Below are 144,179 nucleotides of genomic sequence, written 5' to 3' on the forward strand. Positions count from 1 at the left end.
TGTTTACGGTGGGTCCTAAAGACCTTCCCATGAGAGGGTCCCAATCTCGGGAGAAGGAATGCTGATGTCATGAGGACAGGGTTCAGAGAGCTTCCAGATGGCTGAACACTTGGTGGTTCCTGGAGTGTGAGGTGCCCAGGGAGGACGTGGAAGCTCCACACCACTTCCCCTTCCCTTGTACCTTGCCTTATGTGCATCTCTTCATCTGTGCCCTTTGCGATATCCTTATAATAAACTGGTAACCATAAATAAGTGGCATCTGAGTTCTGTGATCCACTCAAGCAAATTTAACCCAAAGAGGAGGCTGTGGGACCTCAACTTGAAACCAGTTGGTCAGAAGTTCTGGAGACCCAGACTTGTGCCTGGTGTGGTTGAGGGGGGCAGTCTTGGAGACTGAACCCTCGACCTGTGGGATTTGACAATGTCTCTGGGTAGATAATGTTGGAACTGAATTAAAGGACACCCAGCTGATGTCCACTGCTTGTTGGTGGGGAAACCCCACACATGTTTAGGCACTGAAGTCTTCTGTGTTGATTGTGATGGCCTACGAGTAAAAACACAATTTGAGGAGAGTTTTTCCTAAAACACAGGGCAATCACAGACCACTCCTGGGGTGGTTGTTTTTCCCTTTACAGATCAGGAATGGGTCCAGAGGGCATGGCTAGTTTAAGAGAAGTTCTACAGTAAGTTAAAGGTAGCAGAGCCCCAGATCTGAGGAGGGTATTTATTCTAGCACATGTGGGCACTGGTATGGTTTGGCTGTGTCCCCACCCAAATCTTATTGTGGATTCTAACTCCCAGCATTCCCACATCATGGGAGGAACCCAGTGGGAGGTAATTCAATTGTAGGGCTGGGTTTTCCCTGTGCTGTTCTTATGATAGTGAGTATGTCTCACAGATGTGATGGCTTTAAAAGCGGGAGTTTCCCTGCACAAGCACACTCTCTCTCTTCCTTGCTGCCATTTATGTAAGATGTGACTTGCTCATCCTTGCCTTCCGCCATGATTGGGAGGCCTCTGCAGCCATGTGGAACTATAAGCCCATTAAGCCTCTTTTTCATCCCAGTCTCAGGTATGTCTTTATCAGCAGCATGAAAACGGACTAATACAGGTACCAAGGCACCCACAGGCTCCTCTGGGGAGGTTGATGTGTCAACCCATTAGTGCAATGAGCAGGGAAGCTCTGTCCAGGGAAGAATATGTCTGGGGGCCCAGCAGGGGTGGGTCAGGTAAGGCTTCATCAAGGTGATTCAGGCTCCGAACCATGAAAAGAGAGCTCAGAGTTTACCAAGTGGACTGGAAACAGGGAGAGTGTTCCAGGCTGAGAGTGGCAGGAACTGGGACAAGGAAGTGTGGCACAACTTGCTTGTTTTATGAGTGCTAAGTGGAGAGAAAACTGGAAAAGTGCAAGGCAGGCCCAGGGACCAGCTTCAGTGACCTTGGTGAGAGAGAGGATGGCTGAGGCAGGACTGGTGGGTGTGGGGAGATCAAGTGACAACACAGGAGGTAGAACTGACGAGCTCCCTAATTTGAGACCAGGTGCTGGGTCTCATGCATGTAATCCCAGCACTTTGGGAAGCTTGAACCCAGGAGTTTGAGACCAGCCTAGGCAACATAGCAAGACCCTGTCTCTTAAAAAAAAAATACAAAAAATTAGCCAGGAATAGTGGTGCACACCTGTGGTCCCAGCTACTTGGGAGGCTGAGGTGGGAGGATGGCTTGAGCATGGGAGTTTGAGGCTGCAGTGAGCTATGATCATGCCACCACACTCCAGCCAGGGTAAAGGGAGACCCTGTCTCTAAAAAAGAAAAAAATCTAATTTGGGACCATGTATGGTACCCACTTGCCATGTCCTGTTAGCCTGGTCCCTGGATGGCTATGTGGAGGAAGACAGCCTTATCAACCAGTCCACTGGCCTGGAACTGATGCCCTAGTGAGCAACACGATTCTGTTGTATTTGAGCCATTACATTTGGAGTCTACGGGTCATAGCGGCAGAACTTACCTTCACTGATATCTGGGAGCACTATATCAAACCATGTGTTGGGGGTGAGAAGAAGAAACGAGGATATTCCTCTCTTTGAAGCTTACAAATTTACCTGGAACTACATATGGAAAAGGAGAACATTTACCGGGCTCTTCAGATCTAAGAGTTGCCTGTTCTTTATGTGGGGATACTGCCTCTGTTTCTCTGGGTTCCTGAGGTGACCCCAGTACCTTGGAGCTCCTCCAGCCCTGGGAGCCAGCAGGAAAGCTACCTGTTGTCTGGAAGGAAGTGCCCTCAGGCCTGGCTGAGCTCATTACAGCAGCCAGCCAGCAACTCTTCCTCCTCTTAGATTCTGTCATGTTCAACAATCTGCCTGCTGTCCCCACTAACTATCAAAGTTCCCTGGAATGGACTTGCCACTGTTTCAGCATCCTAACCACCACACTTTGCTGCTACCTCTGGCACTTGGAAATTGAGACACAAAAGCCCTTTGTTAGGCAGCAAGCTTTGATTATCAGTTCCAAAGCTATGGGCACTGCTGCGTGGGACCAGAGGAGTGATGAGTGATGAGCTGCCTGGAGGGGTTGCATGAGACCCTGTATGGAGATGTCTTTTGGTTGGAGGTGTCTTCTGGTTACTAAGAAATTGTTGGGTGATAATCAGAAAAACTACTTGGTTTTCATGGTTTGTTACTTTGTAGCAGGTCTTGAGGCGGGGCGAGGCGGCGGGGGGGCGAGGGTTGGGGAGGGAGGTGGAAAAGAAAGATTTTCATGGTTTGGGACAGGTCCTTAGAGATGGGCCACAGTAGCCCTGACATGCTCCAGCCCAGTGTTGGACCACCTTGCATATCTCTTTCTTCTCCCTTCCAGCTTTACCTTTGTCCTGCTCTTTCTGGAGTCCTCTCCTTGCATCCTGCCAGCTGGAATCCCCTTCATCCTTGCATACCTAGCTCCTACACAAAGCCTTCCATGACCTCCCCAAGCACCAGGCCAATTCCCTGCACTGGGCAGGCTGTAGCCTCTCTGTGTCACATGTTACTGGGTACATGCCCAGTAAATTTCCCACAACTGAGATTCTGCTTTTACTGAGCAGTGCCCTCTGGCTCCTTAGGGATGATGCCCGCTGAGGGGTTTCCTGGCTTTAAGGTCATGGTTCAGGCCAGGTGTAGTGGCTCACACCTGTAATCCCAGCACTTTAGGAGGCCGAGGTGGGCAGATCACTTGAGGTCAGGAGTTCGAGACCAGCCTGGCCAACATGGTGAAACCCTGTCTCTACTATAGCCAGGCATGGTGGCAGGTGCCTGTAATTACAGCTGCTTGGGAGGCTGAGGCATGAGAATCTCTTGAGCCTGGAAGGTGGAGGTTGCAGTGAGCTGAGATCATGCCACTGCTCTCCAGCCTGGGCAACAGAGTGAGATTCTTTTTCCCCCCATCCCCAAAAAAGGGGTCATGGTTCAGACCTCCATTGTAGGCCCACCCCCATGCTTTACTATCTGAGGGACCTTACCTAAATTCTTTAGCCTATGGGAGCCTAAATTTCCTCATCTGCAAAATGGAAATTAGTAAAACTCACCTTGCAGGACTTCTGTGGAAAAAAAAAAGCCAAAAAACAAAAAAACAACTTGAGAAGGCATTCAAAGAACTTAGTTCCTGATCAGTAAATATTAGCTTATTATTTTTCTAAGACTATGAGTAAGATTTTTCATCAGAAATAAATCATTCTGGTTGCTTGGGGAAACTAATCTGCAATATAAAATATCTATAATAACTGGTTGCTGTGTATTCATTGCTACTGTGTGCTAGGCATCATACTAAAACACTTTATATAAATGATCTACATTGAGACTTTTCCACATCTCTCTCTCTCTCTTTTTTTTTTTTTTTTGAGACGGTGTTTTGCTTTTGTTGCCCAGGCTGGCTGGAGTGCAATGGCATGACCTCAACTCACTGCAACCTCTGCCTCCCAGGTTCAAGTGATTTTCCTGCCTCAGCCTCCTGAGTACCTGGGACTACAGGCACGTGCGACCATGCTAGCCTAATGTTTTTCGTAGAGACAGGGTTTCACCATGTTGGCCAGGCTGGTATCAAACTCCTGACCTCAGGTGATTTGCCTGTCTTGGCCTCCCAAAGTGCTGGGATTACAGATGTGAACCACTGTGCCTGGCCCTTATCCGCAACTCTTAAGGTAAGTGCTAATATTTGCAGTAAGTAGATGGAGATGGCTTATCTTTCACTGAGTTAGCTTGATCTGATTTGAGATGGCAATACACTGCCTTCCAGGTCTTTATTCTGCCTGTGGGTCTTTGCACATTCAGACCACACTTCTTTCCTCTTTACCTAAATCTAACTCTCATCTTTGAAGAGAGGTATTTGCACCCTTCCTTTGTCCCCAGTCTGTTTTTATTTTTTATTTTCATTTCATTTATTATTATTATTGAGACTGAATCTCGCTGTCACCCAGGCTGGAGTGCAGTGGCATGATCATGGTTCAGTGCAGCCTTAAACTCCTGGACTCAAGCAATCCTCCCACTTCAGGTTTCCGAGAACCTGGGACTGCAGGTGTGCGTCATCATGCCCAGCTAATTTTTGTAGGTCTCACTTGTTGTCCAGGCTGGTCTCCAACTCCTGGGCTCAAGCTATCCTCCGCCTTGGCCTTCCAAAATGCTGGGACTATAGGCAGGAGCCACGGTGCCTGGCCATGCCCGATGTTTCTTACTGCAGTTGCTGATAATGTGGTTTTTGTTTTTTCTATACATCTGTGTTTTGGTGGTGTGTTTAACATCTGTCTTTTCCCAGACTGTCGCCTCCCGGAAAGCAGGAAACTTGTCTGTTTTGCCTCCACGTTATCCCCGCAACACCTCGCACAGTGCCTGGCAAACATAGGAGCTCAACAGGGTTTGCGGAATTATCACGTGTATATCTGAAGGAAGGAGGCTGGCAGTGTGCCCAAGGTGTGAGGGTAGCCTCGCTCTCTAAGGTCCCAGTGGCTTTAAAGCTGTCTTCGAGAAAGTCAGAGGGACAGGGGGACACTTGTTTTCCTTCCTTTCTTCCCTCCCTCACTTTCTTTTCTTCCTTTCTCTCTCTTTTTGCTTTCAAATATTTTGAAAGGACACTTTGAGCCAAGTCTGAGTGTCTCGGGCAGGGCTGGGGCGCGGGTGCTGGCAGGCACCGGAGAGGCGACATCTGGCCCTGGGAGGATTTGTTTGAAAGTTCGAGGCCGTTCGCTCGGGGTCAAGGTCAGTCCGGCGGGCGTTCGGGGACCAGCTCCGTCGTGCCAGGACCGTTTCCGGGGCCCGGCCAGGGCATTGCCGCGGGGACTGGGGCCGGCGCAAGTGCTGAGTCACACCCCGCCCGGGAGCGCCTCCGGACGGCAGCTCCGGAAGACGACAAAGCGGGAGCGGGAGCGGAAGCAGCGGCCGGAGTCGAAGCGGGAGAGGGAGCGAGCGTGCCTCAACGGCAGGTGAGGTCACGCCGCCGGGCGGGCTCTCCACACCCCGGGCGCCCCAGACGGGACGAGGACCCGGAAGAGGGGCGCGCGGATCGGGGGCCGGGCGCACGCCGCATCCGGCATGGGAGTTCGGTGCGCGAGGTTGTGGAGCTGCTAGGAGTGGGATACTCGGCTCAGGCCCGTCCCTCTCCGTGCCCCGCAGAAAACGCAACAGGGAAATTTGCGCCTGGCTGAGGACAGGAGCCCTCGTTTGGCCCCTAAATCCCTGCTAAATTTTCCTAAGGAAGATGGGCTTAGGCAGGAAAGGGCCAACCGGCGAAGAGGGAACGTGGGGCAGGTGTAACTCGGATCCTGCGAGGACCCTCCGAGGGTCCGCTGGGTAGAAGCTGCCGGTCCGGACAGAAGCAGGTGTGAGAGGGCTGAGAGAAATCTCAGCCTCCAAGAGGAAAGGGATTGGAGTTACACCAGTGCCCACAGGCTCGGGGGGTGCACTAGGAGGTCTGCTTCTCCCCTCCTGAAGCCCTGGGTGCTGCAGGGACAAGGACCAGGGGTAGGTAAACTAACTCTGATGGGACGCGTGCAGTCGACCTGGAACGGAATCCACCACCACCTGATCAACACACCCTGCCTTTCCCTACAATGAGAGTCTTTTTGACCCTGGAATTTACGGTGAGGGTGGGTAGGGGGAAGGTCTCTTGGGAGCTGATGCTTCTGTAGGAGGACAGGCTTAGGCAGAGGGTCAGACATAGTTTGGGATGGGACTTCCAGGTTTTCGGACTCTGCACTTGTGTTCAAAAGCCAGTATCCGGTTCCAGTGTGCGTGCATACACCTGCCAGAGAGCCCCCGGACCTCAGATCCCACCTCCCTCACCCCAGCACCTAGAGAGGAGTTCTCCAAGGAGTCCAATGTGTCGCCAAGTAGGACACTGGACCCCAGCCAGGGTGTGCCTTGCTCAGAACTATCCAGCCCAGAAGTGATGGGCTGGGCAGGCTGATGGACTCCAGGGCCAGCCTGGCTTTTGTCTGGTGATTAAGTGAAGCCAGCATCCAGGTGCAGGTGGTGGGTAGACCATGGGGACCGCTAAGTAACAGATGAGATGAGATGGACAAGTTGCTTGGCCAAGGTTTTCTGTGCAGGAGTGAATATGACATCCAAATGAACCTGTCTGCTCCAGAGCTGCCCTCTCCTAGGAATAAAAGGAGGTTGCCTCCCTTCAGGCTTTGAGTCCCTTTTCAGAAATTGGTGTTTTGGGGGTTATTTCTTCAAGTAGTCCCTGAGGGGCTGGCCAGGGAGTATCCTAGGGAGGGAGGCCTCCCAACCCTCTCCATCCTGCTCTGTTCCCCAGGTGGAGGGAACGTCCATGGCTCTGTGAATCGTGTCTTAGTGGCCTTCTCATCTGGGACAGCCACTCTGGGAACGTGGCTTCCCAGAGGCTGATGTAGAAACCTACCCTCTGCGTGAACCATGATGACTCAAAAAGCATCGTGTTTTTTTTGTAATCTCTGTGAAGCAATAACCGGAGCAACTGTGGGATGACATTCTTGCTTTGATCAGAGCCCACATGGTTCCCGTTGTGTGTCTTCTGAGGCACGACCTCTCAACAGCTTTGGCATACATGTGACTTCCTGGTTTTTCAGTAGCGTCCTATGGGCTGCTTATTGTGGAAGAAGAATACCTGGGATCAGGATGGATGCTCCTGGCAGAGAAAACAGGATGAATGAGCAAATTTTTGTGTAAATCAGATTTTGTGTGTGTGCGTGTGTGTGTTGTGGGAGCGAGCAAAGGTAAAGTTACTGAGGAGTTGCTGGACAATCAACAACTTAGTTTGTTCTGTTCGCTTAGGCCTTCTTTTAGGCTGACATTCCTGAACCTAGACAGACGTAGTTAAGATTCTCTGTGATTCCCACTGGGGGTTTGGCATTCAGTTCAAAATCAGATGGTGGATTTGGCAGTTCCTCAAAAAGTTAAACTTTGAGTTACCATATGACCCAGCAGTTCCAAACCTAGGTATATACTAAAGAGGGTTAAAGACTGGATCACACAAAAACCTGTACATAGATGTTCATAGTGGCATTATTCATCTAGTCAAAAAGTAGAAACAACCCAAGTTCTTAATTACAGTCTATGAGACCAATAATGGGCTGTTATTCAGCCATAAAAAGAAATGAAGACTGATATATGCTACAGCTCAGATGAACCTGAACACATTGTGATCAGTGAAAAAAGCCACATAGTATATAATTCCATTTACATGAATTGTCTTGAAGAGGCAGGAAGAACAGGGTTAGGGTGCTGGGCTGCAGGGTTTATTTTGTGGGTGATAGAAGTGTTCTGGAATTAGATAATTGTGACGGTTGCACAACCCGGCGAATACCCGAAAACCCATGGAACTTACATCTCTTTTTTTAAATTCTAGATTAAAAAATTTTTTTTCTTTTGAGACAGAGTCTTGCTCTGGCACCCAGGCTGGAGTGCAGTGGCAGATCATGGCTCATTGTAACCTCTACCTCCTAGGCTCAAGCGATCCTCCCACCTCAGCCTCCTGAGTAGCCGGGACCACAGGCATGAGCCACCATGCCTGGCTAATTTTTTGTATTTTTTTGTAGAGATGGGTTTTACCATGTTGCCCAGGTTGCTCTTGAACTCTGGAGCTCAAGCAATCTGCTTGCCTTGGCCTCCCAAGATGTTGGGATTACAGCTCTGAGCCAGCCTGCATCTCATTTTTTTTTTTTTTAAAGACGGGGTCTTGCCTAGGCTGAAGTGCAGTGGTGCAATCATAGCTCATTGTGAACTTACATCTTAAGTGGTAAATTGTATATGTGAATTCTATTTTGATTAAAAAAATTAGACGATGAGCCGACTGTCCCGTTTTAAAAGACTTATTTCTGTAAAAATGATATAACTTGTTGGAAACAATTCAAACAATACAAGAGCTTAAGGAAGAAAATAAAAACATCATCTATGATCGCTATTAACATTCTGGTTCAGAGAACAGGTTTGATGTGTTGAGAATTGAACTTCGGCAAGTTTTTGAACTTTTTTCCAAAATAAGGAGAAAAAACTCGCATGTTAAATGAGAAGATACGGGTAAAAGTGCAGCAAGTGCTAACTGCCGTAATCATTACATGTATATGTGTATACATGCCAAGGTGCATGTGTCTTACTGCCAATAAATGGGATTAGGTTTTACATGCAGTTCTGTGGCCTGACTTTTTGGGACCAGGCAAACTAATCTCCAGTATAAAATATATATAATAAATGGCTGCTGTGTATTCACTGCTACTGTGCACCAGGCACCATGCTGAAAACCCTTTACATAAATGATCTCATTGAATCTTTTCCACAACTCAAAATCACAGTGCGTCACACCTGTAATTACAGTGCTTTGGGAGGCTAAGGCAGGATGATCCTTTGAGGGGCTAGGAATTCAAGATCAGCCTGGGTAACATAGTGATCTTGTTACGCAGATCACTACCCTCATCTCTACAAAAAATTAAAAAAAGAAATAGCCAGCCCGAGAGTTCAAGGTTATAATGAGTTATGATCATGCCACTGCACTCTGGCCTGGGTGATAGAGTAAGACCCTGTTCCTAAGAAAATTAAAAATAGTAAATAAATACTGCCTGACTTTTTCTTTTCTTGTCTCTTTTCTTTCCTTCCTTCCTTCCTTCCTTCCTTCCTTCCTTCCTTCCTTCCTTCCTTCCTTCCTTCCTTTTTCTTTCTTTTCTCTCTCTCTCTCTTCTTTCCTTTTTGACAGGGTCTCACATTGTTGCCCAGGCTGGAGTGCAATGGTGCGATCATAGCTCACAGCAGCCTCAAACTCCTGGGTTCAAGCAGTCCTCCTGCCTTGGTCTCCCAAAGTGCTAGGATTATAGGCAGGAGCCACCACACCCAGCCCTTGACTGACTTTTTCACAGACAGACTTTTTGTATAAAAACAACATTCACAGGCTGGGCACAGTGGCTCACACCTGTAATCCCAGCACTTTGGGAGGCCAAAGCAGGCCAATCACTTGAGGTCAGGAGTTTGAGAGCAGCCTGACCAACATGGTGACAGCATCCTGTCTCTACTAAAAATACAAAAAAAAAAAAATTAGCTGGGCCTGGTGACACATGCCTGTAGTTTCAGCTGCTTGGGAGGCTGAGGCAGGAGAATGGCTTGAACTCAGGAGGCAGACATTGCAGTGAGCCGAGATTGAGCCACTGCACTCCAGCCTGGGCAACAGAGCGAGACTCCATCGCAAAACGCAAAAAACAAAACAAAACAAACCAGAACATCACTCACCCTTTAAAACCGACTGGCTGGCTCCATAGTATTGCATTGTAGGGTTTATAACAGTTTGTCCTGTAGTATCTCATTGGTGCATTGATTGATGGAGTGTCACACAGATGGAAGTTTGCACAGCATCACTGCTATGTTAGAACATATAACTGGACATCCACTAATTCTATATGTGCATTTCCATCACCCACAGTGTGTGTGGCTGGAAATGCAGCTCCACCTTAAGCCCTTAGTTTAGGTATCTGCCCAAGTAGGTCATGGCCAAGCAGAGGGGAGTTCACAGTCCTCTGGGGCCAGGCAAGAACCGACACTGGCAGAGCCAAGGAGATCTGGCGTGTCCAACAGTATTGGGCAAGTAGCTGTCAAAGAGGAAGGGTGAAGTGCGCTGGAGAGTCACTGGCCTCCCTATTCCACAAGTAAGGGTGGCAGGGGTCAGCAGAGGAGAGAGAAGAGAGCAGATTGCAGGACAGGCCTCAGGCAGCATGGAGAGGAAAAGCGCCTCCCCTCCCTGGCCCTGCTCTGGCCTGGGTGTGCACTTAGGCCCCAGGTCCTTTGCAGGGAACCCCAGATAAGCAATTCGCCTTCATTGGGTGAGGCAAGAATTTGCCCTTTCCAGGAAGCAGGTTGATTATCCTAGGGGCCTGGGAGTTCAAGGGCTTGGCTCCTTTGGCCAACTCATTGGCCCTGAGGTCCACTCTGAGGTCACTAGACTTTCTTACCTAGGAAGAGTAAGAGACCCCATGAAGGGCCCCGGGGAGGCTTATATGTCCACCTGGTTGTTAAAGCTGCCCTGGCATGGCAGGCTGTCTATCTGTGCCGGCCCCGTCACCTGCCCTCCAAGCCTTTTCACCTTCTGTCACAGGTGCCCTGAACTCCACCTGCCCCCTCCCTTCCTGCCACTGGGCCTCTGGCCCAAGTTGTTACCTCTGCCTGGAAGGCCCCTGATCTCAGCTCTTTTTCAGGGCTCTAGGCTGTTCTCTTTGAGTGTCGCTGGGTGGTCCAGTGTTACCTGACACACAGGGGACTCCCCTATCCCTATCCCCAGCAAGCCGTGTAGCCCCTCTCGGGGGCCATGCCCAGCTAGCTTGGAAGTTGGGCTTTCTGAGTGTTTTCTTGACCTCATCCATGGCTGACAGCCCCAAGGGCAGGAACCGGCACAGAGGGGTCCACGCTGCTGGGCCTGGTGAAACATGCCACCCACGGGCCTGCCTCATCACTGCCTATATTCTCAGGCCCTGCTCAGCACCTGGTGTTCACTGCTACCTCTGGCTGGGCCTGTAGGCCCTCCTGGGTCCTGGTCCCCAGGAGACATTCATTCCCTTCTGGCCCCGTTGGCAGATTCAGTGTAAGGTAGGCTCAGGGGATTGGCTCTGGGCAACCCTTCCGAGGGCTTAGAGGAACCAAAGTGACCCTGCCTGCTGGGGGGTTTGTCCTGGGTCCTATCACTGCCAGGGCTCAGCTTTCTCATCTGTAAAATGGGTAGAATGTCCAAGCCTCAATGCTTTGGGACAATTTGACCCATGAGAAATGACTTCAAATCCCCTCCAGTCTGTTGTGTCAGTACCCTCCCTCCGCTATACCTTCTTCCCCCAGGGGAGAAGTTAGGCAGTGGGCATTTGAACACCAATGGGAATAGTGCCTGGAGTTCTAACCAAAAGCTGCCCCCATAAATGTGGGATGATTTGGGGACTGTCTTGGGGAACCACTACCATGTCTTGGAAACCAGTGTGTACAAGGACATCTCAGGATATTATAGCTGGTTGGGCCTTATAGTATCCTCCCATTATAGGGGGAAAATTGCATCCCAGAGAGGGAAGGGGTTGTGCCCCAGGCCTGCACAGATGATCAGAGCAGTGCAGTGGCCTTCCAGTGGCCTGAGGGTCCCAGATGTGCTGGGACACGCTTCCTTATGAGGCTGTTCAGTGGCTTGATGTCTATCCTTCAAGGTTGACCTCAGAGTACTTGAGTACTTCCTCCTTCATTGACACCCCCTCCTATCCCCCTTCCTGAAACCCACAGCAGCTATTGAGCCTGTCTGGCTGCTGTTTAGTGTGAGTTTTGCTTCTTTTCTCAGCAGCTGCCCATAGCAGCCTGGCTTATTTCTGCCTCTCTTTAGGGCTCAGCACAGACTAGGAGGAGGGTTGATTGCCTGTCACCTCTCAGGGTCTCAAGAGTGCCCCTCAATGGGCTGGGTGGCTCCTCTGACACCAGCAGCCCTTTGCCTGCCTGAGGCCTGCACTGCAAGCGTCCTTCTTTGGGGTTCTGCTGGGCTGGAGACAAGACTCCTGATACAGCCTCAGGAGGGCAGACTCCAGGATGCACCAGGTGACCTTGTTTACCAGCCTTCCAGGCTGGCTTGGGGAGCCCAGGCAACTGCTGCTGTAGGGGCCAAGGCTGTTGAGTTGAATAAAAGGCATACAAATTTATTCAATGTGTATACACAGGAGCCTTCAGAAGGAAGACTCAACCCTCTAAAGAGGCACAGAAGCTTATATACCATCTTCAGGTTATACAAAGAATTGGGGGCTGGGTATGGTGGCTCTTGCCTATAATCCCAGCACTTTGGGAGGTTGAGGTGGGAGGATCACTTGAGCCCAGGAGTTTGACACCAGACTGGGCAACATGGGGAGACCAGCTGCTGCAGGGTGGCGAGGTGAGTGAGGGCCAGCCTGGCTGCCAGCTGGCTCAAGGGCTCTCTGCAGGGCCTGGGCAAGATCCTTCAGGTCAAGAGACAGCTAGGCTGGTGCAGTGGCTCACACCTGTAATCCTAGCACTTTGGGAGGCCAAGGCAGTCAGATCACCTGAGATCAGGAGTTTGAGACCCCATCTCTACCAATATTTATTATTTTTATTATTTTATTTTTTTGAGATAGAATCTAACTCTGTGGCCTAGGCTGGAGTGCAGTGGCACAGTGCAGCCTTGACCTTCCAGGCTCAAGTTTATCTTCTCACCTCAGCCTCCCAGTTAACTGTGACTACAGGTGCACATCACTACACCTGGCTAATTTTTGTTGTTGTTTTTTGCTTTTTGGAGAGACAGAGTCTCTCTCTGTTACCCAGGCTGGTCTAGAACTCCTGGGCTCAAAAGATCCTCCTGCCTCAGCCTCCCAAAGTGCTGGGATTACAGGTGTGAACTGCTGCACCCAGCCCCATCTGTACAAGCAGTTTAAAAATTAGCTGGGCATTGTCGCACATGCCAGTGGCCCCTGCTTCCTACTCCATTATCACAGCCTTAGTTCACACCACATTTGTCTTAGTCTGTGTTCTGCTGCTACAGCAGAATACCATAAACTAGGTCATTATAATGAACAGAAATGCCTTGGCTCATGGTTCTGGAGGCTGAGAAGTCCAAGATCAAGGGCCCAGTGTCTGGTGAGGGCCTTCATGCTGAGTCATCCCATGGTGGAAGGCAAAAGAGAGAGAGCAAGAGCATGAACTTGCAGCCTCAGAGGCCCTTTTATGATTGGCATTAATCCATTCAGTAGGGTGGAGACCTCATGACCCAATCACCTCTGATTAGGCTGCACCTCTCAACACTGATGCTTTCTGGGAGACATACTCAAACCCTAGCCGCAGAATTTTGCAGGATTCTTGTTGTAACCTGCTAATTGGCCTCCTTAGACCTGGAGTGCAAGTTGGTGACCTGTGAGCTGGGCCAAATCTGGTTGTAGTGTTTGCTTAGTGCAGTGCTTGAAGAGTGTTTTTTTGTTGTTCCTTTAGATGTGACCTATGCTTGCCAGTTCCCGCCAGGTGTGCCCACTGTTTCTTGTTGTTGTGCCTCTGCCCAGTGTCCCACATCACTGACATTGTCCACCTGGTTCTTTGACTTTGCAAGCTCTGCTCTTATAAGGGCAGGGACCATATCTGCCTGTCTGATCACAGGATCCACAACACAGAGCATGTCAAAAAGGAGGAGTTCAGTTCATACATGTAGTTGAGTGAAATTACTCCCCTCTTCAAAAGTCTTTTTTTCCCTCCTGTCCCACTGCAACCTCTCCCAAAAGTCTTTGATGAAATATATTAAGTAAAAACAAATGTGCAGAACACTTTGTTTAATAGGTGAAAAAATGAATCATGATTATAGGTGCATAAACTATCTCTGGAAGGAGTCATCCAAACTTGGTAACAGGGGGTGCCTCTGGAGAAGGGAACTGGGTGTTTAGGGGCTGGATGTGGGCACCCCCTTGTTCCTTCTGAATTTAATTCAAATTTTATAAAATTGGAGTTTCATTAATCAAAGATTTACCTCATCTAAAAGGGTCAATTCATGGTATTTGAGGCCTCTCTCACTGTGGGCCCTCCAGCCCTCCCAGCCACTCTGACTCTGATGTGCTCACCTCTTCCTTCCCACCAGTGCCTGATTCGAGATGGGGTCCCAGGTCTCGGTGGAATCGGGATCTCTGCACGTGGTGATTGTGGGTGGGGGCTTTGGCGGGATCGCAGCGGCCAGCCAGCTGCAGGCACTGCACATCCCCTTCACGCTGGTGGACATGAAGGACTCCTTCCACCACAATGTGGCTGCTCTCCGAGCCTCCGTGGAGAGAGGTAATGTGTGCTCTGGCTGGGCTGTCTCTGTGAAGGTGGTCTCGTCTCTGCTCTGGGGCATAATTTTAGGGCTGGGGGTGGTTTTCTCCACTTGGGGCAAAGTGCCTACATTCCACGATTAGACGAGTTCTGGAGAATCTCAAGGTCTTTGGTCTTAAGTAGCCACCATAATGAGACCCTAGAAGTAGAAGCTTGACCTATTCGGAGGGTCTGAGGCCCAGATTGGTGCTTTAGGAGGCAGGGGGACCCCAGGCATACCTGCCGGCCCAACTCTTTGTCCAAGGGCACCCCTGTTGGTATGCAGCTCATGAAAGGCTCTGAGTCACTCTGGCTTCCTGTGGGCAGCCTAGCTTCGCCCTATGACCTCTTCTGTGTCTCTTCCCCAGGATTCGCCAAAAAGACTTTCATTTCTTACTCAGTGACTTTTAAGGACAACTTCCGGCAGGGCCATGTGGTGGGGATAGACCTGAAGAACCAGACGGTGCTGCTACAGGGTGGCGAGGTGAGTGAGGGTCGGCCTGGCTGCCAGCTGGCCCAAGGGCCCTCTGCAGGGCCTGGACAGGATCCTCCAGGGTCAAGAGAGAGCTAGGCTGGTGCAGTGGCTCACACCTGTAATCCTAGCACTTTGGGAGGCCAAGGTGGGCAGATCACCTGAGATCAGGAGATTGAGACCAGCCTTGGCTGGCCCACATGGCAAAACCCCGTCTCTACTGAAAATACAAAAATTAGCCAGGCACAGTCGTGGGCACGTGTAATCTCAGCTACTCAGGAGGCTGAGGCAGGAGAATTGCTTGAATTCAGGAGGCGGAGGTTGCAGTGAGCTCAAATCATACCACTTCACTCCAACCTGGGCGACAGAGTGAGACTCAATCTCAAAAAAAAAAAAAAAAAAAAGAGACAGAGAGAGAATGCTGTCTGTGAGCCCTAAGCCCTGGCTGGTGCTGAGCAGATAGCGGGTTCCTCATAAACAAAGGCTTGACCACAGCAACCACAAGAATATGGTGACAGATATTTCTTGTTTACGTAATTCCTTCATGCCAGGCCCTATTTGTAGCCTTTACATAAATCTCACGAGTGTTGACTGTGCCTGTACGGGGAAGGTGGTATAACTTTATTTTACAGAGAGGCTAAAGGGTTAAATGGCTTGCTTAAGATCCCATAGCTGGTAAGAGACTGAACTGGGATTTGAACCCACGCAATTTTAGCCCAGTGCCCATGCTCTAAACGCCAGTGTCCCAGATGAGTCCCAGGCCTGGCCAGCCCTCAGCTCTGTCTAGAACAAAAAGTTAGGCACACATGTGGTCTCACATGGATCAAGGCGTCACGGGGCAGAGGTTTCCCTTCACTCATCTGTGTGTTCCCCCACCTCACATGTGCAGCGTGGAATCTGGTGCACACCTGCCATGACCTGCGTTCCATCAAGCTGCCACCAGCTCAGGATGAGTGTCGTGTCCAGCCCAGGCCCACTTGGTGTTTGAGGCTAAGGGGCATTGACAGAAGGAGACACAGTTCCTTTCCTCCATGAGTATGTGCTTTAGTGTGGCCCAGTCCTTGAATTAATGGGGCCAGATGGTTCCCCTGGATGGAAAGATTACTGTCTCCTAGTCCTGCAGTTTCTGGCCATGTGTTTTGGAGCCCTGGAAGGTTCCATGAGGGAATCTCAGGGGTCCAGAGGGAAGTGGGGGCTGAGTAAAGTCCAGGCCTTCCAGCCCCTCCCATTGGAGCAGTTCTGTTTTGTCAACTTTACATATTTAGGCTTCAAACAAGATTTCATTTTCTTTGTTTAAAATATTTTTTATTATTTATTAAAAAAATTTATTTTTGAGACAGAGTCTCTCTCTGTCTCCCAGGCTGGAGTGCAATGGTGCAATCTTGACTCACTGCAACCTCGGCCTCCCGGGTTTAAGCGATTCTCCTGCTTCAACCTCCCGAGTAGTTGGACTATAGTAACCCGTCACCAAGCCTGGCTAATTTTTTTTATTTTTAGTAGAGACTGGGTTTCACCGTGTTGGTGGGGGAGGGTCTTGAACTCCTGACCTCAGATGATCCACCTGCCTTGGCCTCCAAAAGTGCTGGGATTGCAGCTGTGAGCCACCACACCTGGCCTAACAATTTTTTTATTTTTAATTTTTAAGATGTGGTCTTGCTAATGTTGCTCAGGCTGGAAGGCAGTGGCTGTTCACAGGTGTGATCCTGCTACTGATCAGTCTTTCTTTCTTTCCCTTTCTTCTCTTTCTGGTGGAGGCAGGAGAAGTGTTCTTTTAAAACACCTGGGAGGTTCTGAGCTAAGTCCTGCGGGCCATCAGAGCCACCTAGCATGGCAGTGGGAGGGGCAGCCCGAAGGCAGGAGGCAGGGCCACAGGATCAGACACTGCCTGCTGGAGTTAGCTCAGGACCTCCCAGGTGTTTTAAAAGAAACCTCCTCCTGCCTCCGCCAGAAAGAGAAGAAAGGGAAAGACTGATCAGTAGCAGGATTACACCTGTGAACAGCCACTGCCTTCCAGCCTGAGCAACATTAGCAGGGTTCTCCAGGCAGGAAGTAAACTCTGCTTCCTGAGGTCTTTCCCCAGGTTCTCGTGCCATCCTTTGAGCTGACCAGTGTGGTGGTTTTGCCCCCTCCCAGTGGGGCTGCCTTGGGTTCCTAGAGGGGCCTTTTCACCTGGTGTGCCCGGTTGGCAGGCCAGGAGTAGGATGTAGAGGCCTAGGCCTGCCCTGCCCTGCCCTACCCTCATCTTTTTTTTTTTTGGTTGTTTTTTTTTTGGTCTCTCTCAGGCCCTGCCCTTCTCGCATCTTATCCTGGCCACGGGCAGCACTGGGCCCTTCCCGGGCAAGGTTAACGAAGTTTCCAGCCAGCAGGCTGCTATCCAGGCCTATGAGGACATGGTGAGGCAGGTGAGCTATGCGCCGAAGGCCTGGGGCAGTGTAGGCAGATGGGAGGACAGCTGTGGGGATGCCTAGGCCCGCAGCCAGGAGGCCACGAGGGTGTTCAGAGCTGCTGGCTATAGCCATAGAGATGGAGAGTCACTAGGAAGAGACTGGCCTGGGAAGAGACCTTGAACTTGCTGCTGGAGCCACGATGTGAGCACCCCAGAACTGCTTATGCTGCCCTTGTTATGTTTCTGACTTGCCTCTCCCGGGGCTTTTCACGGGTCCCCACCGCTCCGGTTTGCACGAGGCTCTGTGTTTGTAGAGCAGTCTTTGATCCACCATCTCAGTCAGTTTCCACAGCAATCCTGCAAGGTAGGTAGGAGGAAGCGCATTTGAACCCAAAACGTGGAAAGGGTTCTCTGCCCTCCTTTGGCTCAGGGAGCCACACCACAGGCTGAACCAGCAGACAGGGATAGATGTGCAGGTGTGTTTCATATGGCCCTCTGTTTCACATATCCTCTTCTCCAGGTCCAGCGCTCACGGTTCATCGTGGTGGTGGGAGGAGGCTCGGCTGGAGTGGAGATGGCAGCAGAGATTAAAACAGAATATCCTGAGAAAGAGGTGGGGGAGGCTGCCTTGCCTTGGAACTCTAAGTGGTTGGCTTTTTTCTGCATTATCTTAGGAACATCAGGAATTTGCTCAGGGCAGAGAAGGCTGGAGCTCTACTCACCTAAACTGGGAGTATGTATTTCTGTCTTGTGTCAAGGTGCTATTCTATGGGAGATTTTTTCTTCAGAGCTGGGATACTGCAGCCCCTGACCTTACAGAGCTGCTCAGGATGTGTCCTCTCTCAAGGAGAGGTCCCACCCTCTGCTCAACCCGGAGGATCAAGCCCAGGGTTGATACCTTGCAAAAGCCGAATTTTTGTGTTGCCTTAAGAATTCAGGCCTTTGTGATGTAAATGTGTATTTGGTTACCTCTTCTTGCTGACCACCAGGTTGGACAAAGACACCTTCAACTGTTGCTTTGGTCTCTGCCTGATATGGTAGCTCCTGCTCTGAGCAGCCCCATGCTGGTGGAGAGCCAGCAGCACAGCCCCCTCTCTGCCCACGCTGGGGAATGGCTGAACAGACTGCCCTCTGCCCATGGGTGGGAATGGGGAGGGGGCATTAGCCTGCCCTGTTGCGTTCTCCTACTCAAAGGACAGAGATCCTACCTGACAACCTAGAGGGAAAGAGGGAATCCTGGCACCCTGTCCCGGCTTGGCAAGGGCTGAGTGATGAGCATCATTGCAGGTCCTCTAGGCGAGAGCTGGCTGGCAATTGAAGCCAGATCAGCTTCTGAGAGCCACATGGGGCCTGTGAATGGTTCTTTTTTCCTCAGGGAAAGACAGGTTGGTTTTGAAAAGAAAAATCAATATAGGATAATTTAATTATATGGCTGTTCTCTGACAAATTGTTGGAAATTACAATGAGTGGTTGATATAGTTACAATTCATTTGTTTTGATTTATGAGGGTTCTATAGGGAAAAACCAAACTGTTTTTCTCCCTACTCACTCCACACTGGGATGAGATGTGTGGGTTTTTGCCTCTACTGATCAATTCTCTGACACCAGCTGGGGGTCCTACAGTTCAATTCTGACACTACCTGGCGTCAGTGCAGACTCCACAGGTCAAGGGCTCAGTCCCACGGTCCTGCCCTGGCTTCAGACACCAGTTGCAAGTCCATAGGTCTCCAGCTTACCCACGTTTCTGTCTTGGGTACAAGATGGAGATTCTCATGACCCTCTCCTTGGGTTAAATAATTTGCTAGAGCAGCTGGTAGAAGCCAGGAAGACAGTTTATTTACTGTTGCTGATTTGTTATAAAGGATTCTTTTTTTTTTTTTTTTTTGAGATGGAGTCTCCCTCTGTTGCCCAGGCTGGAGTGCAGTGGTGTAATCTTGGCTCACTGCAATCTCTGCCTCCTCAGTTCAAGCAATTCTCCTGCCTAGCTTCCCTGAGAAGCTGGGACTATAGGCACGCACCACCATGTCCAGCTAATTTTTTTTGTATTTTTAGTAGAGACAAGGTTTCACTGTGTTGGCCAGGCTGGTCTGGAACTCCTGACTTGAGGTGATGTGCCCGCCTCGGCCTCCCAAAGTGCTGGGATTACAGGTGTGAGCCACTGTGCCTGGCCACAAAGGATGTTTTAAAAATGAATATTCAGATGAAGAGGTGCATAGGGCATGGTCTAGAAGGGTCCTGAGCACAGCGGCTTCTGTCCCCGTGGAGTTGGGGTGCAGCACTCTCCTGGCATGTTCACCAACCTGAAAGGTCTCTGAACCCCAAGCTTTAGGGATTTTTATGGAGGCTTCATCAGGTAGGCAAGTTTGATTATAAACTCAATCTCCAGTCCCTCTTGTCCCTGGGGCTGAAAGTTCCAGGCTTCTAAGCCTGGCTTGGTCTCTGTGGTGACCAGCGATCATCCAAGAGCCTATCAGGAGTAGCTTCATCAGAACAAAAGATGCTCCCATCACCCAGGAACATCCAAGAAGTTAGGAGCTCTGTGTCAGACCCACCATCACTCAGGACATTACCAAGATCTCAGGCACTCTGTGTCAAGAACCGGCATCGAGGACCAAATATTAGAACAAATGATTCTTAGAACCCCAGTTTACAAGGGGTTTAAGAGCTCTTCATCAGGATCTGGGGGACCTGATGTACGTTTCTTTTTATTTCACAGCAGTCCAACCAGTCTGAAGTAGTAAATAAGTTCAAGTAACTCAGTAAAATATCCGCATGTTTAGGATTAGTAGACAGTAAGGGCAGTAGCAGCCACCCTTTATTAAGGACCTAATATGTGCGGGGTTACATGCTTTATACATGTTTTTTTGCTCATCATTACATAATTCCTATGAGTGGGGGCTATTGTGCCCATGTTAGTGAGCCTTTGGGAGGTTTCCAAGTGAGTATCACAGATGGGATTTCAGCCCAGCAATTTGATATCAAATCCGTCTTTGAACATGGCTGCAACATGAGGTGCCTGGGACGCCTCCCTGTGTTGTCCCAGACAGCAAGTAGACATGCCTGGAAGCACTAATTTTAAACCAGCTTTAATGTTGACATTAAACATTGACTGTTAGAATGTCCATGCTTGCATAATTATAAATGCCCAAGGATGTTTTTCCAGGTGGCACTAGCTCAGGTGTAGGTTATGACACATTGGCATATTGGTAGTCCTCTGGCCTGGGCATGGCAGGAGGGTACTGAAAGAGTCCTAGACTTGAACATGGGGCCTAAGCCCAGCTCACCACTAATTGGTTCTGGCATTGGACAGATTACTTCTCTGGAGCCTCAGTTTCCTCATCTGTAACCTGGAGGTAGGAGTGGAAGTGGACATTCGTGCAGTGTTTGTGTTTGAAGGCTCGGGGGCTCCTTCTCAGGCCCTGTGGTCGTTTTGTCCCCAGGTCACTCTGATTCACTCCCAAGTGCCCCTGGCCGACAAGGAGCTCCTGCCCTCCGTCCGGCAGGAAGTGAAGGAGATCCTCCTCCGGAAGGGCGTGCAGCTGCTGCTGAGTATGTGCACACTCACCTCCCTCCCTGCCCCGCCCTGCCTGGTGACTTGTGGCTTGGAGGCTTGGTCCTGCCTCCAGCAGGAGGGTGGCTACGGTCCACCCCAGGCTCTTTTTTCCACTGTGTCCTGGGGTAGAGCATGGAGCGCTCAGAAGTGGCCTTGAGCATCAAAGCCCACCTGAGCTTTGTCCAGCTGGAAGTTGTGCCTGTCGCTGGGAAGGCCTGGTACTTAAAGGATTTCATTGTCATTGTTATTGGTTTGGATGCAGTGCAGATGGTGGGATGCCTGTCTGCTGAATGATTTTCTTAAGTGCATCTGAAGAATTTGCCCCAAATATGAAGTCTCTGTGGTTGAGGGAATAGGCTTATTGGTTTATGTTTTGAGAGTGGTGAGCAGTGTTGCTTTTGTGCAGAGGAGGGGATGAGACACACTCAGCACATGCTGGAGAGTGCACGGTTCTCTTTCAGTGCTGTGGCCTCCACACTCACTTCATTGCATGGGGCCCTAGCCTCCTCGAGGTGTGCAGGAGGGTGAGGCGTCTGCCCTGTGAAGAGGCACGGCTGCCTCAGCCTCCTCAGGGTACCTCGCTGTGGAGTGCTGCCGTCACTGTCACCTTAGGCAGTCAGTGCAGTGAGCTGGCCCCTCTTTCTCTGATTTTCCCCTTTGTCATGGTGCACTTGGAGTGCTCATCCTGCCTGGTTAGGATGGCATGGCTGGCACTCAGAGAGGCATGTCTGAGGTCTCCCATTGAATAGCATTTCCCAAACTTCTTGGGAAACAGCCTTGCTTCTCTCCAGGGGCTTCTTGGAACCTTTCTCCAGCTGGACCCCTCGGGCCAGATGTCCAGTTCAGCTTTGTGGGGCATAGAGTGGACTGAGGGAGTGGCAGGGTGGGAAGACGGGGTGGAGCCATTGCCCAGTTGGGCCCCAGAGGTCCAGGCCCTCCCCAGGGTCAGCCTTGGCTCAAGGCCCAGGCTCAATGGGGTGCCTGTCCCCACCAGCCTCCTGGTCATGGAACCCCCTTCTAGGTGAGCGGGTGAACAATCTGGAGGAGCTGCCTCTCAATGAGTATCGAGAGTACATCAAAGTGCAGACAGACAAAGGCACAGAGGTGGCCACCAACCTGGTGATTCTCTGCACTGGCATCAAGATCAACAGCTCCGCCTACCGCAGTGCGTTTGGTGAGTAGGTGCCCAGCTGGACCTCCCCGGTGCCTCCTTGCTCTCCAGCACACTCTGAATTCCCTGTAGTGCTTGCCCCTAGGAGTCCACATCTTACTGCCTACCCCCTTTCTTCCCAGCAGCTCAGACTTTAAATTCAGTGAGGGTCTACCCTTGCTGAGCTCTCAGCTGTGACAATGTCTCGGCTCCAGGTGGCCAAGGTGACCAGAATCTTCCGAAATCAGGACTGCCCCCTAGTGGTAAGAGGTGGCAGTGGGCTCCAGAGAGATGAGCAAGGTTGGTGTTCTGTTTCTTTCCCCGTCAGCTGGGTACAGTGGAAATTCAGGGTCAGGCCTTCCTCTCTTGGCAGGTGTGCCGCTGCCCCCAAATCCAGATCCAAACATTTAGTCTCTTGAGCTTGGATTGATTGGGGAGTGGGGTTGATAACATGGCCTCATTTCTTAAAGCTCAGTATTTGTGTATTTAGCAGGCTGGAGGTGGCAGAGGTGGACTGATGTGTGTTTAAGCCTCTATTTGTGAGTGGGAGACTCAGTGGCCAGGCCCAGTGGTTGCTTTGTGTCCTCAGGTTCCCGTCATTTACTCTCAAATGCCCTTCCCTGACAAGGAGCTCCTGCTTTGTATCCAGCAGGAAGTAATGATCCAATCCCAAGAAAAGAAAGCCGGTCTAGGCCTGTGTAGCAATGGGGTTGAGGGCTTATAATGGACAGAGATCCCAGAAATTAATACCTAATTGTCTTAATGTTGTGTTTTCAAATACAAGTTTTTAAAAAGTCCCTTTAGAAAAGCAGTTTGTCATTTATTAAAGCTCTGCATTTATTTTTAATGCTTCAGTTTTGTTTTTTATTTTTTGAGACAGAGTCTGGCTCTGTCATCCAGGCTGGAGTGCAGTGGCATGATCTTGGCTCACTGCAACCTCCACCTCCTGGGTTCAAGCAACTCTCGTGCCTCAGTTTCCTGAATATCGGGGATTACAGCTGTACTCCACCAAGTCCAGCTAATTTTTGTATTTTTAATAGAGACGGGGTTTCATCGAGTTGGCCAGGCTGGTTTTGAGCTCCTGGCCTCAAGTGATCCACCTGCCTTGGCCTCCCAAAGACCTGGGATTATAGGTGTGAGCCACCATACCTGGCTTGCATTCATTTTTTAAATCTCACCTGCATTCAAAAGTAAATTCAAGACTCAGCAAATCATTATAACTTGCACAGAGTTATGTACATTGTGTTGACCCATTTCCACCCTGGCATCAGCAACCTTGCCTCTGTGAGGAGGAGACTTCAGGCGGGAACAAATTAGCTGGGAGGGTGGCCTCTAGGGCAGGCACCTCCAGGGGATGGTCATGCCTCAGGAGGGTGACCTGACCAGCACCTATTGACCAATGCTTAGAGCTCACCCTCACCGTCTCCTGGTGGCCACTTACCACAGCAGCTCAATGCCTTGGTTTTGGTGTCATCTCTCCTGGCAGAGAACAGACTGGCCAGCAGTGGTGCTCTGAGAGTGAACGAGCACCTCCAGGTGGAGGGTCACAGCAACGTCTATGCCATCGGTGACTGTGCCGACCTGAGAACGCCCAAGATGGCCTATCTTGCTGGCCTCCACGCCAACATCGCCGTGGCCAACATCGTCAACTCTGTGAAGCAACGACCTCTCCAGGCCTACAAGCCAGGTAAGAGAGGCCCCATGTGCTTGGCACTTTTAAGAGAGTTTTGGGTTAGACACGGGGAAGCCTTTTTGGGCTATCAGATACCTGGCCATTAGAACAGGTTCTCCAACCTGGTGATGGAAACATCCCTCTAGAGCTCTTTAAAAATAAATCAGGGCCTTACCCACCTTCCTCAAGTGATTTCACATTTCCTGGCCCTGAGTCTGAAGGCCTCAGGAAGGATTGGCGCTCTGGGAGGTGCAGCCCCAGGAGGTTCAGTGTGAAGTTCTGGTTGTTTCTGTGTCTCTGCTCGCAGGTGCACTGACGTTCCTCCTGTCCATGGGGAGAAATGATGGCGTGGGCCAGATCAGTGGCTTCTATGTGGGCCGGCTCATGGTTCGGCTGGCCAAGAGCCGGGACCTGTTCATCTCTACGAGCTGGAAAACCATGAAGCAGTCTCCACCCTGATGGGGAGGCCGGGCGGGAGGCGAGCTACTGCAGTAGGTGGGTGAACGGACTGCTGGGCGCATGGCACCCGCCTGGCAAGTGCTAGAACTAATGCTTTTCTTCTGGAATAAGATGCCAATGATGTGCTGGCCAGAAATGCAACTTGTATAAAACAAAAATGGGAGAGAAAGAGGCATTAAACAAATTCCCCCTTAGGGGATTCTTTCTGGGTTTCGAAGGTGTGCTTGCAGCGGTACCCGCCGAGTGGCTCATGTGTGCTGGCTGCATGGTGCTGGGGAGGCCACAGCTCGTCTTCACTCAGTACCTGGCTCCTCTGGGCTGTGCATGCATGTGCACGTGTGTGCACGTGTTTGTGGTCATGACGTGTGTCATTTAGAGCTCTCAGAGCAGGGCAGAGAGCTGGGCTCTGGTAGCCAGTGTCTGTCTGTGACAGCAGGAAAGAGAGCTGCACATTCAGAACAAAGGAAGGACCTGAGGTGGAGAGACGCCCTGCACCCCAAACCTCTGCTGTCACACAGTGGGGGAGCCCATACATTCTGCAACAACCAGGAAGAGTTCACAGGAGCCTCGTTTTCAACTCCCTAACTGCTGCATATTCCCCATACTTCTTAAGCCTCATGGCCTCCCTACATTTCCACTTTTGTTTGTTTGTTTGTTTATTTTTGAGACAGACTATTATTTATTTATTTTTGAGACAGAGTCTTGCTCTGTCACCCAGGCTGGAGTCCAGTGGGATGATCTTGGCTCACTACAACCTCCGCCTCCCGGGTTTACATGATTCTCCTGCCTCAACCTCCTGAGTAGCTGGGACTACAGGCACACGCCTGGCTAATTTTTGTATTTTTTTAGTAGAGATGAGGTTTCACTGTGTTGACCAGACTGGTCTCGAACTCCTGACTTCAGGTGATCTACTGATCTCGGCCTCCCAAAGTGCTGGGATTACAGGCCTGAGCCACTATGGCCATCACATTTCCACTTTTAGATCCTAACTCCATGCCATAGGTTACATTTAAGAAGAAAGAGCTAGACAGAGGTTCCCTTCTGGTTATGCCACCCTGACAGAATGTGTTTTTACACAGTTAGCAGGGTTGAGGCTGCAGCCTGGTTGCCAGCCACTGGAGGTGTTTAGGGAAGGGCAGGTCATGTGACTCTTTGTGGGTGCCATCTGCTTACCCATCAGTGAACAGAAGGTGGTTCTGCGGGTGACCCTCAGTGTATTTCTAGGTTACTCATGGGCAGAGTTTTAAGTGACAAAACTCCAGCTGATGCTGGGGACAGGGAGAGGGCCCCTGAGGGATTTTGTCGTTTTGTGCTTCTGGTTTCCTCACCAATCCCAGCGTCACTTGTCTGGAGGCCCAGCCGGGCACTAACGTCTGCCACCAACTATGTTATGGTATATAAATGACTCCTCTATTTGGGAGAGATCTTCCAATCCAGAGGAGCCCCTCTTGGATGGCCTAGGTGAAATCTGCATAGCAGAAGTGATTGGTGAGGTCATCTGAATAGATTCAGTTCCCACCTCCCCACCCTGCCCCTCCCTGCTCCCTTTTGATGGTGGCCTCTGGGTACTAGGACAGAGTCCTTGGGAAACCAGCCTCCCTGGGGTTCTCAGCCCATCCCGTAGGGGCTGTTGTCCAGGCCTAAGTGCGTTGTGTGCCTCTCTCAGAGGATGGTTGTTCCCTGGCAGCTTCGTCCAAGGATCTGTCTTTATGGACCACAAAGGGAGGCCCATCTTCCCGGAGGCAGGACCTGCAGCCTGGGGCTATGGGGCTATCTGACCTGGGGCCCAGTGAGGTGGGAATCCTGGCATGTGAGTGACAGGGCTTGTTCTCTTGACTTAGAATATTCTAGAGGGACCTACGCGTGGGAACACAGTTTTCCAAATGGAGGAAAATGTTGCAATAAAAGAATATGTTGTAAGAAAGACACTGGATCTTTTATTTTTTCCTTTCATTTTCTTTTTCTTTAAAAAACAAAATGAAACCAAAAAAAGCCTGAAGCAAAATCTTTTTAGGAGTAGTTACAGATATTACAGGGGTGGGGGTGGGGGCACTAAAACAAAAGAGAAAAGCACCAGTGAGATCTTTCCCATTTTCTTCTCTCTGCCATGGAACACGCACACCAATAGAGCCCAGGTCACTTTTATGCCCTCTTCCCTTGGAAAAAGGAGGAACAGAAGATTTAAGAATTTTGAAAGGATTTTTTCTTGTGTGAGTGTGTGTAAAAGTCAATGCTATAAATCTAAAACGAGGTCTGTTTTTTTAAAAAAGTTCTAAAACAACAGGAGAAAAACACATGGACAGAAACTCCTCGCGGAGACCTGCTTCCTTATGGATGGAGGCTCTTTTGGAGGAGAGTGTGAAGGGCAGAGGGCCCTCTGCGCTGGCGGGACCTGCCCCGCCCTCTACTCCCCCGCCGTCACCCATCCTCTCTCCTTTTAAAAAGCAAAACCCCACTGTTGGGACCCAGGGTGCCTCCGATCCCTGCTGGAAAGTGCAGTGGCTACTTGGCGTCGAGCTTGGCCATCTCCTGCACGTAGATGCCGATGGTCTCACTGTCAAAGAGCAGGAAGTACACGTTCTTCAGCGAGGACGCGCTCGAGTCGTCAAAGTGGGCCGAGATGGCTTTGAGGGTCACCTGCGCCGCCGTCTGTTTGGGAAAGCAGTTTCTGTGCCAAAGCAAAAGGAGAGCTGATGTCATTTTGGTCCCTGGCACCCATGGGAGCATGAAGTGCCTTTGTTCTTACGGAGTGGAGCCTGGCGGTGTGCAGGGCTGGTCCGTGCATGATCTCCTTTGACCCTAGCCAAAGGGATGGACGGGGTGGCCTGGAGGGGGCCATGTTGCCCCACTTTATAGGTGTCACACTTATTCGCAGAGATACAATGATTTAATTAACTAATTCATTTATTTTGAGACGGAGTCTCTCTCTCTCTGTCACCCAGGCTGGAGTGGTGGCACGATCTTGGCTCACTGCAACTTCTGCCTTCCGTGATTCTCCTGCCTCAGCCTCCCGAGTAGCTGGGACTACAGGTGAATGCCACCATACCTGACTACTTTTTATATTTTTAGTAGAGATGGGGTTTCACTTTGTTGGTCAGGCTGGTCTTGCACTCCTGACCTCAGGTGATCTGCCAGCCTTGGCCTCCCCAAGTGCTGGGATTACAGGTGTGAGCCACCGTGCCCAGCCAAGCACAATGATTTTAGTCAGGGTCATAGGGCTGGCCAAGTTAAGAGTGCCCTGTATTTTATTTTTTATTAAAAATTTTTTAATTAGTTATTTTTTTTAGAGGCAAGGTCTTGCTTCGTCACTCAGGCTAGAGCTCAATGGTGTGATCATAGCTCACTGCATCTTTGAACCTCTGGGCTCAAGTTATTTGCCTTCTATCTCAGCCTCCTAAGTAGTTGAGACTATAGGTGTGTGCCTCCATGTGTGGCTAAATTTTTTTATTTTACATTTTTTGTACAGACAGGTCTTGTTGTCCAGGGTGGTCTCAAACTCCTGGCCTCAAGTGATGCTCCTGCCTCAGCCTCCCAGAGCTGTTGAATTTACAGGCACGAGCCACGGTGCCAGCTCCCTGTATCTGAATCTATGTCACCTAACCAAATCAAGCTTGAATTTAAAAATGCTAGCCATTCAGCATTAAAAATGGGTGGTCTTCAGAAAAGTAAACAGAAATTTTATTAGCTCCCTCCAAACTGGTTCATATGCTAACCAGATTGTTTAGTAAAGTGCAAAAATGTGTGCTCCAAAACCTGTCTTCATAAATCCTTTTTTGTGCACTTAATACTTCATAGGCACAGCCCCATGTCATTTCAGCATTGTGACTCTGGGTGGGTTGATGAAAGTTTGTTAAAGGCCTCAAGTGCCATCCACCGGGCTGGGCCACAGCACCAGCTTCTGGGGACACAGCCAGAGTGGTCATTAGGGGTCAGCCACAAAGACCCCTGGGGCAGGTCCAGGAGGATGCCTGTTAATAGGGATTCTTCCCGCTTGTATGTAGTCCAGCACAGAACAGCACTGCCATGGTCCCCCCAGTGAATGAATGCATCTCACAGCATCTCTGGGCCTGGACTGTTGAGACTCAGTGCTGCTGGCCTAGGTTGAGATATGATTTCAGCAGGAACCTAGATCTCATTATTTTCCTCTTGGCCTTCCCAGGACACAGCTATGAACTATGGCTATATTATAAAGGGGCAGCTCTCAAGATGAGAGGGTGTTCAAAATTAAAGCAATGGAGTGGCTAGGGGCATGAAGGGAGAGGATATGTTGTATGTGAGAGCAGATATCCTCATTACTTATCTGAAACAATGCCCAGCTGGGATCTGTGACAATCCAGTCCTTCCCCAACCTCCTCTTCAGCAATCCCTTGGGGACAGACTTTCATTTCTCTGGGTGCATTTCTCAAAGCCTCGAACTCCCAGAGCAGCAACGGAATTTCCTGGGGATTCTGGAGCCAGAGGTTGGAGATTTGAGGCCTGAGATTCTGCATTCTAACCTTGGTCGCCGCTGCCTGCCTATGGACTACATTTGAGTAGCAAGGCCTTTGAGCCTGGTGTTTTCTGATCATGTGTCCTAGACATAGACAGCTGGTGGGAATATGGACTTTGAACCTGGAAGGCTCTCAAAAAATAACGCACCATCTTGCCTCTTCCTCCCCCTCCTACCCTGGGCTGCCTTCCTCCCTGGGCTTTAACATCAAGGAGGCAGTGGGGCTGGCCCCAGCCAGGGAAGACCTGCTGCCTATGAGCCAGTGAGCTTGCTTCCCCGTGGGTTCTGAAGAATGAAAACTGGGTTTCCTGTCACCTGGTCAGCATGCGTGGCTGTGCTGGCAGTCCTTGGTCATATCCAGATCAGATGTAAGTAGAGTGGGCAGCTGATTTCCGGGGAAAAGGCTGGAAGAATCAACTCAGGGGAACTTCACTTTTTTTTTTTTGAGATGGAGTCTCGCTCTGTCGCCCAGGTGGGAGTGCAGTGGTACGATCTAGGCTCACTGCAGCCTCTGCCTCCTGGATTCAAGCAATTCTCCTGCCTCAGCCTCCTGAGCAGCTGGGACTACATGGCCGGCTAATTTTTGTATTTTGAGTAGAGATGGGGTTTCACCATGTTGGCCAGGCTGGTCTTGAACTCCTGACATCGGCCTCCCAAAGTGCTGGTATTACGGGCATGAGCCACCGTGCCTAGTGGGGACTGCATTCTTACCTGCCGCTGGGGAAAGGTGGGAACGCGACGGACTTTAGTTTCTTGTCCTCCGCTGCTGACAGGCAGTTTTTGATGGTCTCTTCAAGTTGTTCTTCACATTTGTCGGAACCCCACTGAGGGATGTGACAGTGGATGACAAATTTGGCTGCGAGTCCACTGGATTGGCTGACAGCAGCTGGGACACAGGAGAGAAAATGCCGCAGGTTATTTCCTAAGGTTTCCTAGGTTGTAGTCTAACCCCATTGTGTACCCGTTAGATCTATGGGAGACAAGGCAGTGAAAGAGACGTTGGCTGGACAGTATCCCACACTTCTGATGTGGACTCTGTTTAACAGAGAACGAGAGCTGGGTTGGATCACTTTGCAGTTAGCACAGCTTTGGGTAGAAGCGATTACATCACTTTCATATGGTCAGCCAACTAGTGCCTGGGCTAGGGCTACCTCCTCACTATGGTTCCTAAAGGGACACATTAAATCCTCTGTGGTGGCTGTGGTAGGTAAAGTGATGGCATCTCAAAACATACACATCCGAATCCCTGGAATCTGTGGGTTTTTCCTTACATGGCAAAAGGGACTTTGCAGAGCTGATAAGTTAAGGATCTCGAGATGGGGAGATGATCCTGGACTGTTTGGGTGAGCCTGGGGCCTCATAAGAGGGAGGCAAGAGGGTCAAAGGCAGGAGAAGGCCATGTGATGATGGAAATGGGGATTGGAGCGATGTAGCCAGGAGCCAAGGAATGCTGCTGCCTAAAAGCTGGAAAAGGCAAGGGAGGGACCCTTCCCTGAGGCTCCAGAAGGAGCCAGTCCTGCCAACACCAGGATCTTAGGCTCCTAAAGAAGAAATTTGTGTTGTTTGAAGCCATGGACTTTGTGGTAACTTGTTACAGTAGCCACAGGAAATGAATACAGCGGCTTTTATTTTTTTTATTACTTTTTTGAGACAGAGTCTTGTTCTGTCACCCAGGTTGGAGTGCAGTGATGCCATCTCAGCTCACTGCAATCTCCACCTCCTGGGTTCAAGTGATTCCCCTGCCTCAGGCACCCAAAGTGCCAGGATTACAGGTGTGAGCCACCATACCTGGCCTATAGTAGCTTTTAAAAACTACATGTGCCTGGGCCCCACCCCACAAGCTCCTGACTCCATAGGTCTGGTGTAGGGGCTTATGCTTATGTGATTTCAGGACCTTCTATGAGTTGAGAACCACAGAACTTGATTATATAGTTCTTTGGACATGGATTGCCATTTGATGATCTCTACATGCCCTGTAGAGAGTGAGGTTTCAAAAGCTGGTTGTGAAATTGATTTAGGCCAGCCTCGTCTCAAACTTTCAATCATACTCCTTTGTTTTACTGTTTACTCCCCTAAACATGGTCCCTATAGGTGACAGAGTTGATAAGCCCCGTGGCTGTTAAGCTGGAGGGAAGTCCCTGTGGCTGTTGGTCCCCAGGGGAGCAGTTCTCTTGGATCTGACTGGGCTAGCTGCAGCTTCAGCCACCAGCTGCGTACCTCCACGCCACCCTGCACCCTGTGCCCCTCCAGAAACCCGGGAACCGGCATAGTGAGGATCCGTGGCCCCTAGGGGCAGCGCTTGTAACAGAAATGTGTGTCCACCATATTCCAGAGTTGTGCGTGGGGTTAGAGTCAAAGATGGACTGGAAATCTATGACAGCCACCTAGTTTATGATAAGTGTTTCCTGGCAATGTACAGTGTCAGGGATCACGGACTGCACTTCCTTGCATGGGTGGAATCCAAATCCAAGGGACCCCTTCATCCATCAGGGGAGGCTGTAGGCTCCTTGCCTTCCAGTGCCTGGCGGGGGCCCAGTGTCATCACTCGTGAACGCCTGAGTGCAGGACTCAATACAATATCAGGCCACACAATACAGTGAGGTCCTGGGCGGGGCCCACCATGCATGTTGACTCTACAACTGTGTATATTTGTGCACCAGAAGCAGGGTGTCTCTCTTTGGCCTGAACAATGATGCCCCTCAAACTGGGGCTGCTCTGCTGAGAACCAGGGGATGGGCCTTGCTTGCCCTGTGCGATCTTCCCGAGCATCTGGCTGCTATTGCATGCTGGACGGAGTTTGGCTTGTCACAGTCATGGCTGATTTATTTCATATGTTTTAAAACTATAATCATGTTACTAGCAGAATGGTATTAATCCTCTAATGTAAAGTCTTATTATTTTTGAGATAGGGTCTCCCAGGCTGGAGTGCAGGTGCAATCACAGCTCACTGCAACCTCCACCTCCAGGGTTCAAGTGATTCGATTCTCCTGCCTCAGCTTCCTGAGTAGCTGGGATTATAGGCGCCTGCCACCATGCCTGGCTAATTCTTTGTAGAGATGGGGTTTCACCATGTTGGCCAAGTTGGTCTTGAACTTCTCACCTCAAGTGATCCACCCACCTCAGCCTCCCAGAGTGCTGGGGTTATAGGTGTGAGCCACTGTACCCAGGTGTGAACCACTGTACCCGGCCAAAAGTCATTTTTTAAATAAAAGAAATATGTTCCTATTGGCAATGTCAAACATCCAATCAAGGAAAAAACGACTTTCAAGGTAGTGCATGATGACATTTCAGTCCAAAACCAAGGCAACTGGAAATGGAAAACGTGGCTTGTAGCCGTAATGCTTCGTAATGTTCTCTAGAGGTGTCGAGGATGAGGGCCAAATTATTGCAAGGGTGGGGCCCCGGTATTTGGCATAAGCACCTATCCACATAATGACTGGGGGCATTCTCTTACCTAATGTGATGTCGCCTGGTGAAGACCTGCATTCTGAGGGTGGCAGTGCTGCCGCTAGGACCTTCTAGAACCTTCCCTCAAGTGAGCCATCACAGTTCTTGGAGTCACTACAGCAAAAGGGGACTCTAGGGTGGCCCCTTGTCCTGCTGAGAGGCTGCTATTGCTGATCCCTGGTTTCAATGAAACTGTGGGTTTTCTTTCAATGGTGCCTCAGTTTCCCACAATGGCTTCTCTTCTTCCTGCCTGTCTGGACCCAGTGTTCTTTCTGCTGCAGCCCCAGCTCCTAAGCAGCCATCCGCAAGCCATTTTCCTCCTTAGCTTTCAACAGGGACCTGTACCTCATGACCTTTCTGGTGCCCCAGGGCTAACGTGTGTCTAATAAAATGGTCATTCTCTCCTGAAACCTGATTCCCCTTTCCCCCTCTCAGTCACTTCAGACACCAGTCAGTTTCCTCTGTCTTGTCTCATTCCAGGCCCATGTAATTCATTTTCACCTTAACTCCACTCCCACCCTCATCCAATACTGCTTTCTCGATGGTCTTCGGGCCCCAGGCCTCGTGCTAAACCATCCTCCATATGGCTGCTGGAGTCAGGTTCTTTAACCTCCACATTTAAACTCAGAATCTGCAACTGCTCCTGATCGAGAACCTGGCCTTATAGCTGTCCTCCCAGGCTGTCTTCAGGGTCTGGCCATCTCTCCTTGGAGTCTGTCCATTTCTTGCTTCTTCTGGACGCCTGGTCATCCTCCAGCCAGTGGGCTCAGTCCCCTGCACACACTGGGTCTGGCTGCACCTCTGTCTCCACACCCCTCTGTCCCTGACTCCCTCACCCGTTCTCTCTGGGCCTCTGCAATGCAATGCAATGCAGTAGCCAGTTGTGCTAAGTGATGTACGGTGTTACCCTGGGCTCCCTGCCTGGTTGTAAAGTTCAGGAGTGTTCAGGGCTTACGATTACATCCACATCCCGATGTCTGCGCCCTACAGCGCACACTGTAGATGCTTAACATGAACTGCTTCTGCCCCAGATGACATCTTCACTGAAGCACTTTTGTGTTCCTTGCTGCTGCCTGGCTCCTACCACAGTGACTGGCAGGCAGGTGCTCAAATATTCAACAAATGAATGAAAGGCCTGACTTTTCGTCAGTTTGCTCAGCCTGGAAACTCTGGCCCTACGCTTAGCTCCAGCCTCTGCCGCCCTGAACATGCAGCATCACTGCCTCTCACTGGCTCTGCTCCTGAAATATTTTCTTGATCCACCCTCCTCCATCCCCTGCCACAGGGTGGACCTGCACTGCAGTTGATCTGTTTTAACCATGTTAAGATGCACTTTTTTTTTGTTTAAACATTTTAATATTGTTGAAATCAGGAAGCATCTTAGAATTGCTATCAGCCTAGGGCTGAGTTCTTCCAGAAAGAAATTATATTTACTTCTGTGTCACCTGGGGACACTACCAAACTAAGGCTATGTCCCACTCTCTCCTCTGCCTGCGGCTTTGAGTGGCACTGGATCTGGTTGCAAACCTTCAGGAGCACTGGCTTATGGTTCAAAATTTTTTTATTGTTGAGATGGAGTCTTACTCTGTTGCCTAGGCCGGAGTGCAGTGGCACAATCTTGGCTTACTGCAACCTCCGCCTCCTGGGTTGAAGTATTTCTCCTACTTCAGCCTCCCAAGTAGCTGGGATTACAGGCACATGCCACCATGCCCGGCTCATTTTTGTATTTTTAGTAGAGATGGGATTTCACCATGTTGGCCAGGCTGGTATTGAATTCCCAACCTCAGGTGATCCATCCACCTCTGCCTCTCAAAGTGCCGGCTATTACAGGCGTGAGCCACTGTGACTGGCCAAATTCTTTAGTGAGCCTTTTTTTGGCCCTTGTCCATTGGATGCCCAGGTCAAGATATTTGCTGCTCCTTTCTGCACAGTGAGTTCATGTCTTGCTTGCGGTTATACTGAATGTGCCCCTGCTTTATGTGGGGCCTATTAGATACCTTGTTTTGGAAAATGTAATCTTTCTTAGTGGTACATACAATAGGAGTGTATCTTACAACTGATGGTGTTTTTAAATGAAATGCAATGTGGCGAACTGTCTCCCCTTCTCCATTTTCCCCAGGGTGCAACCACTGGCTGGCCCAGGCCATGGCTTCTTACCCCTAACATACCTGCACCCATTTCTTAGCTCAAAATTGTGTCCTGCGGTCCTCTCCTTCCTTCTAGGTTCAGGTGTTTCTTCACACAGCCTTTTGTATGCCTTCCAGCTAGTGTCTGGATTGCTGCCTCTCAACTCTGCATGTCTGAAAAAAACATCTTTTGTCCTCATTCTTGAATGGTAGTGTAGCAACATGTGGAATCCTTGGTTGACAGTTTCCTTTCTCCCCCTCAGTGCTTTGAAGCTATTTCTTTCCTGTTGCCAAACATCTCTTTTTGCTGATGAGAAGTCTGCTGTCACTGGAAGAACCATCATTTCTTTACAAATGATCTGCTGCTCCTCTCTGGTTACTTTGAAGGTTTCTTTTGATTTTTGAATTTCTGAGGCTTTACCACAACACTGCAGGTTTTGGATTTATTTTCATGCATTTTACTTGATATTTTCAGCTTAAGGGCTCATGTTTCATTCTGGAAAATTCTCAGCTATGATCTCCTTAAACACTGCTTCTCTACTTTCTATTTTCTGCCTTTGGAACTCTGTTTAGAAGTGTGTTGGTGCTGGGCATGGTGGCTCCTGCCTATAATCCTAGCACTTTGGGAGGCTGAGGTCAGAGGATCACTTGAGCCCAGAAGTTTGAGATTAACCTGGGCAACATAGCAAGACCCCATCTCTATTTAAAAAATAATTTTAAAAAGAAGTGTGTTGGAGCCTCTCATTCTGTGTAGAGCAGCTATTTTTTGCTCCTTTGCACCCTATCAGGCAGTGTCTGGGGATTCTTCCCCACACCCAGGCCCCCAGTCCAGATGTGGTCTTAGATGCCTGATTCGGGGCTTGGTCTCATGGTTATATTGGAGATGTGGAGGACCCAAACGTTGAGTCAGGGGGCAATGTGGCCCTGAGCTTGGGTGAGGGGCTCTCTTCTCCCTTCTGCTATCCTAGAAAGACAGATTTTACACAAGCTGTAGCCCTGGGCAGTGCCAGAGCTTTGGCTTCCTGTAAAGGCGCGAGTCTCATGCAGCCCCTTGCTTTGAGCAGTGAGCCAAGCCCTCTTTATACGTGAAGCAACTCTGCATCTTACAGACCTGGAGCCCAGGCCTGGGGCTGCTGCTGCTGCTCTCCTGTCTCCATCTACACAGAGGCTTATCTTGTATTTGAGTGTGGCTCTGTCTTACAGTTTTTAAAAGACACTGTGTCTATTACTGTTATGCCCATGGGGAGTGGTGGGTGCAGATTTAAAGTGTGGGCTCTTGTTCTTTCCTGGACTAGAAGACCCCATTACTTTTATAATGTCTAATCAGGACAGCCCCCTGCTCAAGCTTCCAAGGGCCCACGTGTCCATATAGGGTCAGATCCAGACCTCTTCGTGCAGCCCACAGGCCTGGCCTCATCCTGGCTGCTGTTTCTCTCCTCCCCTGTGCTGACCCAAGACTGCAAGACCCATGTCTTCTCATATGCAGTGCTCCTATTGCCCTCCGCATCCCACACCCATGGGGTCTCCAGCCTCACTGCAGTCCTCCCACACTCCCCTATGCTGAGGGCATGCTTCTGCTCTGTGCTCTACTTATGCATCTGAGGGCAGCAGTGGGTTTTATTCTCCTCTGAAGCCCTGCAACACTTGGCACTGATTGAGGGTACAAGGGTGAACTGACTGGGAGTAATGTCGGTGGGAACATGGATCTGAGGTTGGATCCACCAGTCAAAAACTTGGCCAATAGCCTGGACACAGATGTTCAAATAAAAACATGTATTGCAGCTCTACTCACAATCACCAAAGGTGGAAACAGCCCAAATGTCCATCAGTAGATGAATGGTTAAAAAATGTAGCCGGGCGCGGTGGCTCACGCCTTTAATCCCAGCACTTTGGGAGGCCGAGGCAGGCGGATCATGAGGTCAAGAGATCGAGACAATCCTGGTCAACATGGTGAAACCCTGTTTCCACTAAAAATACAAAAATTAGCCAGGCATTTGGCACACGCCTGTAGTCCCAGCTACTTGGGAGGCTGAGGTGGAAGAATAGCTTGAACCCAAGAGGTGGAGGTTGCAGTGAGCCGAAACTGTGCCATTGTGCTCCAGCCTGGCAACAGAGCAAGACTCTGTCTCAAAAAAAGAATATTATTCAGTCATGAAAAGGAACAAGTACTGACACATGCTACAGTATGGATGAACTTTGAAAAACAATGTTAATTGAGAGAGGCCAAACATAAAAGTCATATATTGCGTGATTCCATTTATATGAAAAGTCCAGAATAGGCAAATCCCTAGAGACAGAAAGTAGATTAGTGCTTGCCAGGGCCTGAGGGGGCACTGGGCATGACTGCTTAATGCTTAGGGGATTTCTGAGTGAGGTGATATCAAAGCTCTGGACTAGGCCTTGGTGATGGTTGCACAACATTGTAAAAGAGCTTAATGCCACTGAATTGTATGCTTTCATGTCGTTCCAGTGGGCGGGAGCAGTGGCTTACGCCTGTAATCCTAGCACTTTGGGAGGCCTATTCAGGTGGATCACTTGAGATTAGGAGTTTGAGACCAGCCTGGCCAACATGGTGAAACCCCATCTCTACTAAAATACAAACACTAGCCAGGCATGGTGGCATGCGCCTGTAATTCCAGCAACTCTGAGGCTGAGGCACGAGAATCGTTTGAACCGGGGAGGTGGAGGTTGCAGTGAGCTGAGATCGCACCACTGCACTCCAGCCTGGGCGACGGAGTGAGACTCCATCTCAAAAACAAAAACAGAAACAAAGAAAACAATAGTTGCAGCGGTAAATCCTGTGGTATGTGTATTTTATGATGCACATGCAAAATTCGCCCAGTGGCTCTAGATCATTTTGAGAGATCTGATGCAAATTGACCTGAATTATTCAGACATATTGCAGTTCCCTGGACATCTGAAAGGATATCCATGGCCTGGGCCTGCTCAAATGACCTGAGATGCTAAAATAGCTTTCTGATTAGTTACGACATACTTTGTCTCATAGCTGAACAGGCATGAGGCATGTGAGGCTGGAGACTCCAGAGAGGAGGGTGAGGCCATGCTGGAGACAGGAGCCCAATTCCACACTTACCTTCGGCGACTTCCAAAGGGCCTTGGGATTTGCGAAGCTCCTTTACTGTTTCCAAGAACTCTTTCCCCCCAGCCTTTTCCAAGGCTTTACCTGCAAAGGAGAGCAATGGGAAGCCACTGTGGTTCTTTCAATGGAACAACACTGTGCGACGTAGTTGTAGTAGACCAGGAAAAAAAAGCACTGTTAGAAACTCGGAGTTGACCTCCCAATTGTTATCCTGGTCTGCCAGTGGTCACTGGAGGCAGGGGTCTCTGGGCCGCCGTCTAGCAGTCTTAGATTAGCCAGCTTTTATAAAGGATCTTGTAAGGGGTGACTTGGCCATAAAGCAGTCTCATGGCCTGAGTCCTGTAGATGATTTAAAAAGAAAACAAGAAATGGAGACTCAAGTGTTGTGCCCTACAGGCTTAGTATTCATGTTGAGAGCCCTGGAGTCCTGGTCCCATGGCAGTGCCAGCAACATACTGTAAGTGCTTGGGGTCAAAGGGCAGACACAGGCCCAGGGCAGCCTGGCATGCTGTCCCCCCAACCTCATGCTGTTCTCAATGAAGAAATGCAGAGAGGCCAATCTCTAAGGACTTTCCTGCCAAAAGATGCCCTGAGCCTTTGATGTTGGGGAATGCCCTACTTTTTATTTTCTTTTTCTACCTCAGCTCTTGCTTCTACACAGGCCAAGGGGAACCCCTGGGAGATGACAGGACGCCACCTCTGACCCCGCAGGAACCCTGCCTGCGTGCCCCTGTGCATCTCGCTCTCCTGTCTCTGAGATGACATGGGTGTTTTGTCCAGATTGGGATGACTGCTGCTTTGGGGCAGCAGATGAGGTGTTTTTCAGGTGTTTTCATCTTCTAATGAACTCGGTGATCTGGATGTCTGGGGAAGCCTCAGCTCTCTCTTTATGATCATCACCATTATTCTTGTTCAGTTCAGAGTCTTCCTCAGGGCCTGGTGGTGATGATTCCCACACCAGAACTACAAGTGTCACTGAACACGGGGAGGGTGTGTGGAGGGGGTTTCTTCATTAAAGTGCTTGGATTTCCATGATGCAACTGAGAAATGGAGACTGTGCATTATACCCAGTACCTCCGAGGCTCCTTTCTGGCCCCCAGATTCCTGGACGCTGTTGATTTATTGAGTCCAGAAGCCTGGAGAAGGTGGGGTAACTGAAGCTGGCAGCCCGTTCATGTTGAGAAGCAAGGGACTAGGTCTACACTGCTGCCCTCTGTATTCAGGTCAACAGCCAAATGGGAATGTGTGGAAGGGGAATCCACCCTCCTCACTGAAGGCTTTTAAGAAAAAAGCAGCCTGGAGAGAGGTAGTTTCTCTCTACAGAAGCATTCCTGAGAAGAAAAGAAGTCGTGCTAGAATGAGAATACCACAGCTTTGCAACTCCTAATGAATGGTGGAATCTGGAGAAGAGGCATCAGTGGCCAGCAGCATCACACGAAGACAGACAACCAGGCATGATACGCCTCCTGAGGCACGAGCGCTCGCTGCTGACCAAGGAGTCTTGGCAAAGTTTCAAACCTACGCCTCATGAAACCTCTAGATCCAACTACTGAGTTGTAAAAAAACAAAGAAACATGCTTCATGATGCCGGGAGGATGTAATCAACAAAATCTGCACTGTATGAAACCCCACAGGACAAATGGCCCGGCTTCCTCAACAAATGAATTGCAAAGAAATAAGAATGAAATAGAGATGAAGGGGGAACCTTTGGTCTAAGAGACTTATCAACCAACTGCTGTGTGTGGATTTGCTTGGATCCTAAATCAAATAAACAAATTTTCTTTTTTTTCTTCCTTTCTCTCCCCCCTCCCCCTCCTTCCTTTTCTTTCTTTCTTTCTTTCTCCCTTCCTTCCCTCTTTCTCTCTCTCTCTCTCTCTCTCTCTCTCTCTCTTTCTTTCTTTCTTTCTCCCGCCCCCTTCCTCTCTTTCTTTCTTTCATGAGACAAGATCTCACTCTGTGGCCCAGGCTGGACTGTAGTGGCAAGATCCCAGCTCACTGCAGCCTGAAACTTCTGGATGATCCTCCCGCCTCAGCCTCTCACCATAGCTGGGACCACAAGCATGTGCCACAATGCTGGCTAATTTTTGTATTTTTTGTAGATGGAGGGTTTTGCCGTGGGCCCAGGTTGGTCTGGAACTTCTGAGCTCAAATGGTCCACCCACCTCAGCCTCCCAAAATGCTAGGATTACAGGCGTGAGCCACTGTACTTGCCCTCCCCACCTTTTAAAATAAGAAATAGGGGTCCCACTGTATTGTCCAGGCTGGTTTCAAACTCCTGGGCTCAAGCGATCCTCCTGCCTCAGCTTTCCAAGTAGCTGGGACTACAGGAGTGTGCCATTATGCCTGGTTTAAACAAATGTTTAAAAAACTTGACATTTATGATGTAACTGGAATGGGAACACTGGTAATTTGCTGATATTGCTCTTTTTTAAGGTATGACAATGGTATTGCACCTGTGTTGTTAAAAAACTGCCCTTATCTTTTAGAGATCATTGTGAAATATTCACAGATGACATGTGGAAGTATGTGGAAGGGGTAAGAGCTGAAACAAATGTGGCCATGGGTGCTGATTATTGCCTCTGGTTGCATAGGGTTTCATGATACTTTTCTGCTGTTCTTGTGTATGCTCAACTTTTTCCATAATAACATAATGTTTTGAAAAGAGTAAGGTGGGGCCTTGGCTGTGGGATGGTTAGTTTGGGTGATGGTGGTGGAGAATGGAATCATCATGGGAGGGACTCCTCCTAACACAGCAGCAATAAAACACCTGTCAATTACTAACTGCCTCGGAGCCCAGCACTGCACTAGGCCCATCCATGTATCTTCGATTTCATCTTCTCAGCACCCCTATGGACAGGTACTATTGTTATCTTCCCTTACAGAGGGAAACAAAGGTTCAGGGAGGTTTAGAAACCTGCCAAGCTCACACAACTAGGAAGCAATTCAGAAAAGCTGGGACAGTCCAGGCAGGCTGACCTGGAACCCGCCCTTTTAACCACCTGCTGCCTTTGGCCCATTTCTCCTCCCAAGACCCTGAAGACGTTGGCCTTAGAATCCACTGCTGAGATCTGAGCATGAATTTTTGCTCCCAGACCAGTTTTCTTTCTGTTCTGCCACCATGCCAATTAATAAAAGAAGCATATTGTTTTTCTTACATAAAAATTTAAATACTACAGAAATGTGTAAAGTATGAACACTACAAAGTGTCAGTGAGAGGCAGGACACCTATTAAAAGAGCTCCAGATGATGGCCACCAGAGGGCGTCCTTCCATGGAGAGTGGAAGGAGACCTGTTTCTCTGTAATGCTCTTTCTCCAGGGCTGTCCTGGCTTCTTTTCAGCACAGCAAGTGGCCTCTGAGGTCAGGAGGACACCAGCAGTTCCAGCTGCTTGGGAACCCTAGTGCTACCACCCAGGGCTGAACTGCTAGCATCTACCTCAAATTGCCTCCCTCACAGGCAAGCCCTGTGCCCTAGGGACAAAGCCCCTTCTGTGCTAATTTTACCCTTCCCATGGAGAGTTTAAGGCAGTTCTGCCTGGTGAAATGGATGGGATGGGGACTGTTGCATGCTGTTATTTCCAGCGCCTGTATCAGCTTGACCTCCCAAGCTCCTCCACCCTGCCTAGTAACAGCTCCCCCTGCCACTCGTGGGACAGGGGGCAAAGCACAGGCAAAATAACTCAGTGCTCATAGCTTAATGGACAACCTAATTTTTTCTAGATGTCCATCTCCCTTTTATCACTAGCATTCTCCAGTATTGAAGCTTATGATATATGTAAACATGTACAACAATATTTACAGTAGCACTATTCACTATAGCCCAAACTGGAAACCACCCCAAATGTCATCCGTGGTAGAATAGATCAATAAACTGTCATATATTTGTACCATGTCATACTACAGAGCAAAGAAAAAGAATGAATACAACCATACTCAACAACGTGGATTGATTTCACAATACTAAGTTGAGCAAAAGGAGTCGGACATGATTTCATCTATACAAAATTCAAGACAGATGTGAAACCCATCTCTGCTTTTAGAAGACAGGACAGTGTTTCCTCTTGGAAGAGATACTGCCTGGGAGTGGGGCTGAGGAGGACTTCTGAGGTGCTGGTAAGGGTCTGCTTCAGGATCTTGGTGCTGGTTACACAGTGGGGTCTACTTTGAGAAAAATTCATCGAGCTGTACACTAATGATTTGCTTTTGCACAATACCCAGATAAAAATTTCAGAAAAATATATGCAGAATTAAAACAAAGTTTGCTTCTCTCTATTGAAGCTGTTCAACTATACTTAGAGACAGAGTTTGACATGGGAACCCAGCAATGGGATAGCCAGTTAACAATGACCAGCTTCACAAGAACTTGCCTCAATGATGGCCTATTCTATGGCACTTCTACTGAAGTCTCAGGACCTTACCTATATCTTCTTTGAGGTCAATTTCGGCTGTGGTTGGGTGGACAATGCCCTCCACTCTCATGGAGCCAATATGGCTGATGTCACTCTGGGTTAAGGACAGCTACATTAGAAAGAAAAGATGGAGAATGTGGAAAAGATAAAATCCTGTTGAAAATCCTCATGTTTTACCTACATTTATTAATGCTCTTTCATTATTCATACTCAGCGTCAATGTAAGGCTGCATAGAGAGTGACAACCTCCAGTTTCCCAGATGTCTGATTTGCAAGGAGCTCTTGAGCTCCATGGATTTGCCTTTTACCTTGGGGCTGGCAGCATCAACAAATCTATTTCCTCTTCCCTGGAACAGGAACAGGGCCTCCCCTCTCTTTCTTTCTTTCCCTTACATCTCAGGACTTTGGTTTCCAACTCTGGTGGCCTTGGTTTTTGGTGATGCATCCTCTGAGCATCCCCGGCAAGGAAACCCAGGGCTTGCTTTCTCTTCTCCCCTCAACACCCTACATTCTCCCTAGAGGAGCACAAAATTTGTGGGGCAGGGGTCTGAAGCCAATAACCTTGCTGGAGAGAAGCAATGGGCTCTGGGATCCTGGCTTGGGTGTGTCCGGCTCCCTTGTCCTTTGGAGACCACAGTCTTGGGGCTACCCTTGGGAAATGCTACCCTATGTGTTCATAGTAGAGTGGAATGGAGGGCATTCTCCATTGTTGGTCTGTGTGAGCAAGACCTTTATGTTCCCCTAGCTAAGTGAGAGAAAGCTAATCATCATGTAACAGTGAACAGGCCTGAGAGGGGACATAAATTCCACTCTTTGTTTCCCTGCTTTCATCAGTGACGCATTAGTAACCGGCCACACGATGCTCTTCTTAGAACATGCTCTTCCCAGTTCTTTGGAATGGAGGCTTACTATGGTGTCAGGATGGAAACCTTCAGCTACCAGAGATATGATTAATGGACTCTTTCCTTGGGTGTCTTATTTCAGCCCCAGTTGACTTGGTAGATAAATTGCTCAGTAAACTTTACACTAGTAGGAATGAATTATTTGCATGTCTGGCTGGGCTGCTGTTGTGTTGCTGAAGACTGTTCAAATGTATAGCTCTGTTTGTTTTCTTTCTAGAGCCTAGGAAAGCAGGCAGACTGAATTATTGGCAAATAATTCATTTCTAATACCAAGGATGTTTGGGCAACATATATTTCTATTTCCTTTCTTTGATAAATTACACTGTACCATGTAATGGTACGATGTATTTTTTCGGGCAGATGTAGAAATAACTGGGGTATGGGGAATTCCCAGCAAAACCAGTAATGCCATCCTATCTACTGACCAGAAAGAGCTTCTATGCTTACCTTTGTCTGACCAATGTTAGCATTAACAATTCTCAGCAAAAAAGAGCTTGTTCACTCTCACAGTGCTGACACTGCCACAGCTCTTTAGTTTAAAAATGAATAATTCAAGACTGCAGTGAAAGTCATTATTAGGGAGGCAAGGGAGGCACCATTGCCTGTAAACAGCAGGTCATAAAAATACACTAGTGTTTTAATACAGCACAGTGCGATTCTCCGTGTTACCTTCTGTCCCAGAACAAGGCTCTTAGAAGACAGAATGGTGAATCCATCCCCCGGCCCATCTTCAGAGGTGGAATTTGAAGTTCCTTCTTTATCGCTGTCCTTCGGTTTGGACTGTTGGTAAAAATCAGAAGGCCACATGAGAACCAATCCAGAAAAAGCCTGAGCTGCCTCTATTAAGCTCTTCTCATGGCTGTCACCAAGTTGAACATGAAAGGAAGCGGCTAGACGATGGGTTCTGCTATTTTTTGATGGAAGGAAGCAAAAGTCAGCAATAAAGGAAAGAAGAGGGCACTGCAAAACAGCCAAATCGAAAGTGTGTTAAAGGGCCCACCTCCCTGCAGTCCTCACCTACCCTGTGTACCAGTACATTGTCTTTGCTCTTTTTTTTTTGAGACAGAGTCTCACTTTGTTGCTCAGGCTGGAGTGCAGTGGCATGATCTTGGCTCACGCACACTCTGCCTCCCGGGTTCAAGCAATTCTCTGCCTCAGCCTCCCGAGTAGCTGGGATTACACGTCTGTCACCACGTCTGGGTGATTTTTGGATATTTAGTAGAGACGGGGTTTCACAATTTTGGCCAGGATGGTCTCGATCTCTTGACCTTGTGATCCGCCTGCCTCGGCCTCCCAAAGTGCTGGGATTACAGGTGTGAGCCACTGTGACTGGCCTGTCCTTGCTCTTTTTAATGCCTGCAGCTCACGACAACAGGGATCAGAGCCGAGGGGGCCGTTGATACCTCCTTTATCCCCAGGATTTCTAGGCACAGAGGCAGCGTGGAATGAAACACCCACAACTTCTACAGCAACAGCAGGGCTGTCCAATGGAACTTTGTGTGATCGGGAACAGTCTGTCTGTGATCCTCAGTAGATGTGGCTAGGCGCTTGAAATGTGGCTGATGTAATCAAAGAAGTTTTAATTCAAATCTAAATAGCCTTGGCTGGGTGCCTTGGCTCACACCTATAATTCCAATGCTTTGGGAGGCTGGGGCAGGAGGGTGGCTTGAGCCCAGAAGTTTGAGGCTATAGTGAGCTATGATCTTGCCACTGCCTTCCTGTACTCCAGCCTGGGTAATAGAGTGAGACCCCGTCTCTTAAAAAAGCCACATGTGACCAGTGGTTACTGTCCTGGGCAACATAGGAAAACATTATTCTACCAGTGGCATCTCTGAGCTAAGCTACCTCATGTATCACGCTATCCCAAACACCCGAAATTCTGCTGGTGGCACCCAGGACACTGCCTGCAGGAGACTAGAGACTGTTTGGAAGGCAGCACGGAGCTCTGCAGAGACATAAAACGCGGTTCCAGGCTATCATGTCTCACTTCAGATTTGCTGGGGGTACTAAAAGAGATCTGAAAACTATCCCCGCTTTGGGTTTGGAAATCTAGAGATGACCCTGTTTCATGATTTCCGCTCTAACCTCAAAGGCCCTTTATTCTTTCACCTGTACATTCTCGTCATTTTCTCCCAGCACCAAGCTGCAGGAGTCCTCAGCCCTTCAGAGGTGCCTGCTATGCTGTCACTGTTTCATCTTTAAACTTCCCTCCTGTTCTGTGAGTGTCTTAGTGTCTGTCTGGGCTGCTCTAATAAAATGCCATAGGCTGGCTAGGTGGCTCACAAACAACAGAAACCTCTTTCTTTCTTTTTCTTGGAGACAGGGTCTTGTGCTGTCACCCAGGCTCGAGTGCAGTGGTGCCATTATGGCTCACTGCAGCCTCTAACTCCTGGGCTCAAGACATCCTCCTGTCTTGGCCTCCCAAAGTGTTCGGATTACAGGCATGAGCCACTGTGCCTGGCCCAGAAACCCATTTCTCATAGTTCTGGAGGCAGGAAGTCCTTGGTGCAGTAGATTCCATGTCTGGCAAGGGCTCACTTCCTGGTAGAGGACACCTTCTAGCTGTGTCCTCACATGGCAGAAGGATTTCTCTGCCTCCCTCAGGCCTCTTTTATAAAGGGACTGTTCCCATTTGTGAGGACTCTGCCCTTATGATCTAGTCACCTCTCAAAGGCCTCGCCTCGTAATCCTATGCCCCTGAGGTTAGGTTTCACATATGAATTGTGGGGGAACATGGACCTTCAGACCATCGCAGTGGAGTGCTTGGCTCAGGACATGCAGCCTCGGCTCACCTTTTTGGATGTCCGTGGTTTGGCAGCCTTGGATTTCTTCCCCCCCTTCTTGCCTGACGTGGCCTTCCTGCCTCTTTTCTCTGGGGGTGGGGAGAGGATCGTTTCCGACTTGCCTTTGGTCCCTCGCTTTTTGGCCAGCAGTTCGGGGTGAATTCTGGGCAGCACACCTCCACTGGCGATGGTCACTCCTTTTAGCAGCTGAAGAGAGAAACGCATACACTCATGTAGCAAACAGCTTGCTAGTTATCGATTTAATACAGTTCTTTTTTTGGAGACAGAGTCCCACTCCGTCACCCAGGCTGGAGTGCAGTGGCGCGATCTCGGCTCACGGTAGCTTCTGCCTCCGGATTCAAGCCATTCTCCTGTCTTAGCCTCCCAAGCAGCTGAGATTACAGGTGCCTGCCACCACAGCTGTGGTAGAGATGGGATTTTGCCATGTTGGTCAGGCTGGTCTCGAACTCCTAACCTCAGGTGACACGCCTGCCTCAGCCTCCCAAGTACTGGGATTACAGGCATGAGCCACCGCACTCGGCCTGGATTTCATACAGTTCTAACAGTTAGAAGTGACCTCTGCTTTCCTAAAGAAACTGCATAATACACCAGTGAATTGGCCTTTCCCTCTTTCAGTTGCCGAGCGTTTCTCTTTAGGGTAACAAGGCATCCTGTGATGTACAGAAAGCAAAACAAAGCAAAGCAAAATAGAAGGGATACAGAAGTTGAAACCAGGGATGTTGCCCAGGGCTCTGGAATTCCAGACGCAACAGAGGATAAAGAGCTCCCCATGCGGGGAGCGCAGCTTGAGAAAATGAGGTTCAAAGGTCATTGCAAAGACTAGACCCAGTTAATGAGAGACCAGTGGTCTCCGCAACTTGCACATACATTCCATCAGTAAAGTATATCTGGCCGTGCTCCTCCCCATCAACATGTTTGTTTATTGGTAAAGAATATATACGTGCTACTCCACTAAAATACTCTGCAGATTCTAAACCAACACTACCCAAGCGTGGTCTGCGACCACGGCTCACCCCTGAAAAGAACATATACGTGCTACTTCACTAAAATACTCTGCAGATTCTAAACCAACACTACCCCAAGCGTGGTCTACGACCACGGCTCACCCCTGAAAAGAACATATACGTGCTACTCCACTAAAATACTCTGCAGATTCTAAACCAACACTACCCCAAGCATGGTCTGCGACCACGGCTCACCCCCGAAAAGAACATATACGTGCTACTTCACTAAAATACTCTGCAGATTCTAAACCAACACTACCCCAAGCATGGTCTGCGACCACGGCTCACCCCTGAACTGGTAGTTACCCATCAGTGACAAGAGAAGTATAGTCAGCATCTAGAAACTTCCATTGCAGACTGACAGTTACTGTATACCTATTGAATCTGATCACAAAAAATTGTGGTTTGTAGTTTACTTTAATTTTTCGAGTAATTTTTATTACAGTTTTGGAAATCATCAGTCTGTGACGGATTGGCCATAAAAACGGCTTCTTTACTAAAGTTTGACAAGAAAGAAATTAGAAAATAAAGATAAATGAAACAGAAATAAAAATTCTTATGCTATTTACCTACCACCTTACATATACTGTGGGCGAAGAGGCGATATTCACTTGACTTTTGAGTCAGTTTCAGACTATAAAGGGTTGGTTCTAAAATATAAAGAAGGAGTCTTCTGCCTTCATCAGAAAAAACTGTCAACCAAGTTTGGGCGAAGAAAGTGAAGAGAATAACTAACATTTGTGCCACAACTTCTTCAGCAACACACAGAACTTTAAAGAGAAAAGAAAGGTCTGGTAAGACCTAGAATATCTAATGAGATCTATGCCAGATGCAATTTTAGTTCGAATGTGAATGATAGAGCTAGCAGAATTTGTTCTTTTATATGGCCTGACATTTTTAATATAAACGTAATTGGGAACTTTAGCGGGAGTGACTCACGGCCAGCCAGCCGCACACGTTAGTATGTTTGGCGAACCTATTCTGCGGCTTCTCGCAATGCTTCAGACATACCTGGTTCAGCTCCTCATCATTGGCAACTGCCAGCAAGATGTGTCGCGGGGCTATCCGGGCCTTCTTGTTGTCCCTTGCGGCATTCCCAGCCAATTCTAGAATTTCCGCTGAAATTACAAGGAGGTGTTAACAGGCAATCACAGAATGGGGTCTGAGCTAAAGCTTTTCTTTAGAAATGATCTTCAAATTTGATCACATTTATTCATTTGTGATTTCTATGTATTGCCCTGGAAAGAAATCCAGGAAGCATAAAAGAACTCAGGTTCCTATGTAGTCCCAGCTACTCAGGAGGCTGAGGCAGGAGGATCACTTGAGCCCAGCCAGGAGTTCAAGCCTGCGGTGAGCTATGACTATGCCACTGCACCCCAGCCTGGGCAACAGAGTGAGTTCCTTTCTCTAAAAAAAGAAAAAATTTAAAAAATTTAAGAAAAGAAAAAATAGGTCACAGAGAAGTAAGCTATTTTAGCAGGATGTCATACGATCCTGTGGCAGAGCCTCCGGATTTACCCTCAGCATCAGTTCTCCCTCTTCCTCTTCTTCCTTGGTGCAGGACTTCTGACTTTTTGGCCGAGCCCATAGCCACAGGAAGGAAGACTGTATTTCCCTTGATAAGTGGGGTTCTGTGGCCAGTATTTGGCCAACGAAGGCAAGCCATTGTATTGTCTGGTCCTTCAGGGACATGTCAGTCAATGAAGGGGCTGTGCCCTTCTTTCCTTTCTACTGGTGGGCTGAGGACATGCTGGCTGAAATTTGAACAGCCCTCTTGGACCAAGAAGAGGAAGTTGTGCACTAGAGAGCAAGGGCACAGAAGGAAACTGAGTTTCCAGCAATGTAGACTGTCTTTTCTAGACTTCTTTTGTATGAGAGTGAAATACTCTCTCTTGCTGAAGCCACTGTCTGTAGAAGTAAATCCTGACCAATACAGAATCCTATTATAGAACCTAAATTCCTCTCTCTGAAGAGAACAGTGATGTAGGTAAAGTCTGTTCCGGGTCCCCACTGGGACCTCTGAGACCCTCTTTTTCCTCTTTGCTCAATGCCCTCGGTCCTTCCTGTCCTAGAAGAAAAGTGGATGGAAGGACTGACTTATACTGTGGGACGAGGAAATGCTTACCCCAAAAAGTGAATTCCTAAAGGGAATGCCCACGAGCCCTGCATGGGAAAGCAGGCAGCCTGGGCGTCTTCCACATAATTCCCCAAAACTTCAGCATGGCTGACTTTAACAAACACGCCACTTGGCAAATGTGAAGAAGTTGATAAGAAGAAATTTTCCTAAAGCGATTTCACATGCTACTAAAACCTTGGGGTAAAAAAAAAAAAATCTCTATCTGTAGAATTGGTTCTACTATCTATATGCTTCCCCCTTCTTCTTCTGTTTTATTTTGTTATTTCTCTTTCTTTTTCAATTTTAGAAGGATGTTCCACTAAATCAAATTTGCCTTCAAAAGTATGAATGAGCCTTTAAAGAAAAATTCCTTCCTTTGGAAAGTTAAAGGCAATTGCCAATGTGTTGTCTCACTGATAATGAGGGGGGAAAGTGTGTGTGTGTGCATGAATGTATTGTGTGTGTGAGAGTGTGCAGGGAGGCCTACATGTGTGTGTGCATGTAGGTATGTGCTGAGAGGATACGCTGACACAATCGCACAAATACTAAGCCCTAAAATTAACAGATGACTTTTTTATGAGTCTCTACAATCAACCTAATTTCAAATAAAAGAGCACATGAAATTGCCATCATTCATAAAATCTATGGCAATAACAAAAACCTGGCATAAGTATGCCATATTAACTAAGCAAATGTGATTAATAAAACAATTAGAATAAAATAAACATTACAGTTAAATATTTGTAGGCATTTCCATAAAGAAAAGTGCTAAATCACCGTCAATCCATTCTCACGTCTTTTCCAGATTATCAAGCAATGAATATTGTGTTTACCAACAATTCATGTATACAATGACCATGTTTTCCGAATCAAAGATTGGGGCTCTAAAATTTGAGAGGTGTGAGCACGCTTGTTGGGACAGTGTGATAGGGTATTTTAAATTAATGCTGTCTGTGAACATACAGGTTATATTGGAAAAACGAAATTAATGCTGTATGCGATAACCAGGTTTGCTGCATTCAAGCTGTTGTCCAATTCTTGCTTTCTCTTCAAAAGGGCGCGGTGGCTCACATCTGTAATCCCAGCACTTTGGGAGGGAGAGGCAGGTGGATCACCTGAGGTCAGGAATTCAAGACCAGCCTGACCAACATGGTGAAACCCTGTCTCTACTAAAAATACAAAAATCAGCTGTGCATGGTGGCAGGCACCTGCAATCCCAGCTATTCGGGAGGCTGATGCAGGAGAATCGCTGGAACCCAGGAGCTGGAGGTTGCAGTGAGCCGAGATTGCCCCATTGCACTCCAGCCTGGGCAACAAGAGCAAAATGAAATGGAGTGGCTGGGAATGGTGGCTGATGCCTGTAATTCCAGCAATTTGGGAGGCAGAGGCGAACGGATCACCTGAGGTCAGGAGTTTGAGACCAGCTTGGTCAACATGGTGAAGCCCTGTCTCTACTAAAAATACAGAAATTAGCCAGGCTTGGTGGCGTGAGCCTGTAATCCCAGCTACATAGGACACTGAGGCAGGAGAATCGCTTGAACCTGGGAGGTGGAGAGGTGGAAGCTGCAGTGAGCCAAGATCAGGCCACTGCATTCCAGCCTGGGTAAGAGTGAGATTCTGTTTCAAAAAAGAAAAGGAAGAAAGAAAATGAAATTATAAAGCTTTCAGACAGACTTTATTTATTTTTTGAGACAGGGTCTCACTCTGTCACCCAGGTTGGAGTGCAGTGATGTGATCATGGTTCACTGCAGCCTTAACCTCCTGGACTCAAGTGATCCTTCCTCCTCAGCCTCCTCAGTAGCTGGGACCACAGGCTTGTGTTAACACACCAGGCTAATTATTAATTTTTTTTTTTTTGTAGAGAACAGAGTTTCACTTCGTTGTCCAGGCTGGTCTCAAACTCCCGGGCTCAAGTGGTCCTCCCACTTTAGCTTCCCCAAGTGTTGGGATTTCCAGGTGTGAGCCCCTGTTCCTGGCAGGCTTGCTTTATGGCTCTGTGTTGTGCACAGTGAAGGGAAGTGTGCCGCACCTGCTCATCCCAAGGGACTGTTATTTCTGGGGTACACCTGGGAGGAAGAAGCACTCCCCTCATCCCTTTTTCTAGATGGGTTTGGGGATTAACGAGCCTCCCAATTTGAAGCTTCTGTGCAACTGAATTGAATTTAGCATTCCGGATCATTACTTTCCTGCCTCCTGTTACCTGCATTTAGAGGGAGAAATTAAGCGTCCTCCCCAAGTTCATCAAATTAACTGTCAGCAATAAGAGATAGGGCTAATGGGAAGCACTACATATCTGGAGTCTTCAGGAAGCCCCTGAAGGTCAGGTTATTTTCACTTGACAGACAGATGCACAGATACTAGATTCACAGACGAAAAATCTGCCGGAATCAAATGCAGCATAGGACGAGACTGAAGGTGGAGACTCAGCAGGCAGCACAATTCGGGGAATGCAGACGATGTTGGGGAACATGCAACTGGGCTCTTAAACCCTTTTGAAATGATTTATAAGAAAGAAAACCTTGATTCTGTGTTCTAATGCAAAAGCAGTGGTAGGAATTTTTGTTTTCCTTATCGAGGAAAAGATAATACCTCACAGAAAATCTACATCAAATAGTTCTTATCTCTTCCGAATGTTTAGTCTGGACATCCTTGAGACATGGACTTCACCATTTAAATGTTTGTAATAACATTAATTATTAGCCAGGCACAGGGCTCATGCCTATAACCCCAGCACTTTGGGAAGCTGAGGTGGGAGGACTGCTTGAGCTCAGGAGTTCAAGGCTGCAGTGAGCTGTGATAGTGTTACTGCACTCCAGCCTTGGTGACAGAGGACCCTGCCTAAAAAGAAAAAATTCAAAGCAAATGAAACGAGAAAAACATTGATCATCATTAATAGTGTCAAATGTTATTATGGCAAATATAGTCCCATGAAATATAAAAGTTTGCTACATGCTTGAGTGATTTTATTGATCTCAGGGATTTCATTAATCCTGCCAAATCCTTATATTGGCAATCAATAGGAAAACTGGATTTACACAGCACTGATTTACTCTACTGCAAATGTTGTGGGAAGACCATAATTCCATTAAGTAGTGGGCACTTCTATAGCAAACTCCTCACTTCTTGGAAGTCGCACTTCTAACAATAGTAACCATCTGGAATACAGCTGAGTACTGAGTAGTAAAAAGAATTTCTTTAGCCAAAAGCGATGCTGTCAAGCTCGTATATATTATTTTGGAAGAGTCCACATCCTTTCATTTTGTATATAATTTAAAGCAACAGTGTATATTCCAGCCTACAGAAGATGGGAAATAACACATTAATTTTAGGGTTGGGACGGGGGAGGTGAAGTGACCGAGACTCTGTCTCCTTCCCAGGTCTTTTCTTCCTTGTCCACTTGCCCACCGATTGGCAGTGCCCCTGGGGTTCTGCCTGTGTCATCTGCTCTGCTAGGGCCATGAAATCTGAGGAAAATACCATTGGACTCATGGCTCCAGCTTGTCCACCTGCCTCTACTACAGAATCCGTACCATCAGCCCTGCCATGATATCACCCAGATGGCCTCGCTTGGGGGCTTCACAGGTAAAGCAAACATCACAGTCCCCAAATCAAAATCATTTCCTCAAACATGCTTTTCCCATTTCCCTTGGAACTGGCAGCTCCATCCGTACAAGGCTCCTACCAGAGACCTGGGAGTCATTCCCTATCCTTCCCTCTCCCACTCCCCATCTCCTTCCAGTCACCACCTGGGGTCCATCCAGCCTCATCAGTCTCACATCTTTTGGCCTTCTTGTTGCCACTGGCTGAGTTAAAGCTCTCTTCTCTTTTAGCCCAGGTAATTGTAGTGGGTGTCTAGTTGGTTTCCCCATCCCTAGTTTTGTTGTTCTCCAGATCTCTGCCAGCAAGGCCACTGCTGACCTAATAGGTACCTTTGTGCAAATTAAAAATGATGCTCCTGGACAGGTGTGGTCCCAGCATTTTGGGAGGCAGAGGCAGGCAGACTGCTTGAGCTCAGGAGTTCAAGACTAGCCCGGGCAACACAGCGAAACCCCATCTTTACAAAAATTAGAATTAGCTGGGCTTGGTGGTATACGCTTGTAGTCCCAGCTACTTAGGGGGCTGAGGAAGGATTTCTTGAGCTCAGGAGATCTAGGCAGCAGTGAGCTGTGATCATGCTACTGCACGCCAGCCTGGGCAACGAAGACCCACGCTGCCTCTAAAAAAAGAAAGAAAAGACATTCCTGCCTCAAGATCCTTTTTATATTTAGAGACAGGGTCTTGCTCTGTTGCCCAGGCTGGAATGGAGTGTTGCTATCCCGACTTACTGCAGGTTCAACCTTCTGGGCTCAAGGGATTCTCCCACCTGAGCCTCTGAGTAGCTGGGATTGCAGAGGTGAGTCACTATGCCTAGCAAGATGCTTTACTTTCTGGATTTTGTTAGAGCAAAACTCTTCACTACCATCTGCTGGAAATTCTCTTAATAAATACGTGCATCTTTGTTGTTTAGGATTTGAATGATATTCCCTTAAATGTCTGTTCTTGTGCAGCATACAATCTGTACAGCCACATGTACTGGTGGTCAAAGTAGTCTTTTAAAAACACAAATGCAGTAAATGAAAATCATTAGATAAGAAAATTTTTGGTGTTAAGCGGTGAGACCCAATTATCTGGAAATGATATGTAAATGACCAGTGTCTGTTACACAGTGATTTCATGGAATGTCCTGAAATTCAACCCTATTTTAAGACCTACTTGTTCCATCAGTTGAAAATGCATTACATTACAGAAAATTTTCTCATCATCAAAATGATTACAAACAATTCCTTCTCAATATCTTGCATTTACATTATATCTACTGTCAGTACATACAAAATGCTATTGCAGAATTGGGAGCTTGCTTTTTCAGTCCATTTTCTCCTCACTTACATTGGATATGTGAACTGGGCCAACATGATCACAATTCCACAGATCAAGAAACTGAAGCAGGAACGTGATGACCATTCTGGGAGGCGAGCATGCTCAGGTCAATGGGGCATTCTAGATGAGCAGTTGAGCATGCCTTCTTTGCGGGGCTGTGCGTCCTCCTTCAACAGGTTGGCACTGGAAGAGACACCGTGGTTCTAGCCCCATGATCACATGTGAACCCGGGGCAAGCCAGACAGCCAGTCCAGAGAATCAGGTGAGGCAGACTGCTGTCTCTCGCCCAGGGTTGCTGAGAATTTGTGCCCTCCGTTTTTGACTGTGTTGTCCCCAGCCTTCTCTTCCTGGCTATTCCTGTGGCCCCAGGTTGCCTTTCTGAGGCAGTGTGTGTGTGAGAGAGAGCCTTCAGAAACCACAGACATGAATCTGAGAGGAGTGGTAGACTGGCCAAAGGAAGCCCACTGATGGTGGCTCATTGGCCCCCAGGGCATCAGCAGGAGAATCCAGTTCACGTGGGGGTGAAGAGCATGGCTTGCCACAGAGATTTGGGCAGGAGAGCAGAATGGAATACTGCCACTTATGACTTGTGGAATGAGGGTCACTTAGAAAGGCTGTGCTGTGTGTGGGAGGAAGGTGTGGGAGGCACGTGTCTCCCAGGGGCACCCTGCAGTGTCTGCATCAGTTCCAAGCAGACCTTCTCCTTCTAGGAGCTGGAGGAGGTGCCTCCCCACCTGGGGCCAGGGCTTCTAGCCAGCTCTGGAGACGCTGGGGCCCAGCTTTCCCACCAGGCTCATTGTCTCTCTGTCTCCAGCTAGCTCCCTCCTGCAGGGGTTACACCTTGTTGGTGCTGGGAATCCCTCTGGTAGTCTGGGAAGGTGCAACTACGTATCAGAACGAAGTTTTGATTTTTTTAAAAAAGGTAAAACAAACATAACATACATTTACCATTTAACCATTTTAAAGGATATGATTCGATGGCATTAAGTATATTCACAATGTTGTGCAACCATAACTATCCATTTCCAGAACTTCTTCTTCGCAAATGGAAACTCGGTACCCACTAAACAGTAACTCATCATTTCTCCCTCCTTCTCATCCCTGGTAACCTCTATTCTACTTTTTGTCTCTGAATTCACCTCTTCTACGTCAATCACCTGAGTATTGCCTATAAATAGAATAATACAATATTGCCCTACTGTGTCTGCCATCCATTGCTCCCTACTTCAGCTGCAGGCACCATTCTTCATCCACTAGCTGCTTTGCTCTCTTCTCCTTCCTTCTTGGCCTGACTTCCTATACCCAATTCCTACTCCTCTTGTCTCTAAGTCCACAGCTCCACTTCTCAACCCATGGCAGTGTGGCCTGAAAGAAAGCAGCTAGTCCACGCCTGCAAGATTTGTGTCATCCTTGACGCTCCTCCCTGAGGATCTAACCCATTGTGGAGTGGAGCTGACTCCACCCCTCAGAGAGTACCCAGATTTTCCATTTCCTATCACCATCCTCACTGTGCACCCTTGGTCCTGGCCACTGTCAGTTCTTTACAAAGTGACACTAAACTCCCCTAGTCTCCTGGAATCTGATCTTGCTCCTTGACAACTGTTCACTATCTAAAGCCAAATGCCCTGCAGATGCTACCTCCTCTCTTTGATGCCTCCTCTGCCGTGCGCGCATGCGTGTGTGTGCGTGCATGTGTGTGCGTGCGTGTGTGTCCGTGCGTGTGTGCGTGCCCACCCTCAACGTGGCCTTCAAGGGCCGTCACAGTCTAGCCCCTGCTGCCCTGCCCCCATCTCATCTCTCACCCTTCCCATTTCCAAGCTCTGCTCCAGGCACATTAGAAATGGCTACACACGTGGATCACAAGGTCAAGAGATTGAGACCATTCTGGTCAACATGGTGAAACCCCATCTCTACTAAAAATACAAAAATTAGCTGGGCATGGTGGTGTGTGCCTGTAGTCCCAGCTATTCGGGAGGCTGAGGCAGAATTGCTTGAACCTGGGAGGGGGAGGGTGCAGTGAGCCGAGATCGTGCTACTGCACTCCAGCCTGGTGCCTGGTAACAGAGCAAGACTGTCTCAAAAAAAAAAAAAAGAAAAAAAAAAAAGAAAAGAAATGGCCACAAACTCCTTTAAATTTGGAGTCTTCTCTCTTATTCCCCACCTTCCTCACCATCTTCCCCTAGTTCACCGCCCCCATCTGATTCTGGCTGACTCCCTTCCCCAGCTGGATGGCCATCAGAATCATTTGGGGAAGCCTTTAAGAATCTTGATGCACAGAAAATACCCCAGAATCTCTCAGGGGTGGTACCCAGTCATCAGGATTTGAAATCGATTGGTAAGAGAAAATGCAGGGTTGACAACCTGGTTTAGGCCTTAACAACGCTTGCATTATATTAGGCAGCCCTTCCCCCAACCCAGGCTTCCTGAAGCTCCTGAAGCTCCTCTCATTCCCTGATGGACAACACCTGATCTTCCTGTGAGGCGTTTCTTTCTTGTCCTCCCCACTAGGCTGTAAGCTCAGCAAGGGGCAGGACGAACCTGGCCTCTTTTCTGCTCTATCTTCAAGGCCTGAATGATTCAAATGAGGCACACAGTCTAGATTTGTTTCATGAATGTGGAAGTCATTTCAAGGGTGACAGGAGGCTTCCACACTTTGACCCCCTTCCTAAACAAAATCAATGAATACCTCTTTAAAAAACAAATAACAACAAAAAAACAGACTAAAATCTCCCATGGCACTTACTCAACAGTAGCTTGCAATTCCACTAATATGATTCATTCCTTTGGATTAAAATGCTTTATCTCATTAAAATGCAAATTCAGCCTGAAAATACACCATATTAATGGAATAAGTCATTTATACTTTGTCCTGAACGATTTTATCAGCTCTTAATAGCGGGGGGAGGAGAAGAATTACCACTTATTGAGTGCATCCTATGCGCCAGGTGTTTCACACATATTAGCTCATTGAACGAGGTTAAATGAGCTAGTTCTGGAAACAACTGAAGCTCAGAGAGGTTAGGGTAACACAGCTAGTCAATGAGTCATCCCGACTGAAAATGACATCTGAGCCTGCGCTCTCTCAGTGCCTGCCTGCCTTTGGAGGAGAGAAAGGGCACTGAGAAGGGAGGAAAAATACACAGAGGACAGGCCTGGGCCTCAGGAGACCAATGTCACCTCCTCCTCCTCCTCCTCCACGTGGCCCAGGATGGTGTTGGACACTGGGACTGGCCAGGGCAGGAGGACTTTGGCAATGGCGCCCTTGCAGGTGCTCATCCTCTCCACACTCAACCCATCGTATAAACGGCCCAGTTCTACTGTGGGGACTCTGTCTAAGGACTTACTGTATGCGCTGATGTGGAGATGCTCAGCAAATGCTCTTGGAATGGATGAAGGAACAGAAACAGGTAAGCTTCGTCTATCTCACACCTCTGAACCAAAGGCTAACAGAGATGCCAGGAATTCCAAAGGCCAGATTTTGTATGTGCACTGGTTTAGACTTTTGCCAAATGGAGGCACAAGAAGTACTTAATTATTTTCATCACACAAACATTAGGGCGGCATAGTGCAGCCCAACTGCGGGGCTTGAGGTTGAGGGCCCTAGGGGAGTCCTAGTTCCTCATCTGGAAGCTGTGGGATCTTTGAGTGACTCAGTGTCTTCCAGTCTCAGTGGGTGACACACACCTAACAGGTGTTTTTGAAGCTTCATAAACCCTTCTCAAAGTCTGTTCTCTCCCTCCCTCAGCTGGGACGTTTTCCCATCAGATTCTTGGCCTCACTCCAGACTCAGTGAATCAGACCCTTCGAGAGTGTATCCGGGAACTTGCATTTTATTTATTTTTATTTATTTATTTATTGAGACGGAATCTAGTTCTGTTGCTCAGGGTGGAGTGCAGTGGCGTGGTCATGGCTTACTGCAACCTCTGCCTCCTGGATTCAAGTGATTTTCCTGCTTCAGCCTCCCAAGTTGCTGGGATTACAGGTGCGTGCCTGGCTAACTTTTGTATTTTTAGTAGAGATGAGATGTCACCATATTGGCCAAGCTGGTCTCGAACTCCTGACTTCAGGTGACCCACCTGCCTCAGCTTCCCAATGTGCTGGGATTACAGGGGTGAGCCACCGCACCTGATGGGAACTTACACTTTAAACAAGCATTCCCCACATTTTTGGCTTGAGGCTAAAAGAAGCTACAATCTTGCTATCATCCTCTGGTTCCTGGACCAGCAGCATTAGCATCACCTGGAAGCTTGAGGTATGCAGTCTCAGGTCCTACCCTGTCCTTGTCAACAAAATGCCTGGGTGACCCCACTTTGAAAAGCATTGATTTTCAGAGCCCTCCAGTGCTCCCCAACCTCCTAAAGGAGTGAAGGACTTTTAGCTCAGGAGCAAGCTTTCATTTCATAAGAGGAAGGCTCATGACGCAGAGATCTGCCTGATAGAAGCTTTGGGGGGAGGACATTTCCATGCATAGATCAAGGAAAACCTTTCACCAATCAATGCTGGTTGGTGAGCGATGGGAACTAAGAGGGCAGAGTAGGACTGAGCATCTAAAGAGGAAGAACCAGCAGAAAAGAGGAATCTGGGGATAGAAGAGAGGACCAGCCCTGCCACAGCCCGGGGGATTTCATGAGTGAGGCTTGCCTCCCCAGTGTTAGACAGTTTGAGGAGCTTTGCTTTTTAATCTGGCAGAATTCCCAAGGGACTTAACCTTGGTGTCTAGACCTTGAGCAAAGTCAGAGACATTCTTGTTTGTGGCTGTTACCCAACAAGGGACTAAATCACACTTATTGTATAAATACATACATTTAAGACGGAGTCTCACTCCTGTTGCCCAGGCTGGAGTGCAATGGCACGATCTTGGCTCACTGCAACCTCTGCCTCCCGGGTTCAAGTGATTCTTCTGCCTCAGCCTCCTGAGTAGCTGGGATTACAGGCATGTGCCATCACACCTGACTAATTTTGTATTTTTAGTTGAGACAGGGTTTCTCCATGTTGGTCAGGCTGGTCTTGAACTCCCAATCTCATGTGATCTGCCTGCCTCAGCCTCCCAAAGTGCTGAGATTACAGGGGTGAGCCACCACATCCGGCTGTGTGTGTGTGTGTGTCTGTGTGTGTGTGTATATATATATATATTTTATTTACAAATATTTCTAAAAAGTACCCCTGATATTGTAAAGTTTGGTTTCTGTTTATGACATAAGAGAACAACAACAAAAAAGCTAAACAGAAAGTTCCCAAGATAAAGAACACACACAGCAAAATCTCATCTTCCAGTAAAAATTAACTTTAACAACAAATGTGGGAAACTATTTTCTATGCACCCCTGTTAGATGAGAATCACCTCAGTGAAGGAGAGAAAAATTAGAACATTTCATTGGCTTCATGGCAGCACCCGAAGATGCTTTTGATGATCAGATAAATGTTATTTATGGACACTGAGTCCTAGTTTAAATATACCAGGAAAACTGATGTTTAATGAGCAATTTGGTATAAAAAGACTCCCTTTACAAAATGAATGTCAACTCCCCCATTATCCCTGCAGCTTCTTTTCTTCAGGAGCTTGGATATTTATATATTGCATTTGCTTAAAGCAAGACACATCTTTCGCAGCACTGGTCTAGGAGAGCCACTGACTTGATTGTGGGTTCTCTGCCTTCCATGCTGATCATCTATCCTTCCTATGCCCTCTTCTCTCCCCTAAAGCCTGCAGAAGTTGATTTTAGCCAAGCAGGCCAGTTGCAACCCTGTCACCACCCACAGTAGCCTTTTCGGAACATCCCTTCCCAGCCTGCGAGGGGGACCCAGGGGAGAGTGGGGACCTGGAAGCAGGCAGTTACCTCTGCGTGTCCTCATTACCTGCCAGGTACTCAATGACTGCAGCCATGTAGACAGGGGCACCCACGCTGATCCGGTACTTGAATGTCCCTTTCTTCAGATAACGCATCAGCCTCCCCACTGGGAAGATGACACCTGCCCTGGCTGAACGGGACAGCTTGGACATTTTCTTCTTCCCGCTCCGGCCCGACATCTTGCCTCAGTTTCCCTCTCAGCTTGCTGACGCAGTGGCCTCCCGGCACTAATATAATGCTGAAAAGGAAAAAAGGAAAGAACAGAGTTGAGGAAGGGTAGTTGGCAAACATCTTGGGCACAGTGGCATGACCCTTGGGCACCACTGTGACACCTCTGATTGTCTTGGGGAGGCGGCTGAAACCTGGCTGCTACTGTATGTGCAAGAGGCACAGAGTCAGGCCTGGGGTCTCTGAAGGGTATGGGCAAGCCCACCCACAAACATCCCTCCCTCACCAAGGCAGCCTGACCTCAAGAGGAAAGGCCACAGAAAACTGTCACTGAATAGAGAGGTCTCAGTCCTGTGGTCAGCTGAACAATGATTCCCAAAGATGTTCATTTCCTCATCCCCAGAACCTGTGAATGTTATGTTATATGACAGAGGCTTTGCAGATGGAAGTAAGCTAAGGGTCTTGAGATGGGGAGATTATCTCGGATTATCTGGTTGGGCCTAACGTAATTGCCAGGGTTCTTAGAAGAGGGATGCAGGGACTCAGAGTGAGCAGTAAGAGATGTGAGAACAGAAGGAAGAGGATTCTCCCCTCAAAGCTGCCAGAAGGAATCAGTCCTGCCGATACCTTGACTTTAGCCCAGTAAGACTGATTTTGCACTTCCGACCCTGAACTATAAGGGAACAAATTTGTATTGTTTGGGATAATTTGTTCCAGCAACAACAAGAAAACTATTACAATTCCTCTTGGCCTATATGACTTTGCCCATTATAAAGACATACCTGAAACTGAGCAACTTAGAAAGAAAAAGAGTTTAATGGACCCACAGTTCCATGTGGCTGGGGAGGCCTCACAATCATGGTGGAAAGTAAAAGGCACGTCTTACATTGGTACCAGGCAAGAGAAAGAATGAGAACTAAGCGAGAGGGGAAACTCCTTATAAAACCATCAAATCTCATGAGACTTATTCACTACCACGAGAACAGTATGAGGGGAGACTGCCCCCGTGATTTAATTATCTCCCATAGGGTCCCTCCCACAACGTGGGAATTATGGGTGCAACAATTCAAGATGAGCTTTGGGTGGGGACACAGCCAAATCTCATCTCAGTTCGGTTTGACAGACATAACTGAGAGCTGATGTGTATTTCTCAGACACTTTTCTAACTCCTGCAATAATGTAGCACCTTAGAAATGGAAACAGGCCAGAAGAGGCAGTTTTACTGAATATGCATGGCATGCAAACATAGCAGATGAAAAGCCAGAGTGCAGCCTGAGTTTCTGTTCCTTGGAATGGGAATCCAGGTTGATTTTGGGGAGAAACTTCAGAGTCTGCACAAAGAGGTGAATTCAGCACAAGGAACTAAGAGACAAACATTCACTGTTGCTTAAGGAAGCCATCTTTTGTGTGAAGATAAAATAATTACATATTCCTGGACAGAGTCTTTGTAAGCCCACTCACAATCCAGAAAATTGTAGTAGAATTTGGGTGGGCTTGATCTGTTGGTTGACAGAGTATTGTAACTGACAAATGGAATATAATCTTCAGTAAGTAAAAGCAAATTACAAGGGAGAAACGGTCAAGAGCAAAAACGCAAAGAAAAGGAAAAAGACATTTTCTAGGAAATGTGTTAATATATCAAAGGTCTCTTCCTCAAGGGCAACGGCATTCTCAGGGGCCATTTCCTCTGGAGATGAAAACGAGAAAGTCAGAAACAAATCGAAATTGGTTCTATCTGTTGATCCTTGTTAGGTCATCATACCAGCAGGTGAGATGGTAAAGGAAAGGAAGGCCTGCGAAAGTCACTAAAAACATGACAGAAGAAGGTACTAACTGAATGCCTGGCTAATATGAAATAGAGATATATCAGGATTTACTTACTAAACAGCTTTCATTGAACAGATTTCGATTTTCTAAAGCATCTGATAACTCCATTACGACCAAAGAGACTATAAAAAGCGCTGAAATTAGCAACAAACCCCTTTTTCAACAGCCACCTGTCCCTGAGGTGAATGAGTCAAGTTGGGGCATTTTATTATATACTTCATATACATTATTTAAAATGCTCAAATGTACTTACTACTCTCTGCTCCCCTATTTTATATTTTATTTGTCATTTTGCCATCAAAGGATGTAGCTACTCATCAGTTAGGTACAAGCAAAGATGAGAAAAGTGCCTTAGACTATAATCTTTTTGACAGCAAGGCGGAAGGATCAGACGCCATGCTGTTTTATCATGTTGTTTCTTCCTGGAAGAAACAAGGTCTCCCACATTTGCTGTGCTGCTGCTGTCTGTGGCTGCTCACTCTCATACCTCCACTTGTAGAGGTTTTCTCTTTGAGGAAGCAAGCAGCTATGTGTTAGATAAATGTATGGAGGGCCTGCTATTAGTCAGCACTGTAGCAGGAAAGGGGAAAGAGACAGCAATGCTAAGTGGTTCCTGTCCTCGCAGAGCACATGTGTGCTAGCTGGGTTGTGGTGCTCTAAATGGAGGTGGCTCTTGCTATAGTGGAAGGAGCCTAGGACTGGGGAACTGAAGTCCTGAGCATAGTCCCACTTCTACATAACTACAGTCATGCACCCCACAATGACTGCACATATGATGGTGGTCCCGTAAGGTCCTAATGGAGCTGGAAAATTCCTATGACCTAGTGACATCTTTTCTTTTTTTTTTTTTTCTTTTTATTTGAGATGGAGTCTTGCTCTATTCCCCAGGCTGGCGTGCAGTGGTGTGATCTCAGCTCACTGCAACCTCCGCCTCCCAGATTCAAGTGATTCTCCTGCCTCAGCCTTCGGAGCAGGTGGGACTATAGGGGTGCACCACCACACTTGGCTAATTTTTATATTTTTACTAGAGATGAGGTTTCACTATGTTAGCCAGGCTGGTTTTGAACTCCTGACCTCAGGTGATCCACCGGCCTTAGCCTCCCAAAGTGCTGAGATTACAGGTGTGAGCCACTGCACCTGGACAACCTAGTGACATCTTAATGGCATAGCACAATGCCTTACTCATGTGTTTGATGTGACACTGATGTAAACAAACCTGTGCTGCCAGTCATATGAGTTTAGCACACATAATTATGTATGGTACATAACACTTGGGAGCAAATGACTATGTTACTGGTATTCCTTCTACTTATTTAAAACAAAGGTATCTGTCAATCAGCCTCAAATGGGTCTTTCAGGAGGTATTCCAGAAGGAGGCATTATTATTCCAGGAGATGACAGCTCCGTGGGTGTTACTGTCCCTAAATACTTTTCAGTGGATGAGACGTGAAGGTGGAAGACAGTGTTATTGATGACACTGACTCTGTGTAGGCCTAGGCTCGTGTTTGTGTGTCTTATTTCTTTTTTTATCAAAAGTTTAAAAAAGTTAGTTTTTTTTAATAGAAAAGTGGTTGTAGAGTAAGGCTATAAAGAAGGAGAATATGTGTAGCTGTACAGTGCATTTGTGCTTTAAGCCAAGTGTTATTATAAAACAGTCAAAAAGTTTGTAAAGTTTAAAAAGTTTATAAAGTAAAAAAATTACAGTAAGCTATGGATAATTTATTATTGAAGAAAAAATATTCTCTTTTAGTGTAGCTGGCTGAGCATGGTGGCTCATGTCTGTAATCTCAGCACTTTGGGAGGCTGAGGCAGGCAGATCCTGAGGTCAGGAGTTTGAAACCAGCCTGGCCAACATGGTGAAACCCAGTCTCTAATAAAAATACAAAAATTAGGTGGGTGTGGTGGCAGGCGCCTGTAATTCCAGCTACTTGGGAGGCTGAGGCAGGAGAATCGTTTGAACCCAGGAGGTGGAGACTGCAGTGAGCTGAGATCACACCATTGCACTCCAGCCTGGGTGACAGGGCAAAACTCCATCTCAAAAAAAAAGTTAGTGTAGCTTACATGTACAGTGTTTATAAACTCTACGGTAGTGTACGATAATGTCCCAGGCCATCACATTCCCTCACCACTCACTCACTGACTCACCCAGGGTACTTCTAGACTTGCAAGCTCTATTCATAGCAAGGGACCTACACATGTGTACTACTTTTTACATTTTCGACTGTATTTTGCTGTGCCTTTTCTATTGTGTTACCATTGCCTGCAGTATTCAGTACAGTACCACGTTGAGCTGGTTTGCGGCCCAGAGCAATAGGTCATATGATCGTAGCCTAGGTGTGCAGGAGGCTGCGCCATCTAGGTTTCTGGAGTCCATTCTGTGCTGTTTGCACAATGACAAAATCACCTAATGATGCTTTTCTCAGAATGTATCCCTGTTGTTAAGTGACGCGTGACTGTAGTTATGTGAGCTTCACATGTGTTTGTTTGGGCCTCAGTGGCCTCATCTGTAAAACAGGGGAGATTGCTAACATCCTTAAAGTCATTCTGCTCTTAAACCACCTGATTTTTCTGAAAGGCCCTTTTCCATGATTTTGGTAGAGAAGCTTAGGCTCTTTAAGCAGTCAGTTCTAAAGACTTAAGAGTCTACACAGGCTCATAAAGATGCATTAGTGACCCTCCTAAGCCAATTATGTGCTTTTCTCAGTTAATGGTAAGTGGGATTGGAGGATGATTAGTAAGTCTTGTTGTCAAGAAAACCACCCGAAAAGCCCATCACAGGATGGATGTGCTCTGTGAATATGGTGTGTGCTGGCTGGTCTTAATCTCTTCCTACCATGCTTCCACCAGAGAATGCTGCATGAAGTACAAACACCACAAGGGCAGGGACACACCCTGTGTACACACACACACACACACACACACACACTTTTCTCAAACAAAACAGCCGGAGAATGACTAGGTGTGCATGATAGAGCCACCTAGGGACTTTCCCACTATTAGCCAAGAGAAGTCACAAATTGCCCTAAAAATTGGAAATTAGGACTAGGAGCAGAAGAAAAGCAAGTGACTTAAGGGGATAGATGCCTAAAACATTCATGAAGAGGCCGGGCATGGTGTCTCATGCCTGTAATCCCTGCACTTTGGGAGGCTGAGGCGGATGGATCACCTGAGGTCAGGAGTTCGAGACAGGCCTGGCCAACATGATGAAACCCTGTCTCTACGAAAAATACAAAATATTAACCAGGCATGGTGGTGGGTACCTGTAACCTCAGGTACTCTGGAGGCTGAGGCAGGAGAATTGCTTGAACCCAGGAGGCAGAGGTTCCAGTGAGCCAAGATCGGGCCACTGCACTCCAGCCTGGGCAACAAGAGCAAAACACTCCATCTCAAACACACACACACCACTCATGAAGATAAATAGCCAAGTAAGGAAAATCAAAGTAGGAACAAGTAGAGAAACATACCAGTTACACATTGTAAAAAAGTACCTAAATTTAAGAGTCATCCCGAACATGGTACTTTATAACAAGGTTTTCTCTCTGTGGCTTCCAGAATTTTCTCTAGGTGAGGGCCTTAGAGGAAATCCCCCTGGGTGGGGGCGCAGCTCCTTCTGAAGTCTAAGTGTGAGAAGAATTGACTTATACATGTGTTTTTAGCAGGACTGGAGAGTTCTTGCCTGCCAAACCCATCTTTTCAGGTCTTGTGTGGTGTTTAAGCAGCCAGGCACCTTCTCCCAGGCCCTCCTGGGGACTCAGGGCTGTGAGGCCCCTGTACACTGACAGCAGGAATCAGACCACATCCAGGAATCCCTAGGGGAAGCAAGGAGGGGCTGATGGAGCTACATCTACTAGAGCCCACCCACGGCAGGAAGTGCTGAGCCTCTGGGACCATTCCAGAGAAGACACTGCTTTCTAAAGACCACCTCTCCCCTAAGCCCGTGCTGGATTCTGTCTGGCGTTACGATAAATTATAACCCTGAACTTCCTTCTTGCCACCCTTTCCTCCAACTCTATTATGTCTTGGGAAGTCAGGTGTCAAAAACTTGAATGGGATTTTATCCACATCCTGGGAATTTGAGTCTTGGTGTAGGTCTACAGTCTAAAGAGAAAAGAATTATTGCAAGGTGATAATTTGTTTCCTTCAGCCTAGTACTTAAATGTTTACATTTATTTACTTCTGCTCTAAGATAATTTTGCTCTGATTAGGCAAAGCTTAAGGACTAGATACACTATGTTTACACGTTTGGAGAGAGAATATGGCTGGACGCGGCTCTTGGCGTTCTCAGACACACCGTGTGGGCACCCCATGGAGGCCATGCAGTTCTGTTCTGGTGGCCCCTTCCTCCTGGATGCACGTGGGATATAGAGAAAACCAGACACACTGTACCTGCAATGCACCTGTCCTTTCATAGCAGAAAGATCAAGGTATACAGCCTCAAAATTACTGGCAGAGTGGATCAGAGCATTTTAAGCACATTAACGGTGGGAAACAGAGAGGTAAAACTCCAGACTCAAAGAATAAGAGGGAGAACACAGGGCTCCTGCTTGTCCCTCACCCCCCCAACCTCAACCCTCCCAGGAGAAGAGCAGCTGGAAGCACATTGCTGGTATTGTGTACTGGGGAAGAGGGCGTATTCAGACTCTGTTGTTTCAGGATTTATTTCCAGGTTTGGCTTTTAAGCCCATAATAACACTAACAGGTTAGATTTTATAGATGACACCGGGTAAATACGAAATTGCAGCATTGACTCAGACATGGGCAATAAACTCACACCAGACTATTCAAATAACTATCGTATTTCACTGATTTTATGATGCACTTTTATTTTTTAACATTTTACTGTCTCTAGAAGTCAATATGTATCTTGCAATCGATACCATCATAGATTCAATGTAAGACAGTATTTATGGAGCATTTATTATTGAACAAGAAACTACATAAGATGTTAAATTTACATGACCCTTGTCCTATAATATTTTCTAATGAAGTTGCCTGACAGACCAAAACAAAGTTTCAAATAGATGTTAGAGCCATGGTTCCCAAACTGTGCACCAGGCTACACTGGGGCAATCAGCAAACCCACAGGAGCACTACAGGAAGGTTTAAGCTTTCCCTTGAAAACAGCTATGGAACCCCCACTGCCAACTCCCAACGGCTTCAGTTTCAACAGTAGGGTACACTAAGTTCCTTTTGATGATACCATTTTTTTTTCTTGCAAAGCTGGATTTTTGACTATTGCTGTGATTAACAGCAAGTGTTGGGTGAAAGTAAATACAGAACAGAAAATGAGGGTGTCCAATCTGACTCCAAGCCTGAGTACCTGTGCAGTGCCCAACAGCTGTACACATCCTACTTGTAATTCATTGCAGTTATTTAAGAATTGAATAAAAATAATTTTTTCTTTTAATTTATATGTATTCTTTTCCCAAACGGCTAGTACAATGTTAGAACATGAATACGTATTAAATTGTTTGGGTCTAAACACTTGATAAATGGAACAGGCAGGCATTTCCTCTGCCCTAGTGTTATCCAAAACACGCTGGAGACACTAAGAACTCTGAGCAAGTGAGGGAATTTCTGTGTCAGGGCCCACCACCAACAAGCTGAAACCTACTTCTGTCTTCCTCAAGGTTATCCTGAAGCAAGGAAAATAAGAAAGGTAAAGAAGTTATTTAACTATTTTGAACTTATCTTTAAATCTAAGGAATATTTGCACATAATAAGAAAAAGCAAAAAGGAATGAAAATGTATAAAATGAAAAGCAAGTTTCTCACTCGTCTGTCTCATTTATAGAGACAAGTACAGGCGACGTGTTAATTTCAGTTCTAGTGGCTACCTCCAAAACTCTCATGTCTATATCCCCACTTGTTAATCTGTTTTCACTTCTAGACAGTCTCTATCTGTGCCTTACCCCACCTTCCTCGTCTCTTTTCAATTGTGACAGTTATCTTTTCAGTTTAATTTCCTCCACTGATTGCCTTGGAAACTTCAAGTAACATTGTACACTCCAATCCCTGTTTCTCACATCACCAACTTTGGGCATTCTTTCTCATGTCATCATCATATGAGACGAGGATATGAGCCCCCATTCTTTCTCATGTCATCATCATATGAGACGAGGATATGAGCCCCCTAATCTTTCCCTGTCCTCTCCTCCCTACATCACCTTCCTAAGCTCTACTTTGTCTTCTATACTTTCTGTTGTCCTAGTTCATAAGATTTATATTTTATTCTATAACCACAATAAAATCATCCACATTTTGACTCTAGATTTATTTTGAAAGTTAAATGCCATTTACATGGTTAAGACTTTCTAAATGTTGTTCCCTACAGTTGAGTATAGTGCTGGGATCACATTTGTAAATATTCTCTGCAGAATCAAGTGTGATGCTAGCATCACAGTTCCTTCCCGTGGTCCAGCACTGGAATCCTTGAGTTCTCATGTCAAGATGAATTTTTTTTTTGTTCTGAAAACCTGATCTTCAAAATCACTCCGCATCTTCTGTGACTTCACATTTGGACCACAACTTTCTTGCATAGATTCCTCTCTAACCCTGAAGTTAATAATTATAGTTGATTCTCAATATGTAGGGTAGTTATGTTCTACAAAGTAGCCGGAAACACAGAATTAGTAAAAACTGAAAAATTGCTCTTAGAGGAAATACAGAGTTAGGCTTCTGCAAGCCTCTGGTCACAACATTTCATCAACTAATCAATACTTAACCTTGTTCCATGTGTGTTTATGTTCAGGACACCTTGTTTAATAGATATTGTTGATTCATTAACATTGAGCTCACGGCCAGCAGCACTGTAACACGTGCTGAATGAAGCTTACACATCATGGCCTTCTTGCACTTAGAAATGCTAGCTATCGCTTCAGCACTACACCTGGGGGCCATTCTAAACAGCAAAATCACCAAAAAAAAAAAAAAAAAGCACAAACATGCAAAAAACATGGCACTAAATAAGGCATGGAAAGGGCAACAGATTGTAGTATGAGCTGAAACAAGAAGGCAGTCACCTGGTGCAACCTCAGCTGGGAAGGTGTGCTTGTGGCGACTAAGGTTTTGCTGCTCTGTGAACGTGCATGTCCTAGAATGACCAGGAAAGCGCCACAAGTATCGATTTGGGGGTTGCAAATACATTTAGTATGTAGGCAAATTCACAAATATAGAATCCACAAATAGGAATACAGACTGTATTTTTCTGTGTTGACAAGATGTTCCTTTACCATGTCCTCAAAATCACTCAGATTCTCAATTATATTGTTCTTTGCAGAGGTCCCAGTTATTCTCAAAGCCCTCTGCCCTCCAGCTCCAATTTGTAATGGGAGTTGTTTTAGCCAGCAGTCATCCCAGGACTGGTCTTTCTGGGACCTACCCTCTCTGTCCATCCTCGGCCCTATGACTTCCTCTTTCTTGGTTTTCTCCCCTCTTTTGTTGGTGTCCACCTGATGTAACTCTTCAAAAACAGGACAGGGAAGTAAACTTTCTTTCTTTCTTAGTAAACTCTTTCCTTTCCTTTTCTTTCTCTCTCTTCCTTCCCTCCCTTCCTTCCTTTCTTCCTAGTCTGCCTTCTTGCCTCCCTCCCTCCCTCCCTCCCTTCCTTCCTTCTCTTTCTTTCTTTCTTTCTTTCTTTCTTTCTTTCTTTCACTTTGACCTCCTGGCCTGAAGCAGTCCTCTACCTCAGCCTCCTGAATAGCTAGTGCACCACACCCAGCTATTTTTTAATTTTTGTACTTCTTTGTAGAGTTGGGTGTCTCACTATGTTGCCCAGGCTGGTCTGGACGTCCTGGCCTTAAGAGATCCTCCCACCCCAGCCTCCCAAAGTGTTGGCATTACAGGCATGAGCCAACACATCTGGCCTAAACTTTTTCTTACACAAACAGAACTACCTTATTTGAGTGATCTTTAGGTTATCATTCAGTGGGGGATTATCATTTTCAGTGTCAAAATCATTTTGCTTCAATATTTTCAAGTCATTGCCAAGCCCCCTTCGCCCTGCTCAGCATTTGGCAATAAGTTGGTTCAACCTGAAAACTTTATGATTTTTATAACATGGAATTTTTTTTTCTATTATGTATTTGATTATCCTTCCCCACTTAGCCCACTGCCAATTTCTTTATTTCTCCCAATACTCCCTTTATTTGTCTCCTACTGAGATTCCTGTAAACCAGGTATTTTTTTCTTGTCTTTATCTAATTTTGGTAATCATATTTTTCATTTCCAAGAGCTCTTTTTTGTTCTCCAGTTATTCCTTTTTTATAGCATTCTGTTCTCTTATGAATGCACCAGACCTTCAAATCTCTCTGAAACGAATTATAATATATTAAATTTATCTTCTGTTCTCTAAATTGTTTTATCAGGCAATTGTTCTATTTACTGATTGGTTGATTTTCATCTTTCCCTTTCATGTTGACTTTTCTTCAATGTCTGGTGATCTCTGGTTATGCATTTGTATTTGAGAATGAAGGACAAGGCTGGGCACGGTGGCTCATGCCTATAATCCCAGCACTTTGGGAGGCCAAGGTGGGCAGATCACTTGAGGTAAGGAGTTTAGACCAGTTGGACCAAATGGTGAAACCCAGTCTCTACTAAAATTACAAAAATTAGCGGGGCTTCGTGGCCTGTAATCCCAGCTACTCGGGAGGCTGAGGCAGGAGAATTGCTTGAACCTGGGAGGTGGAGGTTGCAGTGAGCCAAGATCGTGCCACTGCAGTGATCTTTTTTCAAGTACTCCAGCCTGGGCAACAAAAAGCTCTCTGTTGAAGAGCTTTCTTCAACATTGTTTGGTAGGCATGCTTCCTGTTTGGGACCTCTGGGTGTGTGTGCAGGGCATGCCAATTAGCAGGCACGGTTTTAGGGTGTCCAGTTAGGAACTAGTTAGTTCCATTAGTTAATTTTCATGCTGCTGATAAAGACATACCTGAAACTGGGGGGAGGCGGGGGGGGGGGGGGAGAGGCTTCATTGGACTTACAGTTCCACATGGCTAGGGAGGCCTCAGAATTACAATAGGAGGCAAAAAGCACATCTTACATGACAGCAGCAAAAGAAAAATGAGAGGAAGCAGAAGCAGAAACCCTTGATATCCATCAGGTCTTATGAGACGTATTCACTATTACGGGAATAGCACAGGAAATTCCAGCCGCTGTGATTCAGTCACCTGCCCCTGGGTCTCTCCCACAACATGTGGAATTCTGGGAGATACAATTAAAGTTGAGATGTTGGTGGGGACACAGCCAAACCATATCAGCAGGCATAGCTTTAGGGTGTCCAGTTAGGAACTGAGAACCCCCAAATATCAGAATGAGGGAGGAACTTTATTTTGTGGAGTGATATCCATCCTAGAAATTCTACATGTACCTTGTAGTTTTTTTATTTTTATATTTTTTAAGACGAAGTTTGCTCTTGTTGCCCAGGCTGGAGTACAGTGGCTGATCTCAGCTCACTGCAACCTCCATCCCCCCAACCCCCGGGCCCCGTTCAAGTGATTCTCCTGCCTCAGCCTCCTGAGTAGCTGGGACTACAGGTGCCTGCCATCCACATCTGGCTAATTTTTGTATTTTGGTAGAGACAGGTTTTGCCATGTTGGCCAGGTTGGTCTTGAACTCCTGACCTCAGGTGATCTGCCCGCCTGGGCCTCTCAAAGTGCTGGGATTACAGATGTGAGCCACCTGGCAGGTTTCTTGTAGTTGTTCTATTGCTTTAGAGAACTCTCAGATTGTTAGTTTAAGGGCTAAACACCAAAGTGCTGGGAACTCTTCCAGTAGTATAGGAGGGAGAAAGGACAATTCACGGAGCTGTCCTGGAGCCAGAACTTCAATGAGTCCCCACTTCTCACCCTCCCCACTTTCCCTGCAGTTCCCTCTTGCTTTTGCTCTCAGTTGTGGCTTCCCCTGTGATGTACATATGCTCTTATGCACTTTCAGTCTTCTGGAAATTTCTTAAAATCTCCCATCTGCTGATGGCTAACACCACTAGTCCCTGGCCCTTTGTTATTGTTTATTTTATTTGTACTTCTTTACCATTATTTCTGTGGCTCTGGAAAGGAGGGGGTTGAAAGAAAGCACATGTGCTCAGTCCATCATTTTGAACTGGAAACTGATAATGTCATTTTAACAAACCTCATTTACGAATCAGCCTAGAAATGAGTATGCTGCTGAAGAGAAATAGCTCAACTGTTTTATAATTGAGTAATAATGTCATGTTAAAAAGTTAAGATCACCTTCCTCACCAGGTGAGTCACTGAAAACTAACGGGTCTTGAGATAATTGAAGAATATAAAATTTTGCATCAAGAGATGATAAAGAGTCCTTAATAAAATAGAATCCAACTCAGAGTGTCTGTATTTGCACAATTGAAGCATGTGAGATTCCCATAAACAATATTTAAAATTAAACTGTGATCCCAGGGGGAGCAGAGGAAAGACAGGAGACCCCTTAGCATGTGCCCTTATTGAATGAGTTGGTTTTGGTGAGAAACAGGAAACTCTACTAAACACCCTATGGCCTTCATCAAAAGACAAAATAGTCTGGTTTCTTTAAACCAATATTTTCCTTTTATTCAACTAACTTCTTTTCAAATATAAAGAGCTGATAACCAGTGAACCATATTTTACACCTCAACTTCTCAACATTTTAATTTTTTTGCAAACTGAGGAGGGCTGCAACAAACCCTTGGCCAGCCAGCAAGGTAAGGGGGGCCATTAGACGCCTCCAGCGTCCTGATTTTTTATTTTAATTTTTTGGTTTCTGTTATTTTTTTTATTTGCTTACATGAGTAAGTTCTTTAGTGGTGATTTGTGAGATTCTGGTGTACTGAACCCGATTTGTAGTCTTTTATCCCTCACCCCCTTCCCACTTTTCCCGTGAGTCCCCAAAGTCTATGGTGTCATTCTGATGCCTTTATACCCTCGGAGCTTAGCTCCTACTTATAAGTGAGAACATACAACAGCACCCTGACTTAAATGACCGTTTTTTTCTACAGTCAGGCTTCTGCGAGGAGCCTTTTAAAAAGAGACAGCAGTCAGTAATTTGAGGATTGGGAGCTGTAATTATAGGCCCGGGTGTCACAGGTGGGGTTTGGTCTTACCAGCGAATCACCTTGACAAAGGATCTAGAATCACAAGACGGCTTATTTTAAAGTACTCTTTCGGGATCATTCTCCTCAGAAGTATGCAAATCAACATCCTTTCATCTACATTATTTTAAATCTAGAAATAAGAGACCTTAGAGTTTTTTAATGATGGAATTGAAATTTAAACAAAAATTTTAAACATTGTTTTCATGAACATGAAAATCACAGTGTCATCCCTTAATAGACTCGTGTACTGTTTTAAAATTGCTGAAATTTATTCAATTTATTCATTTTTATCCCTATTGTGCTTCAGAATATTTTATATTGTAAATATTTATGAAAAGTGATGGAGACACTGCAATGAAGTATCTTTACTCTGTCAGTTCAGAATAATCCTTTGGGAGAATAAATTGAGATGAAATAAAACAAAACTAGGTAAGAAATGAGGGGATTCAATATAAATATATTAACTATACATAGAAATATATTTTAAAGGGTATGAAAAAAACCTTAGCTTCCCACCTAATAGAGTTTGACTGTATTTTGGTGTGTTACCCTAAGTACAGTATTAAAATAATAGTTTGTTAGCATTATTTGGTAGCTGTAAAAACCATTTTCAGTAATACGAGCTAAATCACTGGGTCTATTACACTTCCATTTATGAACTCCAAGGGCAAATCATTATTATACAAGTAATACTTTCCAAACCATTTTCTTTCAAGGCCACCTTTAAGTGAATGAGAATAGTCAATAATTTTATCGTCCTGCACGTTAAAGCACATTAACAATTTATAGTGTAAAGGGCTATATCAAATGCAGCTTCATCAAAATGACATGCCGATCAAATTAACCAAATTAACCAACCATGAATGTTAGAACCAAGCATTAATCCAATTTATTTAAATTATGCTATTGGATAACAAATCATTCCCTTTTAAAAAAGTATTTCAAGTCTCGTGGTGGAGCGGGAAGTACGACTGCAGGCACATTCTTTGTAATTCAGAGGCAGAGCATGTGTGGTCACTCTAGAGGAGTGGGGACAAGGGGTAGCAGCATTTATGGGGCCGATTTAGGACAGCTGCTGTTGCTGCTGCAGGATACTGAGACATTTTAACATGCTTTGTTGTCTCTGCTGAACTTGAGCTATGGTTTTAAAAGAGAGAAAAGCAGAAGTTGATCTATACTGTAGGTTGTTTCTTTATTATTAGCCTTATGCTATTTTCTAATATAAATATGTTTGGCCACCTGTGGTACTTGGATGAGATATGAATAAATATAATTTTAGTTTCCTTTGACTCCGGGTTACCAATGCATTCCTGAAGAAAACCAACCAGAAAATGAACAAGTTTGCCTTCCCGAATGTATTCATTCACAGAAAACAAAACAAAAACACCCGCACTGGGTCCAGCCTGGTCTTTTCTTGTCTTTTTGTTCTTTGAGGCTTGACAAATAGGAACAGTGGGATTCCCATAAACAATATTTAAAATTATAGTGGGATCCCGGGAGGGAGGAGAGGAAAGAAAGAAAAACCCCTTAGCACCTGCCCTTGTTGAATGTTTGCTTTGGGAGGAAAGAATAAACTATGTAACATGCTGACGGCCTTCATAAAAAGAAAAGGCAGTCTGGTTTCTTTAAACCAGTATTTTCTTTTTCCTTTTTTTCTTTTTAGACAGGGTCTCTGACACCCAGGCTGGAGTGCAGTGGCCCAGTCATAGCTCACTGCGGCCTTGACCTCCTAAGCTCAAATAGTCCTCCTGCCTTAGCTTCCAAAATTGCTGAGATTATAGGCATGAGCCACTGAGCCTGGCTTGACCAATATTTTCTTTTAATTTCAATAAAGTCTTTATAAAGTATAATAGTAGGAGAACGATCTTGTTTTCTGCAAATCTAACAGATCCAAATTGGTAGTGCAGTTTATGGTTATAAGCAGTGCCTTGTTTACTTCTCCAAGCAGGGCACTGGCTTTGTCTGAGCCAAGATAACTTCCTAGGTGGGAGTGGGGTGTGTAGGAGCACCCTTAGGGGCTAGGTGAATGTTTCAGTACCAGAGAGCAGCTGGGCTGTACACCTTGGTGTGCCTGATCCACCAGGGGCTTCCAGAGACATCCGTGTTTGCTAAGCAACTCAGTACATCGGTGGGGCCAGTTGTCTGTTCTCAAAGCTAGAGCAACGGACTGTTCTGGAACCCCTCTTGCTCCATCCCTTCCTCTGCCTGCACCTCCCTACCCAGTTTTTCTTGCTGTCTGTCCTTTTTTTTTTTTCTTTTTTTGGACAGAGTCTTGCTCTGTCTCCCAGGCTGGAGTGCAGTGGTGCAATCTTGGCTCACTGCAACTTCCGCCTCCCTAGTTCAAGCGATTCTCCTGCCTCAGCCTCCCAAGTAGCTGGGATTACAGATGCCCACCACTGCACCCTGCTGATTTTTGTGTTTTTAATAGAGATAGGGTTTCACTATGTTGGCTAGCTGGTCTCCAACTCCTGACTTCAAGTGATCTGCCCGCCTCGGCCTCCCAAACTGCTGGGATTATAGTCGTGAGTCATCATGCCCAGCCTTGCTGTCGGTGCAGGACTGACAGCAGGTGGCTGCACTGTGGAAAAGTGGCTTGGGTCTTTTGCTGCATTTCTGTGTTCCATGCTGTTGACAGGCAGTGCTGCTCCCTGGTTATGCATGTGTGGGTCCCCTGTAGCTCCCGGTCCCGGCATGTTGTATCAGCTGCTTCAGCTAAGGGCTACCACTGGCCACACCACACCATCCTCTCTGTGGGTGTAACCTGCTACTGGCCACACCACACCTTCCCCTTTGTGGGTGAAACCTGCCAAAGTTCAAGGGGGCATCAAGGTGGTAGAATGGAAGATGCGGTGGACCATAGGGAGGGAGTCTCCAGTTTGGCTGTGACTAGCTGTGGCCTGTAGGCAAATCTGCAGACCTTTTAGGGCTTTCCCTTTTGCTTGAACAAAAATTTATAGGAGGGCAGATGTGGTGGCTCACGCCTGTAATCCCAGCACTTTGGGAGGTGGATGCAGGAGGATCACTTGAGGTCAGGAGTTTAAGACCAGCCTGGCCAACATGGTGAAACCCTGTCTACTAAAAATGCAAAAATCAGCCCAGTGTGGTGGTGCACATCTGTAATCCCAGTTACTTAGGAGGCGGAGGCAGGAGAATCACTGAACCCAGGAGGCAGAGGTTGCAGTAAGCAAAGAACACACCACTGCATTCTAGCCTGTGCAACAGAGTGAGACTCTGTCTCAAAAAAAAAATATTTTTTTGTAAGCTCCAGTATATAAGACAGATGGAAAGGGAGCTGTCCTGGCTGGAGTGGGCAGTCGCCTGGGAACTTCAATAGCTTGGTCCTCATTTTTCCTGCCTTGGGCCTCCAAGGAGTGCTGGCTTTTGTGGGGCCCCACCTGAGAACCCTTGCACCTGCTCACCTCTGAGGTCCTCTCCAACATGTAAGATGCTCAAAATATGTCCCCTCTGAGCCCCACCTGTCACTTACATTCACAGAGATGGAGCAATCCAACTTGATGTGGATATAAGTCATATCCACAGGATCTTTCCTTTGAAGTTGCTATTTCATCACCCAGGATAACCATAGAAAAGAAAAACTGGACCTGAGAAAATCTGCTAGATTTTTAAAATCTAGGACTGCCTTTTCTCCACCCCAAGACAATAATCTACATTGTTTATCACGGAACAGCTGAGGTGAAATTTCAGTTTAGTGGTGATGGGGCAGGTGGGGGGGACTTAGGTCAATGATCACTTCATTGAAATTCTGCAAGAAAGCTCAATTTGGAAGTTTACCAACCCAGTGAATTACCACCTGACCCAAATGTTTATGTGGCATATTGTATAAGTTATTGGGGTTTGCCTCTTTGTGGTCTACCACCGCTGCTGAATTTTAATGGTCTTATTGAGCAGTGAAGGCAGCAATGCAAAATACAAGTTACAAAATTCTGGGTGTGTTTATATATATGCTGCTTTTATCCTGTTGTCATAAAAATACCCACATTTGGGCATCTAAACTCTATTATCAGGACTGCCTTTCATATCCAGAAACAACCCCCAAATCTTTGACCAGATCATGTGTTGTAACTTCGAGTGAAGAAACGTGATCAGTGGATCTAACTCTTCTGACATCACCGAATCAGCTGGAGTAAATGTCTGTACCCCGGTGGTCTATGCACATTTCCACACACATTTCTGTCAAAGCATGAGAATTTTGATTTGAATTACTTACTCCATTCCAAGTCCAAATTGGCAATGCCAGTCAAATAAATCGGGGAAAGTGTGATGGATGGTGAGATGGATAAATGAACAGTAAGGGCTTCAGAGAAACCACCAAATTTATCTTATTTAATACTTTGTGACAAGACAGTTTAAAATACAGAGTTCGGTGGCTCAGTCTCATATTCTGCCTTTCATTTGTCATAGTCGGATAAAGTAGTGAAACAAATAAGTTTTGAAAATAAAAATTTGCATACACAAATATTAAGCTGAATATCATCTGAGAATCATTGGAAAGCTAGCAGCTCCTTGCTGTTACCATGTGGGCATAAGGATGTAGGGCTTTGGGGTCAGGCTGCCTGGCTTGGAGTCCCTTGTGTGGTGACTTTGGGCATGTTCTTCACCCCCCCGTTTTCTTTTTCCTGTGATGGGTGTAGTTATAGTACCTACTTATAATTCTGATTGCTGTCAGAATTAAATGAGTTAATACACGTAAGGTGCTTGAACAGTACCTGGCAGGTAGTAGACCTTTAATAAGCATTAACTACTGTGATTTATTTCCACAAAAGGAACCATTATGGAGAACTATTTCCATGAAATGCAGTCTGACATTTTCTTGGGCATATTTCTGCCTCTTTGTCCCTCTATTTCAAAACCAACTGCTACAATTACTACGGTGATTGAGGTTGTGTGTTTGAGGGGCAGGTGTAAAGGGGTGGTAATGAAAGTATAGCTCTCGGAAAACCCCGAGAGCCATCATCTGCGGAGAACCCTCATGATGGCAAATAGTTTTGTTTTTCCCAAGGCTGGGCACTTTCAGATCCCGTCGGTCTAATCCTGGTAATTCATAGTCATTGCAATGTTGGAATCACAGGATTTCACAAAATCATACCTAAAACTGAAAGGGCCTTGAGTGATCAATCATTTAGCACTCTCCCACCCCCAAATATAGCTACAACAAAAGGAATGGCTTGGAAGGGAGTGTCCTCATTGAATTACTTGTCCATGGACTGTGAGACCAGACTAGAACCAGCCCCCTCACCCCAATTGCTGCAGCTGAGCTGTACTTCCAACATGCTGTTTTGTGTTTTACCCCCAGATGCCACCTAGCATTTAGTGTTAGGTCACAGTCATATTCAATAAATATTCCTTCAATAAGGGTATGAATAAATGAAACCAGCCTTAAATATTTTGTTTTAAAAAGTCCCTTTTTTGATTTTTTGGGGGAAATAAATTATCCTCCCAAAGACATATCTTTTCCTCCAATCTGATTCCCAATATGCATCCCAGTGTATATTGGGGGAAAAAATTATATCTTTGAGCTTTCACTGTATTCCTTTTAAAAACATGATCTTCCAATACCATATTAGAACTCACATACTTCTCTACTGGTTTGTTTTTTTTTCTTCTAAATATCTAATTTAAGATAGGCACAGACTCACGCAATAAAAAAACATTGTGAGGGTTCTTTTAGTTCGCCCTTCAACCTGAACCTTGGCTGGGCAGGCCAGGCTGGGACTCTCAGCCTTGCAAGAGAATCTTATAATCATGTTGAAGAAAGAGGACTAGCTGGAACACAGGATCGGCATCCAGCTTCCTTCCACTTGCCTGGCTCCCTCACCCCTCTGCATCCAAATCCTGCCACGTTCCCTACGAAGCCTAGCCCAACACCCTCCCTTCAAGTCCAAAACTTTCTTCTCCCTTTACAAATTGTTGTATTAATGTTTTTGTGACTTTCATTACATATTATCAATCACTTTTAAATTATTACTTGTATTTAGTTATCCAAGCAAGACATACATTTGTTCAAAGTACAGAACTTGGCTGGGCACAGTGGCACATGCCTGTAATCCCAGCACTTTGGGAGGCTGAGGTGGGCGGATTGCCTGAGCTCAGGAGTTCAAGGCTATCCTGGCAACATGGTGAAAACCCATCTCTACTAAAATACAAAAAATAAGTCAGACGTTGTGACACAAGCCTGTAGTCCCAGCTACTGGGGAGGCTGAGGCAGGAGACAGAGTTTGCAGTGAGCTGAGACTGCGCCACTGCACTCCAGCCAGAGCGAGGCTCCATCTCAACAAAACAAAATAAACAAACAAAAACAAATTATAGAACTTCAAATGTTATAACAATGGTTACGGATAGGTATTAAAAATATGGCTAGAGCCCTTCCTGACAATTCTTCTAGTTCTTGTCTCTTTTAGTGGGCATCTTCTACACTTTTTCTGTCCATTTTATATGCATTTTTACTTATAGAAATTTATAATTTTATTTTGTTTTTATGGTTTACCGTATAGTGTGTACTATTAGTCTACCATATAGTGTGTACTATTCTGCAGTTTGCTTTTTTCATTAATAGTCCATCTTGGTGATCTTTTTCTGTTTTGATATATAGAGATCTGCTTCATTCTTTTGAACTGCTGCCTAATATTCTAGAAGACAGATGCACCAGAGTTTATTTAGCCATTCCCTGTTGAAAGGCTGTTAGGCTGCTTTCTTCGGCACGACCAAAATTACAAGGAACATCCTTATACATGCTGAGCTTGTGTATGCCTCCTTCTTTGGGTGACGTACTGAGAAATGGAATGCTGGGTCACAGAATGTGCGTATTATTAATTTTAGAGTGCCAAACTGCTCTCCCAATTGGTTATATCAATTTACACATCAGTCAGCAGTATAGGAAAGTACGGGTTTTCCCACCAGCTTGCCAAAATCACTTTTTACCTTGTTTTACCTGCAAGTATATTTTATCTCCTCGGCTTGGGGTTGTAAGCTTTATGAGAGAGAGAGGCCCCTCTCCCTCATGTTTTGTTTCGTTTCTTTCCCTATCTAGAGATGTTTAAGAATTGGTGTATACTCAAGAGTCTGAGACAGGAGGATCCCTTGAACCCTGGAGTTTGAGACCAGTCTGAGCAATATAGCAAGACACCCCCATCTCACCCCCATCTCAAAACAACAATAACAACAACACAAACAACAAAAGAACTGGAGCTCAGTAAGTGTTTGTTGAAATGTTCTCTAACCACGAGTTCTTTGTTAATCTTTGTGCAACATACTTTCCATTTACCAAGACTGCATCTAAGTTGGAGGCTATTTCTTAAGGTTGAAAAACATTCTTAAGAAAGTTGGCTGAATTTTTGCACATCCCTCTCCTGAACAAGTTACAGATATCTTTCATTAAAAGTTGCCTAAGACAGGTCTCACCTCCTGTTCTGCTGGTAGGAGGCAGTGAAAACAGATGTGGTTGTTTCAGACAATAGCTAGCAGGGTGTCCCACCCACTGGGAAACGGCAGACCAGAGGCGCCTTAAAAACCCTGGGAACCAGACAGGATGGAATGGAGAGGGAGTAGGGTCAGAGTGCTTGGGGCATTCTGGATCCAAAGAGGTAATTTCTTTTATGGAGTTTTGATTAGAGGAAACCACTAATAATGTGTAAAGTTTGACGATTAATTAATGGATCCAGGTGAGGTGTAACTATGGTAGGGTAGAAAAAACGGGACAAGAGGAGAACTGGGCATATTTTAAAAGGAAATTTGGCTACAGGAAAGAGGAGTTATGAACATGTGAATTATGCGACTCAAAAAGTTTTCCACCACGAAGCACCTCATATATTTATATGATACTCTTAGGCTAAAATAATTCTAAATATCACCAGCATGTTTCCAAATCTTGGAGCTCTGAACATTTAGTTTGAAAATGCGAAGAGTTTAAAAACGGATTGAGAATTATGTGTAGCTTAGTTTGTGGTTCAGAATATCACAGGCGAAGACACGTTTCTCGATCTTAATAATGCTTTCTTCTTCTCTCACCTATTGAACCGTTTCAGTTAGCAACTGTGCAGCCCAGGGAGGGGACAACTGGATTTCAAAACAAACACAAATGAGAAAAGTGAGGAAACCATTTGCCGTGGTGGATTGATCGCCCCTAGGGGATCCCTGGGTTTATGGGGCTTAGAACTGGGCCCTTGTTTTGAATTCCCCTGAACTGGACAGAGGCTGGATGGTCACTTCTGTCCCAGTGCTGCTGTGATAGGGGAACTGGCCTTATAATTAGGGCTGTGGAGCTGCGGCTCCCCATCGTGCCCCCTCAAACACTCAGGGCCCTGCGCTTTGGTTTCTCAGTCCATTTCTTCTGGCCCCTTTCTTCCCTTCACTCATCCAGGGCCGTTGCCAAAAAACCCAGGCAAGGATCAGGCCTCAGTCAGGCCCACGGTGGCCCCTTGCAGGCGACGGGAAACTCCTGGAGGAGGCTCATTTGGCCCTTGGGAACCAATGCCCCTTTGGCCATTGTCGTAAGGAACAAAGAGGGCAGGAGCCAAGGGCGCCCCCCTGAGGAAAGGCGGGGGAGGACACCCATAGGCGATCAGGGGTGGGCTGCCCAGGCTGGGGCTGGGGTGCGCCAGGGCTGCAGGCTGGGAGCCAGGGGGAGGGAGGCAGGGCTGGTCCCCATCCGCCGCGCCCCGCCAGCAAGACGCACGGCACCCGGATCCCGGCAGAGCCCTTTCCAGCGTCGCAGCCAGTTTACTTTTATTCCCTTTTCCCTTATTTTTATTATTATTATTTTTTCCCGCGCAAAGTGAGAGCCAGTCTACCCGGGCGAGCCACGGCGGGGCCGCCATTTCCCGGTGAAAGCGCAGCGCGCGTCGGCACCGGGCGCCCCGGAAAGGGAACCAGAGGGGAGTGCCCGGCCCCGCACCCTCTTCCGCGCCGGCCCTGGGGCGCACGCCCGCCCGCTGCGTCCGGGTGTAGGCGCAGCAGCCCCGGGCCCTCGCCTCGCCGCCCGGCGTCCCCGGCCTGACCTTCCCCGGGCTGCCCGCCCCCGGACCCGGGTTCCTTCCCTCCACCCGGCTGCTCAGCGCCCCCTCCATTGTCAGCCTGGAGCCGCCGGCGCCCTGCCCGGGCACCCTCCGAGGCCCCCGAGAGGCCCTCCCTGGGCTCCCTCGGGCCCTGCGCAGCCCGCCACCCCTCGCCCAGTGTCCCTCGGCGGCTGGGCGCCTCTCTTCTCCCGCTCCTGCACCCCAAACTCCGCATTCCCAGGAGCCCTCCGCTTCCTCAGGGTCCAGCCTCGCACAGGGCCCGCCGCTGAGCCCAGCATTCCTCCTCCTTCCTTCCCTCATTGCCCTCGATGCCCCCGGCCCCTCGCTGGCCGCAGGAATTTGACCACTTCTTTAGCAGCCCCCAGTTTATCTCCCAAACAAGCAAGTTGGGCGGCTGGATTTACGAATTTGTTTTTGCAGGAGGTGGGTCGGCTATCTGGGGTGCGCCTGCAGGGGCTCGGGGGAGAGACAGGGGTGGTTCTCCTGGCCCCTGCACTGCCCCGGCGGCGCGTTTTGTTTCCAGACCCCGGGAGCCCCCAAACAATAATGCCATAGCCATGGCGTGCTCACCTGGTGCTGCGCCGCCTGCTCCGGGCGCCCGGTGCCCTCTGCGCGCCTCTCCCCGGGCGCAGGTTCGGCCCGCGCCGCGCCGGTGCCGGGCAGGACTCTTTGCCTTTCTTTGGGTTCTATCTGTGCGTGTCAATGGCGGCAAGCGGCAGTTCTCTGGGCCGCGGATAGTAGCAGTGGGGGAGGAGGAGGAGGAGGGAGAAAGGATTGCTCCTTCTCCACATAACCACCTCTAGGAGGAGTTGCTCAGCCTCATCCCCCGCCAGCCCAGGCTCCGCAACGGGTCCGGGGCTTTCGGTGGGGCTTGATGAGCTATTGTCCTTCAGGAGCATTAATGGTGAAACCGCGCGGCCTCCCCGTACTTGGCCGATCTGTGGGACGCGAGGAGGGCCACTTGCTTAAGATGAGGCTTTCCCCAGAGCTGGGCACAGACGCACTGTGTTCACGATCCAGCCTCCTGTTAGCCGGATCCACCTTTGGTGGGAGAAAGTGGCGTGGGCGTTCATCTGACAGCTCTGGGAGAGCCTTGGAAGGGGAAAGCGAAAAATGCCACCTTCTATATTTTTATGTCCTTAAATAATAACAACTATATTAACGTTTGTGTCCACCACTGGGAAGAGAGCATAGGGCAGCCACAGCCACAAAACTGAGAATTTATATCCATGCCTGTAGGCTTTTTAGAAATTAAGACCGATTTAGAATCCAGTGTTGCATAATATTTGGAGAGGCAGATGTATGTTTTGGTGGGTGAGACTGTGTGTATGGGCATAATTTTAATTGGGTTGCTTTACAGGGTGTTAATTTGTAATATCCCAACGGGTATTTAGATGAGCAGCGAGTCTATTGTCTTCAGGACCAGTTTTTATCAGTTTCTAGAAAATGCATCTTTATGGGGGTGTGGTGGACACTATCGGGTGTGATAACGGGGATTAGCGGTTGCTGTGTTCCTACTGGAAGCCAGTCTCGGCTTTGTATTGTGAGATGTTGGCCAGGGCTCCATGGCTGGAGGGGAATCAAAAGAATGTGTTTATTTCAGTGGGAAATGCTAACTTTCTGTGGACCATCCAGGTTTCCTCTGATTTCTCCTTCAGTCACAGGATTGTGAGAGACAACATTTTGATCTCTGCCAAAAAGAGAAACCGGTGAAAACAGAATTCTCCAGCCTTGGCCAAATGGATGATTTTTAAAGCTGTCACATTTGGTAACATTGTGTATATTTGCTGCTACGAACTTGTAGCTATTTAGGCAGCGAGGACTTTGGGGTGACTGAAAGCCTCCCAGTACCTGAGTGGGAAGAACCCATGCCCATCACCCTCTGTGTCTCTACTAGTTAGTCATGGTTATTGCTGGCATTTATAGATAGTGAGTTAGGTTTAGAACATGTGCGTTTTAAAGTGTGTTTGCTGAGAAATCAGCCATCTTTCTCTCTGACTTCCTCCGAATCATGCGTCTATCATCAACATATAAATAAAACTCTATTTCAGTCTTCTATGGCTTCTCAAACTCCTCTGGACTCAACAGTCTCTGTTTCTTGGGGCTTTGTTTACTCTTTTCCTGTGCCTTTCACACCCTCTGTGTATGACCCCCTGCTCTTTGTCTTGGAAGGTACTTTCCAGGTCGGATATCCAGTCAGGATAGTCCTCTTTCCCCAAGATGTATATTTAAAGGATTTCACATGGTCCCCTGGAGCATCCCATAATGATGTCCTTTCCCATTCCTAGAGAAAGTGCCTGTCTCTCCTCTTATACATTCAGGTGTCTGTTCTTCACCAGAAATAACCTTCAGGCCAACATTCAAGAGAGTTCAGGAGTTTTCTATGAGTGCTTGAAAAATACCCATACTCTGTCATCCAGTCAGCCAGGCTGACTGAAACGTAGTTGAATAATTCATCAGTAGATATTAGATTCACATTCTCCCTGTAATTTCCCAATAAAAGTGGCATATGTGGTCATTTTTATGTGAATTTTATATAACAATTCATCCTAGCATTTTGCTATGTGCTACCCTGAGAGAGGCCGAACCTAGGAAATTTACCGGTCAAGATTCTTCCATTTCATACTGGTTGGTTTCTTCAGACAGATGATGCTGTCACAACTCAGAAAATCAAGGAGGGTGTCAGCTTCATAGTACTCTGGTTCTTAGAATAAAAGGGCCTTAGAATTCACCTAGTCCAAACCTTTGTTGTAGGAAGAAATCTGGTATTTGGATGGGTGAAGTGACTTAGCCATGGCCACACAGGATATTAGTGGGAGATCCTCCAATGCATGTCTAGATACCCAGTCAATGCAGCTTCTACCAATTCCAAACTTTTCAGAATGTATAGGGGACAAATAGGCCACTAAATATGCAGATCTAATTGAATTATGTATGTTTAATACTGAACATTTAACACATAAAAATTTAACACTGAGAGAGTATCATAATATTATATAAAATTAAAATGCATTTAAAATAGTCAACATGATCGTGAGTTGATGAGTAATCTAGAGTTCTGCAGTGGCTGTAGCTTGGGGAACCCAATTCTTGACAAGCTGAATAATAAAGGATGATAAGACCGTACACTTACTGAATGTTTACTGTGTGCACTGCACTAAGCCCTTTATCCTTACTAACTTACTTAACCCTTTCAACACTTGTATGGGGTAAGCACTGTTTTCTCCTTTTTACAGACTAACTGAGGCAGGGAGTGGATGAGAAACTTTCCCACAGTTATAGAGTCAGGAAGTGGCAGGTCCATGCCCTTAATCACTGCCTTAATCTGAAGGTGGAGAAGTGCATTTGCTTTAAGCAAAGGAATTTTGCACTCAGTCACATGATCTGAGTCTAAGGGGGGGCCCCTTGGGCCCCTCCCAATAAATGTCCTCAAGGAGTCAGCAAACAGCCTAATTACAGGAGGGTTGGTTGATTACAGTTGCACTGAAAACATTTTTTTAACCCTTGACCTCTATGTGTGCATAGTATTATGAATACAGGTATTGATTGTGAGCTGGCTCCAGTACAGCAAAGATGTCTTTAATAATTTTATTGAGATGCAGGATGAAGTGCTTCTCCATTTAGAGACGGGCATGTAGCATAACTTTGAGATGAAAAAGAATCAAAAGTATCGTCATCCAACCAGATTTGTGTCCTATTGGGTTGCTAGTAATTTATCCACAGAATCATCTATTTCAAAAATACCCTCCTTGATTTGACCCCAAATCCTTTTTCTTTTTCATGACCCAAATTTGTGACGTTATGTAAATTCAGTGAACTTTTATTTTCCATGATTAGTTATAAAGTAGTTTATGCTGCATGTTATGGTTTGTGACCATTTCACCCTTCTAGGATCTTAGTGATTTCCTGACTTTGCCTCTTCCAGAAGTACTGCATGCATGCAGGTATGTGTTTATTTCTGTATGCAAGTCTATGTGTAAGATTTGTAGATCTGAATTAATTTTATTTGGAAATTTCAGATCTTCTTTGAAATAACCTGAGATTCCCTGGGAATATCATAGAAACAGATGGAAATCATTGGTTTATGTACTTCTTTGGAAGTAAGCTAGGAACTCTAGACACTGTATTAATTTTATCAAGGCGCCAACTGGTATAACCTAAATAACAACGTGGGAGCTTGAGGTTATGAATGCAGACAAAGCACCAGGCTAAACAGTATTCTGCCATTGGAAAGAATAAACACAGCTTCCAAAAGGTACCTTATAGCTGGGAAAATGCTAGGCAATTTGACACACAATTTTTTTTTAAACTGGAAACTTGTAAAGTCTTTCTGTTGTTATATTTTAAATAGTGAACATGATTGATGTGAAACTTCTATTTCCTTGATCACAACTGATGACTTTAGGATCTTAATCACGTGTGAAGGGGAAATAATGTCCTTAAAGAAAGGACACACAGGCAGTCATTAGGCCAACAAAGACTGCACTTAGAATTTCTCGCTAAAATGAATGTCTTGGTCTCCTAACAAAAGAAACATTTTACTAGTCCTGGTTCTTAAAAACAATAACGAACTATGTCTTTTTTGATACTAAGACCTGACCCTTTGGTTCTGGGAAAGGGGATTCGTTTGAGTGGGTATATGTGTGTATAGATGCATACTTAGGTATATACATTTATATATGAATCAAGAAATATTTGCTGCATATGTTACATATGTGTATATATTTATATATGAATCAAGAAATATTTGATGCATATGTTACATGTGTATACTTTGTAAAATGAGTAATGACTGAGATTCCAGTGTGCTCAGAGTAAGGGCTGGTTTGGATTTTAAAGGAATCTACCGAACGTTTAGCATTTAACCAATGAACTATATCGTAAAAGAAAATGAAGTGTTTCAGGTTTTTAAGGCAAATACACTGTCAGCCCCAATTATGCAAAGCTGTGGTTAGGAAAATAAGGCATGTGGTGTCATTACATTTAATGGAAACAGAGCCCAAAGCTAACGGGAGTGTGCCAGTTAGTAACTTGCTCTGATTGGTAATGGAGTACTCTGGGAGATCATCCTGTTACCTCCAGGCAGAGTTCTTTGCAACAATTGTGATGGGAAGTGGCAGCAAGCATCCAGAGAGTTTGGACTTTAACATCTGTGTTGGCAGATCTGTGCAATGTGACCTCACACCTAAACAAAATTGCTCTTTACAGTTTAGGCCCAGTCTGGAGAATGGGGGCATTGATTTTCCAAATCCACAAATGCAGAATACCATAGTGAAACTATAATTTATTTATACAAATGGTGTGTTTTTACAAAGGCCATCTGTCAGTTGACTCTCTGATCTAAAACAAATCTGTTTGTTCCCCCAGAAGAAATAACATGTCTGTTGAAAAAAGATTTATGGAGGACAGGCTGCCCAATCCACCAGCCATTGGTATAACAGTAACTATTTATGATATATTTACTTCTAAAGGAGTGCTGTGAGTGGAAACTATTACTTGTAAAGTATGGTAATTAATTTTTTATTACCTCAAAGCCAAGAAATGAAGCCTACTTGCATTTATTAAGATTGCTGCATGAGAAACATGTTTCTTCTGGGGGAAAAAAATCCAAGTAAAGCATTCATAGAGCTGTGGCTCTGTGATAACTTACTGTTCTGATTGGGTAGATATAAGCCCATGGGTTGATCTCAAGGTTTTGATTATTTTCTGGAGGACAAGGGGGCAAATCACTCTTCAGTGACCATGGCTACTTTATCTCTAGGCACCATGGATGGCCCTCATTAAAAATTAGAACTTTCTATCAATACTAAAAGAAGATTTTAGGCTAGGAGAAATAGAAATGAAAAAGAAGGGAAGGCTCCCTGCCCTATCTCCATCTCTCCCTAGCCCCCAACCCCTGCCACAAAGGAGATACTCAAACTATTTATCTAATTATTCCTGGAATCCCACCCTCAGCTTTATTGAGTTATAATTGACAGATAAAATTATATTGTAGACCCTCTCTATATCTATGCGTTTTGTATCCATGGATTCAACCGTCCACGGTTTGAAAATGTAGTTAGGCCTGAAATGGTTGCATCTGTGCTGAACTTGTAAGGGACTTTTTCCTTGTCATTATTCCCTAAACAATACGGTATTACAGCTATTTATATATAATTTGCATTATATTAGGTATTATAAATAATCTAGAGATAATTTAAAGTATATGGGAAGATGGGCATAGATTACATGCAAATACAGACCATTTTATTCATTTTATATAAGGGACTTGAGCATCCTCGGGTTTGGTATCTGCAGAAGTTTCTGGAACCAATCCCCTGTGGATACTGAGGGACAACTGTATGCATTTAAGGGATACAATGTGATGCTTTCAGGTACATATATATTGTGAAATGATTGTCACAATCATTAACACATTGGTTGCTTTACATAGTTACCATTGTGTGTGTGTGTGTGTGTGTGTGTGTGTGTGTGTGTGTGTTGAGGACATTTAAGACCTACTCTCTCAGCAAACTTCAGGTGTACCATATGGTATTATTAGCTCTAGTCACCATGTTGTACATTAGATCCCCAGAACATGTTCCTCTTACAACTGAAAGTTTGTTCTCTTTGGCCAACATCTTTTCATTTCCCTTAATTCCCAGCCCCTGGCAACCACCATTCTACTCTGTTTCTTTGAGTTTGACCTTTCTAGATTCCACATGTAAGTGAGCTTTTACATTTCTCTTTCCTATCTGACTTGTTTCACTTAGCATAATGCTCTCAAGTCCATTCGTGTTGTCACCAATAGCAGGATTTCCTTCTTTTTAATGACTGTATATAATGGCAAAAACTGCAATTACTTTGCAGCAACCTAATATAACCACACACACATACACCCCCCTACCACACACACACATTTTAAAATCCATTAATTCATCATTGGACACTGAAGTTGTTCCTAAGCCCTGGCTATAGTGAATAATATGGCAATGACCATAGAAGTGCAGATATATCTGAAGCTACTGTTTTCACTTTGTTAGGGTATATACCCAGAGGATGGGTTGCTAGATCATAAGATAGTTCTATTTTCAATATTTTGAGGAACCTCCATACTGTCTTCTATTCTGGCCCTATCAAATTTCATTTTCACCAATAGCATACAGGGTCCCTTTTCTCCACATCCTTGTCAACGCTTTTAATCTTGTCTTTTTGATAACAACCAATCTAACAGATGTGAGGTGGTATCTCTTTGTAGTTTTGATCTGCATTTCCCTGACAACTAGTGATGCTAAGCACCTTTCATGTACCTGTTGGCCATTCGTCCCTCTTTGGAACGATGTCTATTCAGGTCATTTGCCCATTTTTAAATGAGGTTTTTTTTTTGTTGTTGTTTGTTTGTTTGCTATCGAGTTGTATGAAAAGTTCCTGGTTATTTTGGATATTAAATCCTGATGAGATACATGGTTTGTGAATATTTTCCCCATTTCTTAAGTTTCAAAATTTTCATTTTGTTGATTGTTCTTTTGCTCTGCAGAAGATTTTTACTTTGATGCCATACCATTTATTTATTTATTTTTTGTTGCCTCTGCTTTTGGGGTTACATCCAAAAAAATCATTTCCTATACATGTGTCAAGGAGTTTTTTCCTAGAATTCTTCTGCATGTTTACAGTTCAGGTCTTACATATAAGTCTTTAGTCTATTTCAAGTTAATTTTTGTGAGTGGTGTAAGATAGAAGCTCAATTTCATTCTTTTGCATGTGGATATCCAGTTTTTCCTACGCCATTTATTGAAGAGACTGTCCTTCCCCTCATTGTGTATTCTTGGCACTTTTGTTAAAGATTAGTTTACTGTACTAAGTATTTATTTATGTATTTTGGAATATTTATTTTTCAGTGGGACTTAGCATTTCTCCAGTGCATATTCTCTTCCAGAGGCTTGGCTAGGACACAGGAGAGGTACAAAAACCCATGCTTTCTTCTCTCTGGAAACTTGCAGTCTACCTGATAACTCAGGGCTTGGTGATAGGTGGACAAATCCCCTTGAAGTTGTCATGAAAAGTGGTTAACAAGAGTCAGTAGTTCTCTCCAAACATCTTTCTTAACACTTATTTTTACACTTTGGTTTTCTTAAGATCAGCTAAACCTTGTTTCTTCCTTAGATGTTTTATTTCATTTGCTTTTTATTTATTTTTGCCTTTCAAATATTTAAAAACAGAAGTAATACTTGAACATGGTACAAAGGTAGACAGTCCAAGGGGCTCTTTCTCTTATGTCTCTGTAATAGGTCACTGTTGAATTGCTATTAAGAAATACCTGAGGTTGGGTAATTTATAAAGAAAAGAGATCACACTATTTATAACAGCAAAGATTTGGAACCAACCCAAATGCCCATCAATGATAGACTAGATAAAGAAAGTGTGGCACATATACACCCTGGAATGCAATGCAGCCATAAAAAAGAATGAGTTCACATCCTTTGCAGTGACATGGATGAAGCTGGAAGCCATCATTCTCAGCAAACTAACACAGGAACAGAAATCCAAACACTGCATGTTCTCACTCATAAATGGGAGTTGAACAATAACACCTGGTCATAGGGAGAGGAACATCACACACCAAGGCCTGTTGGGGATGGGAGGGGGTGAGGGGAGGGAGAGCATTAGGACAAATACCTAATGCATTTGGAGCTTAAAACCTAGAGGGCAAGTTGATAGGTGCAGCAAACCATCATGGCACATGTATACCTATGGAACAAACCTGCATGTTCTGCACATGTATCCCAGAACTTAAGGTAAAATAAAAAATAAAAGATTTAACTGGCTCATGGTTCTACAGGCTGTACAAGCATGGAGCCCACATCGCTTTGCTTCTGGGTAGGCCTCAGGGAGCTTTCACTCCTGGCAGAAGGTGAAGCAGGAGCTTATGCATCGCATGGCAAAATCAGGAGCAAGAGAGGGTGGGGGGAGGTGCCACACACTTGTAAACAACCAGATCTCGTGAGAACTCACTCACTATGTTGAAGACAGCACCAGGCCATGAAGGACCTGCCCTAAGGCCCAAACACCTCTCACCAGGTCCCACCTCTTGCACTGGGGATTACAGTTCAACATGAGATTTGGGGAGCGACAAATATCCAAACTACATCAGTCTCCCAGGCAGTCAGTTGTCCTTTTTTTTTTTTTTTGGAGGGGGGAGGAAGCCAGGAAGGGAGGGAAGAAGGACAGTAGGGAGGAAGGAAGGGATGAAGGAAGGAAGGAAGGGAGGAAGCGGGGAGGGAGGGAGGGAGGGAGGGAAGGGAAGGAAAGAAATCAAGCAATGAGAGAGACATTGCCGACTTGGATCTAGAGGTTTACAAGTTGATTTCTTTTTTTTTTTTGAGAGAAGGAAAGAAAAAAAAATAAGTAAAGGAGAGGAAGAAAGAGGAAGAGAAAGAGGGAGAGTAAATGGAAATATTGCTTTATTTTGTAAAAAATTGGGTATTAATAATGGCCAATCAATGTTTCATTTAAACTTATGGGTAGGTGTGATGTGGTATTGACAAGAATGTATATTTTGTGTATTTGAAGTGGAGAGCTCTATAAATATTTATTAAGTTTACTTGTTCCGGATCTGAGTTTGAGTCCTTGATATCCTTATTAATTTTCTGTCTCATTGAATCTAAGTCTCGAATCTGGGTGTTAGGATTGTTAGCTCTTGTTGTTGCATTGATCCTTTTACCACTGTATCTTTGTTGCTTTGAAATCTATTTTATCCGATACGAGAATTGCAACTCCTTCTTTTTATTTATTTATTATTTATTTTTGCTCTCCATTTGGTTGATAAATCTTTCTCCATCCCTTTGTTTTGAGTCTTTGTGTATTCTTGCATGTGAAACAGGTCTGGATGTAACATGTCATTGGGTTTTGGCTGTGTCTGTGTCTTTTGATTGGAGGATTTAGTCAATTTAAATTTAGGGTTACTGCCATTTGATGTTGACTGGCTGTTTTATCCATTTGTTGGTGTGAATTCTTCTTTATGTTGGTGCTCTTTACTTTTTGGTGTATTTTTAGAAAGGCTAATACTGGTTGTTTCTTTCTGTGTGTAATGCTTCTTTCAGAAGCTCTTGTAAAGCAGGCCTGGTGGTAATAAAATCTCTGAGTTCTTGCTTGTTCATAAAAGATTTTATTTTTCCTTCAGTTATGAAGCTTAGTTTGGCTGGATATGAAATTCTGGGCTGAAGGTTCTGTTCTTTGAGGATGTTGAATATTGGCCCCCACTCTCTTCTGGCCTGTAGAGTTTCTGCTGAGAGATCTGCTGTAAGTCTGATAAGCTTGCCTTTGTGGGTAACCTGACCTTTCTCTCTGGCTGCCTTTAGTATTTTCTCCTTCATTTCAACCCTGGTGAATCTAACGATTATGTGCCTTGGGGTTGCTCTTCTTGAGGAATATCTTTGTGGTGTTCTCTGTATTACCTGGGGTTGAATGTTGACCTGCTTTGCTAGTTTAGGAAAATTTTCCTGAATAATATCCTGAAGGGTATTTTCCAGCTTGGATTCATTCTCTCCGTCGCATTCAGGTACCCCTATCAAACGTAAATTTGGTCTTTTCACATAGTCCCACATTTCTTGGAGACTTTGCTCATTCCTTTTTATCCTTTTTTCTCTAATCTTTTCTTCACGTTTTATTTCATTAAGTTGGACTTTGACCTCTGATATCCCTTCTTCTGCTTGAACAATTCGAGTGTTTAAACCTGTGCATACTTCTCGGAGTTCCTGTATTGTATTCTTCAGTTCCATTAATTCACTCATACTCCTCTCTAGGTTGTCTATTCTCAATAGGATTTCATCAAACCTTTTTTCAAAGTTCCTAGTTTCTTTACGTTGGGCTACAACATGGTCTTTTAACTCACCGAAGTTTGTTATTATCCATTCCTTGAAGAGTGATTCTGTCATCAGGATGTGCTCGTTCTCCATCAAGCCTTGTTCCATTGTTGATGTGGAACTGTGATCATCTTTAGAGGGAGAGGCGTTCTGATTTTGAGTATTCTCAGCTTTTTTACGCTGGTTTCTTCCCGTCATTGTAAATTTATCCTCCTGTCGTCTTTGAAATTACCAACTTTCAGATTAGGTCTCTTGAGTGGATGTCCATTGTTAGTTCCCCGGGCCAGAGCAGCGGCGTTAAAACTGATGGTGCTTTTCTGCCCAGGATTCTCCTGTCTGGCTTCCTTCTTGTTTCCGTAGTAGGCGACTCTGCCTTCCCGGGGCTCCAAACCTCGGTCAGAAGGGAAACTGGTCCCGTTTACTCTGTGCCGAACGCTGCCGCGCTGAGGTGCCGTCACAGCCACTGCGCCGAGCTCTGGTGTCCTGCTGGGGACCCGTGTGGGTCCTCCGAGCCTGTTTACTCTGCTCTGAGAGCTGCTGCGCCAAGGTGCCGGAGGAACCGCTGCGCCGGCCACGAGAGTCGCGCTGGCCACCTGTGTGTTTCCTCCACTGGGGGATCTTCTGCTCCGTGAGCGACCAGAATTTGTCAGAAAGTGTGGCGTCCTCTAGTTCTCCGCGCCTTCCCTGAGAGCTGCAATCCCAGGATGTTAGCAATTGACCATCTTGGATCGTTCTCTCAGTTGTCCTTTTTAAGGTGACCAAAGTTCGCAGTTTCTTCTATGTTCTGAGCACATATTTTTCTCCCATATTTCTCCCTGTGAACAGCGGTCTTATTTTTCTTCTCTGGGGGATTTTGGGGGTCTTAAGATTTGAATCCCTCAAAAGATAGGTTCTAAGACAGCATATTTACTTCCTTTCTGTGAGGTCTCAGGCAAGAGTGGATGGAGAAGCTCAGAGTACTTGGTGAAGGTATGGTGTGGGATCTCCTGCCAGGGGTGCAAAGTGAAAAATCTCCATGTCCAGATCTAGAAATCCTGCCAAGTACCCCCCAACCGATGGCATAAATTGAAGCTCATATGAGGGGCCACCCAGGGACACAGCTGGTACTGAAATATGTTTTAGGTCTCAGGCTTATAGTTCTGAAGATAAGAGGACCCTTCCTTTCTTCCTAATACATCTTTGTGGATGCCCAAGTGCTATTCTGCTTTATTTTTCAAAAATGCCTCCCAGTAGTGGTACCAGAGATGAAGTAGCACTGTCCAGGATGCCCATTTTATGGACAATTGAACTAAGCTTGTGGGCCCCCAAGCTCCCTGCTGCAAAAAGCATCAGAAATGATGTGATGGATGCTGGCTGGGATCACATCCAAAGTCATGTTTACCTGGGACCTTTGAAGCATGGGGTTCACAGGCAGGGTCATCTGCATCTGGAGTACTGCTATCTAGTTTGGGCTGCCAACCTCTCTATCTGGGGTCTGGGCTTCAGCTCAGCCCTTGGAGGATCTGAGGCTGGTAAGCCAGGGCATTCACTGCCCTGGGGCTGCAGGGACAGGAGATTGATGTGGCTAAGGCACCCTGGGAGCATGGGTTTCAGAAATAATGGGGATGGGAGGCAGCTAATGGCTTCCTGCAGCCATTCAGCTGTGGCTTCTCCATATTTACTGCAGGTATGGGTCTCAGCAACTTCTCTACCTCCACCCTGTTTCTACCTTTCATACAAGACTTTCTATCTCTATTCCTGGGCCTCCACACACCACTGCCTACCTCACAGAATTGGTCTTTTGGTTTTATTTGGGTTAGGAAGGGTATTCAGATGAGAGGGGAGAGGCAGCTCAGTCATTCACACCTTTGCTATCATATAGGTCCCTCCCTTTCTCCTTTTCCCTCCCTCCCTCCCCGTTCTCCCTCCCCTCCCCTCCCTCCCTCCCTCCCTCCCTCCCTCCCTCACTCCCTCCCTCCCTCCCTCCCTTCCTTCCTTCCTTCTTTCCTTCTTTCCCATTATTAGGGCTCTTGGACACTTAAAGGTCCACTGAGATCTGCTAGGACTTCTGGAAGATACTAATGGTCTGAAATGTTGACTATATGTGGATTTCTGTTGAAAAGATCCATCTTATCCTTTCTTTTGACAGGTTCTCAAAGGGATTTCCACTACTTGAGGTAGCTAATCATTCCATCTTCTTGTCTTTCCCCAGGCTCCCATTGTGTGTGTGTTTGAGAAGGAGTCTTACTCTGCCACCCAGGCGGGAGTGCAGTGCCACTCACTGCAACCTCCTTCTGTGTTCAAGTGATTCTCCTACCTCAGCCTTCCAAGTAGCTGTGACAACAGGCGCACACGATCATGCCCAGCAAATGTTTGTATTTTTAGTAGAGATGGGGTTTTGCCATATTGGCCAGGCTTGTCTCGAACTCTTGACCTCAGGTGATCCACCTGCCTTGGCCTTCCAAAGTGCTAGGATTACAGGCATGAGCCATCATGCCCAGCCTTCCCAGACTCCCATTCTTACCAGCAGAGCCCTAGTTCCTTAGTTATGTGCTCTGAGAAACTTCCTTCCTCCCTTTACAGCAGAGATGGATGAATTTTTTCCATAAAGGGCCAGATTGTGAATATTTTAGACTTGTGAGCCAGGAGGCAAAGTTATGTAAGTACTCATATTACAAGAGAAAACAAATTTCTACCATGTTACCATTTTGATTAATACAGTTCTAAATATAATAATAATAATGGAGTACATTTTTGTTATACAGGCTGATTAATGAGAAGAATGGAGTCCTATTTTAGGGGTTATAGCATTTCTCTTAATTGGAAGTCAAACTTATTGTTTGCTATCATCAAAACTGATCAGAAATGTTCATTATTAATGTTGATCAGTCAGGAAATTTGGTATAACACTTCTCTTAATTAGAAGTCAAATTTAGTGTTCACTATCATCAAAACTGATCATAAATGTTCATCTATTAATATTGACCAGTAATGAATTTTGTATATTAAATTTTTAAAAATAAAATGTGAATTTTACCTAATATTTATGTCATCAAATATTCTTTGTTTATTTTTCTATTTTTTATTAATTTTTAATTTTTTTGGAGATAGGGTCTTGCTCTGTCACCCAGGCTGGAATGCAGTGGCATGATCATGGCTCACTTCAGCTTTGACCTCCTGGGCTCAAGTAATCCTCCCACCTCAGCCCCCTGAGTAGCTGGGACCACAGGCATGGCCATGTAGTATACTATACTTCCTATTTTGTCCAACATTTCTTTTTCCTGAAAATAATAATTGCCTTTTCCCCCAGTTTGGCTTAACTGTCTTTGTGCTTTTTGGCAGATCCTGTTCACAACCTCCCAGGCCATGTAATGCTAGAGATAACTTTGCCTAGTGGTATTGCTACAGTGCTGCTGTACAACTGCGCATGGGTGATGCCTGTCATTTTCAATATAACTGAGCAATGTAGCAAGATGGAGCTGGGGTGTTATATGAAATTGTACCCCTGACCTAGATGTTTGATCCTGCAACTTATGCAAGGTGGTTTTGCAATCATGTATAGTAATGATGTTGAAGTTTCAGGGTGACCAGACTAGAAGCAGGAGAGACTTTGCAAGTGCGCCTTTAGGCTTCCTGCAGGATGTCAGTGTAGGCAAGTAGAAGGTCTTCACCACCTTGAGCATACCTCCTGTGAGGACCTGGAGATTTGAGGAGCCACCCTCATCCCTTATCCCAAACAACTGACATCTTTCTTTCCTTCATTCCTGGCAGCATATCCTTCCACAGGTTGCTACAGTGAAATGTTGCTTATATTAGTTGTTTGTTTTTTGAGACAAGTCTCCCTCTGTCACCGATGCTGGAGTGCAGTGGTGCAATCTCAACTCACTGCAACCTTGGTCTCCCAGGTTCGATCAATCTGCCTACCTTGGCCTCCCAAAGTGATGGGATTATAGGCATGAGCCACCGCACCTGGCCCCAAATCATGCTCTTAAAGAGGAACATGTCTATAGAGGTGAGCTAGCCTCAACCATGCAGAAGAGAATGGAATCCTGGAAAGGCTGAGGACCAAAAGGGTAGGATTATGAGTTTTCAACATTGGGTGGGGGGGTACCCTATTGGCCTTGACTTTTTTTTTTTAAAGAGATAGGGTCTTGCTATGTTGTCCAGGCTGCCCTAGACCTCCTGGCCTCAAGCAATTCTCCCACCCTGCCTCCCAAAGTGCTGGGATTACAAGTGTGAACCACTGTGCCTGGCCACCTTGGCCTTCTAATGCTTCTTGTCATATGGAAGAGAAGTACAACTCAATTTTATTTCATTCATTATCAATAGAATCTGCAACCTGACTAATCCATTACATGAGTTTAATCTGCCATGGTTTACTGGAGGAGATCCTTCATTACATGTAGAATGAATATTTCTTGTCTTTTTCACATAAAGAAAATAAAAGCCTCCAAAATGATAAACAGTGGAGGAAGAAACACATCTCTCAGTTGGATGAATAGGTGGCATGCTCCCATACTTCCAATTTATTTTATTTTTATTTGCATGATTCGTGGAAGGAAGAATGAGCTTAGAAACGAAAGACTCACTTGTAGTTTTGGCTTTTCCACTGTGTGACCTTGGGCAACTAACAGACTCTCTCTGAGTCTGAGTTTTATCATCTATAAAATGATAATAGCTAACTGTTATTATCCCTTAACCAGAGGGGGATTGTATACCAAATTCTACTTTTGTAATGATGTCTTTAAATATTTACTTTACAATGAATCTAAAATTAATCATTAAAATGAATGATATTTATTTTACTTAAAATGAATGGCATTTAATATATAAACTTACATGTATTATAAAAATACTGATGGGCCGGGTGCGGTGGCTCATGCCTGTAATCCCAGCACTTTGAGAAGCTGAGGTGAATAGATCACTTGAGCTCAGGAGTTTGAAGTAAGCCAGGGCAACACAGGGAAACCCCATCTCTATAAAAAAAAAAAGAAAACAAAATTAAAAATATTGATAGCTGTTATTTATTATACACGTTCCATGTGTCAGGACCTGCAAAGCACTTTATTAATGGTAGTGATGCTGATAGTTATAAGTTGTTATTGCATACTTGCTGTATGCTGTATACTGCACTAACTGCTTTATGTATATTAGCTCATATACTTCTTACATCAACCCCTTATGATGTTCTGTTATTAAGACCACTTTACAGGGAGGAAAGTGAGACCTGCAGTGCTTATGTGACTTGTCTAAGACAAGGATTTCTATCCATGTGCAGGCTGACTTTATGCTGCTATGTTGCTTTCTCTTCACTTTTTATAAAATGGTTTCTATTACTTAAAAACATTTTTTAAGAAACAGGGTCTTGTTCCGTTGTCCCATGATGGAGTGCAGTGGTGCAATCGTGGCTCACTGCAGCCTTGAACTCCTGGGCTCAAGCGATTCTCCCACCTCAGCCTCCCGAGTGGCTAGGCTGAAGGCTGTATTTCTTTTTAAATAAAAAATTTATCATGAAAATCGGCAGGTAAGATTAGGGAATCATAAACTGGACCTTCAACAAAATTTGCCTCTAACTTGAAACTTAACTGTTTTGAAACCTTGGCCATGACAACTTAGAGTCATAGAAGGGATGTAGGGTCATCCAGTTTAACCCCCACCCAGTGTGAAAATTCCGTCTGTGATAACCTGGAAAGATGGTCACCCCTCCTCTGTTTTAACACTTCACTGGCTGAGCTTTCACTGCTTTTTTCGTGCCTATGCCACTGTTAGAAAATCTCAACAATGTTGGTTTTCAAATTCAAGCCCCTGTGTTTCTTGCTGCCTTTGCAAAGCTAAAACCATCAAGTGGCAGCAAATCTCTCCCTGGCTCTCATCCCTCTTTCTTCTTTGTCCCCCAACCCCCTTGATAGAAAATTCCATGAAGAAAATGGCATTCAAGTTGAATGTGGAAGGCTTCATGCGATTTCAGTAGGTGGAGATGGGAGAAGGCAGGTTGAGTCAGAGGCTGGAAGTTGGCCAGGTGGGGGTGTGGCTGGTATGCCAGCCTACCAGTTCATTCAGTGCCTGAGAGTGGGTTCATAAGAAGGTATCTTTGGAATGGCAGGCTGAGGACTTAATATGGGAAATTGTGAATAGACTACAAAGTGATTCAACTAAGAATTTTTGCAATTGTGCTTTATGTTGAGAAGTTAACACAGCCCAATTGCTTTATTTACACAGGCTTATTTTCATAAAAAGGTACTTGCTGTGGTCTGAATGTTTGTGTTCCCCAGAATTCATATGTTGGAACCTAACCTCCAATGCAATAGTACTAAAAGAGGTGGAGTCTTTAGGAGGTGATTAGATCATAAGGACGGAGCCCTCATGAATGGGATTAGTGCCCTTATGGACAAGGCTGGAGGAAGTTTGTCTTTTCTTCTGCCATGTGAGGATGCAGCAAGAAGGTGCTATCTCTGATGAGTAAGCCCTCACCAGACACTGAAGCTTGTGGCACCTTGATCTTAGACATCCTGGCCTCCAGAACTGTGAACAACAAATTTCTATTGTTTATAAATGACCTAGTCTAAGGTACAGTCATGCCCCCATATCTGTGGATTCAAGTAACCATGGATCAAAAATATTTGGAAAAATGGTTGCATCTGTACTGAACATGTACAGAATTCTCTCTTGTAATTATTCCCCAAACAACACAGTATCATGACCATTTACATAGCATTTAAATTGTATTAGGTTTTATAAGTAATCTAGAGACAATTTAAATTACATGAAAGGATGTGTGTAGGCTATATGCAAATACTACACCATTTTATAGCAGGGACTTGAGCAGCATCAAGTTTTGGTGTCCACAGGAGGTTCTGGAACCAGACTGCATGGATATCAAGGGACGAGTGCATTTTGTTATAGCTGCTCAAAAGGACTAAGACAATACTCTTCCAAGAGGCGTGGTAAGTAGATTTACTGATGAGTTATCTGTACGAGATTGCGGCAGCTGTCCCTTGCGTCAGGTTTTGTCAGGAGGTGTGCTGCCTGTCTCCCTGATTGTTCATTTCTTCTAGCTCATTTCATGAGAGTATTCTTCACTTCATTTTATGTTGCTGATCATGAAATTGAATGCTTCCCATTATATGCCAGGTAAGCAAGAAGAACCTTACTTAAAGCCAGAGGGGAAGGTCACAATTAAGATCTTTAAGAACTTCCAAAAAGACATCCTTGAAGAATGGCTATGACAGCTGCTGCTTATTGAGATTAGGAACCATTGGCTTGAAACCAGCTAGTGCTGAACAGCGAGACTTCCTGCTCTGCTCCAGTGTTTATTTTATTCCACAGTGGCTGCTGAAATGCAGCCTCTAGGAATCTTGCTTTAAATGTGCCCCTGGAGATCCTGGGCTATTAAGGGTTATTGCTAGTGGTCCTCTGTCTAGGAAATGATTCGGTTCTACATTATACATCTTTGAGTTGGCTTAAAGCACTGCATATGTTACTACAAAGTGTTGCAGTGATGTATATGTTTGTTTTGGAAACCCATATAGTCATTTTTTAGGAAGATTACGTTAGGGATATTGTGGCATGTAACCCAAAGAGGCAAATGTTCACCCATCAGATTTTTTCTTTTTAGAATAAACTCTTAAAGTAACTCTCACATGTACATGTTTCTATTTTCCAAGCAGAATGAACATCCGGATAACCTTTAGCTCACACCAATATACCCTTAAAATGGTTGTATCTGTTAATGAGTCAATTAAATTAATAGCCCCCCAATGCCTCTTTTGGAACTATTTTCAATTTTATTTTTTTAATTTATTGTTTCTTTCTTTATTTGTAGAGATAGGGTCTTGCTTTGTTGCCCAGGCTAGTCTCAAACTCCTGGCTTCAAGAGATCCTTCTGCTTCAGCCTCCCAAAGTGCTGGGATTATAGGTGTAAGCCATTGCACCAGCCTAAAATTTTCTTATATTGTTCAAAGATTAGATAAAATCCTAATTTTTGAATTCTGTTAACATGAAACAGACCCTGAATTATATATACTTAGAATACATGACATCCCATGTACCATACTATACTTCTTTTCACATTTGTAAATTAAAAAAAAATCAATAATCAAGCGAGCCATTCTTACCCCCCTCTCCCTTTGCTAATCTTTAGAATGCACGTGGTGTTTTTTTTTGGGAACTATAATAGGGCTGGTATTCTATATGGCTAGCCTTACTTGACCCAACCCTAGCCATTCACAAACAATGGATGTTCATGGTATATTCTTCACTTTCCTGCTTGCTCTCTGAGGAATTAATCATGCAGTATGTCTTTATCAGGTCCTCTGATTTCTAGTTAAACCCGGTATTTTCCTTGTGGTGATATTGCCTCCCTTGAGATTCAGCCTTTTGCTGATGCTAAAGGTTTGTGGCAGTCTTCATTTAGGCTTGTTCTTATTTTTGGATACAGCTAATGCAGGCATAAGGTTTCTGTCAGATGAAATTTAGAGGCACTCTATATTTCTGTTTAGAATATTAAAAAAAGGGCTGTTTCTACAGCATTTGTAAATGCAGCACCTCCTTGCTAACAAAACAATCACAAGATCCTCTGAACCATGCAGTCTCCCAAAGAAATCTCCAGGGTAGCAGAAAATGCAAACTCTGGCTTCGAGATAACTGTTCTTCACCTCCCATCTCTCTGCTAAATATTATCATCAGCTAGAACAAGAAGTTCTTTAAAAGTGTAATTGTAGCTGCTTTTATTTTGATTCTGTACATACAATTTTAATTATTTATTTATTTTATTATTATTTTAGAGATAAGGTCTTGCTCTGTTGCCCAGGCTGAAGTGCAGTGGTGCAATCATAGCTCTCTGCAACCTTGAGTACCTGGGATCAAGCGATCTTCTTAACTCAACCTCCTGAGAAGCTGAGACTACAAGCATGCACTACTGCATCTGGCTAATATTTTTATTTTTATTTTTTGAGATGGAGTCTCACTGTGTTACCCAGGCTGGAGTACAGTGGTGCAATCTTGGTTTACTGCAATCTCTACCTCCCAGGTTCAAGAAATTATCCTGCCTCAGCCTCCCAAGTAGCTGGGATTACAGATGTGCACCACCATGTCCATCTAATTTTTAAAATATTTTTTAGTAGAGATTGGGTTTCCCCTTGTTGGCCAGGCTGGTCTTGAATTCCTCACCTCAAGTAATCTGCCTGCCTCGGCCTCACAGAGTGCTGGGATTACAGGCATGAGACACCACACCCAGCCAATATTTTTATTATTATTATTTTTTCTTTTTTATTGCATTTTAGGTTTTGGGGTACATGTGCAGAGCATGCAATACAGTTGCATAGGTACACACATGGCAGTGTGTTTTGTTTGCTTTCTCCCCTTCACCCACATTTGGCATTTCTCCCCAGGCAATCCCTCCCCACCTCCCCCTCCCACTGGCCCTCCCCTTTTCCCCCCATAGACCCCAGTGTTTAGTACTCCCCTCTCTGTGTCCATGTATTCTCATTTTTCATCACCTGCCTATGAGTGAGAATATGCGGTGTTTCATTTTCTGTTCTTGTGTCAGTTTGCTGAGAATGATGTTCTCCAGATTCATCCATGTCCCTACAAACGACACAAACTCATCATTTCTGATTGCTGCATAATATTCCATGGTGTATACGTGCCACATTTTCCCAATCCAGTCTATCATCGATGGGCATTTGGGTTGATTCCAGGTCCTTGCCATTGTAAACAGTGTTGCAATGAACATTCGTGTGCATGTGTCCTTGTAGTAGAATGATTTATAGTCCTTTGGATATATACCCAGTAATGGGATTGCTGGGTCAAATGGAATCTCTATTTCTAAGGCCTTGAGGAATCGCCACACCGTCTTCCACAATGGTTGGACTAATTTACACTCCCACCAACAGTGTAAAATTGTTCCTTTTTCTCCACATCCTCTCCAGCATCTGTTGTCTCCAGAATTTTTAATGATCGCCATTCTAACTGGCGTGAGATGGTATCTCAATGTGGTTTTGATTTGCATCTCTCTGATGACCAGTGACGATGAGCATTTTTTCATATGATTGTTGGCCTCATATATGTCTTCTTTCATAAAGTGTCTGTTCATATCCTTTGCCCACTTTTGAATGGGCTTGTTTGTTTTTTTCCTGTAAATCTGTTTGAGTTCTTTGTAAATTCTGGATATCAGCCCTTTGTCAGATGGGTAAACTGCAAAAATTTTTTCCCATTCTGTTGGTTGCTGATTCACACTAGAGACTGTTTCTTTTGCTGTGCAGAAGCTGTGGAGTTTGATTAGGTCCCATTTGTCTATTTTGGCTTTTGTTGCCAATGCTTTTGGTGTTTTGTTCATGAAGTCCTTGCCTACTCCTATGTCCTGGATGGTTTTGCCTAGATTTCCTTCTAGGGTTTTTATGGTGCCAGGTCTTATGTTTAAGTCTTTAATCCATCTGGAGTTAATTTTGGTGTAAGGTGTCAGGAAGGGGTCCAGTTTCTGCTTTCTGCACATGGCTAGCCAGTTTTCCCAGCACCATTTATTGAACAGGGAATCCTTTCCCCATTGCTTGTTTTTGTCAGGTTTATCAAAGATTGTATGGTTGTAGCTATGTTGTGTTGCCTCTGATGCCTCTGTTCTGTTCCATTGATCTATATCTCTGTTTTGGTACCAGTACCATGCTGTTTTGATTACTGTAGCCTTGTAGTATAGTTTGAAATCCGGTAGTGTGATGCCCCCCACTGTGTTCTTTTTGCTTAGAATTGACTTGGCTATGTGGGCTCTCTTTTGGTTCCATATGAAGTTCATGGTGGTTTTTTCCAGTTCTGTGAAGAAAGTCAATGGTAGCTTGATGGGGATAGCATTGATTCTGTAAATTACTTTGGGCAGTATAGCCATTTTCATGATATTAATTCTTCCTAACCATGAACATGGAATGTTTCTCCATCTGTTTGTGTCCTCTCTGATTTCGTTGAGCAGTGTTTTGTAGTTTTCCCTGAAGAGGTCCCTTATGTTCCTTGTGAGTTGTATTCCAAGGTATTTTATTCTTTTTGTAGCAATTGTGAATGGCAGTTCGTTCTTGATTTGGCTCTCTTCAAGTCTGTTATTGGTGTAGAGGAAGGCTTGTGATTTTTGCACATTGATTTTATATCCTGAGACTTTGCTGAAGTTGCTTATCAGTTTCAGGAGATTTTGGGCTGAAACGATGGGGTTTTCTAGATATACTATCATGCCGTCTGCAAATAGAGACAATTTGGCTTCCTCCTTTCCTATTTGAATACCCTTTATTTCTTTTTCTTGCCTGATTGCTATGGCTAGAACTTCGAGTACTATATTGAATAGGAGTGGTGACAGAGGGCATCCTTGTCTAGTGCCAGATTTCAAAGGGAATGCTTCCAGTTTTTGCCCATTCAATATGATATTGGCTGTTGGTTTGTCATAAATAGCTTTTATTACTTTGAGATAAGTTCCATCGATACCGAGTTTATTGAGGGTTTTTAGCATAAAGGGCTGTTAAATTTTGTCAAATGCCTTCTCTGCATCAATTGAGATAATCATGTGGTTTTTGTTTTTGGTTCTGTTTATGTGGTGAATTACGTTTATAGACTTGCATATGTTGAACCAGCCTTGCATCCCCGGGATGAATCCTACTTGATCATGATGAATAAGTTTTTTGATTTGCTGTTGCAATCGGCTTGCCAATATTTTATTGAAGATTTTTGCATCTATGTTCATCATGGATATTGGCCTGAAGTTTTCTTTTCTTGTTGGGTCTCTGCCGGGTTTTGGTATCAGGATGATATTGGTCTTGTAGAATGATTTGGGTAGGATTCCTTCTTTTTGGATTATTTGGAATAGTTTCAGAAGAAATGGTACCAGCTCCTCTTTGTGTGTCTGGTAGAATTCGGCTGTGAACCCGTCTGGACCTGGGCTTTTTTTGTGTGGTAGGCTCTTAATTGCTGCCTTGACTTCTGACCTTGTTATTGGTCTATTCATAGTTTCAGGTTCCTCCTGGTTTAGGCTTGGGAGGACACAGGAGTCCAGGAATTTATCCATTTCTTCCAGGTTTACTAGTTTATGTGCATAGAGTTGTTTGTAGTATTCTCTGATGATGGTTTGAATTTCTGTGGAATCTGTGGTGATTTCCCCTTTATCATTTTTTATTGCATCTATTTGGTTGTTCTCTCTTTTCTTTTTAATCAATCTGGCTAGCGGTCTGTCTATTTTGTTGATCTTTTCAAAAAACCAGCTCTTGGATTTATTGATTTTTTGGAGGGTTTTTCGTGTCTCAATCTCCTTCAGTTCAGCTCTGATCTTAGTTATTTCTTGTCTTCTGCTGGGTTTTGAATTTTTTTGATTTTGCTCCTCTAGCTCTTTCAATTTTGACGATAGGGTGTCAATTTTGGATCTCTCCATTCTTCTCATATGGGCACTTATTGCTATATACTTTCCTCTAGAGACTGCTTTAAATGTGTCCCAGAGATTCTGGCATGTTGTGTCTTCGTTCTCATTGGTTTCGAAGAACTTCTTTATTTCTGCCTTCATTTCGTTGTTTACCCAGTCAACATTCAGGAGCCAGTTGTTCAGTTTCCATGAAGCTGTGTGGTTCTGGGTTGGTTTCTGAATTCTGAGTTCTAACTTGATTGCACTATGGTCTGAGAGGCTGTTTGTTATGATTTCAGTTGTTTTGCATTTGCTGAGCAGTGCTTTACTTCCAATTATGTGGTCAATTTTAGAGTAGGTATGATGTGGTGCTGAGAAGAATGTATATTCTGTGGATTTGGGGTGGAGAGTTCTGTAAATGTCTATCAGGTTTGCTTGCTCCAGGTCTGAGTTCAAGCCCTGGATATCCTTGTTGATTTTCTGTCCGGTTGATCTGTCTAATATTGACAGTGGAGTGTTAAAGTCTCCCACTATTATTGTGTGGGAGTCTAAGTCTCTTTGTAAGTCGTTAAGAACTTGCCTTATGTATCTGGGTGCTCCTGTATTGGGTCCATATATGTTTAGGATCGTTAGCTCTTCTTGTTGTATCGATCCTTTTACCATTATGTAATGGCCTTCTTTGTCTCTTTTGATCTTTGTTGCTTTAAAGTCTATTTTATCAGAGATGAGGCTTGTAACTCCTGCTTTCTTTTGCTCTCCATTTGCTTGGTAAATCTTCCTCCATTCCTTTATTTTGAGCCTTTGTGTATCCTTGCATGTGAGATGGGTTTCCTGGATAAAGCACACTGCCGGGTTTTGGATTTTTATCCAATTTGCCAGTCTGTGTCTTTTGATTGGTGCATTTAGTCCATTTACATTTAGGGTTAATATTGTTATGTGTGAATTTGATACTGCCATTTTGATGCTAGCTGGCTGTTTTGCCCGTTAGTTGTTGTAGATTCTTCATTATGTTGATGCTCTTTAGCATTTAGTGTGACTTTGGAATGGCTGGTACTGGTTGTTCCTTTCTATGTGTAGTGCCTCTTTCAGGAGCTCTTGTAAAGCAGGGCTGGTGGTGACAAAATCTCTGAGTGCTTGCTTGTTCGCAAAGGATTTTATTTTTCCTTCACTTCTGAAGCTCAGTTTGGCTGGATATGAAATTCTGGGTTGAAAGTTCTTTTCTTTAAGGATGTTGAATATTGGCCCCCACTCTCTTCTGGCTTGTAGAGTTTCTGCCGAGAGATCTGCTGTGAGTCTGATGGGCTTCCCTTTGTGGATGACCTGACCTTTCTCTCTGGCTGCCCTTAGTATTTTCTTCTTTATTTCAACCTTGTTGAATCTGACAATTATGTGCCTTGGGGTTGCTCTTCTTGCAGAATATCTTTGTGGTGTTCTCTGTATTTCCTGCAATAGAGTGTTGGCCTGTCTTGCTAGGTGGGGGAAATTTTCCTGGATAATGTCCTGAAGAGTATTTTCCAGCTTGGATTCATTCTCTTCATCACATTCTGGTACGCCTATCAAACGTAGGTTAGGTCTCTTCACATAGTCCCACATTTCTTGGAGACTTTGTTCATTCCTTTTTGTGCTTTTTTCTCTGATCTTGGTTTCTCGTTTTATTTCATTGAGTTGATCCTCGACTTCTGATATTCTTTCTTCTGCTTGGTCAATTTGGCTATTGAAACTTGTGCATGTTTCGCGAAGTTCTCGTATTGTGTTTTTCAGCTCCTTTAATTCATTCATATTCCTCTCTAAGCTATCCATTCTTGTTATCATTTCCTCAAATCTTTTTTCAAGGTTCTTAGTTTCTTTGCATTGATTTAAAACATGTTCTTTTAGCTCACAAAAGTTTCTCATTATCCTTCTGAAGTCTAATTCTGTCATTTCGTCACAGTCATTCTCCATCCAGCTTTGTTCCCTTGCTGGTGAGGAGTTTTGGTCCTTTCTAGGCAGCGAGGTGTTCTGGTTTCGGGTGTTTTCCTCCTTTTTGCGCTGGTTTCTTCCCATCTTTGTGGATTTATCCACCTGTCGTCTGTGTAGTTGCTGACTTTTCGATTGGGTCTCTGAGTGGACACCCAGATTGTTGATGATGGAGTATTTCGTTACTTGGTTTTCCTTCTACCAGTCTAGCCCCTTCGCTGTACGACTGCTGAGGTCCACTCCAGGCCCTGCTTGTCTGGGGTGCACCTATAGCGGCTGCGGAACAGCGAGGGATGCTACCAGTTTCTTTTTCTGCTATCTTTGTCCCAGGATGATGTCTGCCAAATGTCAGTCTTATGGATATAGAGGGGTCAGGGAGTTGCTTGAGGAGACAGTCTGTACTTTGTAGGAGCTCAAGTGCTGAGCTGTGAGCTCTGTTGTTCATTCAGGGCTGCTAGGCTGCTATGTTTAGTTCTGCTGCAACCTAACTCATAAAAAAAACCCTTTTTTTCTCAGATGCTCTGTCTGGGGGCGGGTTTGGGCTTTCCTTGTGAGTGTCCGCCTTGCTGTCCTGCCCAGCTAGGAGGCAGTCTAGTCACTTTTTGCCTGCCGAGGCTCCGCCCTGCTGGTGTGAGGTTCGCTCTTTTGCTGCAGGCTCTGCCCTTCTGCTGTGGTCTCCGCCCTGTTGCCATGGGCTATGCCCTGCGGCAGAGTCTCTCTGTTGTACCGGGTTGCCTTGGCAACGGCAGGCTGCATCAGCAATGGGCGTGTACCTCAGTAGGGGCTGATTGCCTTCGGTAATGGCTGACGCCCCTCCCCCACGGAGCTGCGCTTTAAGAAAACCTTTTCACCGGGAGCGTTTGGAATCGCCGTTTTGTTTGTTGCACTGTGCTACCCCAAACGCTGAGTCCCTGGGGTTTCCTGGGCTGGGTCACAGTTCAAGACCCGTTCAGTCTCAAGTTCAGCCCTCTCGGGTCTCAGTTTGCCGGTTCAACAGGGCACCCGTAACAGTGCGCTTTTGTATGGAGCGCTGTGGAGCACCTCTGTGCTCTGGCGTGGGCCGGAGCCGCACCGGCTGCCGGCTGCACCAGCCGAGACCTCTGCCTGGTGTCCCGCATCTCTTTTATACCTGGGAATTTCCCCGTTCTGTGGGCAACTAAGATCCGTCTGGAAATGCTTCCCCGACTCACCCTCTCCGCGCATCCAGTGAGAGCTTCAATCCTTGGTTGTTCTCACAGAGCCATCTTGAGTCCTCCCCGTGTCAATATTTTTATTTTTTGTAGAGATGGGGTCTCACTTTGTTGCCCAGGCTGGTCTCAAAGTTCTGGCTTCAAGTGATCCTCCCACCTTGGCTTCCCAAGGTGCTGGAATTAGAGGCATAAGCTACTGTGCCTACTGTACACAATTAAAAAAATGCTCATAAGTTCCTAAATTCTAGTTGCTAGCACATAGCATAGAACAATGCCATTAGGGATGGGAAGGACTGATATAAAAATAAAAGCAAAGAAGCCAAGGTAGTGAAGTGAATGCAAAGGTATAAATTTTGTTCCCAGGGAAACATATACAGTGAAAGTATTTTCATTGAGAATATTTGTTTTTACTTATTTTTCTTCATTACAAGAGTCAATAATATTTATACAGGCATTTTGGAGAAAATAGAAAAGTACTCTTCATCCTTAACCTCAATACCCATGTAATAACTATTGTTAATCTTATTTCATATCCTTTCTGTGTTTTTTTTTTACACATCTTTATAGTTCACAAAAAATGTATGGCTTAACATGAGTTATCACAAGGTGAACACACTTGTAACCAATACCCACAAGGTGAACACATTCGTAAGCAATACCCACATAAAGAAATAGAATGTTGTCAACCATTCCAGGAATTCCTGAATCTGCCCTATCACCAGCTCAAACCATCTGTCTTCCCACACAAGTAATCACTGCTTTGGCTTTTATCGTAGGTGAACATTTTATCATTTATAACTTCTACATATATGTTATAGGCCCCATCATACATTGTTATTATTTTTTCTTTAAACTGTCAATTATCTCTTAAAAAGATTTTTTAAACCCACTTTTATGTTTGCCCACGTATTAACTGTTTCTAGTGGTCTTCATTTCTTTGTATTGATCAGATTTCTGTTATAATTGTCTTTGTGCCAGAAGGACTTTAACATTTCCTGAAGTGAAGGTCTACAGCTAGTAAGTTCTTTCAGTTTTCTATACCTAAAAAAGTCTTTATTTCACTTTTGCTTTTGTAAGATTTTTGCTGGGTATAAAGTTATAGGATGACAGTTTTTTTTTTGTTGTTTGTTTTTTTTGAGACAGAGTTTCGCTCTTGTTACCCAGGCTGGAGTGCAATGGCGTGATCTTGGCTCACCACAACCTCTGCCTCCTGGGTTCAGGCAATTCTCTTGCCTCAGCCTCCTGAGTAGCTGGGATTACAGGCATGTGCCACCATGCCCAGCTAATTTTTTGTATTTTTAGTAGAGACGGGGTTTCACCATGTTGACCAGGATGGTCTCAATCTCTTGATCTTGTGATCCACCCGCCTCGGCCTCCCAAAGTGCTGGGATTACAGGCTTGAGCCACCGCACCCGGCCGACAGGTTTTTTTTCCTCCTTTAGTACTTAAAAATTGTTGTTTCATTGTCTGCTGGGTGGTATTATTTTCAAGATATATTTATTATCAAGAAGTCAGTTGTATTCTTATCTTTGTTTCTTTTCCTTGTGTAAGATTTTATCTCTTTCCCTGGTGTTAAGCAATTTGACTGTGATATGCTTTGGCAGAGTTTCTGGTGCATTGGGTTCATTGAGCTTTTTGGATTTGTGAGTTCAGTATTGTGACCAAACTTGAAAAAATTTCAGCCATTATTTCTTTTAAAATTTTCTTTTGGCCCTACTTTCTCCTGTTTTCTGTCCTTTGGGGACTCCAGTTGCACATTTTTAGCATGCAGAAAGTTATCCCACTGCTCAGTGGTGCTTTCTTTATTTTTTTTTCAGTCTTTTTTCCCTGTGTGTTTCATTTTGCATAATTTCAATTATTGTATCTTCAAGCTCATTAGTCTTTTAGCATGTTTAATATGCTGTTCATTTGATCCAATGTGTTTTAAAAATCTCTTATGTTGCAGTTTTCGTCTCTAGAAATTCATTTGGAACTTTATAAAAAGATTATCTTTCATATCTCTATATGCTCAATCTTCCTTCTGCTTCATTGAATATATGGCCTATAATTATTATTGTTTTATGTCCTTATCTTCTAATTCCATCATGTTTTGGTGTCATTTTCTCTGTCTACTCATTATGGAAACAGTTTAATTATTTTGATGCTTGATTTTAAGCTTTGTTAGGGGGATCAGACCAGCCTTTGTTCTAGGGCTGATTTTGTCTCACTACTCAATGCCTCATGAATTTTGAGATTGTCCACCCTGGTAGATAAGACTATGGACTTTTTCTGGTTTTGTGCAAGCTCCAGAAGATATATTTATTATCAAGAAGTCAGTTGTATTCTTATCTTTGTTTCTTTTCCTTGTGTAAGGTTTTATCTCTTTCCCTGGTGTTAAGCAATTTGACTGTGATATGCCTTGGCAGAGTTTCTGGTGCTTTGGGTTCATTGAGTTTTTTGGATTTGTGAGTTCAGTATTGTGACCAAACTTGAAAAAATTTCAGCCATTATTTCTTCTAAAATTTTCTTTTGGCCCTACTTTCTCCTGTTTTCTGTCCTTTTTCTGGTTTTGTGCTAGCTCCAGAAGATATATTTATTATTATATATTTATTTTGAGTGATTATTTTCCAAGCTTTGTGTAGTTTCCTACACAAAGGAAGCTGATGAATACTTACACATACAAGCTGACGAATACTCAAGGGGTGCCCATGCGCATCTCTGGGGCTCTCTCTGGGCACCTCTCTCCTCACCAGTACTTTGCTTGGTGGACCCTAGCCACGGAACCTCCATGAACTCACAGCTTTGCCCTCTCAACTCAGGGAGACTGTTGAGTCCCCCTTCTCTGTGTTCCGGCCTGAATATTCTCTCCAGGGAGTAAGCTGGAGCAATTTTAGAACTCATGTCATTTGTTACCCTCTCTCAGGGATCACTATTATTTGAAGCCAGATATCCAATGTCTGAAAACAGAGATTTGTGGTTTTTTCCCCCCACATATTTGATCTAGTATTTTAGTTCTTTTGGGCAGGAGGGTAATCTGGTCCCTGTGTTGCAACCTTATCAGAAGTGGAAGTCCTTATCCTGACTTTTACAGTGATTACTTCCTTATGTCACTTTGTAGTTTTTTTTTTTTTTTTCTGAGACAGAGTTTTGCTATGTTACTCAGGCTGGAGTGCAGTGGTGCAGTCTTGGCTCACCTCCACCTCACCTCCTGGGTTTAAGCAATTCTGCCTCAGTCTTCCAAGTAGCTGGGATTACAGGCATCCACCACTGTGCCTGGCTAATTTCTGTGTTTTTAGTAGAGATGGGGTTTTGCCATGTTGGTCAGGCTGGTTTTGAACGCCTAACCTCAGGTGATTCATCTGCCTCGGCCTCCCAAAGTGCTGGGATTACAGGCGTGAGCCACCACACCCAGCTTTCTTTGTAGTTTTATCACCTCAGTGTACATTTTTAGACTCTGTTGTTTAGTCTTGCCTACTAAATATTATTATATATCTTTTAAGTCTCTCAATATACAGAATCCTTCTCCACCCCTTTGTTTTTCTTTCGTTTTATCTATTGAAGAATTATGTACCGTTTGGCCTATAGTTTCCCACTGTCTGGAATTTGCTGATGCACATATGTGGTGCAGTTCAACACATTGTTCCAGTCTTTTGTATTTCTTGCAAATGAGCAGCTGAATTCAGAGGTTTGATCAGACTTGGGTTCAATACCTTTGGCAGGACTGCAGGGCTGCTGTGCTCTTTCATCAGGAGGCATATAATTTCTGATTGTCTCTCTTTTTGTAATACTAGCAGCCATTAATTCTACATGCCTACATTTATTAATTCTACATGCCTACATTTATTAATTCATTGGGGAGTGCAAAATGACGGTGTTTGAATTTTTAAATTTTTTTTCATTTATTAGATAGAGTACCTTTATAAAGAGACACATATCCTCATTAGTATTTGATTACCCATGGTATGGTTTATATGGAAAGGCAGAATAAATGCTTCATTTAAGAAAATGAATTGGTTTCATATCATTCTCTCAAGATTACCCATTAGTTTTTTTAAAAATCATTTTAAATATCATTATTAGCTAATTGATTGATGGGTTTTAATCAGTTGCAATTATTATCCTTTAGAAGCTCAAATTGTTCCATCTCTGGCTGATGGGAACCTCTTCAAGTTGGCACTGAGTCCTTGTTACACCTTAGTAGCTTGGTAACTCTCTCTTATCCAATAAAAGAAGATGCTCCAGGCCCATCTTCCACATTTTGTGCCCCATATCAGGAATCAACAATTTCCCCAAGAGGTCTTAGTTTTATTTAGTGGAAAATAGTATTTCAACAAATCTGGGTGCTAGGGATAATCAATGCTATTAGGCTGATAATCATCTTCAGGCTCCTTTAGTGAACAGAGCTAAGATATTATATGTATGTGTATGTTTTTTCTTTGAAAAGAAAATATATTTGGGAAGCCAAAGTGGCTGGTGCCTGAGCTTAGGAGTTCAAGACCAGCCTGGGCAACATGGAGAAACCCTGTTTCTACTTAGTACAAAAAATTACCCAGGTGTGGTGGTGTGTGCCTGTAATCCCAGCTACTTGGGAGGCTGAGGCAGGAGAATCGCTGGAACCTGGAGCGAGACTCCATCTCAAAAACCAACCAAACAAACAGAATAATAAAATACAGTTACTCATCACTTAAATGATGGGATACATGCTGAGAAATGAGTTGTTAGGCAATTTCATCACTGTGTGAACATCACAGAGTGTACTTACAGAAACCTACATGGTATAGCCTATGTTTGGACATATCACATACCTAGGCTATGTGATATGGATGCATGTCTAGGTTGTATGATATGTCCTAATACTCCTGAGCTACAAACCTATGCAGTATAATACTGTACTGAGTACTGTAGGCAGTAAGCTTTCTGTATCTAGCCATAGAAAAAGCTCCATTATAATCTCCTGGGACAGTTGTTCCACATGTGGTCTGTTGTTGACCAAAACATCGTTATGAGTGCATGACTGTATCTTAGAAGTTCAGATTGATACTTCTATCACATTTGCACCTCCTTTCTTTTACACCAAGAATCTTGTTTCTCAAGGACACAAGACATGATAGAATTCGAATATGTCTTAATTAAAAATGTACTTTATCCCATGTTTACATGAAATAACCTCAGAGTAATAGTAATAACACTGTCACAAATATTATTACTGAAAGCAGTTAAAATGCATTTTTGTGGCCAGGCGCGGTGCCTCATGCCTGTAATCCCAGCACTTTGGAAGCCAAGGCAGGTGGATCATGAGGTCAGGTGTTAGAGACCAATGTAGTGAAACTCTGTCTCTACAAAAATTAGCCGGGTCTGGTGGCACACACCTGTAGTCCCAGCTACTCGAGGCTGAAGCAGGAGAATCGTATCAACCTGGGAGGTGGAGGTTGCAGTGAGCTGAGACCATGCCATTGCACTCCAGCCTGGGTGACAGAGTGAGACTCCATCTTTAAAAAAAATTTTTTTTTGCATAACACATCTTTATTCTACCCCCATTTAAGAATAGTTATCTACATTGTTTGAACATCAGCCATTGCATACTATAATCTTCTCCTTTTAGCTCTCATTTAGTTTAGTTATATAATTAATACTGTAACTACATATTTATGTAACTAATACTGTAACTGCATGTTTATTACTCATCACCAGTCATTATTTTAAATGTTTCTTTAGTCATTTTGCATGACTGAAGCTCATTCTGTAGTATATTTCTCTAAAGGGCTCATGAGACCAACACTCTCTATTTTTTTGCATATGTTAATAACAGTTTATGCCCTTTGCGCTTGAATGTCAGTTTTACTGCATATAAAATCCTTGGCTTGGCCGGGCGTGGTGGCTCAAGCCTGTAATCCCAGCACTTTGGGAGGCCGAGGCGGGTGGATCACGAGTTCAAGAGATCGAGACCATCCTGGTCAATATGGTGAAACCCTGTCTCTACTAAAAATACAAAAAATTAGCTGGGCATGGTGGCGCGTGCCTGTAATCCCAGCTACTCAGGAGGCTGAGGCAGGAGAATTGCCTGAACCCAGGAGGTGGAAGTTGCGGTGAGCTGAGATCGCACCATTGCACTCCAGCCTGGGTAACAAGAGCGAAACTCCATCTCAAAAAAATAAAAATAAATAAAAATAAAATAAAATAAAATAAAATAAAATCCTTGGCTTGCATTTTCTTTCTATGAGTATCTTAACTATGTGCTTCAAGATAATCTAATTTTCTTTCTCTTACAACTCATTCACTGTTTATATGTCAAAGGATTTTTCTCTTTTTTCTTTAAAGTCTAGTAATTTTATTTGAAAATTTTGTGATATTGGTCATTCTGGGTCAGTATTCTCAGGTACATGGTTTTTGTTTGTTTGTTTGTTTGTTTTTTTGGATATTTTTGTTGTTTTTTTTGAGACAGGGACTTGCTCTGTCACCCAGGCTGGAGTGCAGTGGCGTGGTCTCGGCTTTCTGCAACCTCTGCATCCCAGGCTCAAGCAAACCTCCTACTTCAGCCTCCTGAGTAGCTGGGACCACAGGCATGCACCACCACATGTGGCCCATTTTTGTATTTTTGCAGAGACAGGGTTTCACCATGTTGACCAGGCTGGTCTTCAACTCCTGGACTCGAGTGATCTTCCCAGCTCAGCCTCTTAAAGTGCTGGGATTACAGGTGTGAGCCATCATGCCTGGCCTACATGGTGTGTTAATTTTTTTTTAAATTTTAAAATATTACTGGTGCATAATAATTATATGTGTTCATGGGGCTCATGTGATGTTCTGATACAGGTATACGTTGTGTAGCAATCACATCAGAGTAATTGGGGTATCCATTACCTTAGCATTTATTGTTTCTTTGTGTTAGGAACATTTCAATTCTACTCTTTTAGTTATTTTTAAGTACACAATAATTTATCATTGACTATAGTCACCCTGTTGTACTATCAACTACTAGATCTTATTCATTTTATCTAACTTTTTTTTTGCACCCAACATGCACACAACATGGTGTGTTATTTTAAAATGTAGTTTCAGAACTTTTATTTTAAACTTTGAAGAAAGTTTTCTTATAGTATTTTGGCATTTGTTTTGTTCTCTTAGTTTTCTTCTTTGGAGACTCCTATTAGCCATATGTTGAATCTTTTTTGACTGTCTTCAATATTTGTTAGTTTCTCTCTCATTATTTCAATCATTTGTAAATTTCTTTTAAAAATAGACTTTATTTAAAACTTTTATTATTATTTATTAATTTCAATAGGTTTTTTGGGGACAAGTAGTGTTTGGTTACATGAGTAAGTTCTTTAGTGGTGATTTCTGAGATTTTTGGTGCACCCATCACCCAAGCAGTGTACACTGTACCCAATGTGTAGTCATTTTTGTTTATCCCTCACCCTCTTCTTAACCTTCCCTCCAAGTCCCCAAAGTCTGTTGTATCATTCTTATGCCTTTGAATACCCATAGCTTAGCTCCCACTATGAGTGAGTATGTACGATGCTTGGTTTTCCATTCCTGATTTACTTCACTTAGAATAATGGTCTTCAATTCCATCCAGGTTGCTGCAAATTATTTAATTCCTTCTCCTGACTGAGTAGTAGTTCATGGTGTGTGTGTATGTGTGTATTTGTGTGTGTATATATATATATACACTTAAATATACACACAAACACACACATACACACACATATATAAAACATTTTCTTTATCCACTCATTGATTAATGGACATCTGGGCTGGTTCCATGTTTTTGCAGTTGTGAAGTGTGCTGTTATAAACATGCATGTGCAACTATCCTTTTCCGTATGACTTCTTTTCCTCTGGGTAGGATTGCTGGATCAAATGGTACATCTACTTTTAGTTCTTTAAGTAATCTCCACATTGTTTTCCATAGTGGTTGTACTAGTTTACATTCCCAACCTTGTGTTCCCTTTTTACCACATTCATACCAACATCTATTATTTCTTCCTTTTTTGATTATGGCCATTATTGCAGGAATAAGGTGATATTTCATTGTGGTTTTGATTTGCAATTCCCTGATCATTAGTGATGTTGAGCATTTTTTTAAAAAATATGTTCATTGGCTGTTAGTATATGTTCTTTTGAGGATTGTCTATTCCTATCCTTAGATCATTTTTTTGATGGGATTCTTTGTTTTTTCTTTCTGATTTGAGTTCCTTGTAGATTCTGAATAAAGTCCTTTGTCAGATTTAAAAATTTAGCCATTTGTCAGATGTATAGATTGTGAAGATTTTCTCCCACACTGCAGGTGGTCGCTTTACTCTGTTGATTATCTCTTTTGCTGCACAGAGCTTTTTAGTTTAATTAAGTTCCATCTATTTATCTTCCTTTTGTTTGTGTTTGCTTTTGGCTTCTTGGTCATGAAATCTTTGCCTAAGCCAATGTCAAGAAGGGTTTTTTCAGTGTTATCTTCTAGAACTTTTATGGTTTCATATCTTAGATGTAAGTATTTGCTCCATCTCGATGATTTTATATAAGGTGAGAGATGAGGATCCACTTTCATTCTTCTACATGTGTCTTGCCAATTATCCCAGCACCATTTGTTAAATAGGGTGTCCTTTCCCCACTTTATGTTTTTGTTTGCTTTGTCAAAGATCAGCTGGCTGTAAGTGTTTGGCTTTATTTCTGGGTTCTCTATGGTGTTCCATTGATCTATGTGCTATTTTTATACCAGTACCATGCTGTTTTGGTGACTATGGCCTTATAATATAGTTTGAAGTTGGGTAATGTGATGCCTCCTTATTTGTTCTTTTTGCCAAGTCTTACTTTCGCTATGTGGGCTCTATCTTTGTTCCATGTGAATTTTAGGATCATTTTTTCTAGTTCTGTGAAGAATGGTGGTATTTTGATAAGAATTGCATTGAATTTGTAGATTCAGTAAGCAGTATGGTTGTTTTCACAATACTGATTCTACCCAACCAAGAGCATGGGATGTGTTTCCATTTGTTTGTGTCATTTATGATTTCTTTCAGTAGTGTTTTGTAGTTTTCTTTGTTGATGTCTTTCACCTTGGTTAGGTATATTCCTAAGCATTTTAGTTTTTTGAGTCCTTAACTTGATTCTCAGCTTGATTGCTGTTGGTGTATAGTAATACTATTGATTTGCATACATTAATTTTGTATCCTGAAACTTTACTGAATTCATTTATCAGTTCTAGGAGCTGTTTGAATGAGTCTCTAGGGGTTTCTAGGTATGTAATCATTATCATCGATGAACAGCAACAGTTTGACTTCCTCTTTACTGATTTGGATGCCCTTTATTTCTTTCTCTTTCTAATTGTTCTAGCTAGGACTTCCAGTAGTACATTGAACAAAAGTGGTGAAAGTGGGCATCTTTTTCTTGTTTCAGTTCTCAGGGGGAATACTTTAAACTTTTCCCCATTCAGTATAATGTTGGCTGTGGGTTTGTCATCGATGGCTTTTATTACCTTAAGGTATGTCCCTTCTATGCCAAATTTACTGAGGATTTTTGTCATAAAGTGATGCTGGATTTTGTCAAAAGCTTTTTCTGTGTCTATTGAGATGATCATGTGGTTTTTGTTTCTAATTCTGTTTATATAGTGTATCACATTTATCGACTTGCATATGTTAAACCATCCCTGCATCCCTGGTATAAACCCACTTGATCATGGTGGATAATCTTTTTGATATGCTGTTGTATTTGGTTAGCTAATGTTTTGTTGAGGATTTTTTGCATCTGTGTTCATCAGGTATATCGGTCTTTAGTTTTTTTTGTTATTGTTATGGCCTTTCCTGGTTTTGCTATTAGGGTGGTACTGGCTTCATAAAATGATGTAGGGAGGATTCTCTCTTTCTCTGTCTTTTGGAATAGTGTCAATAAGATGAGTACCAACTCTTTTTTGAATGTCTGTTAGAATTCATCTGTAAATCAATCTTATCCTGGACTCTTTTTGCTGGCAATTTTTGAAATTACCACTTCAATCTTGCTGCTTGTTCACAGTTTCTATTTTTCTTCCTGGTTTAATCTAGGATGATTGTATATCTCCAAGAGTTTATTAATCTTCTCTAGATTTTTTAGTTTGTGTTATGTTAAGGTATTCATATTAGCCTTGAATGATCTTTTGTATTTCTGTGGTATGTGTTATAATATTTCCTATTTCATTTCTAATTGAGTTTATCTTTTCTTTTCTTGGCTAATCTTGCTAATGTTCTATCAATTTTATCTTTTCAAAAAACCAACTTTTTGTTTTGTTTATCTTTTGCATTGTTTATTTTGTTTCAATTTCATTTTGTTCTGCTCTGATCTTTGCTATGTCTTTTCTTCTGCTGGGTTTGGGTTTGGTTCATTCTTGTTTCTCTAGTTCCTTGAGGTGTAACCTTAGATTGTCTATTTGTGCTCTTTTAGGCTTTCTGATGTAGGCATGCTATGCTATGAACTTTCCTCTTAGCGCTGTTTTTACTGTATTTCAGAGGTTTTGATAGATTGTATCACTATTATTGTTCAGTTCAAAGAATTTTTAAGTTTCCATCCTGATTTCATTGTTGACCACTGAGCATTCAGGAGCATGTTATTTAATTTCCATATATTTGCATGTTTTTGAGGATTCTTTTTGGATTTTATTTCCAATTTTATTTTAGTGTTGTCTGAGAGAGTGCTTGATATAATTTTTTTTAACTGTACTTTAGATTCTGGGGTACATGTGCAGTTCGGGCTATAATTTTAATTTTCTTAAATTTATTGAGACTCGTTTTGTGGCTCATTATATGGTCTATCTTGGAGAATGTTTCATGTACTTGTGAATAGTATGTATATTCTGTAGTTGTTGGGTAGAATGTTCTGTGAACGTCTGTCAAGTTTATTTGTTTTAGGGAATAGTTAAGTCCATTGTTTCTTTGCTGACTTTTTGTCTTGATGACCTGTCTAGTGCTGTCAGTGGAGTGTTGAAATTCCCCCCTATTATTGTGTTGCTGTTTATCTCATTTCTTAGGTCTAGTAGTAATTGTTTTAGAAATTTGGGACCTCCAGTGTTAGGTGCATATATATTTAGGATTGTGGTATTTTCCTGTTTCACTAGTCCTTTTATCATTATATAATGTCCCTCTTTGTCTTTTTAAACTGTTGTTGTTTTAAAGTCTGTTTTATCTAATATAAGAGTAGCTGCTCCTCCTTGCTTTTGGTGTCCATTTGCATGGAATATCTTTTTCCACCCCATTCACCTTAAGTTTATGTGAGTCCTTATGTGTTAGGTGAGTCTCTTAAAGACAGCAGATACTTGGTTGGTGAATTCTTATCCATTCTGCCATTCTGTGTTCTGTAAGTGGAGCATTTAGGTTGTTTATGTTCAAAAATAGTATTGAGATATGAGGTACAATTCTATTAATTGTACTGTTTGTTACCTGAATACCTTGGTTTGATTCATTGTATTATTGTTTTATAGGTTCTGTGAAATTAATGCTTTAAAGAGTTTCTATTTTGGTGTATTCCAAGAATTTGTTTCAAGATTTAGAGTTCATTTTTAGCAGTTTTTGTAGTGCTGGCTTAGTAGTGATGAATTCTCTCAGCATTTGTTTGTCTGAAAAAGACTGTATCTTTCCTTTATTTATGAAGCCTAGTTTTGCTGGATACAACATTCTTGGCTGATAATTATCTTGTTTAAGGAGGCTAAAGATAGGACCCCAATTCCTTCTAGCTTATAGGATTTCTGCTGAGAAATCTGCTGTTAATCTGATAGATTTTCCTTTATAGATTACCTCATGCTGTTGCCTCACAGCTCTTAAGATTCTTTTATCTGTCTTGACTTTAGATAACCTGATGACTATGTGCCTAGGTGATGATCTTTTTGTGATGAACTTTCCTGGTGTTCTTTGAGCTTCTTGTATTTGGATGTCTAGATCTCTAGCAAAGCCAGGGAAGTTTTCCTCAATTATTCCCTCAACTATGTTGTGCCTAGCTGATGATCTTTTTGGGGTGAATTTTCCTGGTGGTCTTTGAGCTTCTTGTATTTGGACGTCTAGATCTCTAGCAAGGCCAGGGAAGTTTTCCTCAATTATTCCCTCAACTAGTTTTCCAAACTTTTAGATTTCTCTTCTTCCTTGGGAATACCAGTTGTTCTTAGGTTTGGTCATTTAACATAATCCCAAACTTCTTGGAGGCTTTGTTCAGTTTTAAAATTCTTTTTTCTTTGTGTTTGTCAGATTGGATTGATTTGAAAGCGTTGTCTTTGAGTTCTGAAATTCTACTACTTATTTGATTATATTGTTGAGACTTTCCTATGTATTTTGCATTTCTCTAAGTATGTCTTTCATTTCTAAAAGTTGTGATTGTTTTTTATTTATGCTATCTATTTCTCTGGAGATTGTTCTGTCCATATGATATAACATTTTAAAACTTTCTTTAAGTTGGTATTTACGTTTCTCTGGTGCCTCCTTGAGCAGCTTAATAATTGACCGTCTGAATTCTTTTTCTGGCAATATAAATAGTTCCTTTTCTTTCGGATCCATTGCTGGTGAGCTTAGTGTGGCCTTTTGAGGGTGTTAAAGAACCTTGTTTTGTTATACTACCAGAATTTTTTTCTGGTTTCTTCTCACTTGGGGAGACTGTGTCAAAGGGAAGACCTGGGGCTCAAGGGCTGCTGTTCAGATTCTTTTGTCCCACAGGGTGCTCCCTTGATGTAGTGCTCTCCCCCTTACCCTAGGGGTGGGGCTTTCTGAGAGCCAAACTGCAGTGATTGTTATTTCTCTTCTAACCCACTGGAGCTGCTGAGCTCCAGGCTGGTACTGGAGAGTGTCAGCAGAGTCCTGTAATGTTTCTTCAGGTCTTTCAGCTGTGGATACCAGCACCTGCTCTGGTGGAGGTAGCAGGGGAGTGATATGGATTGTGTGAGGGTCCTTGGTTGCATTTTTATTTGGTATGCTGGTTTTGTGTTGGTTGACCTCTAGCCAGGAGGTGGCACTTTCAAGAGAGCATCATCTGTTGTGCTATAGAGAGGATACAAGTTTGCCTTAGGGTTGCCTGGATAAGTATTTGAGTTTCTCAGATGATGGGCAGGGTTATAGAGCTCCCAAGAGGCTATGTCTTTTGTCTTCAGCTACCAGGGCAAGTAGAGAAAGCACCCACGTTGAGGCAGGGTTAATTGTGTCTGAGCTCAGACTCTCGTTGGATGGGGCTTGATGTGACTGCTGTGGGGGATGAGGATGTGGTTCTCAGGCCAATGAGTTATGTTCCTGAGGGGATTATGGCTGCCTCTGCTGTGTCATACAGGTCGCCAGGGAAGCAAGGGAAAGCCAACAGTGACAGGTGTCACCCAACCCCCGTGAAACTGGAAAGTGTGATCTCACTGTCAGCATGCTCCTCCATGAGCATCAAGTTTATTTCCATGCAGCAGGTGCAGGGCTGAGAACTTTTCCCAGGCTATAGGACTCCCTGTTGAGAACACAAGCAAGCTTTCGGGTTTTGCATCTCCCTGCCTGCCACAACTTCTGTGCTTGTATCTGCACTCTCGTTTGACCCCTTCCCCAGATTCTGTCCAGGAAACTTCATGTTCAGTAGAAATTGTTATAAAATTTAACTGGAAGTTTCCTTCTCCCTGTGGTCTTTCCTCAATTCCACTAGCAGCCCTTCCCAAGGACTCTTGCAAGATAAAGACAGAAATGGCGTCCCTGGGGACTGAGAATACTTACAGTGCTCTTCTCACTGCTTTCTTTACCCCTATATTTTGTATGACTCCCTAAATTTGTCTCAGCTCCAGGTAAGGTCAAATCCTTCTCTTATGATCTGGACCTTCGCATACCCTCACTGGGGAGCATGTTTGGGGACAGACATTCACCGTCTCACACTTTGGCACTCACAGTTTATTGGCTGTCTCATGGAGACTGCAGTGGCAAGCTGCTTCCTTCAAAGGGTCTGTGGATTCTCTCAGTTATCCTGATATGTTCCTGCAGTAGTTCTTGGAGCAAAAGTTCACGATGTGAGTCTCCATATGCTGCTTTGTCTGAGTGGGAGCTGCAAATTAGTCCTGCCTCTTATCTGCCATTTTCAAACTTTATTTTTTTAGGGTAAAAGAAAAATGATAGGAAAGTACAGAGAGTTCTCACTTATGCCCTTTCTTACCCCATGTATCCTCCCTCACTAAGAACATCAGCACCAGAGTGGTATATTTGTTACACTTGATGAAGCTACTCCAACACTTGGTTATCACCTGTAGTCCATAGTTTACTTTAGGGTTCACTCTTGATGTTGTCCCTTTATGGGTCCTAACAAATGTGTAATTACCTATATCCACTATTATAGCATTATAAAGAACATTTCACTGTTCCCCAAATCTGTACTATGCCTATTCATCCTTCCCTTTCTCCCTCCCCTCTAACTCCTGGCGACCACTGATCTTTTTACTGTATTCATAGTGCTGTCCCTTCCAGAATGTCATTAGTTGGAATCATATACTATGTTTCAGATTGGCTTCATTCACTTAATAAACTACATTTAAGATTCTTTCATGTCTTTTCATGTCTTGATGGCTCATTAATTTTTAGTGCTGAATGATACTCCCTTGTAAGGATGTGACACAGTTTATTTATCCATTCATCTACTGAAGGACATCTTGGTTGCTTCCCAGTTTTGACAGTTATGTACAAAGCTGCTATAAACATTAGTTTGTAGATTTTTGTGCAGACATATGTTTTAAACTCATTTGAGTAAATAGCCAAGGAGTGTAATTGCTGGATTGTATGGTAAGAGTATGTTTAGTTTTGTATGAAACTGCCACACTGTCTTCCAAAATGGCTGTACCATTTTGTGTTCCAGATAGCAATGAATGTTCCTGTTGCTCCACATCCTTGCCAGCATTTGGTGTTTTGTTTTGTTTTTTTTTTTTTTTTTTTTTTGTTCCACTAGATGTGTAGTAGTATCTCATTGTTTTAATTTGCAATCTCTAGTGACATATGATGTGGAGCATCTTTTCATATGCTTATTGGCCATCTATATATCTTATTTGGTGATGTATCTTCAGGTCTTTTGCCAATTTTTAAATTGAGTTTCCTTCCTTCCTTCCTCCCTCTTTTCTCTTTCTTTCTTTCTTTCTCTTTCTTCTTCTTCTCTTTCTTCCTCTCTCTCTCCCTTCCCTCCCCTCCCCTTCCCTTTTGTTCCCTTGAGATGAAGTCTTGCTATGTTGCCCAGGCTGGTTTTGAACTCCTGAGCTCAAGCAATTCTCTCACCTCAGCTTCCCAAAGAGCTGGAATTACAGGCATGAACCACCATGCCTTGCCAAATTGTTCATTTTCTTATTGTTGAGTTTTTTTCTCAATTTTAAAATTGTGTTAAAATACACAGAAGATAAAATTTGCCATCTAAACCATTTTAAGTGCATAGTTCGGTGGTATTAAATATATTCATATTGTTGTGCAACCACTAGCACCATTCATTCTAGAGCTTTTCCATCTTGCAAAACTAAAACTCTATATCCATTAAACAATAACTCCCTATTCCCCACATTCCTCAGTTTGTGACAACCACTGTTCTACTTTCTGTCTCTATGAATTTGGCTACTCTAGATAGCTCATATAAGTGGAATCATACAGTATTAGTCTTTTTGTGACTTCAGTTCTTTTAGGTATATGCCCAGGAATGGAACTGCTGGATCATATGGTAATTCTGTTTTTATTTTTTTGAGGAACTGCCATACCATTTTCTATAGTGGCTGTACCATATATATTTACATTTCCACCAGTAGTCTGCAAGGTTTCCAATTTCACTAACACTTACTATTTCAGATTTTCTAAATAGTAGCCATCCTAATGGGTATGAGGTGATATCTCATAGTTTTGATTTGCCTTTTCTTAATGATTTGTGATGTTGAACATCTTTTCATGTGGTTAGTAGTCATTTTATACTTTCTTTGGAGAAATGTCTATTCAACTCCTTTGTCCATTTATGAATTGGGATTTTTTTTGGTTAAGTTTAGGAGTTCTGTAGATATTCTGGATGTTAAACCTTTATCAGACACATGGTTTGCAAATATTGTCTCTCACTTTGTGGGTTGCCTTCTTACTTTTTTGATAGTGTGTTTATATGCATAACATTAAAACATTTGTATAGGCCGGGTATGGTGGCTCATGCCTGTAATCCCAGCACTTTGGGAGGCCGAGGCAGGTGGATCATGAGGTCAAGAGATCAAGACCATCCTGGTCAACATGGTGAAACCCCGTCTCTACTAAAAATATAAAAAATTAGCTGGGCATGGTGGCACATGCCTGTAATCCCAGCTACTCAGGAGGCTGAGGCAGGAGAATTGCCTGAACCTAGGAGGCAGAGGTTGCGGTGAGCCAAGATTGTGCCATTGCACTCCAGCCTGAGTAACGAGAGCGAAACTCCATCTCAAAAAAAAAAATTGTATAAAATCTATTTTTTTTCTTTTGTAGCCTATGTCTTTGGTGTCATATCTAAGAAATCACTACCAAATCTGATGTCATGCAGGTTGTGCCCTATGTTTTTCTCTAAGAGTTTTATAGTTTTGTGTGTTATGTTTAGATCTTTGATTCATCTTGAGTTAATTTTTATATGGTGTTAAGTAAGTGGTCAACTTCATTCTTTTGCAAGTGAATATCAAGTTTTTCTGTAACTATTTGTTGAAAAGATTGTTGACTTCCCAATTGAAAGGTCTTGACATCCTTGTCAAAAATCACTTGACCATATGCATGAGGATATATTTCTGGGCTCTCTATTCTATTTCACACACACACACACACACACACACACACACACAGTGGCCGTGTATATTTCTGGGCTCTCTATTCTATTTCCTACACACACACACACACACACACACACATATATACAGTGGCTGTGTGTATTTCTGGGCTCTCTATTTCCTACACACGTGTGTGTGTGTGTGTGTGTGTGTGTGTGTGTGTGTGTAGGAAATAGAATAGAGAGCCCAGAAATATACCCTCATGTATATTCTGCCTCAGTCTCCTGAGTAGCTGGGATTATAGGCTCAAGCAATCCTCCCACCTCAGTCTCGCAAACTGCTGAGATTACAGGCATGAGCCATCATGTTTAGCTTTCAATTTCTTTAGTAGATACAGCCCTATACAAATTGTCTATTTCTTTTTGTGTGAGTTTTGGCAGATTATGTCTTTCAGGGAATTATTGTTCTATTTCATCTGGGTTAGCATTTGTAAGCATAGTTTTTTTTGTAGTATTCCATTATTATCTTTACACGTCCATGGGCTCTGTGGTGATGTCCCATCCTTCATTTCCGATATTAGTAGTTTATGTCTTATCTCTATTTTTTCTTAGAGGTTTATCAATTTGATTATTTCAGAGAACCAGCCTGAGGTTTTATTGATTTTTATCTATTAATTTTCTGTTTTCAATTTCATTTTTTTTTGCTCTAATTTTTATTATTTCTCCTCTTCGTGCCTACAATGGATTTAATTTCCTCTTCTTTTTCTAGTTTCCTAAGATGGAAGTTTAGATTATCGATTTTAGATATCTCTTTTTTTCTAATATATGCATCAAATGCTTACCTCTTTATACAGTACTTTTGCTGCACCATACAAATTTTGATAAGTTGTATTTTCATTTAGTTCAAATGTATTTAAATTTCTCCTGAGATTTCTCCTTTGGCCCATGTGTTATTTAGAAATGTGTTGTTGACTAGGCACAGTGGCTCATACTTGTAATCCCAACACCTTGGATGGTCAAGGTGGGACAATCACTTCAGCCCAGAAGTTCAAGACTAGCTTTGGCAACACATGGAGACTACATCTCTACACACACACACACACACACACACACACACACACGCTGGATTTGGTGGCACACACCTGTGGTCCCAGCTATTCAGGAGGCTGAGGTGGGAAAATTGCTTGAGCCCAGGAGGTTGAGGTTGCACTACCATACTCCAGCCTGGGTAACAAAATAAGACCCTGTCTAAAAAAAAAAAAAGTAGTGTGTTGTTTAATGTACAAATATTTGTTATTAATTTCTAGTTGAATTTAATCACATACAGTCTGGGAGTATATACACTGTATGATTTTTCCTCCTTAAAATCTGTCAAGGTGTATTTTATGGTTCAGAATGTGGGTCTAAGTGAATGTTTCATGTGAGCCTGAAAATAATGCATAGTCTGGTATTGTTGGATAAAGTATTCTATAGATGTCAATTATATCCAGTTTATCAATAGTCTTGTTGAATTCAGCTATGTCCTTATGATTTCCTGCCTGCTGGCTCTGTTCATTACTGGTAGAGGAGTATTAAAGTCTCCAACTATAGTAGTAGTGGATTCATCTATTTCTTCTTGTAGTTCTATCAGTTTTTGTCTTATGTATTTTGATACTGTGTTGTTAGGCTCTTATGCCTTAAGGGTTGTTATGTATTCTTGGAGAATTGACCCCTATATCATTATGTAATCCCCCTCATTATCCCTGATAATTTTTCTAGCTCTGAAGTCTCCTCTGTCTGAAAATATAGCTGAAAATAGCTACTTCAGCTTTCTTTTGTTAGAGTTAGCATTGTATATCTCTCTCCATTCCTTTACTTTAAAAAATATTTTAAGTTTGATAAAGAATACACATTGCCCAGCCTGGTGTTGTGTGCCTGTAATATCAGCTACTTGGAAGCTTGAGCTCAGGAGTTTGAGACCAGCCTGAGCAACATAGTGAGACCCTTTCTTTGACTAACTAACTAACTAACTAACTAACTAACTAACTAACTAACTGCATTAAAATATCCACACAACATAAAATGTAGCACCTTAACCACTTTTAAGTGTACAGTTTATTATTTATCCATTCTCCCATTGATGGACATCTTAATTGCTTCTGCCTCTTGGCTGCTATAAATAATGCTGCTATGAACATGGATGCATAAATATTTCTTCAAAATCTTGCTTTTAATTCTTTTGGATTTGGATAATCTCAGAAATGGATTGTGTGATAATTCTATTTCTAATTTTTTGAGGAGCCATCACACTGTTTTCAATAGTGGCTATACCATATTATATTCCTACCAACTGTGCACAAGGGTTCCAGTTTTTACACATCCTCATGAACATTAATTATTTTCTGTTTCTTTTTTAAAAATAGCCATCCTAATGAATGTGAGGTGGTATCTCATTGTGGCTGTGATTTTCCTTATAATTGTTTCCTTTAAAACTGTTATAGTTGTTTTAAAACTTTTCAGTGGTTGCCCTAGAGTAATAATTTACTAAGATGATATGCACATGTCCAAGAAGCATATAAAAAGATAAACATTTGAATATGATATAAAAAGATGATATTTTTAATATGCTTCTTGGACATGTGAAAATCATTTTTGGAGAAATGCCTATTCATATTATTTGGCCATTTTAAGATAAGTTCTTTTTGTTGTTGTTGTTATGTCTTTATATATTGTGGGTATCAACCTCCTATCCATATATAATTTGCAAATATTTTCTCCCATTCTGTAGATTGTGTCTTTTGAAATATGACGTTTTCAAGCTGGATGTAGTACCATTTATTTTTTGCCTTTGTTGCATGTGCTCTTGGTGCCACATCAAAGAAATCATTGCCAAACCCATCTATTCCTTTACTTTTAATCTATATGTATCTTTACATTTAAAGTGGGTTTCTTGCAGACAACATATAATTGTGTCTTGTTTTTTGATCCACTCTGACAATCTTTGTCTTTTAATTGGTGTATTTAGGAATTAACATTTAATGTGATTATTGATGTAATTGGGCTCATATCTAGCATGTTTGCTACTGTGTGCTATTTGTCACCTTGGTTCTTTGTCCTTATTTTTGTTTTCGACTGTTTCTGCCTTCTGTGGTTTTAATAGAGCATCTTATATGATTCCATTTTTTTCTTTCTCAGCATATCGTTTACACTTGGTTTTAAAACTTTTTCAGTGGTTGTCCTAGAATTTGTCATATGCATTTACAACTAAGCCAAGTTCACTTTCAAATAACTCTATACCATTTCATGGATACTGCAAATATTTTATAATAACTGAGTATTCTTATTTTCTCCTCTTGTATTATTGCTGTCATTCATTTCACTTATACATAAGCTATAATCACCAAATGCATTATTGCAATTATTATAGTGAACAAACTGTTACCTGTTAAATAAATTAATAAAAATGTTTTTAATTTTACCTTTATACTTATCTATTCTCTAATGCTCTTTCTTTCTTTATATACACATCTGAGTTTCTCACCTACATCATTTTTATTTTCTTTGAAGAACTTTTAACATTTCTCACAAGGCAGTTCCACTGCTAACAAATTCCTTCAATTTTATTTGTCTAAGAAAGTATTTTTCCTATTTCTCCTTTACTTTTTAAAGATAATTTTGTAGAATACAGAATTCTAAGCTGTTGCTTTTCATTTCCTCAACTCTTTAAATTTTTTACTCTACTACTCTACTCTCTAATTTGCCTGCATTGTTTTGCAAAGCTGGACACAACTCTTTGCTTCTTTATAGATAAGGTGTTCCCTCTGCAACCCTCCCAACTTCTTCCTGCAGGCTGAATATGATATACCTACATGCCATTTTTGGAGGCGTTTATTCTGCTTGGTGTTCTCTGAACTTCCTGGATTTGTGGTTTGGTGTCTGAAATGAATTTGGGGGAAATTCTTAATAATTATTGTTTCAAATATTTTTTTTGTTCCTTTCTCATTTTCTTCTCCTCTGGAATTCCTATTCTGGCATGCTGTCCCACAGTTCTTGTAAACTCTGTTCCATTTTTCTCCCAGTCCTTTATCTCTTTGCTTCTCAGTTTCAGAAGTTTCTATTGATACGTTCTCAGCTACAGAGATTTTGTTTCCAGTCTACTAATGAACCCATTAAAGGCACTCTTCATTTCTGTTTTTGATTGCTAACATTTCATTTTTGCTCTATCTCAGAAGATCAGTATCTCTGCCTACATTACCCATCTGTTCTTGCATGTTGTCTACTTTTGCCATTAGTTCATTTAACATATTAATTGTAGCTGTTTTAATTAATGGTCTGATAATTCCTACATTCTTAACATTCCTGGGTTTGGTTCTGGTGTTTACTTTGTTTTTTCAACTGTGTACATGCTAACATTTTATTTTGTCCCCACCCCAACCCCACTTTTAGGCTGTTATAAATAATGCTGCCATGAACATTTGTGTACCCATTTTTATGTAAGTGTATATTTCATCTCTCTTGCGTATATACCTAGGAGTGGAATTACCAAGTATATGGTAACTTTATCCTCTTGAGAAACTATCAGACTGTTTTCTAAAGTAGTGGCACTATTTTACATTCCAATCAGCAGGGTATGAAGGTTTCAATTTCTCCTCATCACACCAACCCTTGTAATTATAGATCTTTTAAATTATAGCATTCTAATGGTATGAAATAGAATCTCAATATGGCTTTGATTTCCATTTCCCTGATGGCTAATGATGTTGACCAACTTGTCATGCACTTATTGGCATTTGTATGTCTTTTTTAGAAAAATGTGTATTGAGATCCTTTTAATACCCTTTATTTTGGTTTATGTGTCTTTTATTTAATCACTGAGTTGTAAGAGTTCTTCATATAGTCTAGATAAAAGTCCGATTAGACAGACATACAATTTGCAAATATTTTCTTTCACTTTCTGGTCTTTCTTGCTTTCTTTTCTTTTCTGACAGTCTTACTCTGTTATGCAGGCTGGAGGGTAGTGGTGTGATTTTGGCTCACTGCAACCTCTGCCTCCCAGGTTCAAGGAGTTCTCCTGCCTCAGTCTCCCAAGTAGCTGGGATTACAGGCTTGTGCCACCACACCTGGCTAATTTTTGTATTTTTAGTAGAGACAGGGTTTCACTATGTTTGCCAGGCAGGTCTTAAACTCCTGACCTCAAGCGATACACCTGCCTTGGCTTCCCAAGCACTGAGATTACAGGTGTGAGCCACCATTCCTGGCTGTCTTTTTTACTTTCTTGATGGTATCTTTTGAAGCACAAAGTTTGGTATCCTTTGAAGCATGAAAAGTTTAAATTGTGATAAAATTCAATGTATTCTTCTTTTGTTGCTTGTGTTTTAAATATTATATCTAAGAAGGCTCTGCCTAAATGAAGGTCATGAATACTTTCCCCTATATTTCTTCTAAGATTTTATAGCTTTAGTTCTCACATTTAGTTTTATGGTCCATTTTGCATGTTTTTTGTGTGTGTATGGTGTGTGGGAGAAGTCCACATTTATTCTTTTGCATGTAGATATGCAGTTGTTAGAGCACCAGTTTTTGAAGACCATCTTTCCCCCCTTGAACTGTCTTGGCACACTTGTCTAAAATCAGTTGGTGTGAGGTTTTATTTTTAGATTCTCAATTCTGTCTATTGATTTATAGGTGTATCCTTGTGCTAATACCAATCTGTCTCAATTACTCTAGTAAGTTTTGAAATTGGGAAGCATAAGTCTTCCAACTTTGTTTTTCTTTTTAAAAATAATTTTGACTATTCTAGATCTTTTGAATTTGTCTATGAATTTGAATTTGCTGTCTTTTTCGTAAATGTAGAAACTTTTATGCTTCAAAGGATACTATCAAGAAAGTGAAAAAGACAAAACAGAGAGTGAAAGAAAATATTTGCAAATTGTATGTGTAATCAGAGACTTTATCTAGAATATACGAAGAACTCTTACAACTCAATAATTTAAAAAAAGACACATAAACAAATTAAAAGGTGGTCAAAGGACCTCAACACACATTTTTCCAAAAACACATACAAATGTGTGCATGACAAGATGCTCAACATCATTAACCATCAGGGAAATGCTAATCAAAGCCACAGTGAGATTCTGTTTCATACCACTAGAATGGCTATAAATCAAAAGATGGATAATTATTAATAAAAGAACTCATAAGATAAGGAAAAATTGGAACCTTCACACACTGCTGATTGGAATGTAAACTGGTCCAACCACTTTAGAAAACAGTCTGATACTTTCTCAAGAGGATAAACATAAAGTTACCATATGCCTAGTAATTCCACTACTAGGTATATACATAAGAGAAATGAAACATCCACACAAACATTTGTATACAAGTTTTCATAGCAGCATTTTTGTACGGTAGCCAACTGTGCTATGAGATGTCTAGGTGTAGATCTCTGCATTTATTCTATTTGGAGTTCTTTGAACTTCTGGATATATTGATTAATACTGGTTTTCATCAAATTTGGGAAGTTTTTGCCATTTTTAAAAGAATTTTTATACAATTTTCTCTCTCTTCTCTTGGTACTCTTATTTATCATATGTTGATGCAATTAAAGGTGTCCCAAATTCTCTAAGGCTTTGTTCATTTTTCTTAATGTTCCCTGATTCTTTATTCTGCTAGCTTAAATCTACCGTTATACCTCTTCAATGAATTTTAAATTTCAGGTATTGTGCTTTTCAACTCAAACGTTTCCCTTTGGTTCTTTTTTGTATTTTATATCTCTTCATTGGTATTCTCTAAGTGATGAGACATTGTCATCATACTTTCCTTTACTTCTTTAGCATGGCTTTCTTTTGTTCTTTAAACATATTTGTAATGGCTACGTTTATGTCTTTGTGTTTTAAGTGTGGCCTCTGGGCCCTCCCACAGGCAGTTTCTGTTGCCTGATTTTTTCCCTCAGGTATGGGTCACACTTTCCAGTTTCTTTGCCTGTCTCATAATTTATTGTTAAAAGCTGAGCATTTTGTATTTTATTTTGTAGGAATTCTGCATAACAGATCTTTCTTGAGTTTATTGTTGTTGCATTTTTCTTGTTTTATTTGTTATTCGTTTGGCTGGACTATTTTAGTAAAGTCTGTTTTCCCACAGCTGAAGTCTTTGATGTCTCTCTTCAGAGGGTGCAGGCTTAGTCACCTGGGAATAAATAGTTTTAGCAGGGCTGTCTCTGTCTCTTTTCCTCATTTCTTTGTTACACTGTCTGCCTCTGTTGGTATCATACCAGATGTTGGGCTCCACTCTGAGCTAATTTTCCCCCATTTAGTTTTTGGCAATGTCCTAGGCCATAAATTGCTCCATAGTTTTATTCAATTAAATTTTAACTCACTGTCTGGGTGCAGTAGCTCACACCTGTAATTCCAACACTTTGGGAGGCCAAGGTGGGTGGATCACTAGAGGTCAGGTGTTTCAGACCAGCCCAATCAACATAGTGAAACCCCGTTTCTACTAAAACTACAAAAATCAGCTGGGCATGGTGGTCTGGGCCTGTAATCCGAGCTACTTTGGAGTTGAGACAGGAGAATCGCTTGAACTTGTGAGGCAGAGGTTGCAGTGGGCCGAGGTGGTGCCATTGCATTCCAGCCTGGGCGACAGAGGGAGACTCTGTCTCAAAAACATAAAATAAAAAAATAAACTTCTTTGCAGGAGTAGTTTTTGAGGCCAATCTCTGAGATTTGCTCTGATCTCAGAAGACTCTTAGCTGTCTCAATTCATGACACTGTTTGGTAAACTAGCTGGACTATAGTTTAGCTAGCTGTTCTCATGGAGCTGCCGACCTTTTCTTAATTGCTTACCACCGAAACCTCCACTGTTTTTGAGAGACCCCTTAGGCTGAGCTTCCCTACATTCTTTTCCAAAAAGTCAGTTCCTTTGGAAAGTGCTTTGGAGCTCTCTTTTCTTGTAATCTGCCTTGTCTTCTGGGCAGAATCTCTGAGCCACTATTCTGGAGCTGGAAGCAGGGATGGTAGCCCATTTCTCTTGCAGTGACACTTTGGTTGAAGAGTAGGGCACTGGGCCAGGGCAGTGGTGGCTTCTGGTCTTCTTGGCTTCCCTTTCCTGGCAGGGACACTCTGAATGGTCTGAGGTGAGAGTGATCTGGAGCCTGGTATTCTCAGCCTGCTGTTCCTGGTGTTGAACCTCTGCTTTACATGTAGGGTCTGGGTGAAGGAAGGGAGCCTCCAGCTGTACTTGCCCAGAATTTAGCCTTTGCAACATGGAGCTGGGAGGATGAGAAATGTTGTCTGCTTGCCTCCCCTAGGTATATAGTGGGGCCCTTGAGTGGGAACTGAGGGAAGGGGGAATCTGTCTTCTAGGCCACACTAGCTCATAGCGGAGCTTCCATTACCCTGAGCTGTCAGGGAAGGGTGGATAGAGGGTGGGTCATGGCTGAAGTGCCACAGACTTGCTATTTCTGCTATGATTTAGTAGAATTTCTTGAATAAAGATCTCTTTACTTGCTATATTCCATTAAGAACATTTCCAGATAATTTAAATTGTTTTTTCTTATAATTTTCACCAATTATGAAAAATTCTGTGGTGGTTTCACTGTGGGGCAGGTCTGTGAAGCTCCTCACAATGCCATTTCCATTTAGAAGTGGAATCACTAGTTCGAGTTAAAGTTTGTGTCTAATAACTCAAATATTTGAATTTCCTGTTTGTTTCTGTTGTTTTTGCTTTAATCTTGATTTTTAGTCAATATCATTATTTTTCTCTGCTTGGTTATCTTTGACGAAATGCCCAACATCACACACAAAAATTTTAGAGATAAATTGTGTCTCTAGATGACTTAATTTCCTTCCAAAGAGAATTTACTTTTGATTTTGGCAAGCAGACTAGTGGCAGATAACCTTAGTTCAATTAGAGATTGAAGGCCAGGCATGGTGCCTCATACCTGTAATCCCAGCATTTTGGGAGGCTGACGTGGGCGGATCATTTGAGATCAGGTTTTCAAGACTGGCCTCACCAATACAGTGAAACTCTGCCTCTACAGAAAGTACAAAAATTAGCCAGGTGTGGTGGGTGCCTGTAATCCTAGCTACTAGGGAGGCTGAGACAGGAGAATCACTTGAACCTGGGAGACAGAGGTTACAGTAAGTGGAGATGACACCACAGCACACCAGCCTGGGCAACAGAGTGAGACTCTGCCTCTAAATAAACGAATAAATAAAACAAAAATTAAAAACAATTCGAGATTGATATGATTAAAAGGTAGTTGTGATGGTCAATTGTACGTGTCAACCTGACTGGGCTAAGGGATGACCACGTAGCTGAAATTCGTGGCAAAACATTATTTCTGGGTATGTTTGTGAGGGTGCTTCCATACTCAAACTGCAGCTTGCACCATTGACCTCCCTGGTTCTCAGGCCTTTGGACTTGTCCTGAATTACATCGTTAGATCTCCTAGTTTTTTGTCTTGCTTATGACAGATTATGGGAATTTTCAGCCTCTATAATTATGTAAGCCAATTCTTGCAACAAATTTCCATCTATCTATCTATCTATCTATCTATCTATCTATCTCTATACCTATCTATCTACTTACCTACCTACCTACCTACCTACCTATCTATCTACTATTAGTTCTGTGGTTATTTATTTATCTTCTGAGACAGGGTCTTGATCTTACACTCAGGCTGGAGTACAGTGGTGTGAACACAGCTCACTGCAGCCTTGACCTCCTGGGCTCAAGTGAGCTGCCTTCATCAGCTTCCGTAGTAGCTGGGACCACAGATGCAGACCCCCAAGCCTTGCTAATTAAAAATTTTTTGTAGAGGCAGGGTCTTGCCATGTTGCCCAGGCTGGTCTTGAACTCCTGGCTTCAAGTAACCACCCCCCCCACCTCAGCCTCACAGCACTTTGGGAGGCCAAGGCAATTGGATCACTTGAGGTCAGGAGTTTGAACCTCCACCTTCTGGGTTCAAGTGATTCTTGTGCCTCAGACACCCAAGTAGCTGGGATTACAAGTGTGCACCACCATGCCTGCTAATTTTTGTGTTTTTAGTAGAGGAAAGGTTTCACCATGTTTGTCAGGCCAGTCTCAGATAACTGACCTTGGCCTTGACCTCCCAAAGTGCTGAGATTCATGTGTGAGCCACTGTGCCTGCCCACATTCTTGTACACATGTTCTTATGGGCCAATTCTTTTTCTTCTTGTAAGGTAGAGTCCTATAAGTGGGACTGTTGAGTGAAGCGTATGTGCATTTTGAAAGTCAAAAGCTATTGTCAGATAACTTAAAAAATGCTGTATAATGTCAAACTTTCCTTAGCAATGTATGATAATGCCTATTTCCCTGAGTCCTTGCCAGTGCCACAGGAGCTGCTGCAGCCTTCTCTCAGCTTGGCATGAGAAAGAGCCTGCAACACTTTAACGTGGGTAAGCTTCCAAGAGGTCCGTGGGTAGTGAAGGTGGAGGAGGTAGAGACAGGTTATCTCAAGAGGGATATGTTGGACTACTTCTAACTGGGCAAGTGGTTCTTTGTATAATTAATTTTGAAACGGGAAAGAGAAAATTTGTAAAGTTTGTGAAGCAGGTATTGTCAGTTGTGGAAGATCTCCTTCTACATACTAAAGTTTGGCTCTATTCATCTTTCAAAGTGTATGCTTTTAAGTCATGCACCAGGTGTCAATTGGTTCATAAACATAATTCCAAGGCCCTCATTAAGGTGATTCTAGCAGCTGTTAACTTTTTCTGGAATTGTTGGAGCTTTAATTCAGTTAATTCAGTTTTGGCCTTATTCTTTGAGTCCACTTCTCAATTCTTATTCTCAAAGGGACTGACTTTGGTAACTATTCTCTCTGGCTCTCAAGACCTTCCTCTTTCAGAATGTAGATCTTGTTCTTCTCTCCCAGTTTTTTACTCTCTTGGTCTGTGACCCTTGATTACAATATGTTGGCCACTCCCTAAGTTCTATTCCTGGCCCACTTATGATGAGCTGGGGTTGGAGGGGAATAGCCATCTAGATGATACAGGGCAGGTTTGCTTTAAAATTGGGGCTTAGCCTGGGATGGTTCTTGGCTTTGCCCAGGAAAGAATTCAAGGATGAGCTGGTGGTATTAGACAGCAGCATTTATTGAAACAGCAGTGCACAGCAGCAGCAGCAGAGGTACTTTGTGGAGCAGGGCTACCCCACAGGCAGTGTGCCTAGAGCAGCAGCTCAGAGGCAGCTCTGTAGTCATGTTTATACCCACTTTTAATTATATGCAAATTAAGGGGAAGAGTATGCAGAAATTTCTAGAAAAAGGGTGCTAACTTCTGTGTCATCAGGTCACTGCCATGGAAAGGGATGGTAACTTCTGGGTGTTGCCATAACAATAGCAAACTGACATGTGTCTTACGGAGAGGTGCTGCTGTCCTTTCTCTGTTTTAGCCAGTCCTCAGTTTGGTCTGGTGTTGGAGACCTGCTTTCTCAGAGGAGTCCCTTTTCCTACCACTTACCTGTTGAAACCTGTCTTTCATTTGTTATCATGGAGGATAGCACAGGAAGTTAATAAGAAGATGTGTTATAAAGATGAGTGTTGTCTTGAGAATATTCATATGTGAAACTAACATTGATGTTTTTGAATGAATGGTAGGGAAATGGAGAAACTGGCTGATGACCAGTAAGATAATGAAGCTGTGAGTTTCAAGCAGAGAGCGTTTAGTGGGAAAAAAAGTTATATTGGGCAACATTTTGCAGCTTATTTTGATAGTTTTTAAATTAGAGGAAATGCAGTAGATGTTACATGCGTAAATGTTAGCAACACATTTCAAACAGTGTTTGAAAATTTTACTAGTGAAATTTAAGATGGCTTGGAATTAGAAACAGTCACATGGTTTGCAATCTGCTTAAAAGACTGCAAATTGCAAATGGTATTGTTTGGTAGTTGGCTGCGAACCTTAACAGAGGTTGTAGAGTCTGAAAATTATTGCTGGCATCTATAATTCTTAAGAAAAATGTCTCGGAATATCAGGAGTTTCTAAGCAGTGTATTTGTAAGAAAAGAAATAATTTCTGGGGAATCTCAAAGTGCTGAGAGCTGACTTCTTAACAAAGTGGTAGGAGTGGACAATGCTTTATGGAGACAAACATTTTATGTTCAGCTCTAGAAACCAGCCTGACTTTAAGAGATCTCTGTAGCAATTAATTCTCTTTCTGGTGGCTGACTGCTTCCTTCTCTGTGTGTTGTAGGGATTTAGAAAGGTTTTCCTATAAAATAGGGTTGTCTGTATTCCAAATCCTTGTGGGTTACTTTACGTAAATTATTCCATTCATTTTCTTGAATAAGTTTTGGTATTGCTTGCCTGTTGTATTGATGTTATTTTCAGTGATTAAAAGCAACACAGTTTTAGGCTGCGTGCAATGGCTTACATATCCCAGGACTTGGGGAAGCTGAAGTGGGTGGATCACTGGAGGCCAGGAGTTTGAGACCATCCTGAGAAACATGGTGAAACCCTGTTTCTACAAAGAATACAAACATAGCTGGGTGTGGTAACCACACACCTCAAGTACCAGCTACCTGGGTGGCTGAGACAGGAGAACTGCTTGAGCCCAGGAAATTGAGACTGCAGTGAGCCATGATCACACCACCTCACTCCAGCCTGGGTGACAGACAGACCCTGTCTCAAACAAAAAAACAAAACAAAAAAACCCCACAATTTTGATATTCAAGAATGGACTGCATTCTGTTTTTTAATTTCCCCTGGAATGAAAATGTTTGACAGATTTCCTTTGGGAATGCACTTATCTGGTTAATCTGAGCACAGTTTATTAAAGGAAGAAGATTACAAAGTTTTTAGATCTCATGCCTCCAAATTTGATTCCAAGAAAATGCCTCCCATTCCACGTTTTTAATAGAAGAGATATCATGATTACATATATATATATAAAACACAGAAACAAATATATATATTTCAAAATTTCAATACAAGCAACTTCTGGAGCCATTGGTTAGAATTTGTCTGTTTGATTGCAGTAGACATTACCTCTGTATTCCAGGGATATTGTTTCCCACTTATTTTCTGCCTTTTCCCCTGCTCTGCCTTTGATTTTTATCCATTCTTAGAGCAATCTTAAAGGATATAGTGAGCAAAAAAAGAAAATATCTAATCCTATCACTTTACCTCAGAAACATTCAGGGAGCTACATTTTTTTTTGGGGGGGGTTACATTTGTTCACTTTCTCCGTATCTAATTAGAGTCTACAGTTTTGTGTCTTGCTTTTTTTATTCCACTTAAAGCCATCAAGAACATTTCCTCATGTAGCTACAAAGCCTGTCGTCGTCATCTTTATCATCACCGCACAGTTTTAAGATTAAATGATAATCTAAAAAGATGAAATAGCAAATTGACTTAACCGCTTTGTGGGAACCATCCTAAAATGCAGTAGGAATGTCCTCACCCTTTTCCCCTAAAGTACATAGGTCCGTTGGTTTCTATTCAGAAGGGCACAGCTATTTTTTCAGGAAGTGAGTTGGAGAAATACCAGGCATCCAGTCAGTTTACTCTCTAGCTCAGAGACAAATTAAAACAAAATATATTCCAAAAACAAACTATTGCAGAAAATTTGGAGAGAAAAATCAGTTTTAATTTCACCATTGATGTACCATTGTATTATTTCCTTTCACTTCTGTTTTTTTATAAGTATACTCTCCTTCCCCAATTTGGTTTCTTTTCATTCCTTATCTTTTGATTTTTAAAAAAGTGGAAGAATACATGAAAACATTCTCACTGTAAAATATTAAAATAATTAACTGGAGAGGAAACAATAAAATTCCCCTTCTGTCTAGCATACTCATTTCCCTGATCTAGGGATAAGTTACTACTGTTTGGCGAGCATAAGTCCCATTTTATTTCCATGCGGTTTCATATATATTAGTATGTATACAATTATTTCTTATCCTATGAATAGCATCATTTGTGTATTATTGGGTATCTTGCTCTTCCAGTTTATGGTATATCCTAGAGCTAGTTTCCTATTAGTACTACTTTTTTCTCTTTTATAGCCACTTAGAAATCTGTAGAAAAAGTTATATCAGAATTTAAGCTTATTTCCTCTGTTGATGGACATTTCTTTATTTTTTTTTTCCTGTAACAAACAATGATGCATTGAGTACTCCTGTGCATTCTTTTTTAGAACAAGTGTAAGGATTCCTATGTGGTAAGTCTCTTTAAACAGAATTTAAAGATCATGTGGTAGATGTGTTAAGTTCGAGAGATGTTGCCAAACTGTCTTGAACTTATACCCTCTGTAATAGTATGTTGGGATATTTGTTTTCTTTTATTCTTGCCAATTTTCATACTATAAAAGTTAAACATTTTTGATAATCTGATTTTTTATTGTTTTTGGTTTTTGTTTTTATTTTTTTGTTTTCATTTTGTTGCTTTTTTATTGTTTTAATTTACTTTTCTTTGTATTATAGTAGATACCTCTAATGGTCCTCTGTTAGCAACCTTCTTCCTTTCAGTGGTTAAAGACTACATTTCCTAGCTGCCTTTGCAGCTTGGTGTGGTCATGTGACTTAGTTCAGGCCAATGCAGGGAAAGCAAAAGTGATGTATGGACTTGCTTTGGTATTCCCCTTTTCCTCATTCCAGCAGCTGGAAAAGTGCTGACCAGAGCATTGTTGAAGGCCATGTAGTAAGAACAGCTAAGCTTCCCTACCAGCCCAATAACTGTTTTGTGGCACAGAGCCCATCTATTAAATGAGAGAGCAATAAATATCTTTTTTTTTTTTTCCCTAAGAGACTGGAGTCTCAGTATATTGAATTCCTGGCCTGAAGCAATCCCCCCACCTCAGTCTTCCAGTAGCCGGACTACAGGTGTGTGCCACCATGCCTAGCTCGATAAACATCTATTTTTATTGCGTTCCTGTGTAAGATCTTTTTCTTATAGCAGCTTACATTCTGTACTGAATTATACATGCATTTTTTCAAAGGTATTGGACATTTATACCTTTTCTTTAACTTGCTTGTTTAAACCATTTGCTTGTTTTTCAGTTAGGTTTTGCTTTTTACATATTTTAATGGATATTCTTCAAATATTTTGGAAATTTCTTCATTGTTAAAATGTTATAATACTTTTTTTCTGTTTGTCTTCAACTTTATGGTGTCTTTCCAGAGAGAACAGTTAAATTTTTCTTTTAAAAGAGGATGTGTTAAATCTTTTAGTTAATTTTTTAAATTAAATTTTTTGATTTAAACATTTTTTAATTAGAAAAATAATTTTTTTAATTTAAATTTTAAATGAAGGAAATTGTAAGATAGTATAAGCAGTTGAAAGGGTAATCCAACAGACATATTTATATATCAGAAATATTGAAATAAAGGTGCCAATGGAAAAAATAAATGGCTTTCTGGACAATGGAAGTGGCAAATCAATGGAATCTTCATTGAATATAATTTATTTTCATGTTTATACAAGAATTATTTTGGATTAATATCAGTTATCTACAACTTACAGAGTTGTAAAGTAGCTCAAAGGCAATGATAGGGTTAGATTTAGATTACCTGGAAGTGTACACTAAAAATGCATAGCTTTTCATTAGAGACACCAAGTCCTCTTTTCTGCCTATTCCAAAGTTCCTTACATTGTCACATTCTGGTTGATAAGTTGCCTCCGTCTCTGATTATTTTCTGTGTATTTGTGAATCTTTTTCCCTCAAGCTGCAGATTGAGCATCTCTATCTTGTACTATTTTTGTCTCCCCCAGTTTTCCAAATATAGTATTAGAAGAAAAACTGTTGCTTCTTAACTATAATACTTAGTGTCGTTATCTTACCCAAACCGGAAGTTATTGGTCAACCACAGGGACTATTTGATCTTCAGGATGTGTTCCAACAACATGCATGCATGTTTTACGATGCACTTTTTTTTACCATGCATTCATAGTTTAAAAATGCCCTTGAAGGGTCTATGGAAAGTGAAATTTTAAATTTTAATGAAGTCAACTCTGTAAATCTTATGTACTTTATGATATCTACATTTTATATGTTCTTAGACTATTCTACTCCAGAATTATAATCTTTTTCTTTCCCCTAGTAGATTTTTTTCTCAAAAAATTGTCTTAATCCCTTTGGAGTTCATTTTGGAAAAGATATGAAATAAGGGGTAATTTTATTTTACTTTTACAAATAGTTATTTAATGTAGCACTCGTTATTGAATAGTTCATCCTTCTTCACTGACTCGAAATGCCAACATTTTGTATAGTAACCAGTCACATTTATACGTGGGTCTGTTTCTGGAATATGTCTTCTGGTCCACTACTTATTTGTCTTAGACTGAGCTATCAATAGTCTGTTACTTAGATATTGTTACTTATGAAAAATTTCAAGCATACATAAAATAAATAGTATCATGAGTACAATATATCACTATCTCAGTTTTAGAAATTATCAACATTTCCCAACACTTGCTTACTCTGTTGCTTTTCTCTCTGGTTGCTGTACTGTTTAAAAGCACATCTCAGACATCGTGCCATTTGACCCCCAAGAGCTTCCATATATACAGCTCTGAAATAAAAAATCACGGCATTTTCCTATGTAACTGTAATACCATTATCATCTCTGAAAAATTAAGAGTAACTCCTTAATGTTATTGAAGGTCCTACCTCTGTTCAGAGTCCTCTGGTATAACACACTATTTTAAATATCCATCTTGATATAGTATGCTTTTATACCTTGCAGGGCAAGTCTCCCTTGCACTAGTCTTCTAAAAACATTTGTTTGCTCTTCTCGAATATTATTTTGTCCGTGAGAAAATTATTCCCAATTACTCTGTCAAGTTTCATAACAAGTTCTATAGAAATTTTGCTTCAAAGTACATTAAATTTATAATGTGATTTGTGGGAGTTTTGACAGCTTTACAGTGTTGATTCAGTTCATTTAGAAACAATGTCCCTCCATTTATTTAGGTCTTCTTTCATGACTTCAGTAAAGAGTGAGAGTTCTTTTTCATAGACAGGTTATATTTACTTCTGTTTGCCTCCTCTGTGTTCTTCCATTTCTCTTGCCTTCTTTTGGATTACATAAAAACTCTTTAGATTTCTATTTTATCTATTGACTTTTTAGCTATACCTCTTTATATTACTTTTGTTACTCTTTGTATTACTTTTTAAATAGTTCCTCTAGGGCTTACAACATACATCTTCATATCTTCACAGTTGGAGTATTGTACTGCTACAACTAATTGGAGTTAGTATTGTACTACTTTAAGTAAACCCTAAAATCTTGCAACTGTATAGACCCAGTTATGCCTTCTCATCCATTATGCTCTATAGTTGTCATATGTTGCCTTTACATATGCTATGGATCACATGTCATGGCTTTTACAACAGTTTTTTGTAGTTGAAAAAATACGAGAAAAATATGTTATATTTACCTAGATATTTGCTGTTTTCAATGCTTGTCATTAATTTCCAAAGATCTAAATTTTCATTTCATTTGGAATCATTTTTTTCCTTTAGCATTTCTTATAATGTGATTCTGTTGGTTCTTAGTTTCTTTCTTTCTTTTGTTCTTTTCCTTTTTTTTTTCTTTTGAGACAGGGTCTTGCTCTGTTGGCCAGGCTGGAGTGCAGTGACATAATCACAGGCAGTCTTGAAACTTCTGGGCTCTGGCAGTCCTCCTACCTCAGCATGCTGAGTAGTTGGGACCACAGGTGTGTGCAACCATGTCTGGCTAATTGTTTAAAATTTTTTTGTAGAGATAGGGTCTCCCTGTGTTGCCTAGGCTGGTCTTGAACTTCTGGGCTCAAGTCATCCTTTTGCCTGGGCATCCCAAAGTGCTGGGATTATAGGTGTGAGCTACCATGCCTGATTTTTAGTTTTCTTTTCTGAAAATATCTGTTTTCACTTTCATTCTTGACATGATGAATATTATAGAATTCTTGGTTGACAGGTTTTTCTGAAACATTTTAAAGATATTGTTGCATTTTCTTTTTGCCTTTATGTCTTTTCACCTTTATGATGTTAGCAGTCATTCAAATAATTGTTCAATTATATATGTGTCATCTGTATCTGGTCACTTTAAAAATTTTATTTTATTTTTGATTTGCAGAAGGTTGATTATGATCTTCCTAGGTGTGGATTTCTTTGTTCTTTTTGAGATGCATTGAGCTTCTTGAATATATAAATTTACTTCTTTTATCATATTAGAGAAAATTTTGGTCATAATTTCTTCAAATATGTTTCTGCTCCATTCTCTCTTCTTTTGTGCAACTCCAATTATAAGGATGTTAAACCTTTTGATATAGTCCTGCATATCACAAAGTCTCTGTTCATTAAAAATGTTTTTCTCTGTGTTCTTCAGATTGTATAATTCTACTGATCTATTTTTAAGCTCATTGATGTTTTTGTCCATCTTCTTCAATTTGCTGCAATTATTTTCTAGATATTGTATTATTGAGGTTTAGTATTTCCATTTGGGTTTTTTTTGTAGTTTTTATTTCTCTGCTCAGATTGTCTATCTTTTTATTTATTGTGAGCATATTTTCCTTTATACCCTTGAGCATAGTTATAATAGCTTTGTAAAAAATCCTTTCCTGCTAATTTAAACATCTGGGTTATCTTGGGGTTGCTTTGTATTTGTCAACTTTTCTCATGAGAATGAGCCACATTTTCTGTTTATTTGGGTATCAGGTAATTTTCTATTGTCTATTGGCATTATAATTGCTATGCTATGGAGATCTAGATTTTGTTATAATACCATGAAGAAACTTGATGTTATTGTCTTAGCAAGCAATGTATTTGGTTTGACTCAAATTATAAACATCATTTCCTTGTGCCTTTGATTAAATTTCAGTTTAGTTCTTTTAGCCTTAGCTGGCTGCTGAAGTCTGTCCACATACATGTGTTCCAAGGGTTAGCCAGAGATTTAAGTAGAGTTTATACACAAAAGTTAGGGCACCACCCCTGTGACTCTTTCCTGGTATTACTGCCTCACTTTATTATAATAGTTTGCTATCATTGTCCTGAACTCTGTCTTCTAGCTTTTCAAGTCAGAAAAACTGCAATTTTATGTTTTAGTCACTCTGAATGGCATAGACTGAGGCCTGCTGTCAGCCTAGAAGCCATGAAAATGTGAAACTCACCCAGTGTCATTTCTATATTTTAACTGTCAACTAACTCTGCTCCAAAATCTGGCTGCTTTTGGTCTTTTCCCAGAGCCTTCAAGTATTTGTTTTTTTTTTTCGTATTTTGTCCAAAGTTTATTGTTTTACCTGTGGAAGGGTTGGTTCATTAAGATCTTACTTGGTCATTATCAGAAGAAGCTGGAATTCCAGATTTCTTGTTTGGTTAATTCCTAGAGCCTTCCTTCTTCCCTCCCTCCCTCCCATGTTGTTATCTCTTTTTTTTTTCTTTTTTTGAGAGAAGGAAAGAAAAAAAATGAGTAAAGGAGAGAAAGAAAGAGGAGAGAGAGAGGGAGGGTGAATGGAAATATTGCTTTATTCTGAAAAAAAAATGGGTATTAATAATGGCCAATCAGTGTTTCATTTAAACCTATGAGTAGGTGTGATGTGGTATTGACAAGAATGTATATTTTATGTATTTGAAGTGGAGAGCTCTATAAATATTTATTAAGTTTACTTGTTCCGGATCTGAGTTCAAGTCCTTGATATCCTTATTAATGTTCTGTCTCATTGAATCTAAGTCTCTATGTATCTGGGTGTTAGGATCGTTAGCTCTTGTTGTTGTATTGATCCTTTTACGACTATATCTTTGTTGCTTTAAAATCTATTTTATCTGCTATGAGAATTGCAACTCCTGCTTTTTATTTGTTTATTTATTTATTTTTGCTCTCCATTTGGTTGGTAAATCTTTCTCCATTCCTTTGTTTTGAGTCTTTGTGTATCCTTGCATGTGAAACAGGTCTGGATGTAACATGCCGTTGGGTTTTGGCTGTGTCTTTTGATTGGGGGATTTAGTCTATTTAAATTTAGTGCCATTTGATGTTAACTGG

General features: G+C 43.5%; 2 protein-coding genes across 7 annotated transcripts; one reads left to right on the plus strand and one right to left on the minus strand.

Moving 5' to 3' along the window:
- The first annotated feature begins 5,326 nt into the window (after nucleotides 1-5,326).
- On the plus strand, nucleotides 5,327-25,893 carry AIFM2 (AIF family member 2, ferroptosis suppressor). 6 transcript variants are annotated; one of them, XM_078345668.1, is made up of 9 exons: nucleotides 5,327-5,444; nucleotides 14,069-14,259; nucleotides 14,646-14,761; nucleotides 17,032-17,151; nucleotides 17,656-17,868; nucleotides 20,576-20,684; nucleotides 21,683-21,862; nucleotides 23,325-23,525; nucleotides 23,818-25,893. In XM_078345668.1, the coding sequence occupies exons 2-9, from the start codon at nucleotides 14,082-14,084 to the stop codon at nucleotides 23,967-23,969; spliced, it is 1,269 nt and encodes a 422-aa protein (XP_078201794.1). In that variant the 5' UTR covers nucleotides 5,327-5,444; nucleotides 14,069-14,081; the 3' UTR covers nucleotides 23,970-25,893. The 6 variants fall into 6 exon arrangements, with proteins under 6 accessions (XP_078201794.1, XP_054098938.1, XP_078201795.1 ...); XM_054242963.2 differs by having other exon boundaries at nucleotides 21,710-21,862; XM_078345669.1 differs by having other exon boundaries at nucleotides 17,656-17,748.
- Nucleotides 25,894-25,904: 11 nt separating this feature from the next.
- Nucleotides 25,905-81,965, minus strand: MACROH2A2 (macroH2A.2 histone). The gene is made up of 9 exons (XM_035268107.3): nucleotides 81,811-81,965; nucleotides 59,139-59,369; nucleotides 47,261-47,367; nucleotides 45,234-45,431; nucleotides 43,111-43,221; nucleotides 41,549-41,648; nucleotides 37,126-37,215; nucleotides 29,170-29,344; nucleotides 25,905-26,637 (listed from the first exon to the last, which is right to left on the minus strand). Exons 2-9 carry the CDS (start codon nucleotides 59,308-59,310, stop codon nucleotides 26,472-26,474), a joined length of 1,119 nt encoding a protein of 372 aa, XP_035123998.1. The 5' UTR covers nucleotides 59,311-59,369; nucleotides 81,811-81,965; the 3' UTR covers nucleotides 25,905-26,471.
- Between the last annotated feature and the right edge of the window lie 62,214 nt (nucleotides 81,966-144,179).

The sequence above is a fragment of the Callithrix jacchus genome, chromosome 12, assembly GCF_049354715.1.
Source record: "Callithrix jacchus isolate 240 chromosome 12, calJac240_pri, whole genome shotgun sequence".
Lineage (NCBI taxonomy): Eukaryota > Metazoa > Chordata > Mammalia > Primates > Cebidae > Callithrix > Callithrix jacchus.

Excerpts from the sequence above, each read along its gene's own strand:
- AIFM2 (XM_078345668.1), top strand. The coding sequence starts at position 14,082 with ATGGGGTCCCAGGTCTCGGTGGAATCGGGATCTCTGCACGTGGTGATT. Across the intron at positions 17,869-20,575 it reads TCTACTCACCTAAACTGGGA|GTCACTCTGATTCACTCCCA; the intron begins GTATGTATTTCT and ends TTTTGTCCCCAG. Across the intron at positions 20,685-21,682 it reads GGGCGTGCAGCTGCTGCTGA|CCTCCTGGTCATGGAACCCC; the intron begins GTATGTGCACAC and ends TGTCCCCACCAG.
- MACROH2A2 (XM_035268107.3), bottom strand. The coding sequence starts at position 59,310 with ATGTCGGGCCGGAGCGGGAAGAAGAAAATGTCCAAGCTGTCCCGTTCA. Across the intron at positions 43,222-45,233 it reads AACCACGGACATCCAAAAAG|TCCAAACCGAAGGACAGCGA; the intron begins GTGAGCCGAGGC and ends TTTTACCAACAG. Across the intron at positions 26,638-29,169 it reads CCACCTTTCCCCAGCGGCAG|AAACTGCTTTCCCAAACAGA; the intron begins GTAAGAATGCAG and ends GCTTTGGCACAG.